Here is a 113412-nt window from a genome sequence, read left to right as displayed (position 1 = left end):
GTCCCTGACAGGCTCTCGCAGTCCCTCCAGCACGGGAGAGGCAGAGAAGGGCGGCTGGGTGTCACTGTCTCAACTGATGTGTTTGAATAATCTGGGGTTGGTACAAGTGGGAGCAGACGGGCAAGAAGACAGTCCCCTTTCTCTGGGAGCTTCAGATATTGGCATGTTGGATTGCTGGTAGGCACACTTGAGTATCACTGTGTTATACAGGTGGTGAAACTGAAGTGCGGAGATGGGGAAGAGCTCAAATTCATACAGATAGTGGTACTGTGGTAGTGAGAGAAATAAGATTTGATATTTATATAGTGGCGTCCATACAACCGTCCTTTAGAGTCTGATTCTCAAGCCTTGCATTTTGTATAGTCATTTACTGTGGATATAAAATGCTATTTACTACACAGAACATTGCCTTGCACCTGCTGCAGCAGAGTTCAGTGATTCTGACAATTGCTGGAATCACAAACAAAATCACAGAGTATGGTCACAGTGGTTGTTTTATTGTTTATCATAGCACCTAGCAGGCCTAGTCGTGAACCAGACCCCACTGTGCTAGGTACTGTACAAATAAAGAAGATGCTATGCTTTTTTTATACAGTGTCCTATAATAAGAGAACAAGGGTCATTCAATGACAAGAATAGTAGGTAAATTTTAAACCAATGAAGGAAATACTTCATCAGAAAGCATGTAGTAATCCTGCTCCATTTCCCTGTAATAGGGAATTTAATAGTACCAAGACAATCCTTTGTCCCACTTGCAGGAATTTCTTGGTCCTGAAGTCATTTCTGGAACTTAATGCACGATGCACTATCAAGGTACCTTAAAGATTTAATACAAAGTCATCAAACAGTGCTGATGTGATTGTAATGCATCATGGTCTCTTAAGGGAATGGCTTATTGTGGTGGAATGACCTCAAAGGTGGCAACTCATAACCAGGAGTTGAAAGAATTAGCAGAGAACTGAAAATAAGTACAATATGCAATATTTTTACTAGGATTTTCAAAAGTGGAAGCTTTAACTCTTAGTATAGTTGAAAATACCATCTTTAGTTGTCAGCATATTTATGGATTTAAAAGCTTCATGATAAAAGCATAGTGCAGTTTATATAAAATACACTCCACTACAGAATAAATTAGAAAGGGAGGAAAAAGGAATATACTAATGGGTCTTAAAGGTAATATTCCCAAAATTCCTAATCCTAAACAACTTTACCCATCCAACCCTCATTTGACATATTTCCCCTATCAATCACCATCTCTCTTCTCAGGAAAGGACTAGGAAAACAGACGTATCTTGCAGAGAAGCAGGTGCGTCTCGGCAAAGCCCTTCAGTTAGGCAGACGATAGGTAATATTGACTGGCATCATGACAATCAACACAAATACATTGGTGATCTCTTGCAAAAAAAAGTACCATAATTAAATATTTCTACAGTAGCAATAATAATTATACTAGGTACCCTCTGCGCAGCACTACAGAATTACCCTGGCTGTTGCAATAAGAGGAAGCGAATCATCATAATGCTAAAGTGCGGCAAAGAGTCACTTCATTGACTCCCACAGAGTGATCATGAAAGTCTCTTAAACACAAACCACTTTGGAGAAAATTAGGGACGGCTCATAGAAATGGGACTGAGGATCAACCCCTGTAATACTGCACCTAACGGACTACAACCCTCCTCTGTAAATCAGCAGCACGTCACTGACACTTTGAATTGCCGTTGGGCTCGGCGCACCCAGACTGGGTCCAATGAAAAGAAGATGACGCGTAATTAAAAGCAGGCGCATGGCCAACGAGACACCATATGACGCTTCAGGTAGCCATCTTTGATGTGGGTAATGGGCGTCCGGGCCGCCATCAGTTTGCAATTAATTTACATTAACCCCCAAATTTGGCACTTACCTCGTGCAGCTGTTCTCAATGCAAACCTCAACCCAGCTGCATCCGGAGATGCACTGATGAACTAATTCCCAAAGCCAAGTGGGGACATTCATATTTCCCCCTTGCACCAGATTGGGCCGATCCAGTCCCAGCCCCTGAACGTCTATGACGCCTAGTCAGAATCCTAACTTGGCCTTTAGTCTCCCTTGCCATTATCAAAGATGGCGGTCAGGTACTCGGCCGCCTCTCTGCGAGAAAAGGGCAGAGGTTGGTGCCATGTTATATAGAGTCCGACTGGAAACATCTTCAGGGAAGTGAAGATCTCGAGAGAAAAAAGCTTCCGGATTTGTTGTTTTTTTAAAGCCAACCGGGTAAGGGAAGAAGCTCAGTATTTTGATGTGATTCTGTTTTGTGCTTTATTATTTGTGTATTTTATCAGAAAGCAAAGAGCTTGGATTAGCCCAACCTGAAGGAGAAGATTCACCCACGCCCTCCTCTGAGAAGCGCCGCACTGCTGAAGCAGGGGAGGCAATTTTTATTTACATATTTGTAAACTGTGAGGATCAGTAGTCAAATTCAGAATCAGACTTGAATGCAGCTGATCCTGGAGCTGTACACCCACATTCAAACAGTGGAACGTATATCTAGACACACATACTGTAACCAGTCTATAAACACATGTACACAAAGTGAGTACATTGACTTTAGCAACTGAGTGACTCTTGTGATCAGTTTTGCTGCTGCTTCCCCCCACAAAAATCCTCTTGTTCCTCGAGGGTGTCTCTGATATGTGGGGCTTACCTGTGATCCCCTTGCTGATTAATTTTTGTGGTGCTCTCCTGGGGTTCGTGGCTACCCTGACGCTGATCCCAGCCTTCAAGGATCATTTCATTGCTGCCAAGCTCTTCGGGATAGATTTGAACAAAACTTCTAAACAGCCCATGTGAGTAACAGCTACTGATTCGTTAAGTTTTATTGCATAGTAATAATCATGGTAGTTACAAATTGCTTGACATTTTAAAATGACTAAAATAAAGAGAAAGCATCTACTGATTAAAGCATGGAAAAGGCAATTGATTTTGATGTATGATCTTACACACATCTCTGCTTCTGTCTCTCTTTTCATTTAATTAGGATGATGTTTGGGTTGTTGTGAGACTTAACTAATTCAGTTTTAAACAATTAAGTACCTTGAAATTATTTGCTGGAAGGTGCCAGAGCAATCCAAACTACTGTATGCATATTATTTATTAAGTGGTATTTGGGTCTCTCTGTTTTCTGGTAACAACATTCAGAACTGTCAGAAGTAGGTGCTGCTTTGTAAAGGATACTTCTCAAATCTAGCAACTGTAGTCAGTGTGATTGTCTTACGTTCCTGTGTTGATTAATCACTTCTATCTTCCCTTTAATTGTTCTGTAAACATAATCCAATCCAGGCACCACATTGGGCTTGTATACTTATAAACCACTACAGCGGCACAGCTGCTGCTGCACTGCTGTAGTGCTTCAGTGAAGATGCTACCTCTGGATTCTCTTGCTCTGGACCTCTGACTTTCCTCATATTTTGTGAGAGTTAGGATCTGAAATTCTGGTTCAACCCAATCTCTGTTTATAATTTTTTTATTTTACAGTCACTTACAAGCTGTTTGGCTAAGCAGCAGCACAGGCACTGGCATTTACAAAGAGAATTTATGTTCTAATCAGTAGGAAAGATTTAGTAAATGCAGATATACAGTAAAGGGAGACTGCTAGGTCAGTACCTGAATGCTATCTTATTGGGTATGCGCTTATCTTCATTCTGGGCTACAATACAATGAATTTTAAGAGGCTAAAAATTTGTTGTGAGGTTTAATAGCTTTATTGCTGTTGGATATCAGGAATATTGGGCTCAAAACATTGCACCATTACAGCTGGATATTCCCTGTATTATGACATTCCAGTGGAGAAGCAGTGAGAAAGCAGGACTAGCTGCAAAGTTCTCAATGCCTGCATATAAAGTGATTTTCTTCTTAAACCTCCCCACCCCTCTTTCTGTGTTTCAGTCCTGAATCCCAAGGTGTGATCAGTGGGGCTGTGTTCCTGATCATCCTTTTCTGCTTTATTCCCGTGCCTTTTCTGAGCTGTTTTGTAGAGGAGCAGTGCAAGGCATTTCCACACGATGAGGTAAGTGTCTCCCTCCATGATCAGAGGGGTAGCCGTGTTAGTCTGGATCTGTAAAAGCAGCAAAGAATCCTGTGGCACCTTATAGACAAACAGACGTTTTGGAGCATGAGCTTTCGTGGGTGAATACCCACTTCTTCAGATGCATGTGGTGGAAATTTCCAGGGGCAGTATATATATGCTAGCAAGCAAGCTAGAGATAACAAGGTCAGTTCAATCAGGGAGGATGAGGCCCTGTTCTAGCAGTTGAGGTGTGAAAACCAAGAGAGGAGAAACTGGTTCTGTAGTTGGCAAGCCATTCACAGTCTTTGTTCAATCCTGAGCTGATGGTGTCAAATTTGCAGATGAACTGAAGCTCAGCAGTTTCTCTTTGAAGTCTGGTCCTGAAGTTTTTTTGCTGCAGGATGGCCACCTTAAGGTCTGCAATAGTGTGGCCAGGGAGGTTGAAGTGCTCCCCTACAGGTTTTTGTATATTGCCATTCCTAATGTCTGATTTGTGTCCATTTATCCTTTTCCGTAGAGACTGTCCAGTTTGGCCGATGTACATAGCAGAGGGGCATTGCTGGCATATGATGGCGTATATTACATTGGTGGATGTGCAGGTGAATGAACCGGTGATGGTGTGGCTGATCTGGTTAGGTCCTGTGATGGTGTCGCTGGTGTAGATATGTGGGCAGAGTTGGCATCGAGGTTTGTTGCATGGATTGGTTCCTGAGCTAGAGTTATTATGGTGCGATGTGCAGTTACTGGTGAGAATATGTTTCAGGTTGTCAGGTTATCTGTGGGCAAGGACTGGCCTGCCACCCAAGGCCTGTGAAAGTGTGGGATCATTGTCCAGGATGGGTTGTCGATCCTTGATGATGCGTTGGAGTGGTTTTAGCTGGGGACTGTATGTGATGGCCAGTGGAGTCCTGTTGGTTTCTTTCTTGGGTTTGTCTTGCAGTAGGAGGCTTCTGGGTACACGTCTGGCTCTGTTGATCTGTTTCCTTATTTCCTCGTGCGGGTATTGTAGTTTTGAGAATGCTTGGTGGAGATTTTGTAGGTGTTGGTCTCTGTCTGAGGGGTTAGAGCAGATGCAGTTATACCTCAGTGCTTGGCTGTAGACAATGGATCGTGTGATGTGTCCGGGATGGAAGCTGGAGGCATGAAGGTAGGCATAGTGGCCGGTAGGTTTTCGATATAGGGTGGTGTTAATGTGACCATCACTTATTTGCACCGTGGTGTCAAGAAAGTGGACCTCCCGTGTAGATTGGTCCAGGCTGAGGTTGATGGTGGGGTGGAAGCTGTTGAAATCGTGGTGGAAGGAGACTCTGGAAAAATTCCACCACCTCCCTGGCCACACTATTGCAGACCTTAAGGTGGCCATCCTGCAGCAAAAAAACTTCAGGACCAGACTTCAAAGAGAAACTGCTGAGTTTCAGTTCATCTGCAAATTTGACACCATCAGCTCAGGATTGAACAAAGACTGTGAATGGCTTGCCAACTACAGAACCAGTTTCTCCTCTCTTGGTTTTCACACCTCAACTGCTAGAACAGGGCCTCATCCTCCCTCCATGATGCTTTTTAAAACCTGTATTGCTCTCCACTATGGGCTTAGGATCTGCAAGTCTCAGTGAGGATAGCTTGCATGTAGCTAAGACTTGGAGTGAAATACACTCATATTTTGTTGGGGGTCTTCAAATGTATCATATCTCAAAGCCAAATGTGATTTCCTTGGCATGTGAAAAAGAGGACTGGTGGCTATGTATCTAATAACCATGGTCCTGTCATCTCTCTGTCTTGCAGTTTGTGGAGTTCATTGGCTCCCTTCTTGCCATCTGCTGCATGATCTTCCTGGGCTTTGCAGATGATGTTCTGAACCTGCGCTGGCGACACAAGCTGCTACTTCCTACCATGGCCTCCCTTCCTCTGCTAATGGTCTACTTCACTAACTTTGGGAACACAACTGTTGTGGTGCCCAAGCCCTTCCGGGTGTTATTGGGGATGCACTTGGACCTGGGTGAGTGACGGAGCACAAAAAGATCATCAGCTTAACACTAGCCACAAGGGTAAAAAGGCGACCCAAAGCCACAGTTCCTGAGGATGGCAAGTGGCAATTTGTGCACAGTTGTAGGTTTCCTCCCAATGCAGTTTCATTATTTGGAACATAGACTGTGGTACCAGAGAACTGGGTTGATAGCCTTATGAAGTTATTAGTTCAGCAATTCTCAGCTTTGCCCAGAGAAGCACTTAACACTTTTACAGGATCAGGCTCTAAGTTCATGAGTGCCAAATGCTCTTGGTGCTTAAATGTGAATGGCAAATTGACCAAAGCGCAGAACTAGGAATCTGAAGGCCTGGATTCTGTTCTCAGTGTTGTCACTGACTTGTTTTTGTGAACTCTGCACCATAATCCGTCTTTGCCTCTGTTTCCATATCTGTGTGTGTGTATGTAATACCAACTTCTTGTGAGCAAGAGATGTTTATTATTAGACTATTGTGGAGTGTGCTGTGATCATTCATTAAGGCAAAGTGGTACATATTACAAAATTTGAATCTAGACCCCCCCCTTTAAAACTTGGACGTGAAGGCCCTTCTCTTTGTCTGATCTGCAGGTATCCTGTACTATGTGTACATGGGCATGCTAGCAGTGTTTTGCACCAACGCCATCAACATTCTTGCTGGAATTAATGGGCTTGAGGCAGGACAGTCTCTGGTGATAGCTGCTTCCATCATCACATTCAATGTTGTTGAATTAAATGGTAAGGAAAATGTATGTGTCTTTTTTTCGGGCTCTGAATCAGTGCAAAGATCTAAGGGAGCTAGGTGCCTGTACTTGGAAATGTTTGATGTCTAGAAAGATGAGCAGATCTTCAGATGAGGATAATACTTATGTACCAAGTGGGGCCATGACAACCATTTGTATCTAGTCAGTGTATTAGTGTAACTCTCCCGAGGACTCTCTGGATACCTTCTTGACAGACACTGTATACAAACCTAAGATGGACAGATCCACACCCTGACTCCAGGACATACTTCTGGCCCACTGTGGCTCACGTTGAGTTGTCAGTAATTTGTTATCTCTCTCTTTTCTACAGGAGACTATAGAGATGATCACATTTTTTCTCTCTACTTCATGATTCCTTTTTTCTTTACTACTCTGGGGCTGCTTTATCACAACTGGTAAGAGACTGCATGGAATAAACAAGCGTTCATAGTATCATAAGGCTCCCTCCTCCCCCTTATACTTAGAGAGGAGACCAGGAATGAAACATTCACAAGCTCTCAGAAATAGAATAATGGGCGGCTGATCAAAGTATTCTATATTCTGGCTGGAGCACATAGATTCTGGTGCATTGATCCATTGGAAGCCTTTGATTGCATCAGAAAACTGCACAATAACAGGGACTTCTGACTCCAGGTTCTGTGGTTTGATCACAAGACAATCTGTCCTCCCATCCCCTACTCCAACAAATAGCTCAGGAACTAGATTTAAAATCTTGCAGTAAGATTGCAAATGCCAATGCCCCTACTTGATCTTCAACACTAATACTATGCCCCATCCCCATTCTTTCTATCTGTGGGTTGCAGGTATCCATCCAGCGTGTTTGTAGGCGACACCTTCTGCTATTTTGCTGGTATGACGTTTGCTGTGGTGGGGATCCTTGGGCACTTCAGTAAGACAATGCTGCTCTTCTTCATCCCACAAGTGCTCAACTTCCTTTACTCTTTGCCTCAGCTCTTCCACATCATTCCTTGTCCTCGTCATCGGCTGCCCAGGTAACAAATGCGTAAGTGACTGTAAGATGCAATGTATTTGGAACAAGGAGATGCCTTTGTTTTGGGTCTGAAATGGGGGTGAGGGTGTCTGCAGATTTCCCTAAAGGATAAAATACATGCCTCATCTGCTGTGGCTGGAGGAGGGAATGAGAAGTGAAATGTAGATCTCAATCAGCTAGAGACATTTACCAGGACTGTGTGGGGAATTTCACTTGGCAACAACTGCCCTCTTCTTGCCCAAGGACCGGAGAAAACTGTGGACCTAGAAACATTGTGGTTGCCATGATTTTATGGTTTCCAGTGTTTTTCACAACATTTAAACTTAACAAAAAACTCTAACCTTTCCTGTTGCAAACAGCAGGGTGTAAAGAGAGGAGCTGCTGCCCTGTAAATTCAGCCCAGCAGAAAATTGTCTCCCACCAAACAGCAATAGTAATGTCCGGTTCCCAGAAGGTAGAAATTGCTGAGTCCTGATGTGGCATTTTACTACTAGCATGACTTAATGCAAACCAAGTTTATGTCTGTGATGTAAAATCAACCATGCTGGAGGATCTAGTTACAATGCACCTGTCCCTAATATGCTTTGGTAATGGTTTGTAGTCTGAGTTATAACCATGTTAACAAATAATGTTATAGCCTTGTAAAGACCAGACCTGTAACATTGTTCCTCAACAATGTTATAAAATGGTTGGTTGTTCCTAACAGCACAGCTGAGATTTTGACAGTTCTCGCAGTATAGCAGTGACACTGTGTGTGTGTGGCTTTTCTACTCTGAGGATGTTGTGGCAATTTAAATACAACCAACTAATGCCCCCTCTTTCAGCTCCCCCCACCCCCAATTCTCCTGTCCCTGCCTTATTTGAGTGGCTACACACCTGAGACTCCTAACATTACTGGGCCTATTACGTGCATAGGATTAGTCCAGATGTTTCCACCATCCACTTTTTAAACAACCCTGTCTGTTTTATAGAGAGATTAAGCTGCCTCTTCGCTGCAATTGGACTAATATTTCAATGTTCTTTTCAGGTTCAATCCTGGTACAGGGAAGCTGGAGATGAGTTATTCTAAATTCAGAACCAAAAGTCTTTCAGCACTGGGAAAGTATATTCTAAAGGTAACCTGAGAAAGACAAGTAAAATTTGCCTTCCAATAGCAACCATACATTTGGGAATTGGTGGCAGTGCATAACTCCATCTCCACCCCATGCCTCTGGGCACCTGAGGTCAAGTCCTGAGTAAAAGGAAACAAGTTCAGTATAGTCTCATCCCAATCTCTAGTGGACATTTGTCCGTGTTACTAAAACCTTGCAAAATGAAGCATGACTAGCAGTGATTGCCAGGGGCCTGATCTGTCTTTCCATTGATTTCACTGAGTTTTGGATCAGAACATAGAAGTGGAAAAACAGAAGACATTGTTGACAGGGTTTTGTGGAAGAAGCTTTCAGTACATCTGCCTGCACCATACTAGGCTCTAAGTAGTAAACAACTAATGCATCTGATTAAATGGTGCTTAACACACTTCTCTTCCCCAGGTATCAGAGACCTTACATATAGTGGATGTGAGACAGGAATTGGATGAAGATGAAGAATACACAGAGTGCAATAACATGACACTCATTAACTTTGTTATAAAGCTTATTGGACCAGCTCCAGAGCAAACCCTCACTATCCTACTACTGCTCATCCAGGTCAGGCAAATACTCCCTCAGGGAGGAGGACGACGTACTCCACAGTGGATGTGGATCCACACTAAACTTCTCGAGCATTGGGAACATATGATTCTACCCCTGTACTCCTTCCCTTCTATCACACCAACAAGCTTGCTATTGCCTGGATTGATTCTCACCTCCCCAGGGTAGCTCTGCTCTAAAGAACCATACTGCTAGGGAGGTGGTGGAATCTCCCTCCTTAGAGGTTTTTAAGGTCAGGCTTGACAAAACCCTGGCTGGGATGATTTAGTTGGGGTTGGTCCTGTTTTGACCAGGGGGTTGGACTAGATGACCTCCTGAGGTCTCTTCCCACCTTAATCTTGTTTGAGTCTATGCTCCTCAGAGAGAATAATCATGCCCAGTGTTCTCATTTCCACCCCACCTCCCATGTAAGTAAACGTGGAAATATTTTAAATTAACTCCTGTGCTACTTACAGAGAGGTTGGTCATATGCAGAAGTACCAATAAGTTGTTTGATACAGGGACTTAATCTTCATACCACTCTGTAAAATAGTTAGCACAGCTGGATTCCAATTCTTTTCCTTGTTTTTCCCTCTGTAGGTAGTGGGCAGCACAACTGCATTTTTGATCCGGTACCAACTAGTACGCTTGTTCTATGATGTTTGACTGAGCTGCCAGGCATGAGGGAAATGCCAGCACTTCGTGATCCACGTTTTACTTTCTTGTGGTTCCCCTCCAAATGGCTGCAGTGACCCTGCTTTGTCTTTGTGAATCACAAGACCCCTTTTCAGATGTGAGTAAAGATCCTTACACTGGCCTCTGTCTGCTGAATTTTTTTTTCTATGCTTCGGTTGGGAACAGAGGTAATTTGTCCAATACTGGTGTTAATGTTCCATGAGCATCATGGACCTGTAGACATTAGCATTACTGGCAATAATCCGCACAAGCTACACAAATGTGACTTGAATCTTTTGTCCATGGAGCTGGGAAAGAGGCCAGGGGAGGAAGAGAACCCAGGCACCCCTGCCATCCCTTGCCCCTAATAAGTTTGTTTTCTCATTCAGATGACATACTAGTGGGATATAGCATATTTCCTCCAGCATGCTGCTTTACATAATTATTGTCTGTCCCTTGCCATCACTTTGCTCAGGGGGCAGGTGCACCACCAGCTTCAGGCAATGACCGCTGGGTGTGGGGGGTGGGAGAATGGATTTACCAGCTGGCGTTCAAATCCTGGCCTCATGGTCCCTGCTGGCTCTCATGCCCAGGCCCTGAGTTTAACGAGGAGCAGTGGCATAGCCCGGGCCAGATAAATGGCGTGGGGTGTCCGTCCTGAGGAAGGCAGGGCTCCGTACCGGCCCCTTCAGCAGCGAAGGCCTAAGGCCGCTGCTACCCAGCCTAGGAAAAGGGCTAGGAAAGCATTAAGAACAAGGCTCCTCCGTTCCGTTAGTGGCGCCTTGGCCTTTGAATTTGGCGCCCTGCCTTCCGATTGGCTCATTTTAGCAGCCAATACACGCATAAAACTTTCCCGGATCGTGAGGCTAACCAATCCCTCAGAGACATTTGTCTGGGCGGCCACCCAATGGCAGAGCGCAGCGTCACCGTCCGGGGGCTGGGTCGAGGTCTCCGCCGGGGACTATATAAATAAATAGCGGGTGAGCAGGGTTGGCTCGCGCTCAGACTGAGGTGTTCGCGCTTCTCCTTCAGCGCCAGCGTAGAGCTCTTGGAACGGGTCGCTGAGCCGCGTGCGTCGCTCCCGCTTTCCTGCGCCATGTCCGGCCGTGGTAAGGGCAGCGGCAAGACCCGCGCTAAGGCTAAATCTCGCTCGTCCCGCGCCGGGCTGCAGTTCCCCGTGGGGCGCGTGCACCGGCTGCTGCGGCGCGGCCACTACGCGGAGCGAGTTGGCGCGGGCGCGCCGGTGTACCTGGCCGCCGTGCTCGAGTACCTGACGGCGGAGATCCTGGAGCTGGCGGGTAACGCGGCGCGGGACAACAAAAAGACGCGCATTATCCCGCGGCACTTGCAACTCGCGGTGCGCAACGACGAAGAGCTCAACAAGCTGCTGGGTGGTGTCACCATCGCGCAGGGCGGAGTCCTTCCCAATATCCAGGCTGTGCTGCTGCCCAAGAAGGCGGGCGGCGGCGGCGGAGCCGGGCCGGCCAAGAGCGGCAAGAAGGGGAGCAGCCAGCAATCGCAGGAATACTAAGGCCGGCCCCGCGCCGCCGGCGAAGCCTCCCCTCCCTCGCCCCCATGGCCCTTTTCAGCGCCGCCCACAGGGCTCAGCCGAAGGAGCTGCGGATCCGTAGCGGGCTCGTGGGCGGGGACAGCGCGAGGCCCCCGCGCCTTAAGCTGGGTTGAGAGAGTCGGGCTTTTCGCGAAAGGGGAGCGGAGGTTAGAGGCGCAACAGCCCCTTCCCCGTGGGGAAACTGCCTGGGGTCCGGCTGTCCGTTGTACGAAGCGGGGGGAGCCCAGCCTAACGGTGCGCACGTGCCTTGAGAATTAACTCAGCTGCTACCGAACCCTAAGAATCCTGTGGCACCTTATAGACTAACACGGCTACCCCTCTGATACCGAACCCTAGCGTGGGCCCCGGCGGGTGGAGCTGCTGTGTGCAAAGCCCTAGTGGCATAGGAAGCTGCGGCGGGGTCTGTCTTGTTCTGCAATTTCCTGCCCCTCCGCTGACATCCACTTGACTTAGCAGTGCAAACTGACCCTTAAAGACTCGTACGGGGGACAAGCGGTGTCCACCTTTATATCTTCAGGAGTCGCCCCGAGCTTTGCTGGGGAAAGCTTAAACAAACCTCCTGGATCCTCTAAGTAACTGTTCATGTGTACCGATGGAGGACCGAGAAGAGACATCTCAGAATGCAGCTGTGAAGCTGCCTCACTGTACTTTCTCAGAGAGTTTTTGGGTTTTTTTGTTTTAAAGGAACCCCTGCTTCTTGTTTAAATACCTGTTTCAAAGTGCCACTGCTCTGAAAGATGTATATCTACATAGCATGTTTTTCTTTTAACTTTAAGGCTGAGGGCCTCTTGCATCAGATCAATGAGAACAATTCAAAACATTGTAAACTAACAAGCCCTCACCCTCTTGAGTAGAAGGCAGCTTTCACTTCTCTCAGCAGTGGTGTGACTCTTTACTAATGTACTGTAAAATTCTTTGTCTAAGATGTTACAACTATGACTTCGATTCTGCAGTGAAGCTGTACTTTGTTTGACCTGTTTCAACAGACAGCATGGGCAGCCAGAAGCTCAGTACAGCTACTACAGGATCAAACCAGAGAAAATTATAGGGTTAGTATAAGCTTTTAGTTAACAAAACAGCAACCATTTCTCTTTCAGCTATGTCCTTTCACTTAAAGACTGCTAAATCTGCTCTAGTTGCCTTTGTAACTTCCTGCACAGCCCAGAAAATGTTTTTTGTAATAAAGTATGGGGTGGCCTGCTATAATTGTAGCATTATATTCCTTCCACTGCTACTTCAGTGGCCAGAAATGGTGTTAGTTAATATGTATATGCCTAAAGAAGAACAAGGATTTAAATGGGCATGGAAACAGTTCCTTTCATAAGTAAAGTATTGTCAATAGGTGTTGTATAGACAAGGAAACAACCCATTGTTTCATTTAGAAAACACCAACAGGACACTACTACTGGCCTGAAAGATGATGGGGATGAGTCACTAGTTCAAATGCATATTCTACTAATGTAAGTGCTTGGAAGAATTAAGAGTGTAAGGTGGAGTGGGCAAACTTTTTGGCCCAGGGGACATATCTGGGTATAAGAAGTCTAGGGCTTGCCATGAATGCTTATGAAATTGGGATGGGTGGGGAGGTGAGGGCTCCAGATGGATGGGGGCTCTGAATGAGGGGTTGGTGCAGGAAAGTGCTCTGGGTTAGGACTAAGGGGTTTGGAAGGCAGGAGGTTGGGGGTACAGGAGGTGGTTCCTGGGCAATGGGAGCTGCAGGGGCAGCACTTGGGGTGGGGACAGCATGCAGAGCCCCCTGGCTGCCTCTATGCATAGGAGCCAGAGTGGAGACATGCCTCTACTTCTGAGAGCCACAGCACACACAGCAGGGCACACCCTCAATCCTGCTCCCTTGCAGGAGTTTGAGGGCAAGATTAAAATGACTGAAGAGCCAGATGTGGCCCCTGAGATGCAGTTTGCCCACCCCTGCTGTAAGGCAAGGGTAGGTAAACTACAGCTGGCAGGCAGGATGCAGCCTTTTAATTCAGCCCTTGAGCTCCTGCTGGGGAGCAGAGGCTGTGGGTTTCCTGCTCTGGTGCTCCAACTGGTGAGCAGTGTCAGGAGGAAAGGGGGCTCTGCTCTACCCCTGCAGCTCCTATTGGCTGGGAACCATGGCCAAGGGGAGCTGTAGGGGTGGTGCCTGTGGACAGGGCAGTGCACAGCAGAGCCCCCAGGCGGCACCTCTACATTGGAGCTGGAGTGGGGACATGCCACTACATCAGGGAGCTGCTTGACTAAGTGCTGCCTGAAGCCTGCACTTCTGAGCCAACCTCCTGCCCCAACCTGATCCCCCTCTCACCCTGCAAACCCCCTAAGCCCAGCCAAGAGCACCCTCCTACACCCCAAACCCCCCTCCTGCACCCTTAACTCATTTGTCTGCACCCCCAACCCTATTTTGTGAGCATTAATGGCCTGCCATACAATTTCCATACCCATAGGTGGCCCTCAGGCCAAAACATTTGCCCACGCTGGTGTAAAGGAACATATCTAATTTAAAACCTAGTTTCAAAAGTCATAGTTGATATTTATAAGGAAAGTTCATGCTATCTTGCAGTTAGATATCTGCGCTCGGTTATGGTTAATTCAGTATGACAATGAATATACTAATGGTTTTTTAAACAAGTTCAAGTAGTATTGATTGATATGGCAGTGAACAGACATTTGTCCTTACATCATCCATAAGATTCCTTGTGTGCAGAAATGTTGGTTCTTCTGTTTCAATATAAATAAAATGGAGGTCATTAAGGGTGTTATTTGGCACATATTAATCAATTGCCAGTTAGTGAAGGGCTCAGGATTAAGCCCAAAGGAGGTATGTGTAGGCTAGACTTAATTCAGGCCTTATCTACACTATAGGGGGAGATCAATCTAAGCTAGGCAACTTCAGCTACATGAATAATGTAGTGGATGTTAGCGTGATTAGATCTACTTACCAGGAGGGGTCCATACTATGCTATGTCTCCTGTCCACACCCTTTGTGTTTCTCCCTCAGGTGGAGTACAGGAGTTGAGCAATCTGCAGTCAATTTAGTGGGTCTTAAGTAGACCCGCTAAATCGACCGCCGCTGCATCAATTACCACACATTCATCCCTGGTAAGTGTAGATGAGCCAAAAAGGGCACCATATCTCTTACCATTTTAGTATTTCTTATATGGAGTTATTTTTGTTACTGTATTCAAAAGAGCTTGCTTATAGTTTTGGGGTAAACAAGTTGCTGAAACAAACCACCCAAAAAGATAGCTCAGAGGAGAAACTGCAAATAGGATTGTATCCTCTGAACAGGCATAACTACTCCAATTATAGAGTTTAATATTTTAAGTTTTGTTTTCAGATCCACAAGGAAAATGGGATGCGAGTGTAAATTAAGAGACTCCACCTAAGGGAGGATAGCAGTGCAGCAGTGAAATCCATGGTTTTTTTCTGTCCAACTTCTGACCATGCAGGAATTAATGCCAACTGCAAGAGCTGCTGGTGGGTGGGGAATGAAGGGTCTATCGAGCATCATTGAGCTGCCTTGCAACATTGAGGATACGCTTAGCACCCTTGCTCAGCAGTAAGCTGGCTAGTTCGACACCCAGGTTCTCTGCGGCCTCCTGAGCATGACGAGGAATGTTCTTGGCTGTGATGCCAACATACTGTGTATTATCGTTGGGTCCCTCTTCATTCTAAAAATAAAAAAAGATACTGAATGTAAAACAGCAGGGAAACCTGGAGCTTAAACAGTAGGTTGCCATATACATTTTTATAAGGCTTATCAGAGAATATTGTAAAGATGACTAAAGATTTTAAGGACTGGACTGAAAGAAATATGGTAAAAAGGTCTGGTTTTGTTTCTTTCATTTGACTTGAAGTCTGAAGGTTAAAACCAACTGAAATTAAGAGGCATTTATCTATTTACCTGCTGTGGGTAGTTAACATCAGTCTGCATAGTGTCCTTGAGGCTATCTGATCCATCCAAGCTGTAGACAGCTCCTGTCAAGTACAACTGGGCAAAACACAATAAAGGTATGTGGCATCTGCGATGACCAACCCAAGCATCCCCTTTTTCTGGTCTGAGGAGGAAACTAGTAAGAGTTGGAGAAACCATTCTGCCATTGACTCCCATGTGCCGTTGGAAAAGTTGCTTCCTTTCTGGCTCAGTCTAGGCCTGCAGATGTAAGTTGAAGCTTACCAAGATCCTATGATTAAAGGGGCTAGTCATGTCACATAATTGATCATCATGGGAGAGCAATCCATGTGTTTTAGGAAAGGTAAAAGGCACAAGCATGGATGTAACCTAATTGTTACCATTCCTTAATGGGCTGAAAAGGGTTGCTGTTCTGTCATGGGAAGCTTGCAAGCATGTTGCCTCCACAACCCTCCTTGCCCAAGAGGTAAGAGACAAGTACCATTTGTTTGAAACCATGGTTTCTTCTTCGAGTGCTTGCTCATATCCATTCCAGTTAGGTGTGCGCGCCGTGCGTGCACGTCTGCCGGAAACTTTTTACCCTAGCAACTCCAGTGGGCCGGCAGGTCGCCCCCTAGAGTGGCGCCACTATGGCACTAGATATATACCCCTGCCGGCCCGCCCGCTCCTCAGTTCCTTCTTACCGCCGTGTCGGTTGCTGGAACTGTGGAGTGCGGTTCGCTGACCTCCACGTCCCTAGCTCTCCTCGTCGTTTAGCTTATAAAACCTTTTTTCTCAGTTAGTTATAGTTACCTTTTCAGTATAGTTGTAGTTAGTTAAGTTTTTGTAAATAGTTATTGAACATTGCCTGTGGGTGGGCTGTTGCCCTCCTCGCCGGGGTTTAAACAGTGCTCGACTTGCAAGAAGCCGATGCCTACAAGTGACCCCCACGATGCGTGCCTGAAGTGCCTGGGGGAATCGCACATTAGTGACAAGTGCCGCATTTGTAAGGCCTTTAAGCCGCGCACTAAAAAGGAAAGAGACCAACGTCTCCGCGCTCTTCTCATGGAAGCGGCTCTCTCTCTGGCACCGGCAGCGCAGTCCACCGCTTCGGCGCCGGCACCGGCAAGACTCCCCGGCACCGACCATCTCCGGCACCGGGAACAGACCTACGTCCCTCGACGTCTGTCTCCACACCCAGGCAGACCCGAGTGGACCGCCCGGCTCCTACCTTAGCCGTGGCACCGCCTGCAGGACTGTCGACTCCGGGCCCGGAGGGTCCGTCGAGTCCAGCTCCTCCTAGCTCCCCATTACGATCAGGGGTTGAGCTAAGGGTCCCGTCAACACCGGAGACTTTCGCCTCAGCTCGGGACTGATTGCTCTCACGGAGCCAACTCAACCACCCACGGGACGCATCGTATCCACGGGCAAGCCGATGCTTCGTCCGTCCTCTCCCGCGTCCCGACGCCGATCGCCCTGATGGCGTGACCGCTCACGCTCGGGGCACCGATCGCCTAGACGGTGCCGGTCGTACTCGCGGCACCGATCACCATCTGGCCGGTCCCGATAGGCTTCATCACACCATCGGCACCGAGCCTCCAGGAGTCGTTCGCCTCGGCGTTCGGCACCGCGGTCGACCTCCCGGCACCGAACCAGTGGCAAGTCCCGCACCCGGTCGACTTGCAAATGTGTCTTTTTGCTGCAAGGATTTTTACCTCTGTTTGCTGTAGCTTTGAATCTAAGGCTGGGGATGGGGGGTCCCCTCTCGTCTATATGAATCTAAGTACCCTGTAAAGCATTTTCCATCCTGATTTTACAGAGAGAATTTTTACCTTCTCTTTAATTAAAAGCTTTCTTTTTAATAACCTGATTGATTTTTCCTTGTTTTAAAATCCAAGGGACTGAGTCTGAACTCACCAAGGATTGGTGGGGGGAAAGGAGGGGGGATGGTTAATTCCTCTTTGTTTTAAGATCCAAGGAGTTTGGATCTGTGTAAGCCTCTCAAGGCAACCCAGGGAGGAGGGAGTCTGGGGGGGAAAAGGAGGGGGATGGTTAATTTCTCCTTGTTTTAAGACCCAAGGGGTTTGGGTCTTGGGTTCCCCAGGGAAGGTTTTGGGGGAACAGAAAGCGTGCCAGACGCTAACTTCTGGCTGGTGGCAGCGTACCAAATTTAAGCTACTAATTAAGCTTAAAAGTGATCATGCAGGTCCCCACTTCTTGACTCTAAAGTTCAAAGTGGGGAAAAAAACCTTGACGGGGCGCATGCTTTTCTCCCGTGTCAGGAAGCCCTCATGCTGTGGGACTTGTGTAGAACATTTGATACACCTGCAAGCATTGTACCTCCCCGTGGTACAGAACGAGCTGGCGGACCACCTCAGCAGGTCGTTTCATGGCCACGAGTGGTGCCTTCACCCAGACATCATTATTTCAAACTCCCAGAGGTGGGGCTTTCCCCAGATAGACCTTGTCATAACCTATTCTCAGATTTGGACCTTAGCGTCCAAAATATGGAGGTTAGCATGAAAACCTCCAAGCTTAGTTACCAGCTTGGACCTGGTAAAGCTGCCACCACCCAAAAAATTAGAGTGTTTTGGGGCACTCTGGTCCCCCCAAAACCCTTCCCTGGGGACCCCAAGACCCAAATTCCTTGAGTCTCACAACAAAGGGGAATAAACCATTTCCCTTCCCTTCTCCCTTCCAGGTGTTCCCTCCCTGGGTTTCTGGAGAGAGACACAGAAGCAAGTTCCGTGAGTCTAAACAGAGGGACGCCACCCTCCCTGTTTCCAGTCCTGGAAACACAAGTACTTCCCTCTTCACCCAGAGGGTATGCAAAGTCAGGCTAGTAAATCTAACACACACAGATTTCCCCCTGACTTCTTCCTCCCACCAATTCCCTGGTGAGCTACAGACTCAATTCCCTGGAGTTCCCCACTAAAGAAAAACTCCAACAGGTCTTAAAAGAAAGCTTTATGTAAAAAGAAAGAAAAAATACATAAAAATGGTCTCTCTGTATTAAGGTGACAAATACAGGGTCAATTGCTTAAAAGAAATATGAACAAACAGCCTTATCCACAAAGAATACAATTTAACACATTCCAGCAACTACACACATGTAAATACAAAAAAACCAACCTACGGTCTTCCTATCTTTGTACTTACAACTTGGAAACAGAAGATTAGAAAAGCAGGAGGCAGAAAAATCCTCTCATAGCCGAGAGAGAGTACAGGCAGAAGACCAGAACAAAGGACTCAGACACAAACTTCCCTCCACCCAGATTTGAAAAAGTCTTGTTTCCTGATGGGTCCTCTGGTCAGGTGTTTCAGGTTACTCCTTTCCAGGTGAAAGAGACATTAACCCTTAGCTATCTGTTTATGACAGACCTATTCGCCACATGACAACAGGAAGTGCCAGCAGTTCTGCTCCTTCCAGAACCACAGCCTGGGCTCCAGAGCGGATGTGTTCTTTTTCCACTAGGGAGGTTGGCTCCTATACGCCTTTCTGCCCATACCGCTGGTTCACAAGGTGCTCCTCAAGATCCGGAGGAAACAAGCTCAGGTTATATTGATAGCACCAGCATGGCCCCACCAGTGCTGGTACACATCTCCCCTAGCCATGTCCGCGGAAGCCCCGATCATCCTGCTGCTCTTCTCAGACCTTCTGACACAAGATCATGGCGATCTTCAACATGCGAGCCTCAACTTGCTTCACCTCATGGTGTGGAAGCTCCATGCTTGAAGCCAATGGAGCTTTCCTGTTCAGACCAGGTTAGACAAGTCCTCCTTGGCAATAGAAAACCCTCTATGAGAGCCACATACCTTGTCAAGAGATTTTCAGGATGGTCGGCACAACGCCAATGCTGGCCCCCATGCCATTTATTCTGGACAACCTCCTCTATCTGAAGCAGCAAGCGCTTTTGTTGTCATCAATTAAGGGTACATCTTTCACCCAGGCAAGGACCACCACTCTTTGTTTGCTAACCCTACTGTCAGCCGGTTTTTAAAAAGGCTTGACAGGCTATATCCTCACGTCCGACAGCCTGACCCTGCCTGGGACCTCAACCTGGTCCTTTCTAGGCTAATGGGACCACCCTTCCAGCCCTTGGCAACGTGCTCCCTTCTCTCTCTCTTACAAGGTGGCATTCCTGGTGGCATTAACCTCACCCAAGAGGGTATGTGAACTCAGGACCCTAACCTCAGCACCCCCTTATACAGTGTACTATAAGGACACGGTGCAGCTCAGACCTCTTCCTGCTTTCCTCCCGAAGACTGTTTCACAGTTTCATAGATTCATAGACTCTAGGACTGGAAGGGACCTCGAAAGGTCATCGAGTCCAGTCCCCTGCCCTCATGGCAGGACCAAATACTGTCTAGACCATCCCTGATAAACATTTATCTAACCTACTCTTAAATATCTCGAGATGGAGATTCTACAACCTCCCTAGGCAATTTATTCCAGTGTTTAACTACCCTGACAATTAGGAACTTTTTCCTAATGTCCAACCTAAATCTCCCTTGCTGCAGTTTAAGCCCATTGCTTCTTGTTCTATCACTGGAGGCTAAGGTGAACAAGTTTTCTCCCTCCTCCTGATGACACCCTTTTAGATACCTGACAACTGCTATCATGTCCCCTCTCAGTCTACTCTTTTCCAAACTAAATAAACCCAATTCTTTCAGCCTTCCTTCCTAGGTCATGTTCTCAAGACCTTTAATCATTCTTGTTGCTCTTCTCTGGACCTTCTCCAATTTCTCCACATCTTTCTTGAAATGCGGTGCCCAGAACTGGACACAATACTCCAGGTGAGGCCTAACCAGCGCAGAGTAGAGCGGAAGAATGACTTCTCGTGTCTCGTTTACAACATACCTGTTAATGCATCCCAGAATCACGTTTGCTTTTTTTGCAACAGTATCACACTGTTGACTCATATTTAGCTCGTGGTCCACTATGACCCCTAGATCTCTTTCTGCCATACTCCTTCCTAGACAGTCTCTTCCCATTCTGTATGTGTGAAACTGATTGTTCCTTCCTAAGTGGAGCACTTTGCATTTGTCTTTATTGAACTTCATCCAGTTTACCTCAGACCATTTCTCTAATTTGTCCAGATCATTTTGACCCTGTCCTCCAAAGCAGTTGCAATCCCTCCCAGTTTGGTATCGTCAGCAAACTTAATAAGTGTACTTTCTATGCCAACATCCAAGTCGTTGATGAAGATATTGAACAGACGCAGTCCCAAAACAGACCCCTGCGGAACCCCACTTGTTATACCTTTCCAGCAGGATTGGGAGCCATTAATAACTACTGTCTGAGTACGGTTATCCAGCCAGTTATGCACCCACCTTACAGTAGCCCCATCTAAATTGTATTTGCCTAGTTTATCGATAAGGATATCATGCGAGACCGTATCAAATGCCTTACTAAAGTCTAGGTATACCACATCCACCGCTTCTCCCTTATCCACAAGACTCGTTATTCTATCAAAGAAAGCTATCAGATTGGTTTGACACGATTTTTTCTTTACAAATCCACGTTGGCTATTCCGTCTCACCTTACCACCTTCCAAGTGTTTGCAGATGATTCCTTTAATTACTTTCACATCAACCAGGACATGTTTCTCCCATTATTTTACCCTAATCCACATTTCACGGCAGGAACCAGAGAGACTCCACTCTCTGGATGTCCGCAGGGTGCTAGCCTTTTACATCAAGAGAACAAAGCCATGCAGAAAATCAGTTCAGTTATTCGTGGCTCTAGCGGATACAATGAAAGGGCTGCCTGTGTCATCACAACACATTTAGCCATGGATAGCATCCTGTATTCGTGAGTGCTACAACCTGACAGAGGTTCCCTCACCCTCAATCACTGTGCATTCCACCGGGGCACAGGCTTAGTCAATAGTGTTCCTGGTGCAGGTCCCCACTAAGGAAATCTGCAGAGCAGCGACGCGGTCCTCTATCCACACTTTCACCCCGCATTATGCAACTAATCAGCAGGCTAGAGATGATGCGGCTCCAATCAGTTGATGACTCTGACCCTGCCTCCTGAACTTGAGAGTCACCTGATTGGAATCGACATGAACAAGCACTCGAAGAAGAAAAAATGGTTACTCACCGTCTTGTAACTGTTGTTCTTCATGTCCGTTCCAATACCCACACTCCTTCTCTGTCGGAATAGCTGGCAAGAAGGAACTGAGGGGGTGGCGGTTCAGTAGGGCTCCATCTTGGGCGCCATGAAAGCGTGATTCCAGGGGGTGCCCAGGCTGACCCTACGGTTGCTGCCAGGGGACAATCTTCCAGCTATCATGCCCGTGTGCATGCACACACCTGACTGGAATGGACATGAACAACACCTCTCGAAGAACAAGAGTTATGAGTAGGTGAGTAACTTTTTTCCTGCATGACAGCACCCTCTATTTAAGTCAGGCTTCCTTTCTGTAGGATAGTGTTTATATTTAGTCTTGGGGAAGTTTTATCTGTTATTTATCAAAGGAATAGGCTTTCTAGCCCCAGAAAAATACTTATCTACAAAGGGGATGAGAATCACCAGTCATAATTATTGAGAGGATAAATTAGAAGATTGCTAAGCCTTGTCCACAAAGTTCTATCATGTTTTCCCTGACACACGGATTTTTCTTTTTCCCCTTAGCTGTGCTATTGCTACTCGTGTTGGCATTGGCTCTTTGACTCTACCGTACACAATGTTGTTCTGGTGGATTCAACATGGAGATAGCAAGGCTATCCTCAGCTACCAAGTATGCTTACTGGAACTATTTTCTGGTGGCAGGGAAAAAGTGCATGTTGGAAAAATGCTCAGAGATGAACCCAAATAAAATACATTTAAGTTCTGCTCACCTGGGAGTCTTTCAGCATGGTACTGACTGCTACAGGAACGCTACATCCACCCTCCTGAAACAAAAAGCACAGCAAACAGGTAAAAGTTGATATCAAGGTTCCTATGTGACCCACCACGTCATGTCCCTTTGAAAAGCCTGTAGAACACAGAGTCAGCCATGTACAGAAGAATATCCGTACACACGTAATCAGTTATCAGACACTTGAATGTAGTCTGTATTTAGCAGTTGCGGTAACGAAATCTAGCAGGTTTCTGATACCATGGTGTTTAATAATACTACATAAGCATTTACTACTTCTCCCAGGAAGGAAGTGGACAGACAAGTGATGGTACCAAACCTACCAAGTGTCTCATAAAGGCTCTCTCGGCAATGCAGCATAGCACCGTTTCCCCATCATGCAAGGCAGATACCATATCCAGTATCTCTTCGTCTCTAGCTCGGACCTCTACTGCTAAGGCACCCTGAAGGAAGAGAAAACACTATCCTCCGTCTTCATGCATCTCTAGTCTGCAGTCTTAGTCCCAAACCACTAAACCTGCATGGCTTAGAGGCATTCCAGTGTAGTGCGCTACACCCTACACACACGCAAATCACACTGCTATAACACATGGCAACAAGATGAAAGCAGAAAGAAAAAGTTTCAAATTACTAAACAAGTGAGCTGTAGGATCACAACTTCAGACTGATTCTTATCAGCGTCTTCTATATAGATGCTGACTCCTACTTTCATTACCACGCTCTTGAAAGGCCACATCTCAGAAGTAGAATGATCACTTGTAACAGTGATGACGTGCGAGCCTTTAACTAACAACTGCAGTTCACTTCCCAAATGCAACATGCCTATAGAACAGCAGCCAGAAAAGGTGGAGAGTTGAAAACACAGTTGAAATGTTTGGCTGTAACACAGCAACTGGCTACTCAGCTGGCTTTTCATAGCATACCTGCCCAACAGCATAAAGGCAATCTTCAGGGTTTAGGATCTGGAGAAAAAGCAAAGATTAGTTAACATGTTGAAGTGCTAAATCCAAGATTATGTAAAAAACAATGTTAAATGCTCCAAAGAGCAGCAATTCAGGATGAGACTGAAATTGTTTCCATAAAGGAAGTGCAATACAATGGTTAAAGCAAGGAACTGGGAGGTAACAATTCCTGGGTTCTATTCCCAACTCTGGGGATGCTCTTGCCCCAGCCGTACGCCTCAATTTCCCCATCCATAAAATGGGTATGATGGTACTTATTTCCTTGAAGGTCAATGTTTTATCAAAATTCTCATCAGATGTTTCTAAAGTGCCTGTTCTTGAAGGATTTGGGCACTATAAAGGGCTCTGAAGTTTTCAGATGGGCAAACATTATTGACACATGGAAAGAGTTGTGCTGAATGCATCTTTGGAAGGGAAATGAATCTTTGGAAGGGAACCCTCACTCCAATGCAGCCTAATCTCAAGATAATATATATATGGATTCAGAGCAGCTGTTATGCTCATCCATGATGGGGAAGCTAAGGTTTCTAAAAGGGAATGGGTTAAGGGTCTGTGGAAGTGAATGGAATTTCCCACAGTGCTTCTCCTTACCTGACCAATACGATTCTCCCAGCCCATCCTTCTCAGTCCAGCAGCAGCCAGAATTATAGCACTGAAGTCCTCCTTTTCATCCAGCTTTTTCAAGCGGGTGTTTAAATTTCCTCTCTACATAAAGGGTTAAGTGAGAAGCACAATCTCCAAATTGGGACACTTTGCTTGCAGATCTTAACTCAGCCACTAGAGGCTGCTACTGCTGCAATCACCAAAGGCTGTCACTCCTGCAGCTAATCAGCCAGCTCCCTTCCTCTCTGCTTGGGCCTTTCCTCCCTTATCTCTTGTCCCGCAGCAGCAGCAGTTACTCCTCACAGGGGATGGGGAATGCAGTCTCATATACAAGCAGGTCAGGCTTCTGGATCAAACATAATCAACTACAGAGCTTCCTTCTCTGACGCTCTCTACGCTACCGCAGTAAGTCGACCTACGCTACACAACTCCAGCTACGTCAATAACATAGCTGGAGTTTACATACCTTAGGTTGAGTTACCATGGGTGGTTGACAGGAGAAAATCTCCCATCTACTTACAGCGAAGAGTCCTGTGGCACCTTATAGACTAACAGATGTTTTGAGGCATGAGCTTTCGTGGTGAATACCCACTTAGTCAGATACATGTGATACTTGACACTATCTACTTACCTTACTCTTCTCATCGGGGGTAGAGCACAGGGATCGACTAGAGAGCAATCTGCAGTCGATTTGGTAGGTCTTTACTAGACCCGCTAAATCGACCACCGGTGGATCCATCGCAGAGCGTGGATCCCTGCTACAGTGTAGACCTGCCCTGAGAGAGACACCACAGATGTCTTCCAAAAAGATCATTTAAATACACTGCCAGGTATGGCTTGGTTAGCTTATACAATGTATGTTACACACTGGGCCACCTACTGTCTGAGCAGTATAACAGAGTGTTCCAAACATGCAGCAAAGCACTACGGAAGAGAGGAAAGGGGAAGATTCCCTCACAGAATGAAAGGAAAGGGGGATCTTTAGTAAGAATGAGAGCTCAAGGGAGGTGAGGCTGGGGAAAGCAGGCCTGCCATCTGCTCCTGGAGCAAGACTGCTGCAGTACACTGCAGAAATACTGCGTAAGTACTGATCACTTGATGAGAAGGAAGCCACCAAGATTTCCCCCAGACCTGAAGAAGCCACCAACAGATTAGGGGGAGTTTGAAGGTGTGTGTGTGGGGGGAAGGGGAGCAGTGGACTCCCAAGTTGAGAGAGAAGTCACACTAACTTGCTTTTCAAGAACATTTGGGACTCTCTCAGCTTTGCTGTAAAATGGATTTTTCCAAGATTGATGCATATTTGTGCTCCCCTAGGGTTTTGCAGCTTGGGGCAAAAGCATCACCAGGCACTGACACTACACTATGATGTAACAAAATGGGATGAGCAAGGCAGGAGCCAAAGGAGAGTGGACTTCTAAGAACAGCCTGAAAATAGTACCATTTGCCAGAACATGCCAACAGCCCTTGTAGGGCCCTAGCTGTCTCCAGTCACTTGCATAATTGAGTTGAGGAACTATCCTGGAAAACTTGTTCAGATGGTGGCAGATGGAATTTTGCTGTGAGTTGTGAAGTAATCCATTTGGACACTGGCTCTTTGGGACTGTGGACGTGTCTCATGTAGCACTGAACATGTCAGCAGCTGACTAATAATTATGCAGAATTAAACAATAAGTTAAAGGGACAGACACTGGGACAACAGAGCCTTTCACTGCTGGTCTGAACCCCACCCAAGCCGTTAGTGACTGAACTGGAATGAGTTGTGTGTCTTATGCCAGTTCCTCCTGTGAAGTGTATCTGCCTCCGAGAAGCTAAACTAATATTGGGTCCTTTCTCAGCAGAAAATACAGGGATTGAATGAGCCAGGGAGAGTAAACTCCTCTCTCTCAGTAGTTTAGGAAGACAGCATGAAGTTAGTTTGAACAGAGGACTGGAAGTCAGGAAGCCTGGGTTCTAATCGTAGCGCCAAAGTGCTAGAAACAGCCAACCGTTATTTATTGAGATACCACTCCCGCACCCTGCCATGAAAGGATACAATATCCCTGAATTCCAGATGAGGGAACCGCCTTTTGAGCTGAGCTGCTCGCCGAAGTGAACTGGTTCCAATCACACTTCAGAGGAAAAAAAACAAAAAACCAACCCCAGTGAAACAGAATTAGATTCATTCACTCACCTTTAGCTGGGGACAGGTTAGGCGCTTTCAGGGAAACACACACTACCTTTTTAAACTAGTCAGAGACCATTTAGGGATCTATCCATCATTCATATTGGCAGAAGGAAACATGGAGAGATTTAACATGAGGTCTGACTAAATCTAGATATAACAAGACTACCTAGTCTGTAAAACAGTCAATGTGGTAGGTTGTTAGGCCTTTGCAAAGCAGACATTAATCCTTGTTAAGGATCTCTGACTCCTCAGTGGGCCACCATCTACAGAATGTAGCAATCCCCAAGCCCTATTTTCTGTTTTGATAACTGCAATAAACTGCTTTTGAAAGCAGGGATAGCAGTCCTGGATCACGGAACATATGTCTGGGTGTGCAAGGTGAGGTCTGATAAACAGATCCTGGAGAGTGCAGTGGGAGAGCTCTCTGGACAGCACCGTGTGCATCTGGACAGCAAGGGGGGCTGCCAGTCTGACCATAGAGAGGACTACTTTCAAGGGATGTATGCTACTCACTTTTCTTTTTATCCCATAAAAAAAGATGACAAGTGTAAATCTACATCTGTGTAAATCTAAATCTGTGAAGCAAACAATTTCTTTTGTTTTATTTCTATTTTCTGTGTTTTAATTAAGATCACTGCCAAATGGGTAATTTCTGCACAGACATCCCCAAAGAGAAAGGAACTTAGTAACCTCTAAGGAGAGGGACTGAAAAGTAAGTAATTTCTGGAACTTGCCCCCCATCTCAGGGCTTGTACACACTAGTGCTTGTACTAGTATAACTTAAGTCATTCGGGGTGTGAAAAAGCCACCCCACTAAGCGATGTGATGTGGACAGCGCTATGTCAGTGGGAGACACTGTTCTACTGACATAGCTACTGCTGCTTGGGAAGGTGGAGTAATTATGCCGACGGGAGACTATCTGCACTAGCAGCGCTACAGCGACACAGCTACACCAATAGACCTGCACTGCTGTAGTGATTCTAGTGTAGATTAGTCTTTGGTCTGAGTCAAGAAGCATGGACAGAAAAGTCTGTTCCCACTGAGTTGTGTTACCATCAGAGTGGAGTAGGTGAATGCAACAGGAAAAGCCAATAGACCAAGGAGACGGAGTTGGCTGTGGTGTGGGTCACAAAAACACTGAGCAAAGTTCACCCTGCTTTAAGTCCCTTGACCTCAGTGGAGATCCAACAAAGCTGAACGTCCTCTGTGTCAGTCAAAAGAGAGGGGAGGATTTTAGTGTGCAGAGTGCTTTGAAGATATTAAGTGCTAAGAATTCATTCTGGGGGTTGTGGAGGATTTAGAAAATGTCAGATCTCAGGCATGACTGGAGAGATGAGAGGTCAGCTCCTGCTCCTTTATTCAACAGCAGAAATTCTTTCCCATAGTGATAATTATGGTTCCTGGGATTCTTAAGTTTTTATTCCTTTACTGCTAATTCCTACAAATGGTTCATTTTAACTTAAATTAAAAAAAAAAGATGACAACACCACAACACTGAAAACACCTCTTAATCTGTGCAAAGGGCAAGGGACAGATGAAAGTCTGGATGTTAACTGTATTAATACAGGGAGTTCACCAAGAATAGTGAAGAGCAGGCAGTTTTGGTATTGAGAAGTATAAGCCTATCCCTTTTCACCACCCCATTTGTTCAACAACTCTCCCATCCACTCACCTCTTTTCAGGAAGGCTGTTGAGAGTTTCTTCATAGTTCTTTGGATGAAAAATGACAGCATCATGAGGGTTTTCCCTTCTACAAAGAAATACAGTGTAGACAAGACATCATTCCATAGGATGTGGTTCAATGGAAACAGTTCTGCTCATGGTCCTTAGTGGAGGTGCCTCTAACTTCCTTATCCTTACTCCAATACAGGAAGCACTTTCTTTTCCTCTTCCATTTTTCCTTCTAATTAATCTAGAGCTGGTGAAGGTGCTGGTTTGACAATTCTAGACAGTCGGTTCTCTACTCGTCTACAGAGCAGGCACAGCACAGGCAATGGAAGGGCAAACTTCCCATAGGCACCACCCTCTGTTAACATGCTTAATCCTGAGCTGGAGCCCACCCAACCCCTCTTTGAGGAAGAGAGAGGGAGAGTTCAGTCTTCATAGCCCGTGGTATTTGGGCTCCCTCTCCCCTGAGACAGGCAACAAGATGACAAGCACAGTGGCAAGTTGTGCAGTACAGTTACCTACACAAAGGGAAACAGATTGAGACCAACCAAACTCATCACACAAGATGCCAACAGTAAAGAAATGGACCCTTGGGGATTTTAAAACTCCACAAGAAGTCAGGCCTCTCAATGCACACTTACTTGCAGATGGCCCCAATGGTGAAGCCAGGCGGGAGCGAAGTTGGCAGGTCCTTCAAGGAGTGAACAACCAGGTCAACTCTACAAGTCAGAGGAGAGAAAAGTCAGAGCATGGTATGAGTGAAGGAGCCCATGAGGCACCTCCAAGATGCCTGCACATGATCTGAGAAATAAAAATTCCACACTGGACTCTAGTGTAGAAAGAGGGGCTGGAAATTAAGAATCCTGGGTTCTATTCTCAGTTCTACTAATTCACTGTGCAACTGTAGACAGGTCACTTCATCCCTCTGTGCCTCAAGTTTTTCCATCTGTAACATAATGATGCGTATCTCCCAGGGGTACTACATCATAAATATTTGCCAAGTGATTTGAAGAGCCTGGTGTGGGTGCCGAAGACCCATACACACATTGCACAGACACCCAGAAACCTTGCAGTACACAGAGCTCACTGGATCCGATATCCAGTCAGATTTAAATAACTACTTTTCAGTTGGCAGCAGCCCAGAGCTCAAGCTGCCTGCATCACTTCATACCACTGACACGGCCATCAAAAAAGGGGCTTGAATCCTTAGAGCCTGAACTCACTGGGAGTCTTTCCACTGACTTCAGTGGGAGTCAGATCAGGCCCTTAGATGACAAGGACCCAAAGGGAAATCTTTAATTTTAATCCAAATTGAGACAAGTCCCTCGATCCATGTGCAACCCATACCCTAGCTGGATCATGAGGTAAAAAACAGCCATCTCCCTCAGTCACAAATGACATCCGAACCCAGGTTTCCCACAGAAATAAGTTACCTCAGAAGAGGCTTAACCCTAATGCTTCCAGTTCTCCTGCACCGTTGGTAGCGAGTACAATTAACAGGCAGGAGGCTTTGGAGACTGTTTAATGCTAACTGTGAATCTGAGGCATCTACTGAAATGTCTGAATTCAAACTGTATGTGGCCACCCAGTGATGTGTATGTAACAAATAACACCGTTGCTCTAAAAATACCACAGGTTGCAGGGCATCAGTTCAACCAACACAAACATTACTAATTGACATGACACATTTTTCCTTCGGCCATGCAAGCCCAACTAAAACACCACAGGTTGCAGGGCATCGGTTCAACCAACACAAACATTACTAATTGACATGACACATTTTCCCTTCAGCCATGCAAGCCCAACTAAAACAGCCAGGGGAAGGAGAAAGACTAGGGATAGCACATTTCACAAGCCTCTCATTCTCTAAAATGTTCTAAAAGAAGTTTGAATTACAAACAAACCACTAGACTGTGAATGTTTGTCTTGATTTCAGACGCAGACAGAATCTGCAGCACTGCCTGGGCCATTCCATGGCTTGCAGTTAGCAAGAGAAAGGTTCAGAGCTCTTACTCATTTCTTTCCAGTGCATTTTCCAGCTCCTTGGTAAAGAGGCTCTTCTCTCCAATCTAAATAGGGAGAGAGGAACATGAAGCATGTTACCAACATAGTCACATATAGCCTCGCTCAATTCAAAGAGGAAGAGGTCATTTACCTTGGAAAGAGCAGTGTCCAGGATCTTGTCTCCAGTTGTTGACATGGCAACTGTTCAAAGAGAGAGCTTTTTAAGAGCAGCAATACAGAGAGATCAGATGGGCCCAGACTCTAAGTCTCTGTGCGGTATGCAGCAAAGGGGTACACGGCTACTGCATTCTAGTGCAGGTGTGAATGCAAGCTCCATGTAGCAGGAGTATTCTAGCAGTACTCTGCACTAGCAGGAGTCAAGATTAGGTCTTCTGGAAGTGTGCTGCCTTATTCCCAAGAGCACAGAGTAAGAAAAGGGAAGGCCATGAGTGTGTGTGTTTGAGGACAGTAGTTTTAAGCAGGATCCTCATCACACTAACAAGACACTCGGCTTTGAGCACCATCTCTGGCCTCCCTCCTGCTACTAGGCAAGTGCTCAGCAGCCATCCAATCAATGCAGCATTGGGATCCTGACTGCTCCCTGTCTGGTTTATATAATTTTTTACTTTGCACTTGAACATGAATATATGGTGCATCTTGCTTGGAGCCAGACTAATACATGGTTGCTCTACGGAGTGACAGTACCATAATCTGTATAGAAACTTGGGAAATTAATGCTCTACTCTATGGAGTGACAGTACCATAATCTGTATAGAAACTTGGGAAATTAATGCTCAGCAGTACATGGAATCCATCCTCTCCTTGCTCTGCAGACATTAGCATCTCTTGCCCAGTCACGTGATACTAACAGAATGGAATTGGTTCGGATTCTCCACTTATCGCAAACGCCACAATCTCTCTTCCTTGGGCCAAAGGCTTCTTGCATAACAGATTTAAAAGTTTATTAGAAAATGTTTAAAAATAAATAATACAGAGAGTTTGAAAAGTCAGTTATTGATCATCGGGGGTAGCATGCAGAGTATAGGGGGATGCTAGTAGTTTGGTATTGAACGGCACATAGCATATACAGTCTGCCATGTTCCCAATGCAAGGTGTACGGTGGGTGAGATCAAGATACAGTCAGGAAGCAGTGGGGGTACATCGCTCATACATACAGGTTACAGACAGTCATGGGTAAAGATAAGCGGGCTGGGTAATGGGGATAGGATGACCTTCACTTATTACACATCAAACTATCCCATTCCAACTGCTCCCTGCCTCTGAGCAGCATTTGAACACCTACCAATCTCAAAATGAAGGTTGAGGTATCGCTTGCGGAGCATTTCCACTACACTGTCTGTCTGAATCCGGGCCAGCTGCAGTTTAAAAACAGAAGGCAAAGTCGCATGTGAGATGGCATGTGTTCAGTACAAGCTTTTCTATTCTTAGACATAGTCAAATGCACCCACCAAAGCCTCCAAAACACAAGCATTAATGCAAATAAATAGAAGTCTTAGCACAGTGCTACACAAACATAAACCCTACCCCTGCATAATGATCACAACACGCAACAGAACAAAGTATTACCATCCCTGCTTTACAGATGGAGAAACAGAATTGGAGTGACCTGCCCTCTGGTCAGACGGGGTCAGTGGTAGGGTCAGAATTAGAGCACTGTAAAGACAGACCAAATTTCTTCAGTAAGAAGTAGTCGTTCAAACAGGGGACTGGAAGTCAGAATTCCTGGGTTCTATTTTCAGCTCTGCCACTGACTTGCTATGTTCTGTGGCCAGCCATTTCAGCTCTTTGTGCCTCGGCGACATTATGTTTAAAGTGGAGATGGTATTTACACACCTATCTGGAAGGGCTGTGGCTTACTATCTGTGAAGTGCCATCACTGGGTGAATGGAACTAGAGCAGTGGTTCTCAATTTATTTTTTTTTTAATGGTGACCCCTTTCACATAGCAAACCTCTGAGTGCGACCCCCTTAATAAATTAAAAACACTTTTTAATATACACCGCTACCATGATATAACGCCACCCGATATAACACGAATTTGGATATAACGGGGTAAAGCAGTGCTCCGAGGAGGCTGGGCTGCGCACGCTGGTTGATCAAAGCAAGTTCAATATAACAAGGTTTCACCTATAATGTGCTAAGATTTTTTGGCTCCCAAGGACAGCGTTATATCGAGGTAGAGGTGTATTTAACACCATTATAAATGCTGGAGGCAAAGTGGGGTTTGGGGTGGAGGTTGACAGCTCGCAATCCCCCCATGTAATAACCTCGTGATCCCCTGAGGGGTCCTGACCCCCAGTTTGAGAACCTCTGAACTAGAGAAACACAATTATGTGCTTTTGTAATTTTTATACTGAGTCAGACTAAGCATTTTGCACAGTGCTAGAGAATAGGTCTTGCAGTAAGGGTAACAAAGGCAGACTAAACAGCCTGGCAATTCCCACCTCAATGAGTGATGAGATAAAATGCACTATATCTGCTCTGTGCTTTTTATGAATGCTGAACTTTACCATTGCTGTGCAATCCTGCAAGGAGCCAGGATTAAGATTTGTCTGCAGGAATTGTGTTCTATATGAGCAGAGGTAGGTCAGAAAGTTGTGCAGAAGGAAAATGGCAGCCGCTCAATACAACAGACAGAGCAAGCCACAGGGTATGGAGGCTGCAAAGGCCCAGGTACCTGTAGATGGGACATTTAATTTACACTCTGGAAGGGGAAGGATCACGTAAAATAGTCCACCACCACTATCCTACTCAAGCAGAAGGCAGAGAATCCCTTCATAGATCCTGACCCTGTGAAGGGCAATGTAGTCTAGTAGTCACAGCTGAAGATGAACCAGGAAGCCTAGTTTCTAATCTTTCTCTGCTACTGATGCTCTAAGTGGCTGTGGGCAAGTCATGGGTTTCTACATGTGTAAAATGAGTCCAACAAACTTCCCTTTTGTAAGGTGCTGTGAGATGCTAGGTGAAAGGCACAGGTGCCATAAGTACAAAGTGTTGATAATAATTCTTAATAGATTAGCAGATCGCACGCAGTGGAGAACAGCAATGTCCCACCCTTCAATGCCCATCTGTCTCATCTTCTAGCCACCCACAAAGTACAGAGCCATGCCTGCGCCTGACTTCCAGAGTAGGCATGATTATCTCAAACCAAAGGCCCAAGGCATGTTTATCTCTCTTTGCAAACTTGCTCCTCCCAGCTGCAGCTAGATAGCAAGAAAGACCCAACGTATTTCCTATATCCTCCCTCCCAGGCCTTCGTGAGTGTCAACGCAGCCTAAGTTTTGCCTCCATGTAAGATATTTGGTGTTGGATATAGCAAAATGAAGACACAACGGGATTCTACTGAAAGAGGCGTGCAATCACCTCCCTGTTTCTTGAGCTACTCCATGAGCTTGGTGCTGATGGAATGTGCCAGCTGACAGCCATTGGGACTAAAGTTCAGTTTATTGAGAATGGATACAGTCCAGGTGGCATCGAGGCCACATAGCTGTAACAACATGCCTCAGGCCCGACATGGAGGGATCCCCTGCAGGAGAGCTCAGTCTCGTGGCCCATTGAATCTTGGACCTTCCTACGGGGACTGCCAACAAGGATGCCTATTATAGTGCAACTCTGATGACATTATTTCTAATTCACAGGAGGTCACTCTTTGGCAAAGATATCATTACTCCAGTCTAGGGTCACTTTATGGAGAGGACTTGGGCTTTTTGGTTTGAGAAAGATAGTTCATCTGCATAAACAAATATAAGTAAATTTATTTCCATCTAATAATACTTTGTGCTTAATGCAAGAATCTTAAGGTGCTTTACTAATATGAATGAATGAAGCCTCATGCCCCAGACCTTCTGTGAAGTATCCACAAATTGTCCCCATTTTACAGATGAGAAAATAGCCGCATAGATAAATAAAAAACAAAATTTTCAAGAGTGTCCACTACTTTGGGTGCTCAAACTTGAAACATCTGGATCTCAATTTGCATCCGCACCTTCTAGTGACTTAAGTTGAGAGAACTCAGCACCTCTGAAAGTCAGGTGCTAGGTACATAAGCTTGGGCACCCAAAATTAGAGGCCACTTTTGAAGACTGGCCCTAAGAGACTTGCCATAAGTCACACAGTGAGTCAGTGGTAGAGATGGGAACAGAACAAGGGAATACTGATTCCTAGTCTTTCATTTTGCCCACTAGACAACACTTCTCTATTGAGCAGGAAACCTGATAGATGCAATGCTTCATTTGGGTTTATATATAAGTAGTAGAGACACACACTTATTTACAGAGGGTAACTGCTGTACATCATATTTTTAAAGTTGAAATTAGACACCCAGATTTTCTACTTTTAGGAGATGGAGCTACAGGGTCTCCAGTCACAACTGTCCCTGCTGAAGAGACACTCAGCAATACAGTGATACCAGAACAGAGGCTAATTCAATAAGCAGAAACTCACCTGACTCTTCCTGGTGCCCACTCGGATAACTCTGTTTTTCAGGCCATTTTCATCCTGTGAACAATATGCTTCATGTATTTTAAAATTAAAGCAAATCCTCCAAATCCATAATTGTGGAGGTTTTCTTTACAGTGCTCTCTGCCAACTCAGAGCTCACTCCACCGCAGCTAAACGTGTTCCCCAACTGGCAACCCCATCTTCCTAAACTGAGCAAAATATCAAATATTTAAACTAACTCAAGAGTAGGTTTGCAAAGACTGTCAACTCCTGTTGGGAAATGTGCAGCACCTCCCAGAAGGCACTCACTGTCTTGCTGTATTGGGCCCTAGAGCTCAATTCTGTGAACACTACCAGACATAGCACACGCTTCTGTGAACAATCCTATTGACTTTTGTAGTAAGCGTTTGCAGGGTTGGAAATCATATGTGCTGTATTATAAAGTTCTTAAATGTTCAGCTATTCACAAAAAGTCATTAAGAAGAACACTTAGTCCTTATATAGAACTTTTCACTTTCAAAATGCTGTGTAAGCATTAACTAACATCTGCATATTTATGTACGTCTTTAAAAAATGATCAAACTTTTATCTTAATTAAATAACCAGCTAGGACTGATCTATTCAGTAAATGGCAGAATTAGAAGGGAAAGTGGTATAATCCCTTTACTCTCACTCTCTCCTTTTGATTTAAGCACTATATCTTAACTAAAGACAAACACTGCAAAGACCTCAACCTTAGGAACATTTTACTTGTAACTGTTTTCTAAAAATGGGAAAGTGATATTGTTTGATTTTTGTTTTCTCCGACCCCCTTAAAACTTTAAAGGGTGGAGGAGTAGACTTTAAGCCTGGCCTATTCAATTATCCCGACAGATTTGCAAAGCTGACATATACACATTTTATTATGAGATATATAATTACCATGAACAATCTAAGCCCTGAAGAATGCAAAGTCCGTTCCTTTACCTGAGTTTTCCTCAGTGTCTTCTCCATCGCTATGGACTTTTCCAGCCCCAATGCCTGTTATGTGAAAGAGAAGAAGACGCTCCTTGAACTGGGAAAGAGGAGAGGAGGGAAGTTATTGCCTCAGCTGCCTAGCACAGTGTGTGCCAGATCATGCGCTAGAGAGAAGGGCTATTCCATTTGCGACCCAGACCTTTCTGGTGTAGCATGGACACACAGATAAGAGGTGACAGGCATGCTACAGTATGTGCTGCATTAGGAGATTGGGAGGAAAAGGCCTTCAGAAAGCAGGGATGGGTGTGACCGGCACTTAGGAATGGAGGTTACCAGTTCTGCAGAGAAGGAAATTCAGCTGCAGGAGCTGCCTCAGCAGAGCTGTCCAGCTTCTGTACGGAAAAAAAAAATTGTGCTGAATCACTAGGAAGAACGAGACCTTCTCTCCCTCAAAGACACCAGCCCAAGGCCTTTGCTGCCTGATACCCCAGATCTGTGTATAGCATCTAATGCATTATCCAACAGAACAGTCACAAGGAGGGTATTTTCATAATAACCAAGATATTATTTCGTGGGAGAGGGACACAACATGTGGCTTCGTACAAAGCCGGGACTCCAGCCTATCACCCACTCTCAAGGCAACAGAGCACCATTTCTTTGAAACTATCACAAGCTACGTGGATTGACAAAGGGCAGTGAGCCAAGAGACCTGAGCTTTATCCAGAACTCAACCACTGATTCACCTTGCAACTCTGAGCAATAATTTAGCTACTCTCCCTCAGTTTCCCTTTCTATAAAATAGCTCCTTGTAAAGTGCATTTGATTTTTTTAATTGGACTGTTATTAAAAAGGCCTCATGTACTAATTGGCAGGGTTAAAAACTCTTATTTCTAAGCTCAGAAGCGGTCTCAGTCCAGCGGAAAACCGCTTCTGCTGAAACCTTTGACTGACAGCAGGGTTAATAAAAATGCTCAACCTTGACATAAAACCAGGCTTTCAGTGTATTAACTAATTTGGTTTTAACATCAATAATTTGGGACTTATTGCTACCTTAATCTAGGATTCTGAATACAGCCATGTGTTTACAGATTGTACATATTTTAATAATTGTAATCTTTAGTTTTCAAAGTTGGCTCAGTCTACTCCCAAGTACCATGAACAGTGTTCATTTTAGAAAGTGTATGGTTATACACCCAAAGAGAAACAGTCAATAGAAAAAGATTCCCATTTGATCACATCACATGAAGGCAGACAACTAAATACTGACAAATTTTATAGGTGCTTGAATACAAATGCAAGAAGTTAAAATGCTAAGATGGGTGAACTTGAATGCCTGATGTTAAACAAAAATATTGATGTAACAGGCATCACAGAAACTTGGTGGAATGATGACAAATCAGTGGGTCATTGTAACACCAGAATACAAAATATACGGGGATGACAGAGCAGGTTGTGCTGATGGGGGAATGGCACTATATGTAAAAAAGCACAGAATCAAATATAGAAAAAACTTTAAATGAACCAAATTGTACCACAGAATCTCTATGGATAGAAATTCCATGTTTGGATAACAAGAGTATAGCAGTAGGAATGTACTACCGACCACTTGAGCAGAATGTTGACGACAGTAATTGTGAAATGCTCAGGGAGATGAGAGAGACTATAAAAACAGAAAACTCAATAATAATGAGGGATTTCAAATATCCTCATATTGATTGGGTTAATGTCACCCCAGAAGGAATGCTGAAATAAAGTTTCTAGACACTATTAGTGACTGCTTCTTGAGGCAGCTAGTTCTGGCACCCACAAGGTAAAGAGGTAATTCTTGGTTTAGTCCTGAGCGGAGCACAGGATCTGGGCCAAGAGGTGAATATAGCTGAACCACCCAGTAATAGTGACCGTAGTGTAAATAAATTTAACATCCTTGTAGGGCGGAAATACAAAAGAAGCCCACCATAGTAGCATTTAACTTCAAAAAGGGGAACTAAACAAAAATGAGGAAGCTAGTTAAATGGCAGTTAAAAGGAACAATCACAAGAGTGAAATGCCTGCAAGTGCATGGAAACTTTTTAAAAACCACCATAATAGAGTTCCAACTAAATATATATCCCAAAAGAAAAAATAAATCAGTAACAGGAGCAAAAAAATGCCACCATGGCTAAACAGAGCGAAAGATGCAGAGACAAAAAGGCATCCTTCAAAACCTGGAAGTCAAATCCTACTGCGAAAAACAGAAAAGAACAAACTCTGGCAAGTCCAATATAAAAGTATAATTTGGCAGGTCTAATTAGCAACTAGCAAGACATGCAAAACTAACAGTCAGCTTTTTAAGTATATCAGAAGCAGGAAGCCTGCCAAACCACCAGTGAGGCCCCTGAACAAATAAGATGCTAAAGTAACACTCAAAGAAGACAAGGCCATTGAGGAGAAGATCAATGAATTTTTTGCTTCCCTCTTCACTGCAGAGGGCCTGAGAAAAATTCCCCCACATGAGCCATACAAATCTGAGGAACTGGCTCAGATTGTGGTGTCAGTGGACAAGGGTTTGGAGCAAACTGATAAATTAAACAGTAATAAATTGCCAGGGCCAGATGGTATTCACCCAAGAGTTCTAAAGGAATTCAAATATGAAATTTCAGAACCACTAAGTGTAATATGTAACCTATTGCTTAAATCAGCCTCTGTACCAGATGACTGGAAGATAGCTAATGTAATGCTAATTTTTTAAAAAAGGCTGTAGAGGTGATTAGGGATGTAAATGGTTAACCGGTAAGTGGCAGCCACCCTGGAGGAGCCCCAGCCCGTCAGCCCCAGTGACCCCAGCCCCTCTCCCTTTCATCGGTTAACAGTTAACCGATTAAATGATATAATTTTAATAATTTAAATGGTATTTACATCCCTAGAGGTGCTCCTGGCAATTACAGGCCAGTAAGCCTACCTTCAATACCAGGAAAATTGGGTGAAACTATAGTAAACAAAAGATTATCTGACACACAGAGGAACACAATTTGTCAGAAGAGTTAACACTGACCAATCTATTAGAATTCTTTGTAGGGGGTCAACAAATATTCTGGACAAGGGTGATTGAGTGGATACAGTGTACTTGGACTTTGAGAAAGCCTTTGACAGTGTTCCTCACCAAGGCTTTTAAGTAATGTAAGCAGTCATGGGATAAGAGGGAAGGTCCTCTCATGGATCAGTAACTGATGAAAGAACAGGAAACAAAATTAGGAATAAATGGTTCATTTTCACAGCAGAAAAAGGTAAATAATGAGTTACACCAAGGATCTCTATTAGGACCTATGCTGTTCCACATACTCATGAGGTCATGAACAGTGAGGTGTCAAAGTTTGCTGATGATATAAAGTCACTCAAGATAGTTAAGTCCAAAGCTGACTTTGAACATTTACAAAGGGAACTTTCAAAACTAGGTGACTGGGCAACAAAATGGCAGATGAAATTCAATGCTGATAAATGCAAAATAATGCACATTGGAAAACAATCTCAACTACATATACAAAATGATGGGTCTAAATTAGCCGTTACCACTCAAGATAGATCTTGGGATCATCGTGGAAGGTTTTCTGAAAAAATCCACATCCAGCAGTCTTCAAAATAGCTAACAGACTGTTAGGAACCATTTGGAAAGAGATAGATAAGAGAAAAATATCATCATGTTACTATAAATCCACGGTATGCCAACATCTTGAATACTGCATACACTTCTGGTTGCCACATCTCAAAAAAAAGACATATTAGAACTCGAAAGAGTACAGAGAAGGGCAACAACGATTAGAGGAATGCAACAGCTTTAATGTGAGTAGAGATTAAAAAGACTGAGACTGTCATACAATTTAGAAAGTAAATGACAAAGTGGAGATAGGCTGAGGACTATAAAATCACGAATGGTGTTGAGAGAGTAAATAAGGAAGTGTTATTTACCACTTCACATAACACAAGAACCAGGAGTCACCCAATGAAATTAACAGGCAGCAGATTTAAAAGAAACATAAGTACTTGTTCAAAAAATGCATAGTTTACCAGCGGAAGTCGTTCTCAGGGGATGTAGTCAAGGCCAAAACAACAAATGGTTTTAAATAGGAATTAGATAAGTTCATAGAGGAGAGGTCCATCAATGGCTATTAGCCAAGATGGTCAGGAACACAACACTGGGTGTCCCTAAACCTCTGACTACCAGAAGTTGGGACTGGATGACTGGGGATTAATCACTCAGTAACTGCCCTAGTCTGTCATTCCCTCTGAAGCATCTACCACAGGCCAATGTCAGAAGACAGGATAATGCACTGGATGAACCACTGGTCTCACCCAATATGGCCACTCTTACGTTTAACCAGAATAACCATCTCTGTCCCTACACTTCCTTTCCCTATACCGCATATGGGCCTCTCCTCAGCCCCGCAAGCCTCACAAACCGGAAAGGTTAAATCTCTGGAAGGAGATGTCAAATTCATTCTTTGGCAAAGGCCAAATTTAAATTTTAACTACAGTCCACAGGTCAAACAACATATTCAGGAGAACACACTCCCCTCTATGCACAGACTTTCCACGGAGATCAATGGCAGGTAACCACAGAAATCAGTAGTAGAATCTGGCTTTTACGTAACACAACTTTCAGTAATTATTTGTTCAGTCCCTTATTGTCACATTCAGACTCACGCAACAGGGAAATCTGCTCCCCTTCAGCTACACCCTGATTTCTGCCCTTTGTTTCCCTTCCTCCCTTATCTTCCTTTCTCCGTTTCCGTCCCTCAACCCGGTCTTCAGGTATTTCCTCCTCTCTTCCCTCTGCATTTCTTTTTTAGCAGCCATTTCCACCTCCTTGGGTTTCATTCTCATCTCATTCCCCATACCACTCACTAACTGGTCATTTATTACATAATTAATGCTTACATTCCAATGTCATAATAAAGCTTAAAAATTACCACTCCATTGACATTAATGGGAGAGTTCACACCTCTCAAAGCTAGTGTGTCTCAGACTGTCTGCAGATTCAGGAAGATTATAAACTGATGCATCCTTTTTGATTCAGATTTGAGAAGTTTCCTTCACAGCCACAAGAACTAGAAACTCCTGTTTTGTTTTGTTTTTTTAAATAAAATATCAGAATCTGCCACATCTGAAAATAAATCCAAACACAGGGAACAAGGTTTTTGACCCCTCTGCTCTAGATAGTGACATATTTCACCTGCTACGCACCTCACCAGGTAAACGTCAACAAGGCTAGTTGTTTCTTCCACTCAATGCTGTCCAAAGCCCTATACAGGTTTGCATAAGATACTAAATTGTCTGCAATGCCTTGGTTGTGCAGAGAAGTTGTTAGCTCATCTGCTATATAACTCACTCACACACAAGGTCAGGGAAGTCACATCTTCTATTGGTCCCTCACACACCTTGCAACAAGGCAACAACGTACTGCCAACATATAACTCAGTTGCCAAAGTGCTGGCTTCTCAACCTCTAATCTGTGGAGCTTTTACAATTCTGAAGCCATAAAACACAAATTAAGAAGGTGGCTTGCCTCAAGTTTGGTCTGAGTATCCTTCTCCTGAAGCGCATGGATCTTCCCATCTCTAGTCAGCACGTAGAGAGACCCCCACTCTGCTAAGACATCCACCACGTCATCGAAGACCGAGCTGTACGCAATGAACTTGTTACACAGGTCATAGACATTCAAGATTTGCTTGTCGGAGTTCTGTGTATCGCTCCCAGCAAACTCTGATCTGGATACCAGAAGAAAGGGGAAGAGATTAACACACGTGCCCCTGGATTTCTGAATCACATTCTAAACAGCGTCTCCTCAACACACTTAGAGCCGAGATACAAACCTTTGAACAACCATGTGAGTATATCGCACGTTAGTCCATATACTAGATGGAAGAAATCATATCTGAGTTATAAAAAGGTGGTGACAGATCCCACTGGAACTGGATGGTGGTGCATGGCACTATCCCAGGAGCAATGACTGGATTCTGTAGATTCATCTGAATTCATAACAGCCTTTGCCGGGGCTCTAATACCAATCACATCCCACAATAATGTCAGTCAACACCTGGGATGAATCTCAGAGTGCCCAGGACTGAGAGTCACCTTGTTAACCACCCTGCCTCCGGATAGAGAGAGACTTGCTGCTGCTTAACTGGGTGTCGGCTCCCCGACACTTCCATCCTGTTAGCTCCCAAACCCTCTCCTCTGGGCTATGTCACCCCTCACTTTGCCTTGCAGGTGAACGACAGATGCATGCCAGTGCCCAAACCCCTTTGAAGCATTCCCCCGTGGTGTTCAGCTCCTTAATCACAGAACACTCACAGTAATAAGAGGTTCGTTGTCCCTGAGGCAACAGTGTACACACCATCTTGAATAATTCAACTCAGGAGCAGCATCTCGTACAACACCGAGTTAATACAGTGAAAACAATCATAAGTTCATCATCAAAGATCAGAACATATTTCCAGTGGATATACACATAACTCCTTACATAGCAGCCGTACCAACATTTACGACAATCATAACCATTTAAAAAACCCAGCTTTCTGAATGAATACTATGAAAGCAGCAGGCCTGTTAGGAGTTGCTGTCACAGACCAGTGAGCCCTCTGCCAGCTGAGAGCAATGGGGCTCTGTGTCACAATAGCCTTGCACAACAAAGCAGCAGGAGAGCTGCAAAGTACAAAAACTGCACAGTGAATATATGTAAAATAGACTCATCTGCTTCCCGGAGTCTTACTTTGGGGAGCTCTTCCGGTCCTTGGAAACAATGATGAGGTATCCTCGATACCAGTGAACGATCAACTTCTGTCCCTCAAAGGCAAAGCAGGGGCCACGCTCATCCGGCTGGTACAGATACACACATTCGTTTCCTGCCACAATGAACTGGAGGTCCTGGGAGGGGTCGCTGAGCGTGGAGCACCGTAAACCGCAACCACGTGTGTCCAGCTCCAGACGAGGATACTCCTTCCCTGACAGCATATAGGACTGCCAATGAAATATGATTTTTCAGAGATTCTATCGAACCGCAGATTGGTGATAAATAACCAGGAGCTGTCACAATCAATGGGCCAGAGTCTGACCTCCATTACAGCTTTGTCAAGCCAATATCTTACCTGGATGTTCTCCGTGGTGACCACAAAAAGGTGGGTGATTTTCCCAGACTGGCGGAAGGCAAGGCCAGTGACCGGGTAATTGCCTTCGTGTAAGATCTGGGTCTTACTGTGTCGGTCTTGTGTGATGTCCCCTTCTGTAAGCACAACACTTCCATCTGCAAAGCCTGTTGAAGAAAAAGGACTAAACCGTTCATGTCTATGGCACTTTCCAAACACATACTAGTATTAAGTTCAAGGCAGTGGATCCTCCTTGTTGTTTCCCAGACAGATATGCATACTGGGACGGTCCCATGGTCTTCTCACTTCACAGACCCATGTATCAAACTCCCTTCCTGAGTAGAGCCTACTAGGACCTCTTCACAGCCATCTCCTGGCCCAGTGCAAAGTCTTACTGTTTGAGAAAGTTTAATCTCTGTTTCTTACACACACGCTTTCTTTATGGTTTATTTTCTCTCACTGCTCCTTTTTGTTTTGTTTTGCTTTGCTACAACAGATGCCTAACTCACTGGAATCAGTTTTGTGTAACAGTTGGTTTAAATCACAGCGCGCCACATGTATACAATAAGCACTATAAAAGTCAAGATTGTAAAATGGAAGGAAACCAGTTGGTCAAAAGTCACATTTTTAGGACAAGTCTTTGAACAAGTTACTGATCCACGAGAAGACCTTCTCTCTTATCTCATGACTACTTAGTTTGCATAAGAGCCTTTGGTGATGGACTTCTTCAAAGGCTTCCTGAAAGTCCTAGTACACTATATCCATGGGATCATCGTTGTCCAAGTGCTTGTTGACACCCTCAAAGAATCTGAGTAAGTTGGTGAGGCATGACTTTCCTTTACAAAAAAGCTGTGTTAATTCTTCCCCCAACAAATCATGGTCATCTGCCCCTTGTGGGTTCCAGAACTAGCTGCTCCAAGAAGCAGTCACTCATGCTGTCACAAAATTTTATCTCAGCGTCATGCCGCAATGTGACATTTACCCAGTCATTAAAATGGCGCTTTCTGCTTCTGGAGCCTCTCTAACCAACATTATCATTTCAGAATCGCTGTCAGCTGATTGAGAGCCTATGCCTACTGCTATACTTTTTTTTAGTCAAGCATGCAATCAGGGCCGGATTTCCAATTAAGTACAGTAGGCACGTGCCTAGGGGCACCAGTGTTCTAGGGTCACCTAAAAGGTAAAAGTGGGTTAAAAGTTAAAAAATTAATACATACACAGTTCAAAGTGGTTAGCGTAAGCTTATTTAAAAAAAAACTTATAAACAACCCAATGATACAGTAGAACCTCATAGTCACAGACACCTCGGGAATGGACGCTGTCCATAACTCTGAAATGGCCGCAACTCTGAATAAGACCTTACGGACTTCAGACACCGAGGGGCCGGGGGGGATTGGGACTGCAGCCACAGGTAGGGGGGTCAGGGCTCTGGGGGTATCAGGGCTTCTGACCCTCGGAATTACCAGGGCTCAGGACTTTAGATCTAGGGGGAGTGCTGGGGCTCGGGACTTCAGCCTCACAGCTCCATTCCCAGCTTCTGCCCAGGGGGCGGGGGCGCCAGAGTTCATACAGCTCCATTCCCAGTTTCAGGAGGGGAGGGGCATGCCGGGGCTCAGGGCTTTAGCTATGGTGGGAGCGCTAGGGCTGAAACCAGCACTCCTCTCATAGCTAAAGCCCCAGCACCCTGCCTTCCAGGGCTGAAGCCGGGAACAGAGCCGCAAGGCTGAAGTTCCGATCCCCAGCGCTCCCTTCAGGTCTAAAGCCTTGACCCTGGTGCTCCCGAGGGTCAGAAGCCTGGACCCCTTTAACTATTGAAGGAGAACTTTAAAAAAATATATGGATTTTGAGCATCTCATTAGCGCGTTTACGAAGCAGAAGTCAAGGCAGAAATCTGTGCAGTAAAGTAGCACCTACTTGCTATCTATGTGATTGTCAGCTGTGGGGGAGGGAGGTGCTGAAGAAGCTGCGTCTACGGGTGCATAAGGTATACATCTGGCCCTGCATGGAATTTCTATTCATAGAGTCTCTATGGTACAGTTTGTTTCATTTCAGATTGGCACCTTATTTGACTATGGTTCCTTTAATACACAATGCCACTCCCTCACCAGTGTGACCTTCTTTATCTTTCCTGTATATTTCATAGCGTGGTATTACCATATTGCAAAACCCATTTTCCTCCGCCTGAACAAAATCTAAATTACCCGAGTGTCCTTTTTTAAAAAAAAAAAAAAAAAAAAAAAAAAAATCATTTTTAAGCCCCGTTAATTTAAACAAAAATTTGCAATATAGCTAAAGAGAATAGGTACCTAAACTTTAAACCTCAATAAAGCATTAATTTTTTGCAAGTAAATTATGGTAAAAATCAAGATTTGCCAAACTTTAGCAAGTAATTACTGGCATTCTCAAGTAGTATCAGGTACATTCTCTTTAGGATGAAAACCATGTGATGTGAAAATGTCAGAACACTCTACACTGCCTTCCGTAGGACCAACCCATTTTCATTCCATCATATTAACTTCAGAGTTTGTTCAGCATCTTCAGGAGACATTTGCTTTTCACTTACCGATAGCCATGAAGTTAAGATTCTCATGGACAGTTAGGCAGGACACAACTGTAGGTTTGTTACCCGGTATTGCTTGGAAAATCCTTGTGCAAAAAGGATTCCCACCATATCGTTTCTCTAAGTTCCAGACTTTAACCTGCAAACAACACAGACAGAGTGTGAGTAGATAGGTTTTAAGGTATATTGGGTCCAAAACCTGGTCCCTTTTAAGTCCATAGGGCTAGAAATTAGTACATTATTTTTCTTTCCAAGACTTTCCCAAACTAATCCCAATACATGGTTCTCCCTCAGAAAAAACACACAAGACAGGCTCACGTCCTCTTTGTCATTTGACTTACCAGCGGGTTAATGCCTTCTTCATCTTCACCAACAGAAGCCAAGATGCTGTGCTGCTTCAGCTGGTGCAAGTGAGTCACCCTCAGCTTGTAAGCCTGGAAACTGCTAAGCTGAAGGGAGCGTGACAAGAACCAGATCTGACCTTCCATATGTAGATGATAGTCAAGGTACTCAGAGAAAAACAAAACGAAACCACACATATCACAACCAAACCTTTCTTAAACTATCCTTATTAGTGACAGCTGGCCAAATATACTCATACTAGTTATTGTTTCAGAAACTGAGGTCATCACACTGCAACAAAATATTTAGTGAACATTTTAACGTGCAGGTAACTGGGAGTTGGAAGAAGCAGACATTTTCTATATGCCAAAGGGCAATTGAACAACAAGGCAAGAGCTCTGCGCACACTTAACAGACATCTTACTATTAGTTTAGGGCCTGCAAGGTACTAAACACTTTTGACTCCCAAAGAGAAGCACCTGCCGGGAGACGTTCAGAACCTTACTGCAGTGAACCCATAGTGTATTTCAAGATGAAGGTGGTCATCTTGTTTCTAGTACATAGAGTACAATGGGCAAAAATATTTAATCTTTCTAGTTCTTACCAACAGGGATTCTCAGCCACGCAGAACGCATTCACAAGCATCTTCGCATGCATCATGCAATAAAGAAAATGGGCTACACTTCCTAAAGCCTGATGGATTCCAAAAACACACATTAGGTCAGCAAAACCACTCCTAGTGGTTTCGGGAATGCTTACCACCGCCCAGTTAACTACCCAAAACACTCTTTTCATAGAGGAGAAATATTAGGAAATTGACTGCATTATATATCACTCACACGCTTCCCATTTCATTTTTCCACCAAACAGGTAAAGCACAGGCGGTGGGAGAGCAAGTTTCTTCCACTCCACACCGTCAATGCGCCGCAGCCCCACTCAGAAGCACCCTCCTCCAGCAGTAAGCCGAGTTCAGACTAGACAGCTCATCCAGCCCTGGACTCGTGGGCTGAGCCTGGTGGGGGAGCAATTGGTGCCAGTGCGATGGACAAGTTTGTGACGTGAAGCAGACACGCGTATATCAGAACATGACAGCACCAGCCAGGCGTAGGGAGCAGTCTTGTTCCTGCCGACTGCGGACTTGGCCATTCCTAAATCTCCTCCCGGCGCACTGGCGCCCAAGGAGGGGGAAAGGCGCCCCGACCCCTTTCCTACCCGCTAGCATTCAAAGAGGATGAGGGTGAGGGACCCCCCTGCTTCTCTCCCCCTCAGGAGCCCCGGCCAAGGATATCCCCGAACACCAGGCTGCCTCTGCCCGAGTCGCAGACGGTGACGCCCGGCGGAAGGGCGTAGGGCTTCCCCCCGCCGGCTGCTCCCCCGTCGGGCCCGGCCGGCTCCTTCACCGTCTCCCTGTCAAAGAACACGAAGCGGCGCCACTGCAGGTAAGCGGCCATCTTGGTCCCCAGAGCCGGACCTGACAGGGGTCAGGTGACCGGGCCGCCGAGGACCGCCTCTCCCTGCGCGCGTGAGGGGCGGTGGCGGCCTGTCACGTGGGGCGCTGGGCAAGCGCAGTCCGCCTCGCCGCTGCCGGGAGCTGTAGTTTTCGCGCGCGCAGCGGCGGGAAGACAGTGAAGCATGCGCGCTAGAGGCCCTGCCCTCTTCTCACTACGTTCCCCCCTTTCATTGGGCAGATGGGTGGGAGGGGTGAGGGCTCAGGGCGCTAAACGGGGGTGTGAGCTCTGGCCTGGGGCCAGAGATGAGGGGTGCAGGAGGGGCTCTGGCCTAGGGGCAAGAGGTTGGAGTGCAGGAGGGGTCAGGGGCAAGGCCAGGAATTAGGGGCTTAGGGTGAAGGGGGCTTCAGGCTGCGGGGTTGATGGTAGTAGGGTGCAGGCTCTGGAGTGGAGATAAGGGATTTTGAGGAGCTCAGGTTTACCTCTGGTGGCTCCCAGTCAGCAGTGCTGCAGGGATACCTGGTCATCCTAGGAGACACACTATTCAATAACACTTTATTAGATGTTCATACGGGGTGTGGCTCACTGCTGAATAATGCTTAAATATAGCAGAACTGCCTTTTTTTTTTAAATGTTATTGCACATACCACTTCAAACCAATCTCAGAGAAGGGCCCAGGCCCAAATGGTAGAGAGAACCATTCAAAAAGCCTAAAATCATGGATCCCTGGGGTAGCTAGTTTGATGGACCCTATTAAGATTACAATAATGCAGCCCTGATAACAGTAACAAAAAGCAAGTATTTCACACAAAACATGCAGAGTTTTGTTTTAACCTAACACCACTTGAGTTCTCCCATTCTAGCATCATGTTAATTTATAAGACTAGGATACATTATAAAACAACATTTGTGATAGTTGTTTTTTTCTTGCTTTCTCTTTTGCAAATGTTGGATTTCAAAGTAACTTTCTTTATTGGAGGCTTAGTAAGAAGCAAAAGCCTCTCTCTTTTATCACACGGCAGACTTGAGGGCAGGATGACTTCCTGGTCTTGAGTGGGGGGAAAGAAAGGCAGCTTTTTGTTGCTAGCCTTTTACCTGCGAAACCAGGAATTACATCACACCTCCCCTTGGCTCATTAAACACGTAAGAATCTTCATTCATGTGTTATTATGCCTGTGTGTGATAGTTACACAGAACCCAGGGCCTCACACTGCCAGGCCATGGAGAAGGTATATATACCTCTTCCCCTGGAGCATGCACATGCAAAGGACTTCATATGCAGCCACTAGGCAAGCACACAAGGGACTTTACAGTCTGCGTTTACAAATTAAAGCTGGGGCTACTGCTGCTAATGGAACAACAGGTGGTGGACCTCACACAGCTGGAGGTGAATTGGGAGACAGGTGCCCTCAGGGTAGCCCTGCAGCACTAGCTACACCCTGGGAGTATAGAAAGAAGTCACTAGTAATTGTATGTAAACACATACAGAACAGCAGCAGGAAATAGTGTTATGTTGCTAGAACAGTGATTTCCACATAGAGAAAAATATTAAGCACAGAAAGTCGAAGTCATCCCTGCTGAAACTGCAGTGGTCTCACTGCACTTACATCAGAGATTAATTTGGGCCAGTGTGCTCAGTTGCACAAAAACCCCATATGAGCTTCCTAAACACCAGGGCTCTTAGAAAACCAGTGCATTTGCACAAAGAACAGCTCAAAGGCCCATATTCTAGTTGAACAGAAGGCAGGTCCATGTTATCTGTTGTGTTATGTAAAAAGCAGAGGTTTAAATAAAAGTAAGTAAGGCCCTAAATTTACGCACAGAGCCATATAGGGGGTTGCTGATCCACAGAGCCTGTCAGCAGGCAGGAGGCGATGGGGGTAAGCTGACAGGGGGCTTCCAATGGATGCTCAGCACCCACCATTGAAGTTCCATGCATTGAGGTTCCCAACTCAGCAGTAATTTTAATAATACTGGGCCTGATCTTGGGAAAAGAACCTGTCAAACCTCACAGGGATAACGGAATTCTTAAGTGATCAATATAATCAATACACAATCAATAGCTCAGCAACACAGTACTATAGAAATAGAGGGCATTTTCTGACAATTGCTTATGTGCAGTTAGTGGGCCTACGATTTGTCTTTGTGGCAGAGTGAGGGACTGGAAGTTATTTTATATATAGATAAGATTAATATGCACTGTGAAAAACATTTTTTGCATTTCTATAAGAGAAAACCCTACATTTAACTTGTTATGAAGAAGTGTATTTTCTTCTCTTTTCAGATACATAACTTGTGGCTCCAGGGGCTCCTCCGGGGCAGATTATATCCCTAAATCGCCACACAGTCAGTTCACATTAAGAAAAAGTCTATGTTCTCATTTCTTTGAGCTATAAAACATGCATAAATTTAAAGTACGTACATAAGAAATGTCTTATAGTAAGCAATTCTAACCTTTAAATTAAAAGACAGTTACAGCACAACTGAATTTGTGTGAGGTCATTTTTAATACAGGTGAAACATGGGTCAAGCAGCTGCCAGGAGAAATTCTGAACTCACAATTTAGTTGAATTTCTATCTACATGCCTATTAGGCCATTCTTCATTACATAAAATAATCTCAGAGCAACCATATGAAGCAATTACACCCCTAAAAGACCATCTGGCCCCAAACTCTGATTTTCCATCAGTGATCACCGGACTTTATCTCTGGTCTACAAACAACTACATTAAAAAACAAATCAACAAAAAGCTCAAGACAAGCACATCACACAACACTCGATCATTGGGCAAGAAAGCCAAATATTTTCCATAGCCGCCTGTTCTGCCAAGCTAGTGTAGTGGTAATTGGCTGCAACACTGGCTAACCCAGCCCACAGGACAATCAGTTACTGCCCAGCAGAAACCTGCTGCAAAAGGCTTTGTGCTGTGCAAATGTGACACCAGAGATTGCCCTGTAGAGTTGCAGACAGGTTGGTGTGCCCAGGGCTTAAGGCACTGTGAGGCTGTCAGAGGGGTGCTATGCACCATGACCTGTACTCAAACCCTCCCAGAAAGTGCACTGTTCTTTGCATCATATATATCCCAACACGGTAGTTTTATAGTCACTTGAGCTCATGTCCTCTCCAGTCAAGTTCCATCCCAGTTAATTGGAGGGGTTGAAAGACATCAGGAAGCAACTAATTTACAGAGTCTTCAAGATAAGTATAGTACAAGATCCACAAGGGAAGCGTCCCAGGGAAGGAATGGCTTTAGGTGCTGCGTTTTGTGTGTATGAGGAGTTCCCTCTGAAGGCCAGCCTCAATAGTTGTGGCTGATTTGCCTGGGGGCAGATCCGTGATGAGAGTGAGCTTATTGAAAACCCCACGACCAAAGTAATCAGCAACAACAGAGAAGCCATCATTAGAGCACTTGAGCTGTCAAAGACAAAAAGAAGCTTCATTAAGAGATGGTTGGGTCCTGCTCCAAGGCACTCATGCTCCATCTGCTGCAATCTCAACCATATTTGGTCACTTCATTTTGCAGCATTTGCGTTACATATAAGAAAAGGAGCATCGTCACCCTTGGTGGAAGCTCTTATACTAACACACACCTCAAGAAAGATTTTCTGCAGTTAGGATATTCAGCCTTCCCTGTTATCCACATGTTCACCTAAATATTCAGTTCATCTCCATTTAAATCATGTGCCATCAAATCAAATTGATCCCTATGCTTTTAAACACCACCAACTTAGCATATGTTAAAGTACATATTGCCCTGTCTACATTCGATTTTTCAGATGTGTTTGTTTGAATAGATTAGCTACAAATTCTAACATTTTAAATCCTTGCTTAGAAAAGGTCTGATAGGAGACACTATCTTTACGGTCTTAAACCTGCCTCGGCCAATTTGACCAATTATTTTCTACCTACTTCAATTTCACTACAGTTTCAGGTCAAACTGTTGTGCAGTGTTATTGTATGCTATTGTGCAGCTGTCATGTTCCACTCTACAGATGGATGCCTTTTAGTGACAGCTGAAGGGAAATTACTTCTAGATACCTCCATTTGTAGTATGGAAGGCACCTCAGAGACAAGTCATTCAGCTACCAGTGCTCCACAATTCAGGTTCAATAAGGACCTGTTTGCAAAGTCGCTTCATCCTTTCCTGTTCTCAGCAAGTCTCACAAACAGCACAGGAGCCTGAACGCCTGTGTATATTAACACATACCATTCACAGCAGCATGGGTGGCAAGTTCTATAGGCCCCCATGGCACTTGGGCACCAGGAATATTCCTGGCCCAGGGCCCAGCTCCAGCACTGTTTGAAGCTGGGTCTCTCTCTTGGCCCAGCCTTCCACCCCCAGGCACCCCGCTCCATGCATCCCCCGGGTGATTTAAAACAGCCCAGGGCACCCACCACTGGCAGCGCAGCAGAGAGGAGTGGCTTCCTGCCTGCTCACTTCACGTGGCTGCCAGCCAATAGGAAGCTGCGGGGACAGTGCCTGAGGGTAGCAGCATAAGGAGGCCCCCCGCCCTGCCTAGGAGTCCCAGGTAAGTGACGCACCCACCTCCTCCCAGAGCCTGCACCCCCACCCCTTTCCCACACACCCTCTCCTGCCCCCAAACTCCCTCCCAGAACCTGCACCCAAACTCCAGCCCAGAGCCTGCATCCCTCACCCTGTTCCCACACACCCGCTCCTGTCCCCAAAGTCTCTCCCAGAGCCTGCACCCCACCCCTCTGCACTCCCTCCCAGAGTCTACACCCAAACTTCATTCCAGAGGCTGCACCCCCTCTCTCCACACCCTTTCCCATCCCCAAACTCCCCCCCGGAGCCTGCACCTCACACTTCAGACCCCTTCCCCCACCCAAACTCCCTCCCAGAGCCCAACCTCTCACCCCTTCTGCACCCAAACTTCCTCCCAGACCCTGCACCCTAATCATAGATCATAGAATATCAGGGCTGGAAGGGACCTCAGGAGGTCATCTAGTCCAACCCCCCTGCTCAAAGCAGGACTAATCCCCTGTCCCAGCCCAGGGCCTGAACCCCAGACCTCCTCCCCCCACCCAAACTCCCTCCCATAGCCTTAGGTAGGTGGGGGGGGCGGAGTTGAGGGGGCAGGATCTGGGCATTCTAGGCACCACCAGAATTTCAACAAACCTGCTGCCCCTGCACAGCAGAGATTTAAGGGGAAAGCAGGTATAAGGGGAAAGGGCAGTGATGATGATACCGCTACCTGATGCTGAAACTGATCATGCAGATCTCTCTTCTGTTCTTGGGTTCGGATCATATCTGTGACCTTTCGGTTCTCTGGCATGCAGGTGGGACATTCTGAATCGCTCTCTGAGTAGCTCTCAAAGCAGTGCTGGTGAAAGGAATGACCACACAGGAAGTGGACTGAAGGCAGCTCCAGGGCACTTGTACAGATGCTGCACTTTGTTTTCTGGAAGATCTTGGGACTGAGACAATTTGGGGGTGGGGGGAGAGAGAGACAGAATACGATTTTTCTTAAGAAAATGAAGAAATAGGACTACCCAATGTAAGACACCCCAGAGTCAGTGCACCTGAGCAGCAGTTGAAGGCAGGATTTTCCCTCTAGGTCTCCAAACCCATAACTAGCTCACTCAACCACCAGCAAGAGAACAGGAGGAGATCTTGGGGATGCACACTATAAGATGCTCAAACTAGATTTTTATATAGCCAGGGAGAGAGAGTGAGAGTCTCCTGCACCTGGTTTTGAGGTCTTCAATCTCCTGGCGGATCCTTGTGGTCTCTTCACGATATTTCTGAATCCTCTGCTCATCCTGCTCAATCTGGCGGCTCTGCTTCTGCAGCTTGTTGACAAGATAATCCTTAATCACAGACAGCGTGGCCGTGGAGTTATGAGCCAGAGTCTGCACAACTGAGAATAACCAGCACATTAATACAGAAACAAACCAAGAGCTGGAACAGCTGAGTTGGTCTTATCTGGACTGGTCTTTTCTGAAATGCCATCCGAAGACCAAAGGGCTCAGGGTTTTACTGAATTACAAAACTCTTGACTAAAACTCTAAACTTTAGACGGTATTAGACAGGGAAACTGTGGGTTCCAGTGACCAATGTGCTTAGGGGATTCCAGAAATAGATGATGGGGAGGTGTTTTGAGCCGGACACTGGGAGTCAAGAGACCTGGATTCTCTTCCAGTTTTGTCACCAGTTCACAGTCTGTCTTGGGCAAGTCACTTTACCAATAGGGAAACCAAAGTACAGAGACTGAATGGGGATACTGCTTAGTCACAGGCAGGTTGTGAAGCTTGATTAGAATTAGTAAGCCCTCCCCTCAATCAGGGATCACTGGTATGTGCCCTCCCTACGGTGCAGGCAGCTAGTGGACTAGCTAAATCTCAAGCTGCATTGACTATTGCATTCCTCCAAACTCTCTGTCCAGAGAGAGCTCATTCTAGCCCTATTTCCTTGCTGTACGTCTTGTCATTACCGAGCAGTGGAGGCATGAGGTTCTTGTTTTCAATATGCTTCAGTACCGCTGTGATGTATTCCTTGCAGTCCTCTTCTTTCCGGGCAAAATAGCTGAGGGCCTGTTCCCAGAGACAGGTCTCTTGGTCTCCATATAACTCGCACACCTCAATCACCTTCCTGTACTGCTCATTTTGCATGTGATAATGCATAATCTGTTGGAAACTGAAAAAAGGGGAGCCAGGGAGAGGGCAGGTCAGTTGGTCAGCCCACCTCTCCCTTACTCACTGCTGCAGGGATCCCAGCCTGTCACCTGGCCACATAATTCCCTAACACTACTCCAAAGCCCCAGTTCAGCCAGACCCTTCTACATTACATTACATTACACCACCCCTCTGAAAAAACAGCAGCAGAGACACAGGTTAGTTTTTCAGCTTGGTAACTGACCTAGATCCCTGCTTTGAGACTTTCAAAGGACCCTTACCCTTGCCTTCCTCTTGTAGTACATAAAGGGTTGTGGTCCAGTGCCTAAATCAATAAGGCTCAGTCCCTGGAAGGGAAGCAGCACTCACAGTTTGCCCTGTTCATAAAGGTAGAGGACACCATCCTTGAAGTTGTGCATCTGACACAGTACCAAAGCCTTATGGAAAACTGTTCTAAACCTTCCACTCTTCAGCAGGGTGATGGCTTCACTGTGCAGCTTCTCTTTGATCTGCAAAGGAGACAAAACAAAATAGAGCATTAAGCTCCAGGATCTTGGCAAATTAAGAAGATAAGAAGGGCCACACTGGGTCAGACCAAAGGTCCATCAAGCCCAGTATCCTGTCCTCTGACAGTGGCCAGTGGCAGATACCCCAAAGGGAACCATCCTCTGTCTCCCAATCTCAGCTTCTGGCAAACAGAGGCTAGGGACACCATTCCTGCTCATCCTGGCTAATAGACTGATGGAAGATAGCTATTGATGGACCTATCTAGCTCCCTTTTGAACCCTGTTATAGTATAGGCCTTCACAACACCCTCTGGCAAGGAGTTCCAGAGGTTGACAGTGCGTTGCGTGAAAAAATACTTTCTTGTGTTTGTTTTAAACCTGCTACCTATTAATTTCATTTGGTGGCCCCTTGTTCTTGTATTATGAGAAGGAGTAAATAACACTTCCTTATTTACTTTCTCTATACCACTCATGATTTTATACACCTCTATCATATCCCACCCTAGTCGCCTCTTTTTCAAGCTGAAAAGTCCCAGCCTTATTAATCTCTCCTCATATGGAAGCTGTTCTATACCCCTAAGCATTTTTGTTGTCCTTTTCTGAACCTTTTCCAATTCCAGAACATCTTTTTCGAGATGGGGCAACCGCATCTGCGTGCAGTATTCAAGGTGTGGACGTTTTTATATAGAGGCAATATGACATTTTCTGTCTTATTATCTATCCCTTTCTTGATGACTCCCAACATTCTGTTCGCTGTTTTGACTCCCACTGCACACTGAGTGGATGATTTCAGAGAACTAGCCCCATGACTCCTAGATCTTTTTCTTGAGTGGTAACAGCTAATTTAGACCCCATCATTGTATATGTATATTTAGTATTATGTTTTCCAACGTGCATTACTTTGCATTTATCATTAAATTTCATCTGCCACTTTGTTGCCCAGTCACCCAGTTTTGTGAGATCCTTTTGTAGTGCGTCACAGTCTGCCTGGGACTTAAATATCTGAAGTAGTTTTGTATCATCTGCAAATTTTGCCACCTCACTGTTTACCCCTTTTCCCAGATTGTTTATGAATATCTTAAATAGGACTGGGTCCAGTACAGATCCCTGGGGGACACCACTATTTACTTCTCTCCATTCTGAAAACTGACCGTTTATTCTTACCCTTTGTTTCCTTTTTTTTAACCACTTATCAATCCATGAGAGAACCTTCCCTCTTATCCCATGATTGCTTATTTTGCTTAAGAGCCTTTGGTGAGGGACCTTGTCAAAGGCTTTCTGAAAACCTAAATACACTATATCCACTGGAGCAGAGAGTCCTGTGGCATCTTATAGACTAACAGACGTATTGGAGCATGAGCTTTTGTGGGTGACTACCCACTTCGTCGGACTCTGCTGCTTTTACAGATCCAGACTAACATGGCTACCCCTCTGATATATATCCACTGGATCTCCTTTCTCCCCAATCTTGTTGACCCCCTCAAAGAATTCTAGTAGATTAGTGAGGCATGTTGACTATTTCCTAACAAATTATGTTCATTTGTGTGTCTGACAATTTTGTTCTTTACTATAGTTTCAACCAATTTGCCCAGTACTGAAGTAAGGCTTACTGGCCTGCAGTTGCCAGGGTCACCTCTGGAGCCCTTTTTAGAAACTGGCATCACATTAGCTATCCTCCAGTCATTTGGTACAGAAGCTGATTTAAATGATAGGTTACAGACTACAGTAAGTAGTCCTGCAATTTCACATTCGAGTTCCTTCAGAACTCTTGGGTGAATACCATCAGGTCCTGGAGACTTATTACTGTTTAGTTTATCAATTTGTTCCAAAACCACCTCTATCATCATCTCAGTTTGGGACACCCCAAGGACCAGACGTCTACCCTGCAGCTCTCCTGGGGGCTGGGGGAGAGGAAGGGGGAGTTTGCTCTGTTCTTCCCCTTTCCCTATTACAAAAAATAAGAGGAATTCTCCTTGGCCTTGATTAGCAGTGATCTAGATGATTGCTGGGAGTCAGTTTTCAGAACAAAAAGGGTGCAGGCGAGTGAGACAAGGCACTCTCCCAAGGGGTCATAATTTTTCAGCACCCAGAATCAATGAGACCCTTAGGGACTGAGTCCAGCCTAACCTAATAGAAATGTAATAGATGAATGGACAAACCAGCACAGTCCATCTGTCCAGCACAGCAAGCTTAGGTCACCTTATATTAAAACCATATGAGCAGAGCTTAGAGCAAGGGTCTCCAATGCAGCACCTGCGGGGGCATCTTAATGTGCCCGCGTCCTGTCCCCTGGGAGAGCACCCGCCGAATTTCAGCAGCATTTCGGTGGGGATGCCTCTCGATGACGACCTTGTCACCAGCAAGTGATGTCATCAAGAGGCATCGCCCCCGAAATTCAGGAGTGACGCCTCTCGATGACGCAATTGTCAACGGCAAGCAGTGTCGAGAAGCATCGCCCCCAAATTTCGGGGGCGATGCCTCTCGATGACGCTACTTTCTGTCGATAGATGACATCGAGAGGCGTCGCCCTCGAATTTCGGCGGCGACCCCTCTCAATGTTGTCACTTGTCAACAGCAAGCAGCGTCATCGAGAGGCGTCGCTGCCAAAATGCCGCCGAAATTCGGCAGTATTTCGGTGGGTGCTCCACCGCCGCAGTGGTCCTTCCTCTGATGCCCGATGCAAATAGAAATGGTGGGCCCGCCAAAGCCCCTTCTCTAGCTACAGAGTGAAAGGAGCTCAAACCTGCAGATCCTGTTCATGTGCCCAGTTCTGGAGTCGAAGTTCCAGCAGTGTGTCATAGACGCCCTGAGGAGAGTCAGACTGCACCTCTGTCATGTGCTCCAGAAAAGCCTTCAGCTCCCGGGAGTTGTTTGCAAAGACTGGAATGAACTCCTCAGAGTTAGCCTTTAACACAAGCCAGAAACAAAGTCAGACACACTGTTCAATCCCAAGTGCATGTCTCTCCATGGCACTCAGCACCCCAAAGCACCCCATATTTTCTCATGGTGATGTAATTATTGTATGGATTTGTACAAAGCACGCTGTGTGAGCTATCCTTTTACAAGTCTTGATCTGCTAAACATTAATATCTTGTTGGATTGTATGTGCTATCATCATATGTGAAGTTATGAAATCTTGCTATGTGGGAGTTACTAAAGTACGATGTAAGGCTGGAAGCACCCACTGTTAGCCTTTCAGGTACAACCATGAAGAGGCTAGACAGTGCTAATAGCCCATCAACAAAGACAATAGCCATGGAAAAGGCTTGTCCACACCTGTGGATGCTTCAGCCAGCCTATGGATAATGGCTGCTATGCTATGCTGGGAGAGCAACACAGAGGTGCACAGACAATCAGGAAGTTTTTGGAAAGCGTTGGGGACAATTTCCTGGTGCAAGTGCCGGAGGAACCAAATAGAGGCAGAGCTTTTCTTGACCTGCTGCTCACAAACAGAGGAGAATAAGTAGGGGAGGCAAAAGTGGACGGGAACTTGGGAGGCACTGACCATGAGATGGCCAAGTTCAGAATCCTGACACAAGGAAGAAAGGAGAGCAGACGAATACAGAGCCTGGACCTCAGAAAAGCAGACTCTGACTTCCTTCGGGAACCGATGGGCAGGATCCCCTGGGAGAATAACATAAGGGGGAAGAAAGGAGTCCAGGAGAGCTGACTGTATTTGAAAGAATCCTTATTGAGGCTGCAGGAACAAACCATCCCGACATGTAGAAAGAATAGTTAATATGGCAGGTGACCAATGTGGCTTAACAGTGAAATGCAGGAACAGTCATGGATTCACCCAGGGCAAGTCATGCCTGACTAATCTAATTGCCTTCTATGACAAGATAACTGGCTCTGTGGATGAGGGGAAAGCAGTGGATGTGTTATTCCTTGACTTTAGCGAAGCTTTTCGGGATACGGCCTCCCACAGAATTCTTTCCAGCAAGTTAAAGAATTATGGGCTGAATTAATGGACTGTAAGGTTGATAGAAGGCTGGCTAGATGGTCGGGCTCAATGGATAGTGATCAATGGCTCCATATCTAGTTGGCAGCTGGTATGAAGTGGAGTGCCCCAAGGGTCAATCCTGGGGCTGGTTTGTTCAATATCTTCATTAATGATCTGGAGGATGGCGTGGACTGCACCCTCAGCAAGTTTCCAGATGACACTAAACTGGGAGGAGTGGTAGATACGCTGGAGGGTAAGAATAGGATACAGAGGGACCTAGACAAATTAGAGGATTGGGCCAAAAGAAATCAGATGAGGTTCAACAAGGACAAGCACAGAGTCCTGCACTTAGGACGGAAGAAGAAAGAAATTCCATGCACTGCTACAGACTAGGGACCGAATGGCTAGGCAACAGTTTTGCAGAAAAGGGCCTAGGGGTTACAGTGGACGAGAAGCTGGACACAAGTTGACAATGCGCCCTTGTTGCCAAGAAGGCTAACGGCATTTTGAGCCGTATAAGTAGGGGCATTGCCAGCAGATCGAGGGACGTGATCATTCCCCTCTGTTCGACACTGGTGAGGCCTCATCTGGAGTTGTGTGTCCAGTTTTGGGTCCCACACTACAAAAAGGATGTGGACAAATTGCAAAGAGTCCAGCAGAGGGCAACAAAAATTATTAGGGGGCTGGAGCACATGACTTATGAGGAGAGTCCAAGACAACTGGGATTGTTTAGTCTACAGAAGAGAAGAATGGGGTGGTGGGGATTTGATAGCTGCTTTCAACTACCTGAGAGAGGGTTTCAAAGAGAATGGATCTAGACTGTTCTCAGTGGTACCAGATGACAGAACAAGGAGTAACAGTCTCAAGTTGCAATGGGGGAGGTTTAGGTTGGATATTAGGAATAACATTTTTACTAGCAGGGTGGTGAAGCACTGGAATGGGTTACCTAGGGAGGTGGTGGAATCTCCTTCCTTGGAGGTTTTTAAGGTCAGGCTTGACAAAGCCCTGGCTGGGATGATTTAGTTGGGGATTGATCCTGCTTTGAGCAGAGGGTTGGACTAGATGACCTCCTGAGGTCCCTTCCAACCCTGATACTCTATGATTCTGTGACTCAGCAGGAGAATGCAAGGGCTGGTGATCAGATCACATGATATTGAACTCCATTTTGGTACTTGAATTTCCCCCCAAACTGAGCTGGGAACTTAGCTTGGAAAAAAGGGGTTCCCACCACATAGAAAAAACTATATAAGGGGGAAGTGACATCACCATAGAACCTCACTCCACACACAAAAGAGAACACCTGGAAACACCTGAGAAATGAAGACGGAACTGGGGGAAGCGTTGGTTCCAGACTAAAGGGATTTCTAGCCTGTGTATGGAAACATGGTGAACTGCTTGTACAGTCGAACTGGGTGAGATACTATTTGATTCAAATCCTATCTAGTATATTAGGCTTAGATTGCTTTTTTTTTTATTTGCTAGGTAATCTGCCTTGATCTGTTTGTTATCACTTATAATCACTTAAAATCTATATTTCTGTAGTTAATAAACTTGTTTTGTTTTATGTTTTATCTTAACCAGTATGTTTTTGAGTGAAGTGTTTGGGAAAATCTCAGTTCAGCTAACAAAAGCTTGGGGCATATCTTCCCCACATCGAGGGGGAAGCAGACTAATTTAAAGAGCTTGCACTGTACAGATCCCTGTGAAGTGCAGCCAGTATACTTCTAGGTTTATACTCCAGTAGGGGTGCAAGGCTGGGCAACTGAGAAATTGGCTGGTGCCTCCATTGTGGGTCCATGACTGGCTTTGGTAAAGCACTCAGGTATGTTGCGCCACCTGCTGTGATGTTGGGTGATAACAGGGCTCAGCGGGGGCTGGCTGGGTGTTATCAGCAAAAGCAGTGTGGGAAGCCAACCCAGCTGAACGGTTTGGGGGCACAGCAGGTCCAAAGACTTCCAGACGTCACCTTGGGGGTACACTCCCCACGTAGTCTAAGTAGAATCTCTTTCAACAAACAGCAGATCCAAACACTGGAAATTCAAACTTGTGCCTTTTAGATCGAGGGAAACTCCCTTTCAGGTGATCTTGGTGGAATTAGAGCAGCTCAGTGCAAAACAATGATTCTTTAGAATTTCCCAGGTGTCTATTGCTATTAAATATTTTATCACAGATAAAAGTCCCAATAAGGGTTAGGGCACCATTGTGGTCAGCGCTGTACAAACACATAAGATGATGCAGTCTCTGCCCCAAACACCTTACAATCTTAACAGACAAGGCAAACAGTGATGGTCAGACAAACAAACAGGGCATCAAAATCACAAATCTTAGGTTTTATTTAAAAGAACCTCTCTCCCCAACTCAGCCCCTCCCCCATCCCCTACATGTTCCCCAATTACTGACCCAGTGGGCCCTTCTCCCATCCTTCCTATCACTCAGAAGCATTTCACTTTATTATTATTCTGTCTGGTTACATTTTATAGCCACTATTTTTGCTTATTCAATGCCCGTTGTCTCACTTTCCTTTCCACCCCAATCAGCACCCAACCCTCACACCACTCTCTTGCACTTTCAAAGTTCAGTTCACAATTCTGCTGATGTCAGAGGACACGAAAGGGACTCAGGACTCTGAAGGAGAGTGCTCCCTTGCCCTGCTGCCAATTCTCCCCAATTCCTTCAGAGAAGCAGAGCCCTTGTGAGACATCTCTACGGGGGGAAGCTGACGGGCCTTCCCAACATTTATAGAGAACAGAAGCCACACAGACCCTTGTGTCCCATTGACTAGGATGCAGTGGTGGGGAACTAGAGGGTGCTGATGGGACCTACAGGTCCAAGCAATCCAATTTCCCTGCTCCAAAGCCTCTGCCAACACATCACCCCTTAGGGTGGTGATGGGAGGCTGGGCTCTGCTCATATGTTCCAGTGCTGAGGTTTGGGAAGACAGGGGGAAGAACTAGTGAAGAAAGTTGCCTAGTGCTTAAAGCAGAGCCTTGGGAGCTACTGCTCCTCTGTTCTAGTCACAGCTCTGCCACTGATTGTGCAATCTTGGGCTGGTCACTTCACCATTGCCTCTGTTTACCCAGAGAGGAGAGGAGAGATCAGTCTGGGACCAGACCCGAGGTCTCCAGCTTCTTGTTCACTTAAGAAGCAATATACAGGTAGCGGTAGTAAAGAGGCCCCCCTCTCCCATGATCCAAAGGTGTCAGTATTTTTCCAACGCAATGCATGAGTCTTCAGACCTACCCAATACCATAGGGTTACCCCCCCGGTCTGTTAAGTCTTCAATAGCAATGGAACAAAGCACTAGGATTCTTACGGCATCTGTGACTCCACGTCTCCACAGGAAACATCCCTTTGCTCCAACACTTTCAAGTCATATTTGTCAGCTATGAAATCATCACATTAGCTACATCTCCTCACTCAACCTCTCAAGGGCACACTGATTCAGTTACTCAAATGTTACCTTTTTCCCCTCCAGCATCCCAGAGCATTCACGGTCTCCTGTTGGCCGGTAGTCCGTGCACAGGATCTTCAGCAGTTCCGTGGTCTCACTGGGGACATGGTGCATCAGGATTTTGCCATACCGCTTCATGTTACTTTCTGCCTGGTCAAAGGGCAGCTTGCCAATGTACTGCAAGGCCTCCTGGTAATTCTGCAAGGGAGAGCTGGTGAGAGTCACATGGTACCACCTTCTGTAGTTTAGATACAAAATCCAAAGCCCTCTCTGCACAATACCCAACATTCACGGAAACAATGCAGTATTTTATTTAAAACCAACCAACCAACAAAAAAAGGTATCCAAAATTATAAGTTTGCCCACCAATAAAATGCAACCATCTGTGGGGTGAGATGGTAGCAGCCAGATGGACAACTGCCACTGATCCAGGACAAAACAGCTATTCCAGTAGCAGCACCTGAAGCAAGAGCACATTTAAGCCCTGCGTAATTACTTATATGCCTCAGAGACAAGTCTGACTAGTGCACAATGCTAGCAGTTGTTCGTACTGCTAGCACAACTGTGCCCTGAGCAGCTTAGACTCCCATGCTGCATGGAGGAGCATTCCTGACAAAGAGAGGCTTTCATACCATATAGGGATCAAACAGAAATGGTTAAGGGTATCTTCTCACCTTGATGTCCTCCAGCTGGATTTTGAGGAACCATTCATGGTGTGCATGCTTCTCTGCCAGGTATACAGCATGGGAAAAGTAACCTGCTTGACGGAGTACCTTGATTGCTGTCTCCACATCAAAGTGGACCTCACTCTCACTGGTCTGCAAGGAGGAAATGATGGGGGATTACTGGGGGAGAGGGAGAGAGATAGGCCTGATATGGATTTGCAGACATCTGGCCTATTAGCAAGAGCCCTCTAGGCTGTTGGCAGAGACAGACCAGTTTCCATGCATGAGGACCCAAACAGCATCTGTTAAATTCCTCTCATGCAAGACAAGCATTGCATGTGCAGATGGCCATTGTTCTAGTTAGAATTCTAAGATTTAATCACACTAGGAAAACAATCAATCTTCCATGCTCAAAGCTTAAGATGGCAAATCAAAAGAATGCTGCAGTGGTTCTGGAAGCTTAGAGATATGTCAATGAGGATGTTAAGGACTAATCCAGCAGTCCTCATGCGGGCCAAGCTACTACTGGAATCAGTCTACCATGTTGCTATTACCCTTTTTCTAATCACTGTACTAACCTGATAGTTTTGCATAAATACTTTTACCTTCCCCCATTACCTTGATGAACTCCTCCAGTTTGGAGCTGTCTTTGAGTTTGGTGTAGCAGTTTAGCAGCAGGGTGGTGTGGTCTGCGTTGGCAAGGGACTGTAGGTGGAGTGTCTGCAAGTACGCAGTCAGGTTGTGTATACGCTGAGCATCTAAGAACTTCCGGATCACATAAGATGGCTCTAGCTTCCCAATGGTTCTTGGGAGAAAAGTGACATGAAGTCTCTACTTTCAATAAGCCAGAGATAAAAGAATTGACAGCACAGCAATAAAGCTCTGGACACCAACAGGAACCCACCCATTAGGGTCCCAGCTATGTTTCAGAAATGATGACTGGTCAGACCATGATACCATCCATCCTCACATGTAGTGGAGCAAACTTAATACTCTGCCCCAGAGGTCTTGGACTAAGGTTGGGGTGGAAACACATGTCGATTTAACATCTTATTTTAAGGCGAAGGTGTGGTTTTGACACACAACTGAGTTAAGACCACCTCAAAAAGAGTTTAAAAACAAGGTTTCCTGAGCCCTATAGTCAGAGCTCTTCTCCCCACTTCAACATCTTAGCAACTATTATCCTGCTATTACACTGTTGTGATCACAACTCTACAGTAAAATTTATGTCAACACTACATAAATCCCAAGAATCCCAGAAACAGAAATACTGGTTCTAAATAAGACAGATAGTTCTTGCTTAGAGCTGTCTCTTACTAATACCCCACTTTATGAAACTTTAAAAGGCCACTTGTCAAGTTCTTGTAGGCCCAAAACGGTAGGTTTTGTTAAAGGTGTATATACCCTGGTATAAAGAAAAGTATGAGGTGTTTTGGGTTTTTTTTTGTTTTTTTTTTTTAATATTTCACTGAATGTAGTTTTATTTTTTTAAACATTCCCCAGGTGTTACATACGAATTACCAGATGGATCAGATCTGTGATTCATCTAGTCCAATATCCTGCCTATGGCAATGGATGGCACCAAATACTTCAGAGGAAGGTGCAAGAAACCTCACAGTAAGAAGATTTGGGATAATCTGTCCCCACATGAAGACCTCATCCTAATCCCAAAAAATCAGATTGGCTACTTGAAACAATTTTTGTCTGCATTAACTATTGTATCACTAAAGCCTGGTCTACACTACAAACTTAGGTCAAAGGAAACCATCTATTAATATATGTCTCTACAATACTGAGTCCTTTCCGCTGACCTAAATTGCTTGTAAAGTCGACTTCTTTACTCCACCTCTGCGAGAGACGGAGCACTTGATTCAACATCCGCGGATCAACAGGGGCTAGTGTAGACACTGCGTTGTGTAATTTAAATGAATTGGCCTCCAGGAGTTGTCCCACAGTGTTCTGCTGTGACCGCTCTGGAGAGCACTTTCAACTCCACTGCATAGCAACCAGATACACAGGAAACAGCCCCTCCCCTGCTAAAGCCCCAGGAACTTTTGAATTTTCATTTCCTGTTTGATTGGTGTGGAGAGCTCACCAGCACAGCTGATCATGGAGACTCAATGCCACAAACGAGCTCCAGCACGGAGTACACATGGGGTGGTGAATCTTATTGCTGTGTGGAGAGAAGAGTCTGTGTAGGCACAGCTCCGATTCAGCAGAAGAAACGCTGACATCTATGCCAAGATCACGCGGGTAATGTGGGAGAAGGGCTACACCAGGGATACACAGCAGTGCTGCGTGAAAATAAAGAAGCTTCTGCAAGCGTACCAGAAGACAAGGGAGGTGAATAGTCGTTCTCGTTCTGTCCCACAAACTTGCCGCTTTTATGAGGAGCTGCAAGCGATTCTCAATGGCAACCCTACCACTACCCCAAAATGGAGTACGGATACCTCCCAGGAGTCCTGAGCCACCTCGGGCAACAACAAGGAGGACATTCTTGACGATGAAGCTGAGGAGGAGGAGAAAGGGAGCCAGGCAAGCAGAGGATCCATTCTTTCCAACAACCAAGAACTGTCTTTAATGAGCAAGCCCAAAGGGAACAGGTGACTGCTGAGCAGGATACCGGAATGGCACCTCTGGTGATTACACATTTCCAATCAAACTGTAGGGTTTACGTGTTATTATTTTGTTTAATCTGAACAAAATAGGAGGTGTAGTAGGTATCGGTGGCCACCCCAGCTACGTGGAGAGTGCTCTCAGAAAAGAAGATCATTTATGTGCCAGGGATGGCCCGGAAATCCTCCATGGAGATCTCTACGAAGCTTTCATGGAGGTACTCTGCAATCCTTTGCAGGTTTCTGGGAAGGACTGCTTCATTGTTTCCACCACAGTAGGACATTTTCCAGCACACTCCAGTATTAACTTTGCTGACATCATTGCAGCACAAGGCATTGCAGCATAAGGACCAGGTCTGTACCCAGATACTTGCAGCATCTGATCCCTTGCTGCCTCTGTTCCCCTCAAGAGATGCATAGGGTCTCCTAGAGGAAATGGAGGAAGTTTTCAATGCAAGCCCTTGAACCATAAACAATACAACAAGTAATCTGCCTCCCTTTGGTGGAATCTGGGTCACACAATCACGCTTCCCTAAAGTGCCGTGGCTGTGGTTGGAAGGGATTACAGTTGATGGGTGGGGGGCGGCTTCCTGTGTGTTTCCCTCCCCTGAAACCTAGTGCCGCCTTCGTAAAAAAACAAACTATTTGGGGAGCTTTACACTGGTGCCCATCCTCAAGCACCATCCAGGTTGCTAGGGGAAAGGGGGCATTTCTCAAGTGTTCAATTGTGCTCCCAATGATGTCTTCACAAAAGCAGCAGCACAAAACCTGTCGCCCATGCCTTGTGGCCTTACTCATCTTGGCTGGAGCAGCAAAACAACTCTTCCAAGAGCTAGCGGCTGTGATTACATTGTGGTGTGCCATGAAGTGTATCGAGGGGTGTGTTTTTTTAATATTAAAAATCAACCATGCACCAGAAACAATGTATGCCCTTGTCAATGGTACCCTTGTGCTTTGAATTCCTTGCAGTTGAAATCTTGTTCGTTAGCATATCTTCCACACTGGGACAAAGACATTCCCAGATTAGAAGGTGGAAAAAGAAGACTTGGGAGGACATGTTCAAGGAGTAACGCATGCCTCACAGACAGCTGAGACAGAGAATGGAGGATTTCACTCTCCAAGAACCTGGACATGGACAGGGAGGACAGGAGAGCATGCAGGGAACAAGAGCGTGCCATGCAGGATGAGATGCTGCAGATTATGAAGGAGCAATCAGATATGTTGAGGCATCTGGCTGAGCTTCAGGAAAGGCTGCTGGATGCTAGACTCCCTCTGCAGTCTGTGCAGAAGTGCCTGCCATCATCGCCTAGTTCTCAATCCTCCTCCCCAAAATGTCCTATGAGGCAAGGGGGAGGTGGAGGAAAGAGTCTGTATCCCTTGCACTCAACACCAGGATAGATACAAGGAACAGAAGGCGCCCATTCCCAAACCTTTGATTGTTATTGCAGTGCATCTGTAAGCAAGCTTTCCTTGTTTCTCCCCTCACAGTATTATCAGCCCTTTTGCCTTTGATTATCTTACTTTTCTTTGCTGTCTCTGAGTTCGTGTGCGTAATAAAGCAAAACAGATTGAGAAAACAAGGCTCTTTATTCATTCCACAAATGGTGGTTGGTGAGGGTGAAGCATACGGGGAGAAAATGCAATGGAGGGAATAGTTTGGTAAGGAACAACACAGATAAGCGTCACATTACTCTGGCTCATTGCTGAAACTGGTTGTCTAGGTCTCACAGAGATGCAAAGCACCTCGATGGGCTCTTCTTATTGCCCTGGTATCTGGTTGCTCAATATTGGCTGCTAAGTGATCTGCCTCAACCCCCCTACCCCAGGGTAAACTTTTCTCCCTTTATTTTACAGATATTACAGAGCACACAGCAGGCAGTGATAACAATTGGGATATTGCTTTCACTGAGGTCTAACCCAGTAAGCAAACAGCGCTAGCAACCTTTTAAATGTCCAAAGGCACATTCCACCACCATTCTGTACTTGCTCGGCCTATGGTTGAACCAGTCCTTACTGCTATCCAGGTGGCCACTGTACTGCTTCATGAGCCACGGGAGCAAGGCGTAGGCTGGGTCTCCCAGGATCGTGATTGGCATGTCAACATCATCAATGGTTATTTTGCGGTCTGGAAAGGAAGTCCCTGCCTGCAGCTTTCTGAACAGACCTGTGTTCCTAAATATGTGCGCGTCATGCACCTTTCCCAACCATCCCATGTTAATGTCGCTGAAACAGCCTCTGTGATCCACGAGCGCTTGGAACACCACCGAAGTATCCCTTTCAGTTTATGTACTCTTTGGCAAGGTTGTCTGGTGCCAAGATAGGGATATGCATGCCATCTATCGCCCCAGCGCAGTTAGGGAACCCCGTCCTAGCAAAACCATCCATTATATCCTGCACGTTGCACAGTCACTACCCTTCTTAGCAGAAGTCTGTTAATGGCCCTGCAAACTTGGATCACAACAGATCCCACAGTAGATTTATCCACTCCAAATTGATGTCTCACTGACCGGTAGCAGTCTGGCGTCGTAAGCTTCCACAGAGCGATCGCCACTCACTTCTCCCCTGTCAGAGCAGCTCTCATTTTAGTATTGCTGCGCTTCAGGACTGGGGAAATCTCTGCACGCAGTTCCTGGAAAGTGGCCTTGCACATTCAAAAGTTCTACAGTCACTACTTGTGATCCCACAGCGGCACAGCAATCCGGTCACAGCGATCACTGCTTGTTTCCCAGAACCAGAAACAGCACTCAACTGTGTTCAGCTGATGTGATTGTCGCCAGCAACTGTGAATTGTTTCATTCTATGGCTTTCAGCAGGGCTGCCTGCATGACATCACATTGTTCTATGCAGCGACTCCAGTACTGTAAAGACGCAAGGTGTTTGTAATGCTCACAACAAGAGCGTACAGCTGAGCAGGGTCCATGCTTATCGTGATATAGTGTCTGTGCAGCTAACCCAGGCTTTCAAAGAAAGGTGTGAAAAAGGCTTGATTTGTTTGCCAATGATTTCAGGGAGGGTGGTAAGTGCATCATGGGAGGCTAACACCATGTTCCCATAACCATCCACACCAATATTTTGGTTCCATTAGGCATTACAAACCCTACCCAAAATTCCATTCAGCTACATGCACTGTGGTATAGCTACCCACAACACAGTGCTCCGTGTGTCGATGCAAGCACTGCTAGTGAGGATGCACTCCACCAACACAATGAGTGTGCTGTGGATACACCAGATCAACTGGCTTGAATCAGAGGCTAGATGTCGACTTCAATAAAGTTGACTTAACTTTGTAGTGTAGACATAACCTAAGAGACAAAGTAATAACTTTTATTGGACCAACTTCCATTGGTGAAAAAGGACAAACTTTCAAGCTACATAGACCTGAAAAAGAGCTCTGTATAGCTCGAAAGCTTGTCTTTTTTACCAACAGAAGTGGTCTAATAAAAGATATTACTTCACGGATAATTCACAGAGGATAGGTTCATCAATGGGTATTAGCCAGGATGGGCAGGAATGGTGTCCTTAGCCTCTGTTTCCCAGAAGCTGGGAATGAGCAACAGGGGACGGATCACTTGATGATTCCTGTTCTGTTCATTCCCTCTGGGGCACCTGGCACGGGCCACTGTCAGAAGACAGGATACTGGGCTAGATGGACCTTTTGATCTGACCCAGTAAGGCCATTCTTATGTTCTCACCCACCTTCTCTCTCTCTAATATCCTGGGACCAACGCGGCTACCACAACTCTGCAAACAACATATTATATCTCTGGATATTCTTGTTATCCATAATGAATGTCCAGTCCCTCTTTGAATCTTGCTAAATTCTTGACCTCAGTGACATCCTGTGACAATACATTCCATAGTCTCAATGTGCATTTTCTGAAAAAGTATTTTCTTCTATCAAGTTTTGAACCTGTCACCTTTCAATCTCACCAAACGTCCTTTTGTTTCTCGTACTACGAGACAGAGAGAACAGAAGTTCTTGAACTACTTTCTCTGGGGCATTCACTATTTTATATACTTATATGACATCACCGCCTGTTTATCTCCTTTCTAAGGTAACAATCCCAATCTTTTCATTTTTAACAGGAGAAGTTTTCCATACCCGACTACTGTTATCCTTTCGTAAACTCCCCCTAATTCTGTAATATCCTTTTTGAAACGGGATAACCAGTACTGCCCACAGAATTCAAAATGAAGACAAACCACTGTTTATATAATGACATCATAATATTTTGTGTTTAATCTCAATCCTGTTCCTTATGCATCCTAACACCTTGTCACTCGATACACAGCTGTGGTAAAAAAAAAGCAGAGTTCTTCATTGAGCCGTACATAGTGATGCTCACGTTCCTTTCCCAATGTGATGCTATTAATTTAGAACACTGTAAGGCTGATTGACAGACCCTTTCTTACCACTACAATGCAATACATTAGGTTTGACTTGTGTTTGTTACCCAGGGACTAGCTAAATCAGTGTTTCTCAAACTGGGTTCGCTGCTTGTGTAGGGAAAACCCCTGGCGGGCCAGCCCAGTTTGTTTACCCGCTCCATCCACAGGTCCGGCCGATCGCGGATCCCACTAGCTTGCTGCTCTAGGCCAATGGGAGCTGCTGGAAGCGGTGCAAGCCGATGGACTTACTGGCTGCCGCTTCCAGCAGCCCCCATTGGCCTGCAGCGGTGAACTGCGGCCAGTGGGAGCTGCGATTGGCTGGTCCTGCGGATGGGACAGGTAAACCAACCAGCCCGGCTTGCCAGGGGCTTTCCCTACACAAGCGGAGACCTCAGTTTGAGAAACACTGAGCTAAATGCAAAGCCTCAGCAGCCCCTGTATACTTTCATTATATTCCCCTGGCTTTTCATGGCCCCTTCCTACCGTATATACTGCTGAATGGCTCCATCATGGTTCCCTTTGTTGTACAGATGATCTCCATATTGCCTGAAAATCTCTGATAAGCCATCGCTGTCCAAGTGGTGACTCTTGGCCAGGTTAATAGCCATTTCAAACAGGTTCTTTTTGAACAGCATCTGTGGAATGTGAAGAGAAGATAGCAATATGAGGGCAAGAGCTTCTCTCTCCTTCTTAACGCAGAGGTCAGGCAATTTCCTGGCCCTGAATCCCAAAGGAAACCAAGACACACCACAAACTTGTAATTTTCCCCTCAAACCAGAGCAACTTGGGCTTCTCACTGCCATAAAACAGAGATGAAGGCAGCAGAGATAGAAGACAGGGACAGAGCCTTGAAGGTGGGGTGGATGAAGAGAATAAACTCTTTATGGGGTATGAGAGAGAGGAAACTGCAGTGCAGAGATCTAAGAACGTAGGGGACTTAATCAATAAGATCATATTATACGTAATGGACAGATCAGATTGTGTGTACTGCAAAGAAGCAACATATTGACTAACATGTATCCACCTCTCAACTCCTGTCCTGACTCCTTGAGGCTCCCTCACATCAGGTCACAAGTATGCGTCCTTTAATAGGCAGCAGGTTTAAGACAAATATAAGGAAGTATTTTATCACACACCACATGGTCAACCTGTGGAACTCATTGCAAGGGGATGTTTTGAGGGCCAAAGCTACAGTTGGGTTCAAACAGGAATTAGATCAATTTATGGATAGGATAGGTCTACTGATGAATATTGGTCAGGGATACCTGCAACCCCATAGTCTAGGTGTCCCTAAACCTCTGACAGTCAGAAGTTGGGACTGGATGACAGGGGATGAATCGCTCAGTAATTGCCCTATTCTGTCATTCCCTCTGAAGCATCTACCACCATCAGAAGACAGGATAATTCACCGGATGAACCACTGGTCTCACCCAGTATGGCCACTCTTACATTTAACCACAATAACCATCTCTGTCCCTATACTTCCTTTCCCTACACCACATATGGGCCTCTCCTCAGCCCCGCAAGCCTCACAAACCGGAAAGGTTAAATCTCTGGAAGGAGATGTCAAATTCATTCTTTAGCAAATGCCAAATTTAATTTTTCATTACAGTCCACAGGTCAAACACCACATTCAGGACAACACGCTCCCCTCAATGCACAGACCTTCCACGGAGATCAATGGCAGGTTACCACAGAAATCAGTAGTAGACTCTGGCTTATACGTAACAACACAACTTTCAATAATTATTTGTTCAGTCCCTTATTGTCACATTCAGACTCACGCAACAGGGAAATCTGCTCCCCTTCAGCTACACCCTGATTTCTGCCCTTTGTTTCCCTTCCCGCCTTATCTTCCTTTCTCCGTTTCCATCCCTCAACCCGGTCTTCAGGTATTTCCTCCTCTCTTCCCTCTGCCTTTCTTTTTTAGCAGCAATCCCCACCTCCTTGGGTTTCATTCTCATCTCCTTCCCCATACCACTCACTAACTGGTCATCAATTACATAATTAATGCTTACCGGGAGGCTTACATTCAAGAGTCATAATAAGGGTTAAAAATTAACACTCCATTGACATTAATGAGATAGTTCACACCTCTCAAAGCTATTGTGTCTCAGACTGTCTGCAGATTCAGGAAGATTATAAACTGATGCATTCTTTTTGGTTCATATTTTAGAAGCTTCCTTCACAGCCACAAGGACTAGAAACTTTTTTTTTTTAAATACAATCTTAGATTTATTTTCAGATGTGGCAAATTCTAACACAGCAAACAAGGTTTTTGACCCCACTGCTATAGACAGCGACATATTTAACCTGCTACACACCTCACCAGATAAATGTCATAAGTGCCCACAAGGCTACTTATTTCTTCCACTAAATGCTGTCCAAAGACCTATACAGCTTTGCATAAGATATTAAGGGCATGGCTACACTTGCGAGTCAGAGCGCATTAAAGCAGCCCTGGACGCCCTAACTCACAACCTGTCCACATTGGCAACACACTTAGAGCGCCTGCACTCTGCAGCTGGAGCACTCCTGGTAATCCACCTCCACTAGAAGCCCAACGCTTGGTAAGCCTCGGCTGAAACGTCCCGGCATCAGTGTGAACAAGGTGTTGCATTACTAACATGCTCTCAGCCCCCCAAAACCCCACTCTCTCCCCCTCAAAATACACACAACACACTCTGTCACACTCCACCCCACCCCACCATTTGAAAAGCACATTGCAGCCACTTGCATGCTGCGATAGCTACCACAATGCACTGCTCTCTGTGGCTCTCTGTGGTTGTAAGAGCTGCTAATATGGCCACACCTGTGCGCTTGAATCTGACAGTGTGGACACACTGCAGCGCTTTCCCTACTGCGCTCCTCGAAGGCTGGTTTAATTCACAGCGCTCTACATCTGCAAGTGTAGCCATGCCTTAAGTTGTCTGCAATGCCTTGGTTGTGCAAAGCAGCTGTTAGCTCATCTGCTATATAACTCACTCACACACAAGGTCAGGGAAGTCACATCTCCTATTGGTCTGTCACCCACCTTGTCTCTCCAATATCCTAGGAGCAATAAGGCAACAACGTACTGCCAACATATAACTCAGTTGCCAAAGTGCTGGCTTCTCAACCTCTAATCTGTGGAGCTTTTACAATTCTGAAGCCATAAAACACAAATTAAGAAGGTGGCTTGCCTCAAGTTTGGTCTGAGTATCCTTCTCCTGAAGCACATGGATCTTCCCATCTCTAGTCAGCACGTAGAGAGACCCCCACTCTGCTAAGACATCCACCACGTCATCGAAGACCGAGCTGTACGCAATGAACTTGTTACACAGGTCATAGACATTCAAGATTTGCTTGTCGGAGTTCTGTGTATCGCTCCCAGCAAACTCTGATCTGGATACCAGAAGAAAGGGGAAGAGATTAACACACGTGCCCCTGGATTTCTGAATCACATTCTAAACAGCGTCTCCTCAACACACTTAGAGCCGAGATACAAACCTTTGAACAACCATGTGAGTATATCACACATTAGTCCATATACTAGATAGGAGAAATCATATCTGAGTTATAAAAGAGTGGCGACAGATCCCACTGGATCTGGATGGTGGTGCATGCCACTATCCCAGGAGCAATGACTGGATTCTGTAGATTCATCTGAATTCATAACAGCCTTTGCCGGGGCTCTAATACCAATCATATCCCACAATAATGTCAGTCAACACCTGGGATGATTCTCGGGTGCCCAGCACTGAAAGTCACCTTGTTATCCACCCTGCCTCTGGATACAGAGAGACTTGCTGATGCTTAACTGGGTGTCGGCTCCCTGACACTTCCAGCCTTTTAGCTCCCAAACCATCTCCTCTGGGCTATGTCACTCCTCACTTTGCCTTGCAGGTGAACGACAGTTGCACGCCAGACCCCAAACCCCTTTGAAGCATTCCCCCGTGGTGTTCAGCTCCTTAATCACAGAACACTCACAGTAATAAGAGGTTTGTTGTTCCTGAGGTAACAGTGTATACACCATCTTGAATGATTCAACTCAGGAGCAGCATCTCGTACAACACCGAGTTAATACAGTGAAAACAATCATAAGTTCATCATCAAAGATCAAGATTTATGAGATAGCGAGCAAGGATAATGGAAACAGAAGGGTTACTTATCAAACAAAATCGTAACACCATTCCTAGAGACTAAGCTGAACTGTCTGACCTTCTGTCCAAATAAGATTATCTTACCCAAAGCCTTTTTGCAGTGTTTTCAACCAAACCTGGTTGAGATCCTATTTTCATGAACGTAATCGCACCACCCAATTACCTCCCTAGGCAACGGAACACAGGGTGGTTTCCTTGCCCCAGATATAGTTTAGTGAACTGCTGAAGTGCATCCCTGGATAAGATTCTTACTCCTCTGCTGTTCTTCTCTTCCTGTTAAATCTCAATTCTTCCTCTGCACTTAGCTCAGACTGGGGATTGTGAACAAGACAATACTCAATTTACATGTCAGACAGACGGATAAATATCTTTGTTCTGGCAGGAAATCAGGACTTCACCTCTGCTGGGGATTGACACTTTGACACAAACTATCAGAACACATTTCCAGTGGATATACACATAACTCCTTACATAGCAGCCGTACCAACATTTACGACAATAATCATAACCATTTAAAAAACCCAGCTTTCTGAATGAATACTATGAAAGCAGCAGGCCTGTTAGGAGTTGCTGTCACAGACCAGTGAGCCCTCTGCCAGCTGAGAGCAATGGGGCTCTGTGTCACAATAGCCTTGCACAACAAAGCAGCAGGAGAGCTGCAAAGTACAAAAACTGCACAGTGAATATATGTAAAATAGACTCATCTGCTTCCCGGAGTCTTACTTTGGGGAGCTCTTCCGGTCCTTGGAAACAATGATGAGGTATCCTCGATACCAGTGAACGATCAACTTCTGTCCCTCAAAGGCAAAGCAGGGGCCACGCTCATCCGGCTGGTACAGATACACACATTCGTTTCCTGCCACAATGAACTGGAGGTCCTGGGAGGGGTCGCTGAGCGTGGAGCACCGTAAACCGCAACCACGTGTGTCCAGCTCCAGACGAGGATAATCCTTCCCTGACAGCATATAGGACTGCCAATGAAATATGATTTTTCAGAGATTCTATCGAACCGCAGATTGGTGATAAATAACCAGGAGCTGTCACAATCAATGGGCCAGAGTCTGACCTCCATTACAGCTTTGTCAAGCCAATATCTTACCTGGATGTTCTCCGTGGTGACCACAAAAAGGTGGGTGATTTTCCCAGACTGGCGGAAGGCAAGGCCAGTGACCGGGTAATTGCCTTCATGTAAGATCTGGGTCTTACTGTGTCGGTCTCGTGTGATGTCCCCTTTTGTAAGCACAACACTTCCATCTGCAAAACCTGTTGAAGAAAAAGGACTAACCGTTTATGTCTATGGCACTTTCCAAACACATACTAATGTTAAGTCCAAGACAGCTGCAGTCAGCTGGATCCTCCTTGTTGTTTCCCAGACAGATATGCATACTGGGGTGGTCCCATGGTCTTCTCACTTCACAGACCCAAATATCAAACTTCCTTCCTGAGTAGGGCCTACTAGGACCTTTTCACAGCCATTTCCTGGCCCAGTGCAAAGCCTTACTGTTTGAGAAAGTTTAATCTCTGTTTCTTACACACACGCTTTCTTTATGGTTTATTTTCTCTCACTGCTCCTTTTTGTTTTGTTTTGCTTTGCTACAACAGATGCCTAACTCACTGGAATCAGTTTTGTGTAACAGTTGGTTTAAATCATAGCGCGCCACATGTACACAATAAGCACTATGAAAGTCAAGATTGTAAAATGGAAGGAAACCAGTTGGTCAAAAGTCACATTTTTAGGACAAGTCTTTGAACAAGTTACTGATCCACGAGAAGACCTTCTCTCTTTTCTCATGACTACTTAGTTTGCATAAGAGCCTTTGGTGATGGACCTCGTCAAAGGCTTCCTGAAATCCTAGTACACTATATCACCGTTGTCCAAGTGCTTGTTGACACCCTCAAAGAATCCGAGTAAGTTGGTGAGGCATGACTTTCCTTTACAAAAAAGCTGTGTTAATTCTTCCCCCAACAAATCATGGTCATCTGCCCCTTGTGGGTTCCAGAACTAGCTGCTCCAAGAAGCAGTCACTCATCCTGTCACAAAATTTTATCTCAGCGTCATGCCGCAATGTGACATTTACCCAGTCATTATAATGGCGCTTTCTGCTTCTGGAGGCTCTCTAACCAACATTATCATTTCAGAATTGCTGTCACCATCCTTGTCATGTGGTTGGTAACATATGCCTACTGCTATACTTTTTTTTAGTCAAGCATGCAATCAGGGCCATATTTCCAATTAGAGTAGACATGTGCCTAGGGGCATCAGTGTTCTAGGGTCGTTAAAAAGTTCATACATAGATGGTTAAAAGTAGTTAGCGTAAGCTTATTTTAAAATTTATAAACAATCCAGTGATACAGTAGAACCTCAGAGTTACAGACACCTCGGGAATGGAGACTGTCCATAACTCTGAAATGGTCGCAATGCCGAACAAGACCTTACGGACTTCAGACACCGAGGGGACAGGGGGATTGGAACTGCAGCCATAGGTAGGGGGGTCTGGGCTGTGGGGTATCAGGGCTTCTGATCCTTTGGAGCACTGGGGCTCAGGACTTTAGGTCTGGGGGGAATGCTGAGACTCGGGGCTTCAGCCAGGCTTGTACAGCTCCGCTCCCAGTTTCAGCAGGGGAGGAGCATACTGGTGCTCGAGGCTTTAGCTATCATGGGAGTGCTGAGGCTGAAACCAGTGCTCCCCTTGTAGCTAAAGCCCCAAGCCCTCGCACCCGCCCTCCGGGGCTGAAGCCACGAACAGAGCCGCAGAGCTGAAGCCCTAAACCCCAACACCCACTCCGGGTCTAAAGCCCTGAGCCTGGTGCTCCCAATGGTCAGAAGCCTGGACCCTTCTAATTATTGAAGGAGAACTTTTAAAAAGATATGGATTGCAAGGATTTCATTACCACATTTGCAAACCAAAAGTCACGGAAGAAACATGTGCAGGAAAGTACACCTACCTGCTACCTATGTGATTGTTTTAATTATATGTATTTTTTGTTATTGTATTCAATAAATATTTAAATTATCATTTATATTTGTTTTCATTTTTTACAAAAAACAAAGATCAGCTGTAGGCGGGGGGGAGGGGCGGAGAGGAGGATAGTGGCAGCATTGAAGATGCCGTGCCTTGGGGCACATAAGGTATAAATCCAGCCCTGCATGCAATTTCTATCCATAGAGGGTCTATGGTGCAGTTTGTTTCATTTCAGATTGGCACTTTATTTGACTATGGTTCCTTTACATAGAATGCCACTCCCCGACCTGCGTGATCTTCTTTATCTTTCCTGTATATTTTATAGCGTGGTATTATCATATTGCAAAACCCATTCTGCTCTGCCTGAACAAAATCTAAATTACCCGAGTGTACTTTTTGGTTTTTTAAATATTTTTAAACCCCCGTTAATTTAAATCAAAAATTGAAATATAGCTAAACGGATTATGTACCTAAATTTTAAACCACATTGGAAAAAAATAACCCCAACTATACATACAATATGATGGGGACTAATTTAGCTACAACGAGTCAGGAAAAAGATCTTGGCGTCATCGTGGATAGTTCTCTGAAGACGTCCACGCAGTGCGCAGAGGCGGTCAAAGAAGCAAACAGGATGTTAGGAATCATTAAAAAGGGGATAGAGAATAAGACTGAGAATATATTATTGCCCTTATATAAATCCATGATACGCCCACATCTCGAATACTGTGTATAGATGTGGTCTCCTCACCTCAAAAAATGATATTCTAGCACTAGAAAAGGTTCAGAAAAGGGCAACCTAAATGATTAGGGGTTTGGAGAGGGTGCCATACGAGGAAAGATTAAAGAGGCTAGGCCTCTTTACCTTGGAAAAGAGGAGACTAAGGCAGGATATGATAGAGGTATATAAAATCATGAGTGATGTGGAGAAAGTGGATAAGGAAAAGTTATTTACTTATTCCCATAATACAAGAACTAGGGGTCACCAAATGAAATTAATAGGTAGCAGGTTTAAAACAAATAACGGCGCACAGTCAACTTGTGGAACTCCTTACCTGAGGATGTTGTGAAGGCTGGGACTATAACTATGTTTAAAAGGGAACTGGATAAATTCATGGTGGCTAAGTCCATAAACGGCTATTAGTCAGGAAGGGTAAAGAATTGTGTCCCTAGCCTCTGTTCATCAGAGGATGGAGATGGATGGCAGGAGAGAGATCACTTGATCATTGCCTGTTAGCTTCACTCCCTCTGGGGCACCTGGCATTGGCCACTGTCGGTAGACAGATACTGGGCTAGATGGACCTTTGGTCTGACCCGGTAAGGCCATTCTTATGTTAATAAAGCATTAATTCTTTGCAAGTAAATTATAGTTAAAAAAAAAAATCAAGGTTTGCCAAACTTTAGCAAGTAATTACTGGCATTCTCAAGTAGTATCAGGTACATTCTCTTTAGGATGAAAACCATGTGACGTGAAAATGTCAGAACACTCTACGCTGCCTTCTGTAGGACCAACCCATTTTCATTCCATCATATTAACTTCAGAGTTTGTTTGGCATCTTCAGGAGGCATTTGTTTTTCACTTACCAATAGCCATGAAGTTAAGATTCTCATGGACAGTTAGGCAGGACACAACTGTAGGTTTGTTACCCGGTATTGCTGGGAAAATCCTTGTGCAAAGAGGATTCCCACCATCTCGTTTCTCTAAGTTCCAGACTTTAACCTGCAAACACCACACACAGAATGTGAGTAGATATGGTCTTAAGGTATATTGGGGCCAAAACCTGGTCCCTTTTAAGTCCATACGGCTACAATTTAGCAACTGTTTTTACACCACAGACATTCCCAAACTAATCCCAATACAGTAACTCCTCATTTAAAGTCATGCCGGTTAACGTTTGGTTGCTGATAAATTAGAGAACATGCTCCTTTAAAGTTGAGCAATGCGCCCTTATAATGCTGTTTAGCAGCCGCCTGCTTTGTCCACTGCTTGCAGAAAGAGCAGTCTGTTGGAACTAGCTGGTGGGGGCTTGGAACTAGGGCAGACCAGCAGCCCCCCCCACCAGTTCTCTCAAGTTCCCTGTGCGGCAGCTGCCCAGCAAGCTATCAATTGCCTGGTAGTTCAGCTGTCCCTCCCCCAACTGCCACATGCTGCTCCCGCCCTCTGCTTTGGAGCTGCTCCAGGGAGCCTCCTGTTTGCTGTGCTGGGGGTGGGAGGAAGAGGGGTGGTTCCCCCCACCACTCTTTTACCCCATCTCCACAGCGTAGGGGGGAGACACGTAGGATGGAGGGAGCTTGCTGGCAGCAGCTGCTGTCTTCACTTGCCGATCTACTTAAAAAGAGAATGTACTTAGAGTGGGGTCAGGGTACTTAAAGGGGCAATGTGCATCTCTGTCACACACAATGTCTCTCTCTCTCTGCTATGCTATCTCCCTTCCCTTCATTCGTGCTGCCTTGTAGAGTGTGAGGCTACATTAACAATGTTACCTCTCGAGGGCCCAGCAGAGTGCTAGTTGATCATTTAGCAATAAGGCATTCCCTGGGAAATATCCCACCCTTCCAACTCTCTGACTTCCACCACCCTCAACGAAGGTTCACAATCATCGTTGCTGTGTACAGAATTAAACTGTTTGTTTAAAATTTATACTGTGTACGTGTGTGTGTATATTAATATATTGTGTGTGTGTGTGTGTGTGTGTGTATATATAGTATTTTTTCTGGTAAAAAAATTCCCTGGAACCTAATCCCGCCATTTACATTAATTCTTACAGGGAAATTGGATTAATGTAACATCATTTTGCTTAAAATGGCATTTTTCGGGAACATAATTACAACCTTAAACGAGGAGTTACTGTACATCCCTCTTCCTCCTTGTCATTTGACTTACCAGCGGGTTAATGCCTTCTTCATCTTCACCAACAGAAGCCAAGATGCTGTGTTGCTTCAGCTGGTGCAAGTGAGTCACCCTCAGCTTGTAAGCCTGGAAACTGCTAAGCTGAAGGGAGCGTGACAAGAACCAGATCTGACCTTCCATATGTAGATGATAGTCAAGGTACTCAGAGAAAAACAAAACGAAACCACACATATCACAACCAAACCTTTCTTAAACTATCCTTATTAGTGACAGCTGGCCAAATATACTCATACTAGTTATTCTTTCAGAAACTGAGGTCATCACATTGCAACAAAATATTTAGTGAACATTTTAACGTACAGGTAACTGGGAGTTGGAAGAAGCAGACATTTTCTATATGCCAAAGGGCAATTGAACAACAAGGCAAGAGCTCTGCGCACACCTAACAGACATCTTACTATTAGTTTAGGGCCTGCAAGGTACTAAACACTTTTGACTCCCAAAGAGAAGCACCTGCCGGGAGACGTTCAGAACCTTACTGCAGTGAACCCATAGTGTATTTCAAGATGAGGGTGGTCATCTTGTTTCTAGTACATAGAGTACAATGGGCAAAAATATTTAATCTTTCTAGTTCTTACCAACAGGGATTCTCAGCCACGCAGAACGCATTCACAAGCATCTTCGCATGCATCATGCAATAAAGAAAATGGGCTACACTTCCTAAAGCCTGATGGATTCCAAAAACACACATTAGGTCAGCAAAACCACTCCTAGTGGTTTCAGGGAATGCTTACCACCGCCCAGTTAACTACCCAAAACACTCTTTTCATAGAGGAGAAATATTAGGAAATTGACTGCATTATATATCACTCACACGCTTCCCATTTCATTTTTCCACCAAACAGGTAAAGCACAGGCGGTGGGAGAGCAAGTTTCTTCCACTCCACACCGTCAATGCGCCGCAGCCCCACTCAGAAGCACCCTCCTCCAGCAGTAAGCCGAGTTCAGACTAGACAGCTCATCCAGCCCTGGACTCGTGGGCTGAGCCTGGTGGGGGAGCAATTGGTGCCAGTGCGATGGACAAGTTTGTGACGTGAAGCAGACACGCGTATATCAGAACATGACAGCACCAGCCAGGCGTAGGGAGCAGTCTTGTTCCTGCCGACTGCGGACTTGGCCATTCCTAAATCTCCTCCCGGCGCACTGGCGCCCAAGGAGGGGGAAAGGCGCCCCGACCCCTTTCCTACCCGCTAGCATTCAAAGAGGATGAGGGTGAGGGACCCCCCTGCTTCTCTCCCCCTCAGGAGCCCCGGCCAAGGATATCCCCGAACACCAGGCTGCCTCTGCCCGAGTCGCAGACGGTGACGCCCGGCGGAAGGGCGAAGGGCTTCCCCCCGCCGGCTGCTCCCCCGTCGGGCCCGGCCGGCTCCTTCACCGTCTCCCTGTCAAAGAACACGAAGCGGCGCCACTGCAGGTAAGCGGCCATCTTGGTCCCCAGAGCCGGACCTGACAGGGGTCAGGTGACCGGGCCGCCGAGGACCGCCTCTCCCTGCGCGCGTGAGGGGCGGTGGCGGCCTGTCACGTGGGGCGCTGGGCAAGCGCAGTCCTCCTCGCCGCTGCCGGGAGCTGTAGTTTTCGCGCGCGCAGCGGCCGTCAGGGCGCAAGGGCGCTACTGTAAACTCCAGTGTCCCCGCCTCCCTCCGCTCTACCAAGGCCGGAGAAATGGGCGGTGTTGCTTGCGGGAGTAAAGTCAAGCGTGCGCGTACGAGTTTTCGGGATCGAGGCCTGAACACGGAGCTGGCCCTGTGATAGGGCACAATCCGGTGTGTCTGCAGCACGTTTATAACCCCTCTACAGCCTCACACAAGGTACTTACTAATGGGCCCTTTTCCCTGATTGGTAATAGAGTGATTCCCTACACCGAAATAGTGTAGGAGGAACACTATTCAATAGCGCTTTTTAGATGGTCATATAGAGCATGGTTCATGTTTGTATCATGCTTCAATATAGCAGCATTGCTTTCATTTTATTGCACATACCACTTCAAACCAATCTCAGGGAAGGGCCCAGGCCCAAACGGTAGAGAGAACCATTCAAAAAACCTAAAATCATGGATCCCTGGGGTAGCTAGTTTGATGGACCTTGTTAAAGTTACAATAATGCAGACAAGGTAACAAGTAACAAAAAGCAAGTATTTCACACACAAACTGCACAACACTTTTTTTGTTTCAGCCTAAAAGCACTTGAGTTCTCTAACTCTAGAATTGTGTTAGTTCATGAGACCAGAACACGTTATAAAACAATAACATTTCTGTTAGCTGTATTTTTTTCTTGCTTTCTCATTTTGCAAATGTTGGATTTCAAATTGACTGTTGCGTTATTGGAGGTTTGGTAAGAATTAAAAGCCTCTCTCTTCTACCGCATGGCTGACTTGAGGGTCGAATGACTTTCTGGTCTTGAGTTGGGGGAAAGAAAGGCAGCTTTTTGTTGCTAGCGTTTACCTGTGAAACCAGGAATTACATCACACTTCCCCGTGGCCCATTAAACACGTAAGAATCTTCATTCATATGTTGTTATGCCTGTGTGTGATAGTTACATAGAACCCAGGGCCTCACACTGCCAGGCCACGGAGAAGGTATACAGACCTTTTCCCCTGGGGCAAATGCACTTGTGCAAAAGACTTTCACGGGCAGGATGCACACAGTTTTCTTTGCCTGCTTACGCCTCCTGAGCCCCACTAGGCAAGCACACAAGGAAGGGTCTTTACGGTCTACGCTGACATATTAAAGCAGGGAGCGTGCAAACAGGAGTCTTCACATGAGGTATGCATGAAGCTTCCATATATCTCTCCACCTTCGGGACATGGAGCAGCTCCTCGCTCACTACCCGCCTCCGGGTGCCAGGTGCAGTCTTCCAAGGTTGCCTTCCCTCACCCTGGCCCACGGGCGCCACTGGAGTTGGAGCATCCCACGTGCTTCCTTCCGGCTCTTCTAAACGTGGCCCAATGGGCCGCGTCCGATGCCCGGATTGGTTCGCGGGGCCTGGCTCCGTTTGTCGCTCCAATGAGCTGGTGCCGCGTCCGGGCCGGAGGTTGCGCGAGACGCCGGGGCTGCCACCGCTAATGGGAGAAGTGGCGGCGGAGCTCGCGCAGTGCGTGCGGCGCAGTCGGAGGTGAGCTGCGGGCTGGGCGCGGAGCCTCTGGTTTGGAGGCTCGGGCGGAAAACGAGCCCGGGGCTCCCTGTGCCCCAGGGGTGAGGATGCGGCCTCCCTCCGCAAGCTGCCAGGGCTCTGAGGAGCCCCAGGCCGGTCTGTCGGGCGTGTGGGGAGCGAGCTGCTGGTGCTATGGGAGGGGCCGGCGGCTCGATGGTGCTCCCTGCACCCCGGAACGCTGGGGGTCTGACCCGCCGTTCGGGAGAAGGAGCCTTTGAAGGGAGGGAGCAGGGCTTTTTCACAGGCCCATCGCCCACGTCCCCTCATTCCCTTACCCCGCTGGGCAGGGACTGTATGCTTCACAGCAGCTTCCTCCCTCCTCCCCCCCACCAAAAAAAAAGTCTGTACTGGTGCTTGAAGCCAGTGTGTAAAGGAGAGCGTTACGGGTTGTCTTTCCATGTTGCACGGTAACTTGCGTATTCATGTGTGCAGAGGCTACTTGAGTTCTTGATCTGTGGGCCTGGTGTGTTTCTCATCCATCAGCATGGGAGATGGTGTGTGTGTATATAACCCAATTTATTTTCAAATTTCAGCTTGTGTTGTTGGCTCTATACTGACTTGAGCATTTGCCCTTACCCATCCAAGAAGCTACTCCCAGGAAGGCCAGCTTTAATAGAGAGTGGGAGGGTTTGGCCCCATGTAATATTTGTGTACTAATGGCAGGGCTGATGGGTGTAGGACTGTCTCTGTAAGCCACGAATGTGTAATGTCAAGGCTAGTACTGCTTTTTTGAAGCAGTGCTGTGTGTGAAGAAGTGAAGGCAATAAATAAGTAGATAGCCTTGAAGTACTAGTACAGACGTTATCTAGAAGAGTTAACCTGTTCCTCCTGTCTTCAGGCTGGGATGGTAAGTGTTGGGTGAAATTTCTTTAAGGTGGTGGCTGCTTTCTGTGCTGTGACACAGTTCATTGCCACGCTTGCCCAGAAAATCTGCACTGGAGTTACTTGAAAGGCCTGGTGGGGAATATCCGTACATAAGTAGGTTCCTTTTGTCAGATGCGTAAGCACAAGATATAGTGGAGTGGGATTTTAAAGAGCAGTTGTCATTACAGTGGATATTTATTTCCAAGTTAGAAGCAGTTCTCTCAACCACATTTCCATATATTCTAAAAGGCTGTGATTAACATGGATTTAAGTCCGTTGTGACAGTTTCTCATAAAATCTCATGCAATATTTTTAGATTAACCTTTTTAAAAGCAGTAGATCCTTTCTACTAAATTGAGGCACTTAAGAAAAGTGCAGTTAAATGTTTATAATTCTTTTTTTTTTTTAACATTTCACATAGGTGTCAATGTCAGATACAACTGATGTTTTATATTACCCTCTTTGAAACTTCTGGGGATGAAATAATTTCATTCATCTTCAGATAAAGGACCACTTAATCTGTTACTGAAATGCAACCATCTCTAGTGTGAAATGCAAAAACTTTCTAACAGTTCACAAAAACTGCATAAAATTTTTACAGGAAGTGCAGACTATCATATCCAATTTAAACTGCAGTTTAAGGAAGGAGATGTTAAGATGGATTTTGATAACAAAATATGTGTGTGTTTTGGAGAAATCTACATGGGCACTTAAAGTGAGTTTGCTATTTGTGACCCACAAAATTGTTGGCTACTGTAGCGAGCAAGAAAATTAGTATTTTGTTAAAATATTGTAAAACCAAAACTTAATATTCCAGACAGTTTTTTTAAATTAACTTTATTCTAAGAATGAACTATATTTGTAAATCAGAGATAGATGTGAACCATAACCCTGGATCCAAACTCTCTGAATTTGGCTTCTGGGTAGAGCCAGATCAGAACTTTATATCTCAGGTTTATCTGTATTGTAAATATTTAATATGTGATTTTTATTTATTAGTTGTTGTCATAAAGGAGAAAAATCCCACCATATGCTGAGAATTTCACCGCCAGATTGGGGCATTAATTTTTGATACTTACTTTCAGCAAGATATTAACAGATTCAATGGCCAGGATGAGACACGTGCCCTTGTGGTCTCTGACTTTCCTGCTGCTGGCCTGTCTGCCATCAGAAACCGGTATGTGCGCTCATTTTTTGGATTTTTACAACCTGATCAGTGTTTGAGGGAAGTTTTAAAAAATCTGCACATTAGGGACTAGCTGGTTCTTGGACCTTCCAATGGGATATGCCTCCAAGATCATGACTTGAAGTCCAGCCTGAAAATTATAACTATCCAGCTACTGTTTGGGGATTTTTGTGAAATGAGTTGATAGGTTTGGTCCTGTTCACAGCGAATAAATGTGTCCATTGCAAAAAAGCAATTAGTATGATTCATCCCTTATTTGCAGACTCAGCAGAGAAGCTAAGCATTGATTGGGTCAAGGAGACTGCATCAAGGATCACTCCCTCCTCACCACTAGAGGAGGTCTCTGCTGGGTTCTGGGGAGGTACATCAGTAGCTGGTACCGGGGGAGAGCTTGGGGTTAGAGGATTTCTGTCTCCAGGGCTCTCGTTCTAATACCTTTCACCAGCATGAAATTGACAGTATTATTTCAGGCTTCTACTTGAATAGAAAGAAGCTATAAAAATAAGCAATTGAACTGCAATTTGCTCAGAACTGGGAGATAAATTTAAACGGCAAACAAAATACAGAGGTGCAAAATCAAGAGATGAAACTGACAGTCCTCGAGGTAATTCTGACATGTTAGTCCTAAAATTTTATTGAATATGAGCAGCTTAGCACTGATGAAGTCGAGGGTGGCATGGAACTGGCCATACCTCAGAATGTTTGCAGTGTTGTTCTAGCCATGTTGGTTCCAGGATATCCAAGAGGCAAGGTGGGTGAGGTCATATTTTTGTTTTATTGGACCAACTTCTGAAGAAGAGCTCTGTGTAGCTCATATTTGTCTCTTTCTTCAGCAGAAGTTGGTCCAATAAAATATACTACCTTACCCTCCACCTTGTCTTTCTTATACCTCAGAATGGCATTTCCTCACCTTCCTGTGGATTCAATAATTAAGAATGACCTCACTCTTCTCTCTCTACACCCCTTCCCAAGAGTATGCCAGGAGAACTTGCTAACTGAGAGAGGTTTCTCATGGGAAGAAGTACGGCTTCTCACATCTATTCCTTTTGCATTGCAGATGCTCTGGCTGTGATGTCCGTGGACCTGGGCAGTGAGTCAATGAAGATAGCAATTGTAAAACCTGGGGTGCCCATGGAAATCGTTTTAAACAAGTAAACTGTAATTCTTTTTCTTGGTGTTGCATGTTCCCATATCAGCAAACCTGTGAGGAGATAGGAGTTTCCATCATAACCTATCTCTGCACCTTCTCTTAAAGGCCTTCTATATTCATTTTTTTTCGGGGCTTTTCACTAGAAGGAAATTTCCCCAAGGGAACGGAGGAGCCTACACTGGCAGTATTTGCAGGATATAATCATTGATTTAGAAGAAGTTTCTACCCCTTATGATTAAGAAAACCTTCCAATTGTGTGCCAGCTTCAAGAGATGTACTGTCATCATCCTGCATCTACAGATGCAATCCCAGTGCCTTTAGTGCTTCTCAGCTTTGCCAAACTGCCCAAAGTAATGCTAAAACCGGTTGGTTGCACTGTAACTGTTCAGAAACCTGTGAGCAGTAGTGAAACAGAAAACAATCACCTGTTTGACTCTGCTGTTGGCACTGGAGCTATTCACTGACTTGGATGATGGGAAGGGGGAAAAAATGCAGAGGCTAGGAGAGGAGTAGAATAGCAGAGGAACCTCCATCTTGTAGCAGTCAGCAGTCTGAAAAAGGAAGATGAGTGGATCCCCTTCTTGCTCCCCAAAGGTCAAGTGTCTGTTAGTGGAAAGAGGGAGCTCCTTCACTCCCATAGGCAGAAGGTGAGAGACTTAAGAGTATCCGGCACTGGACAGGGTTCAGAGAAGAGCCAAGAGAATGACTAAAGGGTCAGAAAATGTCTCATAGTGATAGACGCAAGGCGCTCAATCTATTTAGCATAACAAAGAGAAGGTTCAGGAATGATTTCATTACAGTCTAGAAGTACCTACATGGGGAGCAAATATTTGATAACGGATTTTTTAATTTGGTAGACAAAGGTATAACAAGATCTAATGGCTGGAAGTTGAATCTGGACAAATTCAGATTGAAATAAGGTATACTTTAACAGTGGTGGTAATTAACCATTGGAACAATTTACCAAGGGTCATGGTGGATTCTCTGTCACTACCAATTCTGAAATCAGATTGGCTATTTTTTAAATAAGATGTGTTCTAGTTCAAACTGGAATTATTTAGGGGACATTCTGTGGCCTATATTGTACAGGCCATCAGACTAGATGATCACAATAGTCCCTTCTGGCCTTGCAGTCTATGAATCTGCTAGCCAAAGGCTGATGGGAAAGATGACTTCCCAAATGAGGTTGCAGAGAATTGCCTCTGAACCTCGCTTGTTGGGGGTGAGCTTATCTTTTGTTTGCCTCAGGCTAGCATGTGTCAGGTAACTTTTCCAAGTTCTGACATTGCTATGCAATTACAGCCCTTCCTTGTCATGCAACTGTCTCTTACCATCATTCTGGAGTTAGGAGTAATGTGTGTATTTGTAGGGTGGGAAGGGTCTGGGTATGGCAATAGGTGATGAAGGTACCGAGAAATCAAAAGCACACTGAGGTTACTTTAGAGTGGCCTCCAGCCCTGAGTCATTTGTTAGAAATTCAGGAAAGTGCTGCCTCTGGCATTCTAACACTTTGGTTACCTTCTTCCAAGCTTTTCAGCAGTATGGAATCAGGGATAAATCATAGATGCCTTTCAAATAGACAGGTAGAGCAATTGTAGGTGACATTGCACTGAACTTTGCTGTGTCTCATTCTTGGAGAATGATCAATTAGCACAGCAACCCTGGAAGGAAATGCTGCTATTGAAACACTTCAGACTAATCAGTGATGAGCTATCTCTGGCATGTAGCCTCAGTTCCTGATGGCATCTGAGTATCCTTTCTGAGTTTCTCTGCATTAAGCATTCTCAGCCCTGTCAGTGGGGGTTGTTTGCAGTGAATGTCCATCTGTCATATTTTTTTTATCCTTTTTTTTCTTGCTTAGAGAGTCACAGAGGAAAACGCCAGTGACTGTAGCCCTGAAAGAAAATGAGCGTCTCTTTGGCGATAGCGCCATGGGAATGGTAAGATATCAAATCACCTAAATTCCAGCTGCATATGTTATACATATACCTGTATACAAAACTCACATTCCATGTGTATTCTCTACACTAGTCCCTTGGAGATACATGTCTTAGTGCCCAAGTTAAGAGATTTTACCCCCTCACCTTGTATTATTTCTCCTATGGAAACCCTAGTTACATGTGGTTTCATCTCTGCTTTTTACCAGACTGTCAATCTTGGCTCCCATAGCAAATATTCTTTCCCAAATATAGGTGTACAGTGAGGGGCCAGTTGGGAGGGGTTATGTGAAACTTACCTGAGAGTCAGGACTGAGCTTGCTCTCTTCCTTTCTGCAGTCCATAAAGAACCCGAAGATAGTGCTCCGGTATTTTCAGGACCTGCTGGGTAAACACATAGATAACCCCCAAGTGACACTGTACCGTTGGCGCTTCCCACAACACGAGCTGGTAAAGGATGAGAGAAGACAGACGGTTATCTTCAAACTGTCCCAGTGAGTGACTGACTCCAGTTGACTCCTGACACATTCATTGCTGTGCTGTTGCTTATGAAACTTGCAGAGAAACGTCTCCTCTAGCGTGTCGACAGCTGACTCTCACCACTAGAGAGAGGAGAAATGCTGGCTTTAGTTTTCTCTGTAGCATGGCCAAGCAAGGAAAGCTTGTTATATGTTATCATTCTAGGAAAGCTGCTCCAGACAGCTACAGATGGAGGTATAAAATCTCCCTGGGAAGGAATGGCCATCTTAAAGGCCCAGTTACTGAATCTGGAGCTTGTCACTTCTTGATTGTCAGTTCAAATTCCACCCAGGTCAGAAGTGAAAACAGTGAAGTGAGCTTGGGAGGAGAGGTGTGTCGTCATAGTTCCCAGTCAGCAGGAACCCACATCCCAAATACTGCTGCAGTTGGCCATTTTTCCATTCTGAGCAGATTATGCTCCCTGGTGCCCCAGAGGCATCAGTCGAGCTCAAGGTAAAGCACTTCAGCAAAGGATAGCGTGGGGGAAAGAGGGAAGCTTTCCCTGACACTGCGTGTGCTGTGCTTGTTCTCTGGCTAAATAAAGCACTTTGAATTCCAGGACTCTCAGTCTAGGAGGAGGGAGATGGATGGGGGAATTCTCTACATCTGAAAGGCCTTTTTCCGGTCCAAGTCGATTTGTGCATCTTTGCAGAGTTCTCTGAATGACATCCCCCCATTCTTGGGGCAGGGACGTTGTCCAGAGTTCTCTGCACAGTGTCCTTTTCTTTTTCTTTTTTCTTTTTCTTTTTTCTCTCTCCCTTCAACTCCCATCTCAGCTGTGATTTATTGATTTCTGGGTTTTGTGGCACCACCCCGTCACCTGAGTGTGCGCGTCTCTACTTCCTTTGGTGAGCAGAGCTCACCAATCCCAACATGTTGAATTATAACCTTCTGGAATAATATTGTTCCTGCTTCATATTTATGGACCAAAATGGTGTCTGTTTCCCACACGGTCACTGCTGGACTTTTCACTGATGGCTTATTTTTACCATTCGGTGTGTGTTAAATGTGGAGCTTTTGGCCATATTGTCCTTGTTGAGGAGGGGGGAATATTCTTGTTGCCAGTTCTATCTCTTTTTTACTTTCTGGGGGGGACGGGACACTCTTCCATTTTTTCCTCCTGGATCTGATAATTCCTGAGGCTTATGTGATTTTTGGGGCTGTCATGGTGCTTCATCCTGTATTGCTTGGTGCCTTGTGAGAATTGCTAGAGAAGCTTTGGCTTTACAGTTGAATATAACTTTCGGTGCCTGTCTGATGGAGGGTTTTATATTCTTGCCTTGTGTTGCAGTGAAATGCAGTATTCTCCAGAAGAGATACTGGCCATGGTCCTGAACTATTCGCGTGGTCTGGCTGAGGAATTTGCAGGTTGGGATGATGGTTGCTTTTTTACAGTATCCATACATTGTTCAGTTTATTTTGTTTAATTTCATAGGATGTGGAATTTACAGGGAAACTGGAGGGGACTGGGGTTGAAGGTCTCAAATGTGATGTCTTGAGGAATCAGGAACAGGATGTTGAATCATTTAACCTTTTAAGTCATCAGTTTAAATCAAGCTTAATCTGCTAATTATCCAGAGTTTCTAGCTGATGTCTGTTTGATGTTTTAGCCCAATTCCTTGTGGACCAGTACCCATAATAAAAAAAATAATAAAATTTTAAAAAATTCATAAATCTGGTGGGTTTTTTTAAGTAACTCTCATATTGGCACCCTCTAAAGAGAATAAATACAGAGACTGAAGACTTCTTTCATCTCTAGAGCTGGTTAGGGCTTGGGGCATGGTGATAGGAATTTGGCAGGAGAGTGGCAAACTTGCCTTGCTGCCGTCCGTCTTATACTTGCTCTGGTTCCTTTCACCAGTGCTAAACTCATATATTAAAAAAAAAATTATCTTGTGGAATATTAATAAAAGAAACTAAACCATGGATTTATCATCTCTATATTGTTAATCAGAAATGCCAGCAGCAGTGGAAACTGCAGAAGAATTGGTTGGATCTGTTCTTACTGCTGTATTACAGGCCTGCAGTTAACATACTTACAATTCAGACATTTGTACTAAAGGGAGTTCAAACCAGGTTTTACCCCAGTGAGTGAATTCAGTCATCTACAGGCTGGGATTTCGGGATTCTGGAAGATTAGATTAATTGCTGAAGTCTGAACAGATTGATCATGTTCCTTTCGCAGCAGATACTGGGAGTGTGACCATCTCACAAGATGCTGTGGAGCCTGGTGGGTTTGAGGTGGAAATGCTGAAACAAATTCATCCCTGGTCAACTCCATTGATGACTTCTTTCAGTTTCACCTGGGCTGAAATGGGCCTACAGTCTCTCTCTGCAGCACTGATTTTGCTGTCACAAACTCCATAGTTACTTGCATGTTGATAGCCCTGTTATGGAGGAGTTTTTGTACTTGCCACTCCCATAGAAAACCTCTTCTCTTCCATGCTTTGCAGAACAACCCGTAAAGGATGCAGTGATCACCGTCCCTGTATACTTCAATCAGGCGGAGAGGAGGGCAGTCCTGCATGCAGCTCAGATGGCAGACCTGAAGGTCCTGCAGCTGATCAATGACAACACTGCTGTGGCTTTGAACTATGGGGTCTTCAGGAGGAAGGACATCAATGCCACAGCACAGGTATATGCAGCTGGTGCAGAGGTGGGGGTGCTACTGAATTCCACTTAAGCGAGTGGGGAACTTAAAGTGATTAACATAAAGATGTGCTCATGTTGGTTGAGTGCTCATCTTGGTTATTGCTATCTGTTAATTGCTGTTACAGACCTGTCTCAGTATTGGGCAGAGCACGTGTGTGTAAAGCAGCAAGTACATTCCTAACTGTTGCGCTTTCTGGTAGATATGGAAAGCAGAGAGGCGGTTTGCAGTTCAGAGAGTGGGGAACTGGGAGCTGGGACTCCTGGGTTCTAGTCAGCTTCACCACACTCTTGACCTGTTTCCCCCCACTTGTAAAATGGGGCAATGATACTGACCTGCCTCACAGGGGACTGGGAGGCTATTTGTAAAATAATTGGGAGTTCCTCAGATTGAAGGAACTCTTGACGAGCAAAGCATTCATTCTGTATTCTACTTTATAAAATAGAAGTATGGGAGAAATAAGAACGCACTCGGTAGGTCCGTTACTACAGGCTTCCAGTCCACATGGCTATTGCTGCAAGTGTAATGTTGAGTAACTGTGTTTTGTTTTCTCTCAGTGGACTGGAGCGGGTCTAGTGAATGATCAGTGCCTGTCCCACTCCAAGCTGTGAGATCCCCAAGGTCGTCTCTCCTTCCCATTCAGGGACAAAACACCCCGGTACCTTACTTAGCCTTCTCTGGCTTCTCCTTTACAGAATATCATGTTTTATGACATGGGAGCAGGAAGCACCGTGTGTACGATAGTGACTTATCAGACAGTGAAAACCAAGGACTCAGGGACCCAGCCTCAGCTGCAGATTCGGGGGGTCGGGTAAGAATTTCTCTTGGGTCCCATATTTAAAAGAAAATATTTACTTTGCTGACTCTTCTAAACACAGAATTGGATGAATTTTGGAACTAGTTTTAAACGTGAGTATTCAGACACAAGCTGGAGTGGGGGCAGGGTGCCTTGGGTGGGAGGATTGAGTCTATAAGTAACTTGGGTGACTTCACTTTGTACAAAGGATAGTTGGAATGTGGACATGTTGCCAAACTTATAGGTGTAGCTCATAACGATCCTTGTGTATGGAGTACCGAACACTTTTTGTTATAAAAGATTCTTATGACTTTCTTTTTTAAGAAGCTGTCAAACTTCCATTGTTTGTGGCAGGTCTTTGAAATTTGACATGGACAAAAGCCTGGGGCTAGAGTGATGCCTCTCCTTTATTCTAGGAAATTCCGTTCAGGTTTTAGCTGAGTTAATAATTTTAAACAAGACTTTTGCTGCTTGTCCTTGGGACCTACACTGCTAACAAAGCAGCACAGCAGCACATGCTGTAATGTAAGAACACCTGGATGCTGCCAGGGCATCTGTAGCTGGGAGGGGGCCGGGGGAAAGCTGGGCTTCCCCCAATCCAGAATGTGTCCCATCATTCACTCTGGGACTACCACATGGGGCAGGAAAGCTCACCTCCTGGGTTTTTGATGGGGAGGGGATAAAGGTAGCTAGGCTCCCCACAACCACCTACTAGACTCATATGGTATAAGCATCCCATCCCACATCTGGGAAAACAACCTTCTCCTGCTGTCAGATAATGTAGTTAGTACAGTAGCTCAAGTGGCAACAGTGTACTACAGTGCTGAAGGTTCAAAATTCAAACACTGCTGAAGGTATATGATTGCTGTGGTGTGGTGGTTACACTTATACACGAGTCTTTTTTGCCAAAACCCCCTTGCAAATTATATTTTTTTAACAACTACATTAAAATATATTTAGTATTAAAATAAAGCACTTGAAGGTTAGGAAATGCCATATTTATAGTTGCCTATGCAATCTTAATTCTGCCTCTTTGTCCGAGCCATGTACAGTACTGAATGAGGATGGGGTCCTGGGGCTGTGGGAATAGACAGTATGTGTAGTTAAAGACTGTCTCATAATGCATATGCACAAGATTCCACAGGCAACTAAGCCTGGCATTTGCTAGCTGGATTTACAGTTGTAAACCTAATAACACTTCTAGCATAGTCTACTTATATGTGAGATTGTAGAAGTTGGTTCATTGGGTTGAGGAAGTTGGACATTCTTTTGGGGAGGAGATAATTAATACAAGGCTTGGTAGGAGAGGAAGGATGACCATGCTGTGGATTTTGAAGGTGTTTAGGGGCAGCACATAAAAGACAACAGTGTCTTCCCATCCATAATGTTTAAAGAACTAGTTGCAAGGAAATAACTTTGGGATCTGAGTTAGACAAAGCCTGACTTTTTCAGGAGCTCATCACCTTAGGCACTGTTATAAAGCCCCTCTGCTCAAAGGCTGTGGTGGTGGTGAATTCATCTAGTTCGAATGGTGCATTTGTTCTTCTAATCAGACCCAATATCCATTCATAGTCACTCCTAGCTGTGTGTGTTGTAGTACTGTTGCTTTGTGCTCAGTTTTCCATGGTTGACTGAAACAGGTTGAAAACCTATTGGGGGATAGACACCTTTAGAAATCTGTGTGATGGTGTAAAGAGAAATATCAGGAACAACTAGCCTCATGCAGCTGCGGGGGCTTGAGCTTTTTGATCAGTGACATTAAAAGCTGAACTTGTTTGTTTAAAGCCACGTTGTTGTTGTTTATAAAGCAAAGCCATGCACTGGAATTCGGTGAGGAGAGAATTGTGCAGCATTCAGGATTGCATGCAATCCTTCTTTGCAGCATATTGTTCTTGTTATAAATGGTTTGCAGGTGAGAGAATTCTTGCATGGCCTTGTAAGAGCTGTAAGATCCAGGCCAGCTCTGGAATTCTCTTCTGGGTGGGGAAGGTACTTGCAACTCCAGGTTCTGTTATTGACTTAATCCATCCAGGCTGAGTGTCTGCTTCTGGTTTCTATTCTCTGCTCAGATTCGACCGCACCCTAGGGGGACTGGAGATGGAGTACCGGCTCCGGGATTACCTAGTGAAACTCTTCAACAAGCAGCAGCCTTCGAAAGATGTTCGGCAGAATCTCCGGGCCATGGCCAAGCTGCTAAAGGAGGCCAACCGCCTGAAAACTATCCTGAGTGCTAATGCTGACCATGTGGCCCAGGTGTGTCCCTGTGCTGCAGGAAATCCCCCCCCCCCCTTCCTCAGGAATGGGGATGACTTGAGTTAAGAGTGAGTCTGGGAGAGCTCTGTCCCTCTGCTTTACATAATCTTTATGCTACAATGTTCTCTCCCTCCACCCTTGCCCAGGAGACACCAATGCTGATGGCTTTTCTAAACTGATTTCGCTTAACAAACTGTTGAGAACTTGGATTTTGCTACTCAAGTCCATAATGTTACTAGTTTGAGAAATGTTTAGACCTTTGCAGGAGATTAGGAGAGGTCTGTCCCTAAATGGCTACCAGGAGCATGAGATTTAGACAGCTGTTACATCCAAGGCACCATGTCTTGTGTCCCTCCAGCACCGGGAGAGGGATTGGGATGTAAGAGGATAGGGTGCATTCATAAAGTCCAGTGGGAATTGGAATGACGTTAGCTTGGAGAATGGTGTGTAATGTGAAGCTGATGGCTTTTTCTCTCTGACTTCCTGGCCAGATTGAGGGGCTACTGGATGACGTGGACTTCAAGGCCAAGGTCTCCAGGCAAGAGTTTGAGGACTTGTGCTCTGACTTATTCCAGCGGGTCCCAGGGCCTGTGCTACAGGCGCTGAGCAGTGCAGAGATGAACCTGGTAGGTCCATGGATACTTTGACAAGTGTGGGGTCCTCTGATGCTGAGCTGCTGTCACATCACATCCACTGTTGTTTGAGAGGGGTCTGGTTTGGGAAGGTAACTCACCCTGCTGAGAAATGCAGGCTTCTGTTTTCCTGAGGGCAGGGGTGGCAGTGCAGAAGTTACCACATTGCCATGTGCAATGGGGGTTTACACCCGTTGCCAGCAAGGCAAGGGAAAAGAGCCCATTAGTCGTGCTCTGCACCAGGGGGGAGGGGGAGAGAGTTTAACTAATTACCTCCTGGACAGAGGAGGCAGAGCTAAGCTTTACAAGTAACCGGAAGGAACTCAGTTCAGAGGACATAGAGAGGAGACAGGTCTCTCTGAAGGAGAGGAGTCCTGAGCTAGGGCCTATAAGATTAAAAAAATTGAAGTCGGGTGGATATTTTGTTGAAAGCTGAACCCCAGAAGGGGACTGGACCGTTGCATGACATGGACAGAGGGCTGCGTCACAGAAGACTCTCTGAAAGAGTCCAGGGAAGAGACAGGCTAGGCATGGTCCCCACAGCTGAGAAAGTGGCCACCAAAGGAGGTGCAAGAGGCAAAGTCACCAGCAGTGCTGTGTCCTGGCACAAAGGGTGCGCCCTAAGGTTGATGGCATGCACTTACACCATGTCAAACAGGTTTCCATGATTGCCTATAAGCCAGGGATTCGGGTCAGGGTTTTACTGACTACTAAAAAAGCCCTTAATTTTGGTATGAGGAATAAAGAATATGTCTCCCCCACATCTCTTGGAGGCATCTGAACTTGGCCTAGCTTTCACCATAGATCAGGAATCTCATCTCTGGATGTCTCTCCAGAGGGCGCATGCCTGACTGTGCTTATGTCCGGATGTAACTATCTTCAGAGAGACATTTCATTTCATTCGTTCGGTGTGTAGAGATTTTAAGGGGGCAGGTGCCTTAGATTCCTGAGAATCGTCTTCATGACTGTCTTCAGGATGCTGCACAATGCCTCTTTGGATCAGCAGCTTTCATGGCTGTAGTTTCTATCTCCTCGTCTCTGGACCACTGTTTCAATGACTGGCTCCTCTGGCATGGAGCCTGATCTGGATTTGATTTTTTTGTTAAATAAGGTGCAGTGTCCCAGATGCTGGAGACAGCTGCTCTGTAAATCGCTCATGTCCATTGGGCCTGATCTTGAAGTACTCATTCAGGCACAACTACTTTGGGAGTTTACTGAAATAAGGACTTAAGATCTTTGGATCCCAGTCTTGTGTTGGAGAGTGGGGTTGGTAGTGCGACTGCTTTTAGCACTAAACTGTGGATGGTGGAGGGATATTGAAGCAGTGAACTTGGCTTTTCCGAAAATACATTCTCAAGGCAGAACCTGATTGTCTGTGAACTCCTAGGATGAAATCGATCAGGTGATTCTAGTGGGAGGTGCCACCCGAGTCCCTAAAGTGCAGGAGGTTTTGCTGAAAGCTGTGGGCAAGTAAGTATATGAGGCCTCTGCCACATGCCTTTTCTCAACAACCTTGTGTTTACTAGTGACAGAGAAGCTTGCAACTCCCTCCACCTTGCTTTGCAGAGATGAACTGGGAAAGAACATCAACGCAGACGAGGCTGCTGCTATGGGTGCAGTCTACCAGGCGGCTGCTCTGAGCAAAGCCTTTAAAGTCAAGCCCTTCATAGTTCGGGATGCAGCTATTTTCCCAATCCAGGTGAACTTCCCCTGTTCTCTCTTTTAGGGGAGGAAGGTACAATGTGGGGTGGCATTGAGAGAAGTGATTATAAATAAGCAGTGGGACCTTGTGGTGCTGGAAGGGCATAAGGGAAATCTACAGGTTTTAGTGCTGAAGGGGAAATGGTGCTCAGTCTGGAATCGTACGTGGAGCCACTGGAAGGAAAGACACTAAAGTATTCATCCTGGGCGCTTTGGGCAAGTCTCTCACTTCTTTATCTGGTAACATGGGGTAATGCTTACAGTCCCAATAAGCTGGGTAAGGATTGTCTACCAAATGCTTTGGAATCCTGTGATCAAAGATGCAATCAATGTAGGGCAAAATGTTCCTGTTAGTGGCTGATTCTCTGCCTTTAACCACATGATTCAGGTGGAGTTCACCCGTGAAGTTGAGGAGGAGGATAAATCCAAGAGCTTAAAGCACAACAAGCGAATTTTGTTTCAGCGCATGGCACCATATCCACAGCGCAAGGTCATCACCTTCAACCGCTACACGGATGACTTTGAATTCTGTGTCAACTACGGAGACTTGGCTTTCCTGAGCCAGGATGACCTGCAGTGAGTGGGGACAGGCATTTGCACAGACTTGCCCCCAAGCTGATAGGTGCTTAGCTAGAGAAGCTTGCATGCAGGTGGATGGCCGATGATGCACAATTTCAGAATCTTTGCTGCAATCCTTATATAATTGAGAAAGCCAAGTTATGTGTAGTTACCTAATATTGCAGTATTGAGAAGTCTCCCCTCCATTTTAACTGGTTCCTAGCTGGCATTTTCACCAGAAGGGCCAAGGGTTAGAGGACCTGTGTTGCTGTTTGGAAACTTAAATCCCCTCTCATCCTAGAGCTAATACCGCCAGGTCAGGCCCATTGTGCAAGGGCAGTATGGGGAAAACTCACACTGCCACTGCCTCAGGGCTGCTTGTTCTGTGGACAGATGATTCTAGTCTCCAAGATAGTTAGTGCTGGCAAAAGGTGTCAGAACAACTTCTCTTTTGTACGTGCACAGGCTCCCTCTCTGGCTATCCCTGCCCTGGTTCTTGGGCTCACTTGTTGAGTCTGGGACCTTCCAATCAGAAACAAATGATTGCCATAGGGCATTGATGTGAAGAAGTACCTAGCTTTGTTGCCTGTTGAGACACTTTGCCAGTGAGTGGCATTGGAACGGTTGCAATATGGCAGATGGGGTGGGGGTCCCCATTCGTATGTGTAACTGACACTAAGTGTGTCAACCAGTATGAATAAGACCAGAAACGGCAGCCTGCTCAGTGTCTGAAATTTGGCTGAAGCTCAGAAGTGATTGGCCCCAGTGGGTCAGAGCTGGGAATAGAACCCCGGAACACGGGAGTGGATTGGGGACAATGCTGAAGTAAAGTGGGGGAAGAGGGATGGCTTCCCACTTTGCTGCTTAGGCTTCTTCCGTTGGTATCTGTTCATTCTCTCAGTGTTGCCTTGGTTCCCCCCAGAGCCTTTGGGTCCTTGAATCTCACCACTGTGAAGCTGAGAGGAGTCGGGGATAGTTTCAGGAAGCACTTGGATTATGAGTCCAAAGGCATCAAAGCTCACTTCAATATGGATGAGAGTGGAGTGCTTAGCCTTGACCGGGTAAGTGCCAGCCAGCTAGTGCCATCTATGTTCCCTTCCCCTTCCTCGCGCAGTATCCCTACCCTATCGCTACAGGTGCTGCTAAGAGACCTTTTTTTAAATATATTATCTCATTGTCTCTGCTTCCAGGTGGAATCTGTGTTTGAAACTGTAGTGGAGGACAAGCCAGAGGAGGAGTCAACGTTAACAAGTAAATGCACTGTACTGTTACCGAAATACATCTGGGTCGCCAGAAACTGTTACCGAAATATTGGGTTTGCCTAGCTGAGAGCCAATTAACAGCCTGACAGGAGTAAGGAAAAATGCTTTATTTTGCAGAAAAAGGAGAGCCTGTACCTTGGTACAAAAGACTTTGTTTTACACAAATTTTACAAACCTTTTATACACATTTAGACAAAAACCCTTGCGTGTTAATACTTAATTGGTAAATGTAAAGTTTTATATTTTCCTTATTTAAGTAAAACTAACTAGTTAGAAGCAGGATTTTTCTGCCTTAAGGCAGAGACAAAAAGATAGTGCAAAAATGCAAACTACTGTGTTTATGAGCAGTACTTACTTCCCCCCCCCCACCTACTGGCCGCTTATAATTTATTAAGAGGGGTTAGCCAGCTTTTACAGTACTGTTCATATTTTGAGTTCAGACCAGCTGTTGCTTTGAATTCATAATAACTCCTAGTTAACTGCTCCACGTTTTTCTGAAAGAGACAGGTCCTGTGGCTGGGGACAAGTGACCAATTAAGTGAAGTACTCTGACACTCCCCACAGGTACCCAGGGTTGTGAGGCACTTCACAATTACTTGCCCTTTGAAGTGGTCTTGCCTATGCCTGTTGTAACTCAGCTTCCTGAAACCAACAACCTTTGGCAACACAAGTACTGCCTGCCTCATCCTCTGTGTAGATTAGCTATAGGCACCCACCGAGTCCTCAGAGCATTCCCTGTGGTGCCCAGCCATTAACCATTGGCCGCTCACAGAAATTATCCAGTTTGCTATTTCCGAGGGAACAGAATAAACACAGCTTGAGTATTAAAACTCAGGATCAGGTCCTTCGTCACATCATAGCACAGAGATATATTTTATAATGAAAACAATCATAAGTTGTTGAAAGCTGAGATTGAAGAAATGTTTACATGTAAAGCAAAAAGTATAACATTCTTGGTAGAGCCTAAACTTAACTTTAACAAGCTGCTTAACTTGTCTAAAGTAGTTCCTCACCTGAAGCAATTTCTCAATGTCTCCAGTCAACCCGACTGAGATTCCTCTATCATTAATGGAAAAAGCACTGTTTTTGCTTCCTCGTTGAAGGAAAATGGTAACCTTTTCCTTATATCACACCAAAAATCCATTGTTTGTCCCCTGAGTCAGGACTACCCCTGGGGCTTATTCCCTGGTGTGCTGACTTCATATCTCATGTTAATTTCATATGCCAACAGACCGTCCATTGTGTTGGCTCACAGTGTTTAATGTACATTTGAACTGAGGCAGACAGGTGCATATACTCCTTTTTGTCTTGCAAAAACCTGTCTGTCAAACTTACTTTCACACTTTAAAATGTATATTTTTCAGCATATATACACATAACTCCTTACATAGCTTCAGTGCATATGTTTTACAATTACATTATGTAAATGACCAGTAAGATTCTGGCTTTCATTTAAGATCTCACATGACATTCTTTATAGATAAATACTACAAAAGCAGTATGCTAGGTGTAGTGAGTTTGACAAGCCTGATGGGATTTGTTAAAGAATAGTTAATTCTTTTGGCACTTAGGGTCACAAGTACCTGCCTATTAATCTTAGCAGATCCAAAATGACTAACGGCCCTGAGCATGTGCTGCTAGTTGAGGGGACAAGTCTCCCTGAAAGTGTCATGCACGCTCCTAAGGTGGCCATCAGCACAGTAACCAGGTATGCACTACATGCATGAGTAATACCAGGGAGCTGCATTTTCACCTCCTTCAGTGAAGGGGTGTATTTAGAAGGAAACAAATCCCTTTCCTTTGTCTTGAGGGAAGCAGTGGAAGTCTTGTGCATCTGGTGCTTCAGCACTCTCCCTCCTCATTGGTTGGTCCATGATGCCACTGACTGGAAGCTTTCCATTGTCCTGCTTTCAGGGCAAGTGCAGAGACTTACCGCTGGTGTGCAGGAAGGAGGGGTGAGAGTGCATATGAGTGGAGGTCTCCTAGGACAGTGAACAGTGGAAAACTCTAATCACTGTTTGGAGAGGCAGATTCCAGGCTACGCTTTTGCAGAGATGAGGGCCCAGTACTTTGTATACAGGGGGATGTGCAGGAAGGGAAGGAGCTAGCAATGGTAGTGCAAGAGTTGTTACAGCAAATATTGTCAGGATCCCAGGCTGCCCCTGGATTACTGTTGGACCTTGGAGAGGCACTTAGACAGAATTCATGATTTTAAAGTCAAGAACATGCATTTTGCACTGATGAGTTACTAAACCCCTGACTGATACTTGTCACTCCCTCCTGCTGTTGCTGCTCTTCCTCCTCCCACACTGTTCTCTGGACTGCTTCAAAGACTGACATTCTGAGTTTTGTTTGTTTTGTTTTTTCTCTTTCCTGCAGAACTTGGAAACACAATCTCTAGCCTGTTTGGAGGAGGAGGTCCTACACTGGAAATGGGAGAGAACTTGACAGAGACTGTTCAGGTGAGGTGCTGGCTTTGATGGGGAGGTGGGACCCAGACTGGGTTCAGTCCTGTCTGCAAAATAGAGGAGACAGTAGTTAAACACGAACCAAATCAGAGTGACAAGCAGGACATCAGGATTAAAAACTATAAAATGTAGAAATTTGTATTTGTCTCAAAGTCTAACACGGTGTTAAAAATAAACATACAGCCCTTCTGGTGGCAATCCCTTTGGCATATGCTGCCAGGGCGGGTTCCCTGCTGAAGCCTCTTTGTCATTCCAGTCTCCTTTCTGGATCCTCTCTGGGTAGTGCTGTGTAGGCTACAATCTCCTGCATCTCATCATTGTAGGCTCTGGCAGGTTCTCCTGCTACACAGACCACTTGGGCCTGGCTGCTCCTGTGTTGTTGCCAATAGGAGTCTCAGTTTGCTTTCCCAGGTATAGAAAAGAGTTGTGGTTCCAAGGTGATATGGTGACTTCCCTAAAGTCTTCATGTAGCTTCTGTGCCATGTTGAACACCAAGCTTCCAGTATGAACCTGCCCTCTCTTTGTGACACATCTGCATGGTATTTCCATATAAAAACTGTGGCATTTTCTTCCCTGCTGCCTAGGAGGAAGAGGAGAGCCAGGCAGAAGCAGGAAAAGAAGAACAGGGGGAGAAACAGGACCAGAAGGAGGGAGAAGGAACAGTGAGCGAGGAGCAGGGAGAAGAGAAGCAGCAGCCATCTCCAATGCAGGATAAAACAGAAACTGTCCCTCCAGAAGCAGAGAGACAGGAGGAAAAGGAGGAAGGAGAAAAAACAGCATCTCAGGTGAGCAGCTGACTCTGCAAAGGAAGACTCCCTAAAATGGTGACACTGTGCTGTTGTACCTCAGGACTGGAATCTGACTGGAAATAATGGAGGAGGGAGTGAGAGATTCTACCCCATGTGTGCAGGCTAGTACCACAGCTTTGTTCCTGCTCACTATCTCTGAAAATAAACCCTTAACTGACAGGCCACTGAAATACAGTCCATGCTCCTTAGGTGTAGAAATGGGGAGTGACCTTCACTCAGGATCTGAAGCTGAGTGTTCAGAGATTCCTTGCGCCAAAGTTCACTTGAGTTGTTGTAGTTTTCGCTGCAGAGAACCCTTTCCCTTGACATTGCCTCATCCTCAGAAGGATGTGTTCAGCATTGCTTCCCATTGCCCTTCAGATTCATATCAATCCACTCTCTCCTTCCAAGGCCGCTTTATATTTGTTCCTCATCCTGCTGTGTTGTACTTACAGTGCCATTCTGAGCTGGTAAGTGCAAAGCTGTTGTGTGCAGAAGTCCATGAGAGGCAGTCATGCACTGTTCTGAATAGAAATGAGCCCTGCTGTTTGCAGTACAGGACTGGGAGCTGAGGCTCCTGGGTTCTGTTCTGAAATCCCCATGTAATCTTGGGCATTCGGTTATTTTTTGTTCCTTGGCTTCCGTGTCTGGGAAGCACTAAGGCCTTGCCTTAACAGTGAAAAAAGGTATGTTGGTTTTTTGTTTTTTTTTCAATTATTATTATTCCAACTTACTACCAGGAAGTAAAATCCTAGAGAAGATAGGACAGTTTGTAATTCTCACACAAGCAAGCAGGTAGAGTTAAAGAAAAAGGAGACTCCTTGTCTTCACTAGGGTTTTATCACTATTTAACTAACTAGAGTTAAGAATACACCTTTTTCATAGCGGAAACAAGATCTCTCGGCCTGTGAAGCATTAAGGCACTGCAGACCTGCAAATTGTTTTTACAGATGTAGAACACTAGCTTATTTACTTAACCCTGGGAGCTCAAATCCACCTTATCAGGTTCTTGTGTGCCTCTCTTCAAAATATTTGTTGCAAGTGTGATGGTACTGCAAATTGATCTTTTTATTTATCCTGGAGTTGCTTCTCTGACACAGGATCCCAAAGAAAAGGAAGAATCCGGGAAAGAGGAAGAAATGTCCAAAAGTCGTGGTGACAGCACAGACACTAAAATGGAAGAGAAGAAACCCAAAGTCCCAAAGAAGCAGAAACTCGTGGATGAGATCAGTGTGGAGTTGGATGTCCGTGATGTTCTTGACCTGCTGGAGGAGGAGTTGAAGAGCTCAGTGAAGAAGTAAGTTGGAGGGGGGCATGCTAAAGTGAAGGGAGTAGGCTATGGGAGCAGACTGGGCTGGGGCACAGGGATCACAGTGAGCAACAGATTCTAAGGTGCATGCATGTCTTATTGAGTTCAGATCATGTGCAGAGATGACACCACCCTTTCCCATTCCCAGAATGAATCTGACTGTAGTAAACATTGCAAGACTTTGCTTACCCCCACTGCCTGTATTGACCCTTCTCTTGTCACCATTCTTCTTTCAGCAGCCCTTTCAAACAAACTAGAGGTAAATGTCCCAAAAAGGTGGCAAGGCCAGAAACTGAATGGCAAAGGGAGGAACTGGGATGTGCACAAGAAAAGGGTCAGTTCTGAGACTAGAAAATGACAAGAGCTGGAAGTGGAGACAGCGCTGGCTCTGTGTGTGTTGGATGGAAGGTTAGATGTGCAGTGAGCGGGTGGGAATCCCAGATAGTCTCTCTATGCCCAGTGAGGTGGGGGAAGCTCAGCCTGGCCAGTTAACATCGCTGTAGCCAATAATTTTAATCTTTCCCATCTTCAACTCTAGTCTTGTGAGCTCCTGTGGAGTGGCACCCCGGCTGCGTGAGACATTACTTAAAGATCTGTCCCTGTTGTATTTGTAACCATGCTAGTGATGACAGTGTTTACATGGTCTCCTCACCCCCCTTGGTGATCACAGTAGCCAAGCCATGCTATCAGTGCACAATGAGTCTAATGCAGCTCTTGGGTGGGAGGAGAATAAACAGTGTTCAGAGCAGTACTATAACTGTTATCTCTCTTGCCATAGTTTTCATTGATGTGTTTCAGTGTGTAGCCAATGAAAATTTGGGATATGTGTGAGGAAAGGTGGGTTGCCCTAATGTGTGCAGGTAACAATAGTGTGGATGGATTTTTAGGGGAGGCCTTTGTTTTAAAGGGGGTTGTCATAAACAGATAGCTAAGGGTTAACGTCTCTTTCACCTGGAAAGAAATAATCTGAAACACCTGACCAGAGGACCAATCAGGAAACAGGACTTTTTCAAATCTGGGTGGAGGGAAGTTTGTGTCTGAGTCATTTGTTCTGGTCTTCTGTCTGACTCTCTCTCGGCTATGAGAGGATTTCTGTTTCCTGCTTTCTAATCTTCTATTTCCAAGTTGTAAGTACAAATATAGTAAGGCAGTAAGGTTTCTATTGTTTTCTTTTGTATTTACATGGTATAGTTGCTGGAGTGTTTTAAATTGTATTCTTTTTGAATAAGGCTGTTTATTCATATTTCTTTTAAGCAATTGACCCTGTATTTGTCACCTTGATACAGAGAGACCATTTTTATGTATTTTTCTTTCTTTTTACATAAAGCTTTCTTTTTAAGACCTGTTGGAGTTTTTCTTTAGTGGGGAACTCCAGGAAATTGAGTCTGTGCTCACCAGGGAATTGGTGGGAGGAAGAAGTCGGGGGGAAATCTGTGTGTGTTAGATTTACTAGCCTGACTTTGCATTCCCTCTGGGTGAGGGGGGAAGAGAGATTAGCTCTCGGTACTTCTGTTTTCCAAGGCTGGAAACGGGGAGGGTGGAATCCCTCTGTTTAGATTCACGGAGCTTGCTTCTGTGCATCTCTCCAGGAACACCTGGAGGGGGGAAGGGAAAAGGTTTATTTCCCTTTGTTGTGAGACTTAAGGGATTTGGGTCTTGGGGTCCCCAGGGAAGGTTTGGGGGGACCAGAGTGCCCCAAAACACTCTAATTTTTTGGATGGTGGCAGCTTTACCAGGTCCAACCTGGTAACTAAGCTTGGAGGTTTTCATGCTAACCCCCATATTTTGGACGCTAAGGTCCAAATCTGGGACTAGGTTATGATAGAGGTTAGGGAGAAAGTTTTAGCCAGTCAGTACTCCGAGGAGAAACATCCTGAGCACTGTGAATCTGAACATTGAAACTGGGAGAGATCTCTCCTGACTTCCCACCTTTTGGATTTGACCCTAAGACTTATAAGTGTATCCTGGGCCTGGCCTGGTCTGGGCTGGATGCTGATGGGTTAGTTAATGATGTCTGAGTGACAGGTACTGCTGCCTACAGAGATCCCTGTCTGCAAAGAGAACATCACCCCTTCTTACAGGTGCTGATAGTTTTGCTTATTTCTGGCCTCCTTGCACTTTAGACTCCAGGATCTGACAGTCAGAGACTTAGAGAAGCAGGAGAGGGAAAAGTCAGCCAATAGCCTGGAGGCATTCATCTTTGAGACCCAGGTAAGAGCGATGAAAAGGGTCAAAAGCTTATGAAAAGCAGGTGGGAGAAGTTGCATAGTGTCAGGGCTGAGCTGGATGCAGAGGGTTGTATCTGTTTCAAGGTGGGGAGCTGTTGCTTTGAGGAGTTCATCTGTCGTCATGTTGAGTGTTCCCTGTCTCACATGGCTTTGGGAGGAGTCAAGACAAGTGGGACCAGATTAGGGTTTAGGCAGCATACTAAATCAAATCTCTGCCTGCATAAAAGCTTCGTATATGCTGTCCCTTCCTCTGCCTGTCTCAGCATCACCACGTTCTATCTGGAAAGAGACTCCAATTAGCGAGGGCAGGAGGAAAGCTCTTATTCTACATGTGAGGACTTGTCAGCTTTCCCATCCCACTCTCAGCTGATTGAAGGAGCAGAAGGACAAATTTGGGGGTTGAACTTGCACTCATTAGCATGGAGCAGCCCTGGAATCCTACAGTTGGTTGCAGCTGCATTCTGTCAGGGGGTTGAGAGAGATGCCTTTGCTGTGTGTGCCTTCTCATTAGTCAGCAGTTAAGCTGAAGCGACCTTTACTCTTCTCAGGACAAGCTTTACCAGGAGGAATATCAGTTTGTCTCAACGGAGGAGCAGAGAGAGGAAATCTCTAGAAAACTGAGTGAAGCTTCCAATTGGATGGAGGAGGAGGGCTATAGAGCCACGACCAAGGTACTGCTGCATGGAAGTAGAGTGTCAGTTTGCACTGAATTGCCAGTAGGTGGCAAATAGACCTAGGCTTCCTTGGTTTCTTTGATGTCCCCAAGTCAGGAAAGGTGAGCTTTGATGTGCTCTGGGACTTGGAAACCCTTTTGTTAACTTGCCCAGCACTGAATTGCACAAGAACTAGCTCTTCCCATCCCTGTTGCTTCAACCTCTTGGAGCACATAAAGCAGTTAACTTTGCATTCTCTATACACAGTGTCTAGTGCCGCAACTCCTGTTAGCATACAGGACTTGTGCATCTGATGGGCATAGCAGGCAAAACTCCTGCAGCTCAAGCTTCTGAGATTCACCATACTTCTGGGATTAAAGGTTTGGAGCAGTTTTAGATGTCTGATCAAATTCTGTTTGTCTGTCTGTCTGTCTTACACTTGCAGGAACTGAAAGAGAAGCTGTCTGAGCTGAAGAAACTCTGCAGGAGCCTTTTCTTCCGTGTGGAAGAAAGAAGGAAATGGCCAGACCGCCTGAATGCCCTCGAAAATCTCCTCAATCACTCCACCATCTTCCTCAAGTAAGAGCAAGACCCTGAGAAGATCTGAAGTTGTGGGTGGTGCAAAAAAGTGCTGCATGTGTTTGATCCACTACTTAAAATGGAATCTGGCCTGCTAGCTGCTAAACCCATAGAGGGAACAAGGCTGGTATGTGGCTTCTTGTAGAGCCTGATAGGAATTTTAGGGAGTGTGTTAACAGAAACACTCAAAGCCCATACGGTACTCCTCAGAACAAAGAGTATGAAATCCCATGCATACTGCAAAGTGCACCCATTCTCAGGAAGGTCAGGATTGTCTCTCCACCCCCATACAACCATCCTAGCAAACCCACTCAAGGGCCAATCCCGTGGTAAATTTTGGTCCCTGCTAAATGTGATTGGGAATGGAATACAAAACCCTCAATCACCTAAAATACCTGGGTCTTCTAGTGTTCACTTTCCTTGGACAGAAGTTCATGTATATGTGAAAAGCAGTAAGGTTCAAAAACATGAGTCAGTTTGTGCAATGACTCATAGAAATTTCAAATATCATTGATACAAATGTTAACCCTGAACAACAATTGGAGCAAAAATAATTTTTTGTCTTTCAGGGGAGCACGAATGATTCCAGAGGCTGATCAGATATTCACAGAGGTGGAACTGAGTACCCTAGAGAAAGCAATCAATGAAACTGTGGTAAGTGAAGGGGCTGGGGAGCCCATTCAGGATGTGTTGTTGGATGATGTGATCCATGCCACGGCTAATGGGTTTACTTTCACTTGGGAATAGGGAGCAAAGGATGTAGAGCCTCTCCTCACATTAGGAAAACCTTTGTCTGTTTTAATACTCCCTGCTACCAAACTCGATTGCATATTGCTTTGGAAAAACGTAGCGACTGGAGATACAGTTGGTTCATGTGCAATATGGGAGGCTAGTGCCTTCCCGGTAATTAGTATTTGTACGGTTTTAAGAGCAGCCAATGGCACTCTTGTTCTCTGGCCTTGTAGAACTAAGAGGCTGGAGGATGTTGGGGTGGAAGCCCTGTTGATGACAGGCAATTAGAATGCCCAGGTGCTGCGTCTGGAATTGTGTGTTTAAAAGCAGTAACTCATCTAACCAGGAAATAGCAGCATATTCATGGGGAGAGATTGACCCTGGGCTTTCCTTTCAGACTTGGAAAAATGAGACATTGGCAGAACAGAATAAACTTCCTCCCACTGAGAAGCCCACCCTGCTGTCCAAGGACATAGAGCTGAAGATAGCAGCCCTGGATAGGGAGGTGCAGTATCTACTGAACAAGGCTAAGTTTGCAAAACCCAGACCCAAGAAGGAAAAGAATACCACAAAAACTGATTCAGGCAAGAATGCCACAGCTCCCCCCGACAGCGAGAAGGTTATCCCTCCCAAGGAGGAGAAAGGAGAAGGTGAGGCACACTCAGGACAGGCAGGTGCTCCTGTGAGCATCTGATATTATAGAACCACCAGGTGTAATATTCTCTCAAAGCTGTGTGCACTGAGGAAAAGGACATTGTAATGAGAGAAATCTTTGATAAAAGTGGAAAAGCTGCTGATCCTCCTAATCAGGGAATTACTGGAGAAAGCTTGGTGCAATATAGCATGCTCCAAGTGTTACTTCTGTATCTTCTTCCATTGACATTTGTTTGACCAGGTGTCCAGATTTTACAAAGCTCATGGGAAGGAAAGTGTCTGCCTCTGGGGCTTAAATAGAGACTGGAGAAGAGACCACATTCAGCATCAGTTTGGTCTCTGCTCCCCACTAAGAGACACAACCTTCTAAGAGGTGACACCTTGCTCTGGATACCTGCTGATTTCAGAGATTTCCTAGGTCACATCATTAGGGATGCTAGGATTTACAGCTCTCCTATCTCTCAAGGTAGATGAGGTCTTGAGTGCCCAGTCCCTTTATAAAGATCAAACCACTCCTGTCTGTGCACAAAGCTCCTCTATGCTAACCCTGGTTCCTTTAGCAGGATATCTTAGTCAGGCTCCAGCCCGTGGGATGGCTTTCCTGCACAACTCTCAGGCTTCAACCTGGGCCTTATCTTCTTCCAGTGGCTGTTGGCAAGCTCAGAACAGCACCCCCACACACTATTTTGACTGTTCCAGAGTTGCCTCTGGCTGCCCTTGACCCCTGCTGAACCCTTCCCTTATGGCTTGCTGCCTGATGCTTCCTCTGCTTTGCTGGGGTACTTCTGTGTTTTCTCAGAGTGCTCCTATTGACTACCCTTACTGACCATCCCATTGGCTTTCCCAGGATCAATTATGAGAAATTAGTAATCTTCTAGTGATGGGCTGCAGTTGGTTCACTTACAATCCACATTGGCAAACTTTTTTTTTTCTTGTCCACTGTTTCATCTGTACATTTGATCTTCTATACCAGAGCTAGGGGAGGTGTTGGGCTTGACATACTTGTATGACCACTTGTTGCACATCTCTCCCCCATAATACAGGTAAACTTGAAGATGTCAGTCCAGTCAGGGAACCTCCCATAGTCGAGGAAGCAACACTAGGTGATCAGTCTGGACCGGACACAGGTAGGGATTAATTTTGTGTAAGGAAATGGAACTTAGTGACCGTGGATGTCTGTAGCCCACTGTTTGCAAATCTCTCTCCATTTCTGTTTTCCTGCAAATGAACCATGGGGTGAGAAGGAGCCTCTGGCTGCTGAGAAAGTGTCAGTGAATCAAACTTTACAACTGAGAGGGCCAGCTACAGAAAAACATTTGGGATGGAATGGTAGCTGTGGCCCCTTTAACACTAATGCTAGAACTGAGGAAGGGGAACTGGTGGTAACCCTGTTCACTTGCAATATAGACCCATCTGAAGGGGTCACTAACTGATTTAAAGCCCCGAACTGTCATCTTAGGGCTATTATGAAGACATGGTTACATCTACTTTAGAACTTTTGACGTGTTCCAGCCACTGTTGGAAATGGGACATTGGTTTGATTTGATGTGGCAATTATGTATTTAAAGAATCCTTATTGAGGTTGCAGAGAAAAAAAACAACATCCTGATGTGTAGAAAGAATAGTAAATATGTCAGACCAGCTTGGCTTAACCGTGAAATCCTTGCTGATCTTAAATGCAAAAAAGAAGCTTACAAGAAGTGGAAGATTGGACAAATGACCAGGGAGGAGTATAAAAATATTGCTCAAGCATGCAGGAGTGAAATCAGGAAGGCCAAATCACACTTGGAGTTGCAGCTAGCAAGAGATGTTAAGAGTAACAAGAAGGGTTTTCTTCAGGTATGTTAGCAACAAGAAGAAAGTCAAGGAAAGTGTTGGGCCCTTTACTGAATGAGGGAGGCAATCTAGTGACAGAGGATGTGGAAAAAGCGAATGTACTCAATACTTTTTTTGCCTCTATCTTCATGAACAAGGTCAGCTCCCAGACTGCTGCACTACACAGCACAGTATGGGGAGGAGGTGACTAGCCCTCTGTGGAAAAAGAAGTGGTTTGGAACTATTTAGAAAAACTGGACGAGCCCAAGTCCATGGGGCCGGGTGCTAAAGGAGTTGGCTGATGTGATTGCAGAGCCATTGGCCATTATCTTTGAAAACTCACGGTGATCAGGGGAGGTCCCGGATGACTGGAAAAAGGCTAATGAACAGTCGAACCACGCAATAACGCGCCCCGCCATAACGCAAAATCGCATATAACGCAACCACATGTTGGCTCCTCTTTAAGGTATAATACCATACGGTACTATACCAATGATCCCTAACACCAGGGCAGGGGGAGAAGCTGCAGCCCCGCACCTGCCGGGGACAGAGAACTCGGGGGCTGCGGGCACCAGTGCTCTCTGTCCCTGGCAGGCACGGGGCCACAGCTTCTCTCCGGCTTCAAGAGGAACCGCAGCTCCCCGCCTGCTGGGGACAGAGAACTCCAGGGCTGCGGGCGCCGGTGCTCTCTGTCCCTGGCAGGCGCGGGGCGGTGGCTTCTCTCCGGCTTCAAGAGGAGCCGCGGCTCCCCACCTGCCAGGGACAGAGAGAACAGGCGTCCGCAGCTCTGGCGTTTTCTGTCCCCGGCAGGCGGGGAACCGTGGCTTCTCTCCCCTGCTGGGCACTAGGCAGCGCACATCAATGCACCGCGTGGGGGACCACTGACAAACCCCGCTATACCGCAACCCTGCTTTTAGCACGATCAAAGTTTTTGGACCCTAAACATCGCGTTATAGCGGGATTTCACTGTAGTTCCCATCTTTAAAAAAGGGAAGGAGGAGGATCCAGGGAGCTACAGGCCAGTCAGCCTCACCTCAGTCCCTGGAAAAATCATGGAGCAGGAATCAATTCTAAAGCACTTAGAGGAGAGGAAAGTGATCAGGAACAGTCAGCATGGATTCACCAAGGGCAAGGCATGCCTGACTAATCTAATTGCCTTCTGTGATGAGATAACTGGCTCTGTGGATGAGGGGAAAACAATGGATGTGTTATTCCTTGACTATAACAAAGCTTTTGATATGGTTTCCCACAGTATTCTTGCCAGCAAGTTAAAGAATTATGGGGTGGATGAATGGACTGTAAGGCGGACAGAAAGCTGGCTAGATTGCCAGGCTCAACAGGTCGTGATCAATGGCTCCAGGTCTAGTTGGCAGCCAGTTTCAAGCAGAGTGCCCTAAGGGTCAGTCCTGGGGCCGGTTTTGCTCAATATCTTCATTAATGATCTGGAGGATGGCGTGGACTGCACTCTCAGCAAGTTTGCAGATGACACTAAACTGGGAGGAGTGGTAGATACGCTGGAGGGTAGGGATGGGATACAGAGGGATCTAGACAAATTAGAGGATTGGGCCAAAAGAAACCTGATGAGGTTGAACAAAGACAAGTGCAACATCCTGCACTTAAGATGGAAGAATCCCATGCATAGTTACCAACTAGGGACCAAATGGCTAGGAAGCAGTTCTGCAGAAAAGGACCTAGGGGTTACAGTGGATGAGAAGCTGGAAGTAGGAGTATGCCAGCAGATCGAGGGACAGGATCAGTCCCCTCTATTTGACATTGGCGAGGCCTCATCTGGAGTCCTGAGTTTTGGGCCCCACACTACAAGAAGGATGTGGAAAAATTAGAGCAAGTCCAGCGGAGGGCAACAAAAATGATTAGGGGGCTGGAGCACATGACTTATGAAGAGAGGCTGAGGGAACTGGGATTGTTTAGTCTGCAGAAGAGAAGAACGAGGGGAGATTTGATAGCTGCTTTCAACTACCTGAAAGGGGGTTCCAAAGAGGATGGATCTAGACTGTTCTCAGTGGTACCAGATGACACAAGAAGGAGTAATGGTCTCAAGTTTCAAGGGGGTGGGGGGATACGCTGGATATTAGGAAAACTTCTTCACTAAGAGGTGGTGAAGCACTGGAATTTATTACTTAGGGAGATGGTGGATTCTCCTTCCTTAGAGGTTTTTAAGGTCAGGCTTGACAAAGCCGTGGCTGGTATGATTTAGTTGGGAATTGGTCCTGCTTTGAGCAGGGGGTTGGACTAGATACCACCTGAGGTCCCTTCCAACCCTGATATTCTATGATTCTATGTTCCTGTGCAGTGAGGCTGAAGGACACTATTGTACCTAACTAGGGGACTATTATAGCGGTAGTGTGTCCCTGGAAGGATCAAAACCAAACTCCTACAACCTAACCCATTGAAATGTTCTCTTGACAGTTTTTGCATTCCAGTGGAAAGTTCTAGGGGACTTGTAAAGTAATTGTTCCCTGCAGCATTTGGAAGTCAAACACTGCAGTCCTGCGCTAGTGTGTGAAAACCTGCAAGTGACCATAAACAAGGAAATACATTTTCATTATCCAAACTGAATTAAATGTATACTTTAAGCAAATAGTGTAGAGTGTAACAAGTAAATTAAACTCTTAGAAATTGTTCAGCTTGAATAATCAATGGATTGTCTGTAACATGGGAAGGAAATGTATTTTCCAAAAGCAACTTTTAACCTGACAGTGTGACTCTAAATAATATCCATGTGGCAAGATATGTGGACATACTGGTTTACCCCCTCCTTAAGGTCTCCTTTTTAACCCACACAGCATGGGTGAATCTCTACCTCACCTTGATATGTCCGCAACTTGCTATTTTTGTTCCTGTCCTCACCAGTGTCACCACCTATCAAATAGAATTTTGGGGCTAATCAAGGGCCTGATTCTGCAAACACTTACACATATGAGTAAAGCCACTTATGTGCATCAGTGTTTTAAGAATCAGGCCTTGGTGTCTAATCATGCCACTTGTAGTAGCTACAATCTAATACTACTGCCCAAGCATACCTCCACAACCTTACCAATCCCCTGTTCTGAGTGTTTTGAAGTATTTTAATGTTTATATTATCGTAGCATCCAAAAAAACACATTGTACAGCATGCCTGTCACTTCATAATCATAATTTCACTTTATTTTTGTTTCTGTTTATTACATAGAACCTGAGAGTGAGAAGAAGCCAGAAGCTAGAGAAGAGAGCAGGACGAATGATGAATTATAACATCCCTTGAAATTTCTTCTAGCATCGCATCTATTTATTTAACAGGTTTTTTATAATAGATCCATTTAGTTTCATGTTAAATGGAACATGACAAACAGGCTGACAACAAAATGCAATAGAGATGTACATTTTTTCTTTTCTCCTGGGAATTTCACTGTTAATTTTAGTGAGTGAGTTGTTTGTTTTTTTTGTCTTTGTCTTTTCACGTGTTTAAAGATGACCATGTGCTCACTGAAGACTCTGAGTTCCAGTACAGTCCAATTGAAGTCACCAGAAGTGGCTTTTGTTTTAGTAAATTAAAACAGTGAAAAAAGCCTGTAAGATTTAGGAAATAATTTGGCACAAACACTCTGGGCCGTTCCTCATCTGGTGAGGATGAAAGTGTTAAAGTATCCCAGAAACATGTCACGGAGTTCTTTGCAAGAGGTACTGAATTAGGGAAACAGGATGCTGTGGCCAACAGGAAGTATATTCTCATTTTGATGCATGGGGAAGTGAAATAGAATTTGGTGGGGAGGGACACCATGCCTTAGGATGAGGATTTCTGTTCATTTTTCATTAGACTAGTGCTGCTAAAGCCATCTCTTTGCCCTTAGTTCTGTGTCAGGCAGAATTTAGCATCAGGGAACAGGGACCTAAAGGAAGATGTTGGGATTTAGTTCAAAGTTTAAATATAAAAGGACCATAAATTGCTGTTTGGAACACTAATGATATGAAAGAGTATTTGATGGTGAATCTCTGACTGCAACCAGAAGAGCAAATGGGAATAGGGTTTTAGATGAGGCGGCACAGAATGATGAAAACTGGAAAATTTATTCTTGTTAACCTTCTCCCCCAGTGTCTTGTGAAATCAGACTGGCTTTGTTGTGAAACCTCTTGCCTTCAGTGGTGGTCTCATATCTTTTTGGAAACATTCATGCTGCTAGAACACATCAGTAAGATCCTGACCTACTTCATATGCAAGCCCTTGTGAATGTGCATCTTACATTGGTCTCCATTGGCCTATTCAACCAAAATAAAAAAATAATCTTCCTGACATTCTCTTTACAATGCTTTTGTCTGTTTTGGAAATTGGCTTAGGGAATTCCTTAAACTTTCTCTGACTTATTTACATTACAGTTCAGAGCTCTAGTCCCTCCCAACACTACCCAGCAGCTATATGTTTTTGATGATCACAGTGCTATCAGTGAATCAGTCAGGGTGCTTTTCTCAGTACTACTGCTTTTCCAAGCCCAAACAGAACTTCCACTAACCATTCAGATTTGTGGATTTTTAGTGTAGCTTTTCCTCTCTTATGGTGCAATCTC

At 45.4% G+C, this 113412-nt stretch overlaps 4 protein-coding genes across 17 annotated transcripts; 3 read left to right on the top strand and 1 right to left on the bottom strand.

Annotated features, from left to right (window-relative positions):
* Positions 1–2077: 2077 nt before the first annotated feature.
* On the top strand, positions 2078–10283 carry DPAGT1 (dolichyl-phosphate N-acetylglucosaminephosphotransferase 1). Of its 3 annotated transcripts, none has more exons than XR_007769221.1 (9): positions 2078–2250; positions 3922–4042; positions 5825–6038; positions 6634–6780; positions 7117–7201; positions 7610–7798; positions 8825–8912; positions 9330–9720; positions 10068–10138. XR_007769221.1 is itself a non-coding variant. In XM_050922006.1 (9 exons), exons 1-9 carry the CDS (start codon positions 2668–2670, stop codon positions 10131–10133), a joined length of 1221 nt encoding a protein of 406 aa, XP_050777963.1. In that variant the 5' UTR covers positions 2079–2667; the 3' UTR covers positions 10134–10283. The 3 variants fall into 3 exon arrangements, 1 of the variants encoding a protein (XP_050777963.1); XR_007769220.1 differs by having other exon boundaries at positions 2078–2822; XM_050922006.1 differs by having other exon boundaries at positions 2079–2822; positions 9330–9485; positions 10068–10283.
* An 801-nt stretch (positions 10284–11084) lies between these two features.
* LOC127033804 (late histone H2A.2.2) lies at positions 11085–11975 on the top strand. The gene has a single exon (XM_050922007.1). It carries the CDS (start codon positions 11239–11241, stop codon positions 11671–11673), a length of 435 nt encoding a protein of 144 aa, XP_050777964.1. The 5' UTR covers positions 11085–11238; the 3' UTR covers positions 11674–11975.
* Positions 11976–15004: 3029 nt separating this feature from the next.
* Positions 15005–80439, bottom strand: VPS11 (VPS11 core subunit of CORVET and HOPS complexes). 8 transcript variants are annotated; one of them, XM_050921996.1, is made up of 20 exons: positions 80233–80428; positions 78943–79091; positions 77643–77778; positions 74195–74358; positions 73819–74066; positions 72136–72337; positions 35292–35345; positions 34329–34382; positions 31169–31241; positions 30017–30066; positions 29875–29930; positions 28503–28580; positions 27866–27943; positions 26062–26137; positions 24018–24131; positions 23388–23426; positions 22788–22907; positions 22445–22498; positions 15611–15697; positions 15005–15377 (listed from the first exon to the last, which is right to left on the bottom strand). In XM_050921996.1, the coding sequence occupies exons 1-20, from the start codon at positions 80393–80395 to the stop codon at positions 15204–15206; spliced, it is 2169 nt and encodes a 722-aa protein (XP_050777953.1). In that variant the 5' UTR covers positions 80396–80428; the 3' UTR covers positions 15005–15203. The 8 variants fall into 8 exon arrangements, with proteins under 8 accessions (XP_050777953.1, XP_050777950.1, XP_050777954.1 ...); XM_050921993.1 differs by lacking the exon at positions 72136–72337 and adding an exon at positions 40822–41023; XM_050921997.1 differs by lacking the exons at positions 72136–72337; positions 73819–74066; positions 74195–74358 and adding exons at positions 40822–41023; positions 42028–42275; positions 42404–42567.
* A 181-nt stretch (positions 80440–80620) lies between these two features.
* HYOU1 (hypoxia up-regulated 1) lies at positions 80621–113141 on the top strand. 5 transcript variants are annotated; one of them, XM_050921987.1, is made up of 25 exons: positions 80621–80777; positions 83983–84160; positions 85227–85320; positions 87181–87259; positions 87596–87750; positions 89067–89143; positions 90229–90410; positions 91121–91236; positions 93291–93474; positions 93966–94100; positions 95494–95576; positions 95673–95805; positions 96196–96383; positions 97288–97426; positions 97556–97616; positions 100007–100089; positions 100680–100880; positions 101984–102180; positions 104316–104403; positions 104969–105091; positions 105519–105652; positions 106222–106306; positions 106782–107034; positions 108082–108165; positions 112044–113141. In XM_050921987.1, the coding sequence occupies exons 2-25, from the start codon at positions 84088–84090 to the stop codon at positions 112103–112105; spliced, it is 3009 nt and encodes a 1002-aa protein (XP_050777944.1). In that variant the 5' UTR covers positions 80621–80777; positions 83983–84087; the 3' UTR covers positions 112106–113141. The 5 variants fall into 5 exon arrangements, with proteins under 5 accessions (XP_050777944.1, XP_050777947.1, XP_050777943.1 ...); XM_050921986.1 differs by lacking the exon at positions 80621–80777 and adding an exon at positions 81410–82080 and having other exon boundaries at positions 83997–84160; XM_050921985.1 differs by lacking the exon at positions 80621–80777 and adding an exon at positions 81410–82080.
* The last annotated feature ends 271 nt before the right edge of the window (positions 113142–113412 follow it).

The sequence above is a fragment of the Gopherus flavomarginatus genome, chromosome 13, assembly GCF_025201925.1.
Source record: "Gopherus flavomarginatus isolate rGopFla2 chromosome 13, rGopFla2.mat.asm, whole genome shotgun sequence".
NCBI classification, from domain to species: domain Eukaryota; kingdom Metazoa; phylum Chordata; order Testudines; family Testudinidae; genus Gopherus; species Gopherus flavomarginatus.
The sequence above is the reverse complement of the archived record's forward strand: the minus strand, read 5'-3'. Positions and strand labels throughout refer to the sequence as shown.

Coding starts and splice junctions, on each gene's coding strand:
- DPAGT1 (XM_050922006.1), top strand. CDS start 2,668: ATGTGGGGCTTACCTGTGATCCCCTTGCTGATTAATTTTTGTGGTGCT. Junction 4,043..5,824: donor AGGCATTTCCACACGATGAG/GTAAGTGTCTCC, acceptor TCTGTCTTGCAG/TTTGTGGAGTTCATTGGCTC. Junction 6,039..6,633: donor GGGGATGCACTTGGACCTGG/GTGAGTGACGGA, acceptor TCTGATCTGCAG/GTATCCTGTACTATGTGTAC.
- LOC127033804 (XM_050922007.1), top strand. CDS start 11,239: ATGTCCGGCCGTGGTAAGGGCAGCGGCAAGACCCGCGCTAAGGCTAAA.
- VPS11 (XM_050921991.1), bottom strand. CDS start 80,395: ATGGCCGCTTACCTGCAGTGGCGCCGCTTCGTGTTCTTTGACAGGGAG. Junction 74,067..74,194: donor TCACCACGGAGAACATCCAG/GTAAGATATTGG, acceptor TTTCATTGGCAG/TCCTATATGCTGTCAGGGAA. Junction 62,755..69,436: donor GCCATTCAGCAGTATATACG/GTAGGAAGGGGC, acceptor TTTTCTCCCAAG/AACCATTGGGAAGCTAGAGC.
- HYOU1 (XM_050921987.1), top strand. CDS start 84,088: ATGGCCAGGATGAGACACGTGCCCTTGTGGTCTCTGACTTTCCTGCTG. Junction 102,181..104,315: donor TTGAAGAGCTCAGTGAAGAA/GTAAGTTGGAGG, acceptor CTTGCACTTTAG/ACTCCAGGATCTGACAGTCA. Junction 105,092..105,518: donor GCTATAGAGCCACGACCAAG/GTACTGCTGCAT, acceptor TTACACTTGCAG/GAACTGAAAGAGAAGCTGTC.